This window comes from Dermacentor andersoni, chromosome 10 (assembly GCF_023375885.2).
Source record: "Dermacentor andersoni chromosome 10, qqDerAnde1_hic_scaffold, whole genome shotgun sequence".
Lineage (NCBI taxonomy): Eukaryota > Metazoa > Arthropoda > Arachnida > Ixodida > Ixodidae > Dermacentor > Dermacentor andersoni.
The window spans coordinates 28,586,873-28,724,752 of NC_092823.1; the positions used below are offsets into that span (position 1 = coordinate 28,586,873).

Sequence of the window (137,880 nt, forward strand, 5' to 3'; positions counted from 1 at the left end):
TTTGTCGTCTGCTTGCAGACAGTATACTACAAAACGAAATGTTTCCCGTCTTCCAATGAATGAAATCTATATCTAAAAAATTTATTTTTTTCTCGAGCTTAAACACGTTTGCAAATCATAGTACGTGTGACTACAACACATTATAGCTATTAGTTTCTCTGCTTCGTCCCTAGGTTGTGTTGCACACAGCAACAACATTCCAGTGGGTCGCTGGCACCGATGATGGGGTCGATTTCGCTGTACAACCAACGCAGTATTTGTTTCGAGAAACAAATCGACGCCAGAATTCGCTTTATGCCATTTCTTCAAACGCGTTTCGCACCGCCACCCGCTCTCCTTCCTCCTCGAGCAACGCGAGCCCAACAACCTAAGCTCTCAACGCAAGCACCATTTTCTCGACATAAACTATGGATTGGATCCGAACGTGCCATTTCCCAGCCACAGCCGCCGCTTGGATCCAATCCAATCCACCAGACACGCCATGCGAAGCCGGTCTCGTAACGAGCGTATGATCGCTCCAAACTTCCAAACTCCCGTCGGGTTCGGCGCCTACATAGCAGACGACGTCCGGTTGCCCGATCATTGATTGACACGAGCGTGTCGTCATTTTGACATCACCAAAAGCGTGGCCGCACCCCGCGGCTGGCGACGTCGGCGCGGAGTAGGACAATCGCGCGCGCCGGTAAAGGCCGATCCACACGACGGAAACAAGTCTGCGGGCCGATCAGTCGCGTCATGCGACGTCACGGCCCGCCGCGGTCCGGCGCAGAGCACGTCCACATGGCGGACCACCATAGCAGACGGCAGAGCAGACCAACCAGCTTCACTAACGCATTTTCGCGTTATCATTCTAATCAGTCCGGCTCGAGTCCCTCAAAGCCAGGAACTGCTCAACGAGGGATACAAAATAAAAAACCTCCTCGTCACTCCAAGAGGACATGGTGTGCAAAAAAATTGCAGGACGCTTAGCTTCGCCTTCAATAGTGGCACGCGATAGCGTTATCGCACCCTGTTCGCACCGCCCACTCATTCGCTCGGCATGCTCTTGACGAGACGAAGGGGAGAAGCGGGCGAGTGGTGCGCCACCTGTCGGGGCAGCGCCGTACATTGCCAGGAGGGGGTCTTTTGTGTTTGCCGCAAGATGGCTCTGCGTGTGCGCCAAGCGCAGAAGAAATGTAGCAGAAACGTACTTCGCTACTCGTTTAACTGCGACTTCTGTAATTTACATGCTCATAATTACCAATATACACCGCAGTATATCTTTCTACAGCAAGTTTCTAAGCCAACACCGCGTTCACTAGAGGCGCTTTTGTCGCGCTTTCAACCATCGAACTCATGGCTGAGTGGTAGCGTCAGCGTCTCACACTCCGGAGACCCTGGTTCGACTCCCGCCCAGCACATTTTGCAAGTTGTTTTTATTTATGAATTACCTTCCGGGATTTTTCGCTCACGTCCAACGCCACTGACGTTGACGACACCGGATTTTCTGCGACAGGAGCTCCTTAACGCTGTCGCCGTGAAATATGTGTGCTGCACGCATGTGTAGTCGGAACGCCGGACATGGGGCGCTATTCTAGACATTCCGCCATTTTCTTCAATGCGTGACGTAGACGCCACGCGAAGAAAATGGCTCTGATGGCCACATTTTGCTTTTGTAACGTGACGCCAACTTGACGTTTTGCGTAAGAAACTGAAACGAAGGCGCTCAACGTAAGGTTCTCGGTAAAGCAAAACTGTTTTCCTCCACAGTAAAAATAAAGCAGCTAGCTCAACGAGCATAATTATTCCGTCGAAAACGCTTCTCGCTTCCGTCGTCTGCTGCGTACAAGCCGTCGTCTGCTTCAATAGAGAATTTTAGTGCGTCCGGTACTCCGGCAGGCGCGGGCGGTTTGCCAGATTAGCGGGGGCGTAAACGTGAGCGGCCAGATTGGTGGCGCCAGCTGGTGGTGCAAAGCTCAACCACCAAAACAGAGAGCCAATTATATTCTTCTTAGCTGGGGTGTAGGTTTTCGACAGCAGCGTAATTGTGAACACAATTACGCCGCTGCTGAAAATTTGCACCAGCAGCGAAGCAGAATAAAGTAGATGACTGCAGTTTTAGCTCTGTGTTTGTCTGGTTGAGCTCTACAACACCAGGCGGCTTCACGGCTCCGGCCGCTCACGTTTACGCCCCCGACCATCCAGCAATCCGCCCAAAGCGCCCCAGTTTCCCGGAATAGCGGACATGCTAAAAGTCTCTAATAGCTTGGAGGCGTGTCCCCGGGAAATGGAACGAGTCATCGTATGTTGGCGCCAAGGCGCTTTTTTTCTTCCTTGAGACAACATACGCGACCTACCAGTGCTGACGTGCGCACGTTCTAGGCCACATTATCGCTATCTCGTGAAACGCAAGTGACTCAGCCCGACTCGGCTGGCTGAGGAACGGCCGAATATCACCGATAGCGTTGCGGGCGCCAGAGATAAATTATTATAAAATTATTATTAGATAAATTATTATTATAAATTTAAAAAAATTAGAAAGACGCCGTTGTCATAACTTTTGATTGCGCCAAAAGGCATTAATCTTGATTAGAATACAAATGCAGCAGTGAAAAGTGGACAACATTGCCGAAAGCTTGCTATCTTCAATCAATATTATTTCGTATAAACTCGTTCTTTTAAAAAATTTTGGCTCCAAACACAAATGCAAACACCACCCGAGAGCGATGCAAATACTTTGAGCACGCGTTATGAACAAAATATTTTCATGGCGCAGAACAACGGGGAAAATGTGGCGATACGCATTGCTCTCAGCTGCCATTGCATATGGCTGCTCATTAGCGTAATTCGTGCGGCTCGTGGAACCAAAAATTACGGCGGAAAATATCAGCAATGGCGGCCCAGCGCAACGTCACGCATCGCCAAAATGACATTTACGAAACAGCCTTTCCTGTGACGCTCCTCACGGGATATTCCTTCAGCCAATCAGCAAGCTGGCATGGCGCATATCTTGGATCGCCACCACATATTCGCGAAATTGCAGATGCATTGCACTGGCTTCTGTACGCCACCGCTCACATTCTTTTTGAAGCGCTAACGTCGCAATATAGCTGCCAAGGACCAAAAAATGTATTAGTCCATAAAATTTGCAGCTAGACGTCACGTTTCGTCATCTTGATGAAAATCCAAAATTGCATATTGCAAAACTTCCGCTTCCTAGCACAAATTTCAAAGCACGTGACCTTTCGACAGCCAGTCAGAGAGTAAACATGGCGGATAATGGCGGTCGTGCAGCCGCCATGAGTGTCGAGAATAGTGCCTATGAAACGACTGGATTTTGCTGAGCTCAAAACAAGAATGGATTTGGCTGAAGTCATTCTGTTGCCGTACAACATTCGTTGGCTACGCCAAAGTCTCTGCGGTTTGCATGCGGTCCGCCGCCAAAACTAAAGCGGGAAAAGCGCCGGCGATTTGTTGGACCGCGGTCTTGCGTGGGCCAACGGCGGTCCGCACGAACTGGTGACTTCTTATCACGTGATGCGCGAACCCCGGTACAAAAGAGCAATTTGGTCCGTCGTATGGACCGGCCTTAACCGAACGAACGCGCCGAACATCGATCTCCGATCGCACCCCATGTCCACATTTAGCAATGATACACTCGGGTGCACAAATTCAAGGTAAAAACGTTATTACATTGTCGTCACATTGATGCGCTCGTGACGATCGAGCGTTGCCGTTCGGATGACCTCAGTGATACAGTTTAGACATGTTTGATGGGCCGGGCTGTTCTTCTTGGGCTTCCTCCCACGGGGCAGTAGCTTGCGTGGGGCTCACGTTGGGCATTGGGACCGTGCTCTCGCTATTGACTCCTGAGCGACGATGCCAGGTAGAGTTGCCCGCAGAGATCCCCTTCAGCACTGGCGTAAAACTGCAAGCAAAAATGTTCGGGGAATGAGATGTGACAACCGTTTCACGGACACTGTCGGATGATTTGGCAATTACTAGCTGCCTGCGCGAAGAGCAATCGAGAGCTTATTTCTGCAGGTGCAGTCACGAACGATTGTGCCAGTAACGACAGAAGAGAGCGAAGTTTAAACGTTTCAACTCGTCGTGTGAAGAAGGCACGAGTGTCTCCATAACGATGACAGGTCACCATGTGCGGACCCCGTTTCGGAGAAGCATTACACAAAACGCAGAGCAGAATTGTCGCCTGCCCATACGGCCATTAAAGTAGCCTCGTGCCTGATCTCAAGCACGCCCCTAGACTGCAGTATATTGGGAAATAATCGCGGTATATACCCCGCACAGGTAGCATTTGCCACCCGGCAGCTCCGCTGCTGATTGCCTGCACTCGATTCCGGTGTGCTTTACAATGTCCAAAGCAGCAGGCGCGCTCAGCAGGTTTATGTGGGCTTATACTGCGGTGCTATGCAGGATGCGCCGAGTTCCTCGTTCGCACGAGTTTAACCATAGTTTGCTCGATGGGGCTATACAGGAAACGCGGGGTGTGCATTGGTTCCAGTATTGCCCCTTTATTAAGTGACATATATTTTTAAGCAATAAACAAGGCTTATTTTTTATTGTATTCCCCCAGAATTGTATTGCGACCGCGGCGGTAGCAGAGCCGTCAATTTCTTACAAGCGCGAAACGTTCAAACCATGTCTGACTGATTGAAGAAGGCACCACTGTTGGTTAAATGAGGCATGCAACTCCCAACCCCATAGCACTTAGGCTCGCTCCGTTCCCAGACAAACTACGAGGTTAGTTACCTCCCCCTGCCGCCCATTTCTTCCTTCTCATTAGCTCTAGCATAACCACTGTCCAAAGCTATAAAAAGCATGAAGACACCACTGAGAGCGGTCAAGGTCGCCTGCTTTTTGCGAATCTTAGAGCAGTATTGAGACGGCGGTGCGACTGACCATTCCGAATAGCTACCCGGGTACACGAGTTTTCGGACGACAAGGGACAAGGAGACGTGACGAGCGGATCATAGACAACACGGGGCCTCTCCGTAAGCGCTGAAAAACTTTTCCTTTTTTTTATTTTCACGCACAAGTGCTAAGTGCTGTTCAAATTCAGCGAAAATATATCGTGTACCTAGGCGCGCTCAAGACCGCATGCACGCGTGAGATGCGGGAAACAAGAGGTTGGGGCAACCGAGAATTGACACTGTGTCGTGCAACCTATGACGATCAGCAAAATCCGCGAATGCCGGACAAATTAGCGGATCTCTTAGGCATCTAGGACCCTCTGGGCCGCACTTATCGGCGACAAGATAGCCTTGCTGCCTGCGGGATTATATTACTGAGCTATGCCGAATGCTGGGTTGCGGCATTCATAAGTTGAAATCCCCGCTCCCCGCTTTTTTTTTTTTATTCTGCAGTGCACTACTTCTGCAGGCTTCGAGTGGCGCCTGATCCCGGCGAAAGATGGCGAGAGCGAGCGGGGCTATACTAATCCAGGTACAACCAAATTAGGAAGGCCCACTAAGCTTGAACAAAGGCACTCCCTCACCAGAACAGGAAGTGGCCTCCCTGGTGCAGAATTCGGCCACAACCTCCCTTATGATCTCTTCAATTAACCAATGGCCCTCAGTACTCAGCGGCTGCGGAGCACCTGACCAGGGCTGCGGTCACACTTCCAACGCAGCAGAGGGTGCTAAGAATCTCTGGGCCGCCAATGGAAACTGACCCTTGCAACGTTTAACACCCGAACCCTCTCGAGTGAGGCTAGCTTAGCAGGACTCTTCGAAGAACTATCAGACATTCTTTGGGATATTATCGGCCGTAGTGAGATTAGAAGAACTGGTGAGGCTTACACATTGCTGAATAACGGCCATGTCCTCTGCTATGGAGGTCTCGCGGATAAGAAGCAACGCGCAGTAGGATTCCTAATCCATAAGGACATAGAGGGCAACAATGACGAATTCGACAGCACCAACGAGAGGGTAGCAGTAGTCGTAATCAAACTCAATAAGAGGTATAGATTAAAGGTAGTACAAACCTACGCTCCAACATCCAGTCACGACGAAGAGGAAGTGGATCAGTTTTATGAAGATGTTGAATTAGAGATCAGGAAAGTGCGAACGCTGTATACAGTAGTAATGGGCGAGTTCAATGCAAAACTGTGGAAAACGCCGGCCGGTGAACAGGTAATTGGCAACTACGGTGTCGATTCTAGAAGGGCTAGAGGACAGATGCTGATAGAATTCGCAAAAAGGAATAAGCTGATAATAACGAACACCTTTTTCAGGAAGCGTAGCAACAGAAAATGGACCTGGAGAAACCCTAATGGTGAAACAAGAAATGAAATTGATTTCATACTTTCTGCCGATGGCCAGCATAGTGCAGGATGTGAAAGTGATAGGTAGGGTAAAGTGTAGTGATCATAGGTTAGTGAGGGCCGGGATTCAACTCAATTTGAACAGAGGAATAAAATTGGTCAAGAAAAAACAGGTCAACTTAGAGGCAGCAAGGGTAAAATCAGACAAATTTTGGCTGGTACTTGCAAAACAATTCTGTCGCCTTAGAACAGAGAGATGATGATGATGACATAGATGTAATGAATGAAAGCGTAACGAGGCTGGCTTCAGAGGCAGCAGTTGAAGTCGGAGGCAAGGCACCAAGGCAACCAGTAGGCAAGCTCTCCCAAGTAACAAAGGACTTAATAAAGAAACGACAAAGAATGAAAGTGTACAACTCAAGAGAAGATAGAATTCGCGGAACTGTCAAAACTGATCAGCAAAGCAAGAGTAATTGATATTAGAAATTATAACGCGAGAAAGACTGAAGAAGCTGTTAAAAATGGACGCAGCTTGAAACCAGTGAGAAGGAAACTTGGCATAGGACAAACCAAGATGTAGGCACTGACAGATAAGCAGGGTAATATCATTAGCAATCCCGAAGGTATTATACAAGCAGCGGAAGAATTCTATACTGACCTTTACAGCACCCAGAAGAATCAGGAGCACACTATTCGAAACAATAATGAACAATGTACAGAAACTCATCCCATAACTAGAGATGAGGTCAGAAGGGCCTTGCAAGGCATCAAACGGGCAAAAGCGGCAGGAGAGGCTGGAATAACAGTCGATTAGTTCAAAGATGGAGGAGACATAATGCAAGGAAAACTAGCGGCTCTCTATACGAAGTGTCTATCCACTGAAAAGGTCCCAGAAAACTGGAATAATGCAAACATTGTACTAATCGACAAAAAAGGCGACGTTAACGAACTGAAAAATTACAGGCCCATTAACTTACTCCCAGTATTATATAAAATATTTACCAAAATAATCTCCAATAGAATGAGGGAAACATTGGGGCTTTAGTCAATCAAGGGAGCAGGCTGGCTTCAGGAGAGGTTACTCTACAATGGATCACATCCATGTCATTAATTAGGCTATTGAGAAATCCGCAGAGTACAATAAGCCTCTCTATATAGCTTTCATGGATTACGAAAAAGCGTTGGATTTAGTAGAGAAACCAGTAGTCATAGAGGCATTGCGTAATCAAGGAGTACAGACCGTTTAGGTAAATACCGTGGAAAATGTCTACGGAGTTTCCCCAGCCACCTTAATCATACACAAGTAGGAAGATACGTATAATGAAACGGGTCAGACAAGGGGACACAAGCGCTCCAAGGCTATTCACTGCGTGCTTGGAAGAAGTATTCAGGCTATTGAACAGGGAAGGTTTAGGAGTAAAGATTGACGGCGAATACCTCAGAAACCTTCGGTTTGCCTATGACATTGTTCTATTCAGCAACACTGTGGACGAGTTACAGCAAGCGATTGAGGACCTTAATAGGGAGAGTGTAAGGGTGGGGCTGAAGATTAATATGCAGAAGAACAAAAATAATGGTAAATAACCAAGATCGGAAGCCAGCCTCTAGAGTCTATGGAGGAGTACGCTTACCTAGGTCAACTAATCACAGGGAACCCTGACCATGTGAAGGAAATTCACAGAAGAATAAAAATGGGTTGGATCGCATACGTCAGACATCGTGAGCTCCTGACTGGGAGCTTACCGCTATCATTCAAAAGGAAAATTTACGAGCAGTGCATTTTACCGGTGCCGACATACAGCGCAGATACTTGCAGACTGACAAAGAAGCTTGAGAACAAGTTAAGTACCATGCAAGTAGCGATGAAACGAAGAATGCTAGGCATAACTTTAAGAGACAGAGAGTGGTTTGGACCAGAGAGCAAACGGGTATAGCCGATATTCAAATTTACATTAAGAGAAAGAAATGGCGCTGGGCAGGTCATATAATGCGCAGATTGGATAACGGCAGAAGACTAGACAGCGCGACGAAATTAGGAAGTTTGCTGGTGCTAGTTGGAATCGTTTGGCGCAGGACAGGGGTAATTGGAGATCGCAGGGAGAGGCCTTCGTCCTGCAATGGACATAAATAGGTGGCGGCCACCCCTGCTGCCGCCGCCGCCGCCGCTGCCAATGATGATGACGATGATGATTTTATCGTATTGTGACAAGTAAATTGCTGAACGCTTTGACACTGGCTACTCGGCAAAGAATTTTAGATATGTTGACGATTATGCCATTATTTTGAAGGGGGTTTCGCAGGGAGGGGGCTCAACTGCAGTGAACCGTGTTCTTGAAATTTTCCGTGAGAGCGCCTTTGGATTGAGTTTCACTTTTGAGTTGCCTTCGCATGCATGTCTGCAGTTCCTGGACATTTACAATGTTATTGCTGGATCCGGTGCTTGCTGGAGGTATTAGCTTCGCTCAAAAAACGGTATTTGAAACTACCAGCCTGCTCATTCGAAACTTGTCAAAAGTGGTATAGCAAAACACTGCCTGCGCGCTGCTCTTGATAAGTCCTGCCAGCATGAAATGCAACATAGCATGTGTTTACAGCTGCAAAGACTACACAGAGCAGGATTTCAGTGTGAGATGGTCACCTCGGTGACGGAAGCCCTTGACAAGGAAGCGCGCGGCCCATCAGAGCTCCGCCCAAGCGCAGAGCCGCAACGCCGGAGACCTGTTGCCATCCCGTACTACCACCGAATCTCTCACCGCCTCAAAAAGGTGGCTGAAAAAAAGTCCCCGCGGTTTTTACAGCGCCCAAGAAACTGGCACGCATGTGAAACATAGTGCAGGTAAGGAAGAACAGAAATGAATGCAGTATCAAGCACGTTGACAGGTTCGTCCTATGCAGAATAGGGGTAGCGTACCAGACACCTCTCTCTTGTGGCAACTAAAGCCCCTCAATTTTTCAAAAGTAGCGCCATTCGTAGATATTTCCGCCACCCCGCTCACCCTGGCGCCTCCTCCTCCACGCCTCCTGTCGCCCCAGCCTCCTCCGCTCCCCCATTGGCCAATCTGTGTCACATGGAAGCAGGTGCCGCGCTTTTGTATATTTTTTTCTTTCCAGCGCGGAGCAGGCGCCGCGCTTTTGTATATTTTTTCTTTCCAGCGCGCGCCGACCTCCATTATTGGGCCTGCGCGACGAAAGTACGGCAGGCGGACTGACGGAGTGCGTTAGCGTAATAGAACGTGCAGGGCCGAGAACTTAATTGCGATGCCACGCTGCTGCGCCTTCGGTTGCCGCAACAGACACAGCGAGGGCAAAAAGCTTTTTGCTTTGCCGTTCGGCGGGCGCAACGCAAAAATAAGTGTGGATTCGCAGGATCGGGCGGGCTGACTTTGAGGAAGTGGCAAAGAACGCACGTCTTAGTGAAGTAAGGGCCACGGCTACTCACAACCTCTTATTTTGAGCCTAGTTCACGCCTTCCGCTTCGAACAAGTGTGTGTTCATGCTCTGCGGGGTTTTTAGCGCGTTGTTTGACTTTCTTTTTTCGAATGTGCTCTCTTTGTTTCATGTAGTATCGTCTTGCGGTGAAGTGCACGCATCTGCAGCTGGCCTGTGACATAAACTGTGACAAACTCGTACATTGCGATCCTCCCCGAGTTGAAGTCGTGAACATGGCGACGGCGGCAGCAGCCTGTGTCATTGCATCCAGAAGCAGCAAGCGTCGATATGACTGTCCGGACCCGTTCACCTACATGACCGACGTAGTTTTTGAGCGTCAGTTTCGCCTTTTCAAAACGTCAGTGCGCTGGCTGTCTGACCAGTTAGGCGAAGACTTTCCTCTGCGCAGACAGTGTAGTAGGTAAATTACGCTTTCTGAGCACAAACTGGTGTGACCGGGCTGAGGAGGAAGAGTTCGTGCGATCACTTCGGCTCTATCCGGCTCGCTCCGGCTTCCAGAAGTACATGTTGCTGGGCTTGTCTGTTCGTATTGATGAGTAAGGAAAGACGGAAGGAGAACAAGGGGAGGCTTCAAGCGTTGTGCGTCCACCGCGCCCTAGTGCCAGGCCAGGTCCGGCGGCGTCATAGGAGCATTGGGGCACATGCAAGGATCTGGGGTTGAACCCGGACCAAGCAACCTGCGAATGCGAAGTGGTCACATTATGTAGGAAGAATTAATGGAAGCTGGGCTGCCTTGGGTGCACCAGGTGCCGAAAGCAGTTGCCGCATTTGCACGGTAGCCTTTCACTGCACGGGCAGAGAGGCGAAGGATGTTACTTCGCCAACACGGACCGCCTCAGCCGTACGAACGTCGACCGGGAATTGCTTTGGCTCACGTACTGCGTGAGCAAAAACGTAGACGTGTGGCTGTTGAAGGAGATGACCGGCGACTTGTTCCCTCTGTCGGAGCACGCCATCGCCGACTGGAGGGACTATGCCCGTGTAGTCGTTAGGGACGAGCTGCTGGCACGACCTCTACTCGGTGGTCAAGGGAAGGTAGTGCAAACTGACGAGTGCCTTCATCGCGGCAAGCAAAAGTACAAGCGAGGCTGCCTGATGATGGGCGTCATCACTCCGCCAAGTCATAAAAATTGCGACGGTGTTACATATCGGGGACCATGGATCTTCGGCATGCCTTTCTACCTCTTGTTTGGTCGCCATCCCACTCTGCCTTTTGACACCTTGCTACTAACGCCTTGCTACCTTCGGTTTCGCGACATACCAAGGAATACGTCCATGAGGCCGCTGGTCGAGCTCGTATGGCTCGCCAGATTGCCTGTGATCTACTTACAGTGGCTCAGGCTCCAAAAAAGACTCGCTACGACAGTCGCCACCGGAACCATCAGTTCTCTCCCGGAAATATCGTTCTGCTGTGGACTCCAAGTCACCATGGCGGCCTGTGCGAAAAACTTCTGTCACGCTATACGAGGCCCTGCCGGGTATTGCGACGATTAGGTCAATTAAATTACGAAATCGCCCCTGTTGAAGACACGCCGTCCTCGTCCCAGCTACGAACTGATGTCGTCCACGTGTCCTGTTTAAAATCGTACTCTTCAGCTAGTTCACCATCAGTCGAAGAAGCGCCAGAACGCCACTCCGGCCCCGGGGGTTATGTTACGGTGCATTTGGAAAGAACTGTGCTCGCAAGAGGAAGACGAGGAGCAAGTGGTAGAATCTCTCCTGGAGCTGCGGCCTTTGTACCAGCATGCGCGATTACGACTAACTTTTCCCCATGTAAATAGTTGTAAATGCATTCGTGCGTCGGGCTTCCTCTTAGTAATAATATTTAAGTATCCGTCACGACATCGTGCTTTTTTGCTTGTTTCACAATACCCTTATAGCGCTAATCTTGTTACATTATATATGTCTGGCCCATATTGCACTTCACGCAGGTTACACAATCATCTCAGCTTCATGCACATCTACGGCACGAAGGTCACTTTCAATTCATCAACCCGCCCCCGCGTCATTCGCCTATGAAATGACCTCCCAGGTTTCGTCGTCGCCGAATCAGACAATCGAAAATTTCGCAAGCATCTAACCACGCACTTAACGAGGTAATATAGATCAGTAGCTTTTATTGGTTCATTATGTTATGTGTCTTCAGTGTTCATTTACGTTGTTCAACATGAAACAACCATGCCCACTGTACATCAAGTTTTCTTTCTGTTTCCGTATTAACTTAGTTCTTTTATCATCTTTTTAACATGCATGCATTTTTCAGATAGCTCTTGGATCTTCTGTAGTGTTCTCACCTGAAATTTATGAATTTTTGCCTCTATCTTGTATATATATTTATTTATGTCTGTAATCGAATATGGAAGTTTGATCGATTTTTGTTTGCCTTTGTTTTGCGTTGTTTTAGCCTCATTTACCGAATCCCTCAAGCAGATGCATGTAATGTATGCTTTGAATAAAACAATATGGCACTGGTGATTCGCAAGCTATTTTCCTAAATTGTTCTTGCAGGTCGTGATCTCTCTCGTCTTTTAGATAATGCTTGTTTTCTGGTCGAACATCTCTTTCTCGTAATGCATCGCCGGCGATTCTCTCTAGATTCTATCTATTCCGAAAATCCTGTGCGGCAGCAGCATCAGACGGCACGCCTGCCTCATCTAGGTCTGTGACATTCAGAAAAGCATGAAATGCTTCTTTAAAGGCTTGTCAACGTCCCGCTCGACAACACAGGTCTTGAGCAGAGGCTTTCATCGCTCCACTGAAAATCTGGCAGCCACGGGAGTTGTATAAGTTGAATGTCCAAAAGAATACCCAAACACAGTTCAGATCTAATCCCCAGTTGAACTGTTTCTCCAATCCGGCCATTTCAATGCACGTCACGAAAAATTGCATATATCGGATGTTTCACGTAACTTGCATCAAAGTTTTAATGTAGAGTGGTATGTGTGCTTAGCTTATACAGATGAGATCGGCAGAGTAGCGTTTGTAGCAGTCTTTAGTTATTCAGACCATATATTTTGAAGTGCAATTCGTTAAGTCATTAATTTTGTGCAATTTTGCAAAACATATGTTTGCTTTGTGGCATCAGTGATAGTTGAAGATTTGTAGCGTGTGCTCAGAAAAACATCATATAGTTGTTTTCGTGAAGTTATGTTTTACGTGTGTGGTGTTTCTTTTTTTTTTTTTGCGGACTCTGAAGAAACTAATTGAAATATTTTTAGAAGTGGCATCACTGCGTTTTTGCACGTTTAGATCGTAACCCTCTGAATTGTGTTTCGAAAGGACGAAGCCTGCAATCCAAAAAAGTCAGAACAACGGAACCCATCTCACGATGACTTTAGACGGTAATGCGTTTAGCATTGAATCAATATAGCGATACAACGTATTGTTACAATTGAAACGAGTTTTGTACGGGGCATCTATTGCATCTGGACTACTTTCGCGCGTCCCTGTAGTAGCATACAACCTTAAAAAATAGCAGTTGGCAACCAAGGCATACGGACCGCGCGGAGTTGTTGCTCCGCCAGCCAATCACAGAAGCAAACAAAATCGTCGTCATGCGACCATTTCAATATGGCGTCGTACTTGACACCTCCGGAGCGTCTGCTGTTCTCGAAGAGTCTTTTCACCGGCGGAAGCGATGAGGTCGGCAGCAGATATTTTGGTCATAGTGTATGGAGTCTGAGCACATCACTCTTCAAAAGTCCGCGATACAGTTCATTTCACTGCTGACCTCGTTTTACTCATGAATCTTCACTGCCAACTGAAGTAAAACTTGACAATAGTTGCAGCGAACAAGCGTTTTATTTCAGTTCAGTAAACAATTAGGCTTTCACCGTCCCACTATAGTAGACGAATGACAACGTACAAAATTACGGGCTTGTAATTTTCTTTTTGTGGTTGCCGCCTTATTTAAGTAACACGGAAAGTTTGAAGTTTGAACTATTTGCAGCCTCGCAGAGGAACAGTGGCTGGTGGCTATGAGGGCGTGGGCGGGGCTTGACTGCAGACTTGAGTTGTATCCGACTATAGAACACTTGATGCCATCTAGCGCCGCCGCCGCGAAGCCTACGCGTGGCCTCCGAATTCATGGAACACTGGTGCGCGCTGACGCTCAGAAACGCGCCATGCGCACGTGCGCTTCATTCTTAGGGTGCCGGAATGGTCTCTCCCTCTCCGCTGCTCCATACAGGATGGGTACATTCTTTGACGGTGCACTCGCCATCTCAACCGGTTTATCCCGACGGCAGCCGCCACTGCTGATCTCACTTTGCAAGGCGACAGATGCGAGAAAGGAGCTGCGGCCGCTTCGTCGCTGCATTTTTCAGTGAAATTGCTGGCTGCTACGTGCACATGTGCATGAATAATTCCATAAATGGTTGGAAACTTTACCGCTTTCCGATAGAGCTCGAGAGAAAGCTGCAATGTATTGCCATTAGGCGGGACGTCACCGACTCTGAAATTTTATTCATTGAAGAACTCGAAATAAACAAATTCAACATCCTATTGTATATCGGGACCTTCGGGATGCTGCCAGCTTTAGCAGGATGTGAGCAGTGTGCTTAGTGCAACCGAGGAAGCATTGTGTTCGTTGAGCTGCACAAGGTTCAGGTTTTTGCAAGGAGGTTATTCTCAGGGAAAATGGCGATTGTCGGAGCGATTCAAGGTACAGCGTCCATTAGGCGGAATGCATCAGTGATGATTCGATAGGGCGCTTTTATATTTAGTAAAGCAATGAACGGGGCTAGTTGGTGGACGTTCATGATTACATTGCGCTTAGCGTTACACTGACGAACATAAGGGGCAAGACGCGGACGTACGTAGCGCAAACTACCAATTGTTTAATACTGTTAAAGAACACGCCTATACACAAGGAGATGTGGCGCGGAGGTGGGGGGGGGAGATTAAAAAGATATGACAAGGTGACGACATTTGATGATATTATGGGCCAGAAATACATCGTTCACTTGCACCCATATAAAGGAAGTTCAAAAACGCAGGTGTATGACGTTAGCAACGTTGTTATTACTCTATTTCACTTGCTACCCTCCTAGAGATCTGTAAGATTTTTTTTTCCTCTTAGTTGTCGCGCAAAAAACGCAAGTTTCGTTTATGTGAACGCAGTTTCACACTCTCCGTCAGCTTAAAGAGAAAAACAGCGATCTGATCTCCGTTAAGATTTGTCGGAGCTACACTAGGTCGTGAAATAAAGCAAGGTTTCGACTGTGTGAGACGCATCCCAAGCGCACAGTGAGAAACACTATACCGAGCGGCTGACAGGTTGCGCAGCCACCGAGGAGCCCACTGAGGAGAAGCTGCGGTGACAGGAGACAGCGTGCGACAACTAAATTAATGTAGTTTAAGCCTGCAAACCTCTCTACGAGCACAGACATGCATATTCTGACCGGTCTCTTTTGCGCGAAATGCCTTCAGTTGCAAAAAAAAAAAACATGCTACACGCGAGCGCCGGCAGTGCGCTCTGTAGAGACTGAGACATCTAATGGCAGACGTAGTAGCAGACGACGCGATTGTCCCCACCCTCTACGGCGCGGCGGTGAGGGAGAGACGATTCAGGCACCCTATTCTTTCTAGACATGATGCGGTGTGTAGTGACACTGCCTGCGAACGCTGATAATTTTTCCCTTGCTTGCCGCACACTCAGTGGCACTGACCCAGTGACCCAAGTTGGCGAGTTCATTGAAGAGCGGCGCATACCCGGTGCTTACATACCGCAGCTCACTAAAGCGCTGGTATTCATTGAATGCGGCACGTATACCCAGGGCATTTGTGGAGCAGCTTGCGAATGCATCGGTTTGCTGTCCTTGAAGAACCATTGTGACGTAGGTATGATTCCGTTCAGCATCAGAGGAATTTAAGCGATCTTTTTCGTCATTGTAGAACGGCACATTCCCCGTGGCATATGCAAATTTACCGAAATTGGCCTCAAAAAGCAGCATTGATGACCAGAACATACCGGAAGGGCACATACCCACTGTTCCAAGTCAGAGTCAGAGGTTTTCTTCGAAACAGCGGTGCCTACCCTAGTCCAGCACCCACAGTGACCCTTGTCGGCGTGTGAGCTTCGTTGAAGAGCAGCACGTGTGTACACCTTGCCACACACTCAGTGTCCCAAGGTAGTCTGATGGCTGGTTTCGAACCCTGTTACCTTAGCACAACAGTCCGATGCGCTAACCATTCGACCTTCTTGACCTGATGAGCATAATACTTTGGCAACGGACACAAAAGAGGACTTTTGGAAAGTACTATAGTTGTTTGTCGATTCGTGAGACATATGCACTCACTGTCTCTCACGAGCACAGCGGGCCCACGCGAAACACGTCGAGGCTCTCCCGCACGGCTGATTAGAGGGTAATGGTGCTGAATAAAGCGTACACCAAGTCATAGTCTCTATATGCAAGAGGCACGCAGTCGCTAACGCCGTCGATGTGCACAGGCGTTATGAATGCCGCTGTGACAAACTGGAGGAGAAAATTCCTGGAGGCGCTTGTCATCAGCTTCCGGCTACCTTCTCGGCGAAAATTCAGTACATTATACGGTGTTGGCGGTCCGTACTTGCGACAGAGGGACGTCGGTGTGATCAGCAACCTACGGACTTCCTAAAGTGACCACACCAGCGCTAATCGTCGGTCCTTATCGACTGAGTTTCCATTCCCCTTGCATCCATTCTGTAACTCTAACGTCGACTGGTAATCTGTTCCACGCACTACATGGGCAGCGAAAATGTCATTTCTCTCTCGTAATATCAGGGAATATAGGCTAACCCTGTTAGCGCGTAACAACAGAACTCGCGTAAGGTACTGTACTTCTGACAACTACTCCAGGGATAATAAATCCAACCGCAACCGCAAACTACGTTCAACGATCGCCACACGCGGTAGTTCTTAGCCCTACCGAGCCATTTTCACTGTCGGTGCTGACTTCTGTCTAGAGGGTGGCCGGGGTGCAGCGCTCCAAGGTCAGTGAGGATACGCAGATAAGTTTTTTTTTCGCATGCTATATAACTGCGTGGCAAATTATTTCAATATGGGGCAGTAGCACGACGAAGACGTCGTAGTCATTACCGATTACAACTGCTTGGTTATTGGCCTAAGCTTACGCTTTGATATTACTATCAGTTGGTAAATCAAAGAAGCAGAAAAGGACCTTGACATTCTCTCATACATCAACGAAAACGGTGGAAGCCACGGAGGAGCACTCGGAACGGGATGAAAGTCCGAAAGCTTGCGTAGGTCACTGCTGTTAGAAGGGAATAGACGTCGTCGGAAGAAAAGAAAGCTGAATATAAGCTCTACCTTAGTAGACTGAGCTGTCGTATTGAGCCGTGGAAAACTGAAGGGGCGAGGGAATTGTACAAACCAGAGAATGCATTATACATAGCTAAATCGGCTATGGTTATTCATGTCATTATTTTTTTTATTTTTTGAAGATTTACGCAGTACTCTTTTAAATGCGTAAGCGTTTCTATGCTGAACCAACAAGAAAATCCCCTCCATCCGTACGTCCCGTGAGACAGCTTTTCGAGCGAATTCATCTTCGTGCTGCCTCTCGCTCCAACGCGAACTAAGCGGAGAGAACACAGCGCTCACGAAGCTATCAGCGCTCGGCGCGCTCTCTGCCCCCATCGCAGATCGCTTTCAAGATAGCGGCCCACGCGGTCATGCCATGCGCCGCCGCCGGACTACGGTTGGTCTTTGTTCATAATGGTTCGACGCGCATGGATAAGGAGATGAAAAACGGCTTATAATGACCGGAACGTCATCAGTACACCTGGTGCCGCCATCTGCAGTGGTATTCTTGCGTAATCGATTCATCCTGCGACCGCGGCAGTTTGTGTCGCCGCAGCGCTGTCGCTTATACTCGTCTGATCAAGCTTCATGACATTGATAATGACACCGGGCTTTGTGGAGGAGGGCAAGTGGCGCAATGCTTAAGCATACTTAGACAACTCCCAGAGGTGTTTCTGCGTGACTTCTTTGTATTGTGAGTTTCTTTGTTTATCGAACAATTTTTTTTTCTTACATTCTCCTTCACTGTGCCTGCCTTGTAGTGTCTGATCTGAAGTGAAGGCGCTAAAACGACGGTGGACGAAGAAGACCGTCGTTTTAGCGCCTTCACTTCAGATCATGCTTAACCAACACGCCCAACTATCCATCTTAACGTTGTAGTGTCGACTTGCGCCTCCGTCAAGCTGTAGCTTTCAGCTAGGGTGACCATCCATAACTATCTAGTAAATAAAGTGAATTGAATTGCAAGAAAGAATGAATATTTGTGCTAATCTAAACCTGCCTCTTTTTCCCTTAAAGAACCCTTTAACGTAAGTATAATTATAAACATGCAACTTCTAAGAGGCATACTTCAAGAAACTGCATTACGGATCGATGAGCGACGACGGGGGAAAGAACCTCGTGGCGATGCCCACAGGTGGCTCTGAAACCTCTTTTGGAGGTGGAGAAGGCTCGATCCAGAGCCTACTCCGGCCATGCGATGTGGATGGCGCTTCCAGGTCCGCGATTTCACCCGAACTCGTTCCACAACTTCGGTCACCAGGGGCATGTTCCTGAAACAAGCCTAGCTGTCGGTCGTGTTCGCGTCACCGTGCCGACAAAAAAAAAAGGAGAAACAGAAACAACGCACACATACGCTACAAAGCATAGCATAAGTCAAAATGAACGGCAAGAATGATGACGACTGTTCGTCACACCAATTGGAGATCAATATCGGCTCCCCCTTAAAGTCTTCGTCGTAGGAACAATATTATAGGTGAGAGAATATTCTTCACCAATCTCTCCACTGTGAAAAAAGTGGATTCACAGACGGAGAGCAGCAGTCACGAACGTTTGTAATCTGGCAAAAACCGCGGGAGACTGTGGGCTCGCCAAATTGGAGTAACTGCCGAATGTGAATGCTCATGAAAGGCTTCAGCTACGGTTGACATACACGGATTGATCATGTTTAGGCTTTACGGATTTTTTTAAAAAAAATCATCTGTTGCGGATAATTCTACTCCTTGAGCTGGACTATTCGAAGAGACAAACATTACTAGCACGACAGAGACACATATTCAAATAATTAACAATAATGCGCTAATTCATTTCGGAATTAATTACCTTACGGCACATGTTGCAATTTACGATTTGTAGCCGCTGAAGTTCCAACAAGTATTTTTTTATGAATTATGGGGTTTTACGTGCCAAAACCACTTTCTGATTATGAGGCATGCCGCAGTGAGGGACTCCGGAAATTTCGACCACCTGGGGTTTTTTAACGTGCACCTAAATCTAAGAACACGGGTGTTTTCCGAATTCGCCCCCATCGAAATGCGGCCGCCGTGGCCGGGATTCGGTCCCGCGACCTCGTGCTCAGCAGCCCAACACCATAGCCACTGAGCAACCACGGCGGGTGTCGTGCAACAAGTATCCACTTGTAATGAACTTCCAGGATGACACCAGTTTCGAGATATTGTTACCCAAAGTGTCAAACGAAATACGAGGTCGTTCCAGTAACTATAGTGCTTCAAAGCATCAAAGAGCGTTTTGTAAACCAAGTAGGCGGAACAACAGTGCATCTTTACAGCTAGTTTGATGGCGCATATCTCCAAACTGGCGGCATTCTGAAAATTCATTCCAAATCGATAGGCCTTGCAAACTGACCCCCTAGAATTCGCAAATTACAGTATCATAAGAAGCCAACAAACACTGACACAAAGAACAACATAGGGGAAATTACTTGTCCTTAATTAATGAAATAAAGAAGCGATAAATTAATAGAAATGAAAGTGGATGAAAAAGAAACTTGCCGCAGGTAAGGAACAATTCCATAACCTTCGCACTGACACCAAGGACAACATAGGGGAAATTACTTGTGCCTAATAAATGAAATAAAGAAACGATAAATTAATGGAAGTGAAAGTGGATGAAAAAACAACTTGGCGCAAGTGGGGAACGATCCCACAACCTTCGCATGCGAAGGTTGTGGGGTCGTTCCTTAGCTGAGGCAAGTTGTTATTTTTTTATTTAATTTATCGTTTCTTTATTTCATTTATTAGGCACAACTGATTTCCCCTATGTTGTCCTTGGTGTCAGTGCTTGTTGGCTGGTTATGATATGACTCATATAAATCAGGCCCCTTGGTTAACCCCCTGTCTTCCCGCCAACTACAATTCCCATAAAGTAATTCATTCAGAAGTTAATTAGCGAATATTTGTTAATTGGTTGTATACGTGTCTCACTTCTCGTGCAAGTAATGTCCGCCTCTGTGACTAATCCCGCTCAAGGGCTAGAATTATCTCTTCTGCATTAGGCTATCTTTAAAAATTACGTATAACTTAAAAAATACTCGCCCTGTATAGCTCTGATGCTTTTAGGTAGCATGTGAGGGTTTATTGATCTGTTGTATTAACACGAAAGCGTTTATCTACTACGTGACTGCAGTGGTAGGTGCTCTACAACCACTACCATGGCCTGGAGCGGTGGCACTCGGTAGCACTCCCAGAATTAGTTGCGGTGTACTTGCGTAAGTAGTGATGAAAATGAACTTGAAAGCGGCGCCGCGGTGGCTTGGTTGGTAATAGCATCACCCGCTTAATCCGCAGACGTGGCTTCGCATGCCACTTTCAGCCAGTTTTTTTTATCCACTTTCATTTCCATCGATTTATCATTTCTTAACTTCAATTAAAGCTACAAACGTTTAGCCCCTATGTTTCCCTTAGTGTCACTGTATGCTGGCTTGTTATGGTTGTGACTATATATATATATTGTTGTAACATTCAACTAGTTTGCCCTGAAGAAGTTGTAAACAAATGAAAAAAAGATAAGCGACAACTTTATACAACTTCTTGTTTGCAAACTAGTTGCGCAATCCTACACCAATGCTCTACCCTAAGTGTTAAAACAGCTGCCATTGCGCGCGAAAAGCCATTGTTGACATAGGCCTGCCCCTGCCCGAAATATCGGTGGTATATTTCAACGTGAATTTGCTCAGATACCTTAAAGTTGCCAGGAACACTTATGTATGAAATATATATAGTGGGTACCCACGTAACTTCTGCCAAAATTTAAAAATCTGCAATCGCGACGCATCTAGACAGAACCAAGTAATCTTTTTCGCCGGCGCTCGGATCATGTCAGATTTCTTTTTTTTTTATATTTCTCCCTACTACATCATTAGCTATTAATGTTTAATCGGCTGTTCAATATACAGAGCAAAAGGGTCACTCATAAAATTGGCGACTTCGCTGAAAAACTCCCGATGCTGTTTTCTGTTGCGCAATAGGTGTTGCTTAAATGCTTTTTTCATTTTAAGCCTAAAACAAACCCGGCCAAACACGAAAAGTGCCACGCGACTAGTCATGCGGCACTATTTTGCGTGCGATACCTATCGGCAATGGTCATGCATGCTGCCACCCGAAAAAGCACGCTTATTATCCCGTGTCGAATGAGGAGAAGCGCAAAATGAAAGACCACGAAATGGCCCAAGGGAAGTACTTCCAAATTTGGGCGATACGTTCATTGTGTGGCTTGCAGTCACTGCGCCAGGCTGAATGACCCAAGCGACAGCTGAGCGGTTTCTGAAGCCATGTGACCGCGCCCTGCTATTTTCATGAGGTGTAGAGGAGCCCCTGGAAACAAGCCCTATATTTTAAGAAGCCACGCTCCAGTTATCGCAAGTTATAAAAGAAGTCAATTCAGAAGAGGACATAGCGAATATCTGCGCGTTCGAATAATTCTGGCACCATATTTTAGAGGTGGAATCGGGAGCTATCTAGTAGAGCAAAATAAGCAAGACGGAAGAATGTTTCCCAACACTTCGTTAATTAGGTCACGCTATTGTCCACCATTGCCCTGTAAAATAAAATAAAAATAAGAATAGTAATATACCTCCCCTAATGTTCGAACTCGCCTAGTTTAAGAAGAACGGAATGCTTCTCAAAAGCGGGCCGTCGCAACAAAGACAACGTTACAAATACTTCCTTTGTCACCTTTGTGAATACATTAATTTATATTAATACAAACATACAAACATAATACAAACATAATACAAACATGCATTAATACAAACCAATACCGTAGTGAAAGCACTCGACAAATGTACAGGGTGTTTCAATTAACTTGAGGCAAACATTAAAAATAGGCAAATGCTACGTAGCCGGACAGAACCTGGGTAATGTTTACCGTCGCTTTGAGACGCCGTGATTATATGTTTTTACAAGCCACCAATTACATAATTATTCCTAATTATTTAATCAACTTCTCAATTATAATAGTTAGTTGAAAAGTGTCAATGAGGAAGTTGTAGAGCAACATGGAAAGCTCCCGATACAGTTTTACGTTGCTCAATACGTGCTGTTTAAAAGTGCTTTTACGAGCGTGAATGAAGCCCGCGCATACACACAGAGTGCGTCGAGCGGCCAGTTGCGCAATCAATCACGAGGCAAACATTGTCTCGGCTCCGTGCAGCTGCGTGGCATTTGCGTATTTTTAAATCTTGGTGTATGACCGTTGGGACATCGTGTAAATTTGAGAACGCCCAAATTCTACAAAGTCACCGTGACTGATGGAAACGGCGCAAGCTGCAACTTGTTTTGACGGTAACTGCTCTGCGTTGGGACGTCCCCAGCGATATAGGGCCCCGATCTTGTAGCGATGCCTTCCTCTCAACCTTATGCTTCTCTTATCGTCCACCATTCACGGTCGGCTGATCCCATCAGTAGTGCGGGCGTAGCGTTGCTCTGAGCCTTTTCAAGTACTAAAAGGAAGAGCATAGAAAAAGGCCTCGCTACAAAATCGCGGCCCAGGGGTCAAGGTAGAAAAGCGTCCCACAGGCGAGTGGCACTGCCGAGGCCACGCATCGTCCACTACTGTGCGTCTGGGAGACGCACGAAAGACAGCCCTTGCTTCAAAACCAAAGGCTACATAATGAGAACAAAAGACAGTACTTACGTGGCTGCTATTCTGAAATAAAAAAAAAACAACCTCCGCATTAGCTTTTGTGTTGTTGAATTTGCCAGTGTGCAACCGGTAATGCCCACTTCCAAAACTAAGTTGTAGGTAAAGTTCCAAGGAACCGAGCTGGGCGCTCCGCTACTAAGACAGACCGCAAACGGCAGTTGGAAAAGTGGCTTGTGCCTGAGTTTCCGCGTAACAGAATTACGTTATCTCGTATATTCAAATTACAGTCCGACGCTATCATGCATGTAAGTTCTGTAGAAGTCGTACTTTACGAATTTTCTGGCTCACTTTGAGGAATTAAATTAGTTCAGTAGCACCTCTGCGCCACCCGGAGCGTCTGCGTGGTTCGGGATTACTTTTCTCTAACGGACAACGACGCTGACGCCGACAGCGAATCTTCTGCGACACGGGGTCCTTACCGCTATTGCGTTAAAATCGCGGCCAAGGCGTCAAGGCACAAAAGCGTCGCACAAGAGCATCCCAGGATGCGCGGTGGCCTAGCATCATCCACTACGGCGCATCTAGGAGAAGCATGAAAGACAGTCGTTGCTTCAAAAGCAGACGTAGCATAATAATGAAAGACATAACTTACGTGGCTGCTATCCTGAAAAACAAACCAACAACCTTGGAATTAAGTAGTGTTTCGTTGGATTTGCCAATATGGACCCAACCTAAAATGCCAACTTTCAGAAGTAGGAGGGAGCGGATCGAGATATGCCCATTGCCGCCCATTCTTCATCCTCCCTGTGTCCTTTCTCAACAGTGAACCCCCCTATGCCATCGACCCCCTTGATAGCACATAGAGGGTACCAAATTGCGGCTCAGGTGTCAAGGCACAATAGCGTCCCATAGGCGGATCGCACCGCAGAGCCGGGCATCGCGCACTACTGCGCGTCTAGGAGAGGAACGAAAAATCGTCCCTGGTCTGGGGGAGGGGGGGGAGGTTCGGAATACGTAGTTCGGGTTGAGATTCCTCTAACGGACAACGCAGCCGACGCCGACACCAGATTTTCTGCGGCACGGGGCGATTACCACTAGACAGTTTTAGTACTGTGTCATGAGGATACGTACACAGCACGCAAGTGCTTTGCAGAACGTAGGAGCGCGTGTCGCGTTATAGCTTTTAGTACTGCGAAATGCCTACGTACGTAAGAGGGCGAGCGTTAGATGCCGGGCGCGTCGGAGCGCATTGGCGGCGTCCGCCAATACGTCGAACCGTCGGTCGAACAAGACGCTGTTGATCTCTCTGACGTGATGTAACGTGTGGGTGCGTTCCCGCTTCGTTCGAACTATATTTAGGCCTTTAAGAGACTCTACTTTTAATAAGGGTGAAATACACGAATAATATCGAGAAAAATAAAAAGCGGGTACTTACTTTCTGAGACTGTCACGGTCATTTGCGACGAACTGCAGCAAAAGCAGGTCGAGCCTTTCGCGCAAACAGCACTGACTGAACGCTTTCTCAAAAACAAATTTCCTATTTTTGCTATGTATTCCCACCATGCAGGTTCCGGGAATGGCTTCTGCGCGTTCACTTCAAGCAGCAAAGCCAAATCGTAGGCCATTGATAAGTCGCCTTTGACGCTGCCATTTTGGGAAACTCTTTTATCTCGCGCTCTCCCGAACAAACAGGAACCACGAGCTCAGCACGCAAGGTTCCCTACGTACGCACGCAAGAATCGGATGCGTGCGTACGCATCACGCGCCGTTCGTGTTGCGTTCTGCACATGCGTCCTTTGCAGAACGTAGCGATCTTACCTACGCAACGCCGTTGCATACGCTACGTACGCAGTACTAAAACTGTCTATTATCGCGTTAAAATCGCGACCCAGGCGTCCAGGCACAAAAGGGCCCCCAAGGCGGGTGGCACTGCAGAGGCCGCGCATCGTCGACAATTGTGCCACTAGAAGAGGCACGAAAGACAGTTCTTGCTTCAAACTTACGTCGCTACCATCCTAAAAAAAAACGAACCTTGGCATCGCTAACGTTTCGTTGGATTTGTCATTGAGTAGCCAATCGACAATGCCCACTTTCTAATGTAAGAGCGAAGGGTCGTGGGGGCGAGGTGTTCATAATAGCAAAGCATTAGCTCGCGCAAACGAAAGAACAAGTAAGTGCGGCGATGGAGCGCGCGTGGCACGGGAGTTCGTCTTCTTGCAAGAATAAACGGAAGCGTAAGACGCGCTGCTCTCGCCTCTTCTATCGTCGCCCCCACCTGGGAACCACACTAGGCCTACCTGCCCTAACTTCCTACCCTGCAGTGGCAAATAAAGTTGTTTCTCTCTATCTCTCTCTCTATCGTATTGTCCTCCACTGTACTTGAAGCCTGGTCTACCGGACTACGAGGTCCTGGAACTTTACACGGGGTATGTTATCTGCCCCCCATTTGCCATCCTCACGCTGCCCCCCTCGACAGTCAATACCACTATGCCATCGACCTCCTTGCAAGCACCTAAAGCTACAAAATCGTGGCCCAGCCGTCAAGGAATGAAAGCGTCGCACAAGTGGTTCGCACCGCGGACGCCGCGCTTCATCCACTATTGCGCATTGTCAACTATTACGCGTCTAGGAGAGGCACGAAATACAGTCCTTGCTTCAAAGGCTGGGGCTACATTATAAAAAAAGAGACAAATTACGTGGCTGCCATCCTGAAAAAGAAACAAACGACATTGCCATAAACTCCCGTATTTTTTTTATTCGCCAGCCTGGAGCCGACAATGCCCACTTTCCAAAGCAGGATGGACGGGGGTGGGGGCGAGGTATGCCATTTGCACCTCATTCTTCATCTTCCTGGAGCTCCCCTCAATGGTGAATACCCTTATGCCGTAGAACTCCTTAGTAATACCTAGAGGCTACAAAATCGTGGCCCAGGCGTCCAGGCATTAAAGCACAGGTGGGTCGCACCGCTAAGGCTTTGCATCGTCCGCTACTGCGCATGTAGGACAGGCACGAAAGACAGCCTTCTCTTTAAAAGCAGGAGTTACATAATAAATAAAGGCTTAACGTGACTGCGATTCCGAAGCAACGCAACCTTGGCATCGGCTATTGTTTTGTTGGATTTGCCAACGCGCAATCAATCGACAATGCCCACTTTCAAAAGTAGGGGGAAGGGGGCGAGGTGTGCCATTTGCCCCCCATTCCCAATCCTCGTGGTATCACCCCTCAAGATGTAACTACCACTATGCCATTTACTGCCTTCGTACCACCTAGAGGCTACAATATTGCGGCCCAGCTGGGAAGGCACCAAAGCGCCCTACAGACGGACCGCACCGTGGAGGCCGCGCATCGTACACTACTGGTTGTCGAGGAGAGACACGAAAGACAATCGTTGATTCAAAAGTAGGAGCTACATTATAAAACTTAAGACATAACATACGTCGCTCCGATCCTGAAAAAAAAGACGACAACCTTGGCATCGGCTATTGTTGAATTTGCCCCTGACCAGCCCATGGACAATGTCCACTTTGAAAAGTGGCAGGAAGGCCGGTGGGGGCGAGATATGCCATTTGCACCTCATTTTGCATCCTCCTCGTGCCTCACTCACTCAATGGTGAATACCGCTATGCCCTCGACTTCCTTAGTAGCACCTAGAAGAGATGAAATCGCGGCGGAGGCGTCCAGACACAAAAGCGTCCCATAGGCGGGTCGCACCGCGGAGGCTACGCATCGTCCACTATTGCATAACGTCCACTATTGCATAACGTCCACTATTGCGCGTCTAGGAGGGGCGCTAAAGACAGTCCTGGTTTCGAGAGCAGTGGCTACATAATAAAGAAAAGACAACTTATAGGGCTACCATCCTGAAAAACAAATCAACATCCTTGGCATCAAATAATGTTTGGTTGGATTCGCTAGTGTGCAGCCGACAATTCGTACTTTCTAAAGTAGAAGGGAGGGGGGATCCGAGGTATGCCATTTGCCTCCCATTTCCCATCTTCACCGAGCCCCCGTCAACGGTGAATACCACTGCGCCATAGAAATGCTTGTGGTAGGACCTAGAGGCTACGAAATTGTGGTCCAGGCAGAGAAGCGTCCCAGAAGCGAGTCGCCCCGCGGAGGCCGCGCATCGTCCAATATTGCGCGTCTAGCAGAGGCACGAAAGGCAGTCCTCACTTCAAGAGCACGGGCGACGTAATAACAAAAAAAAACAAAAAAAAACTTACGCGGCTGCCATCTTAAAGAAAGAAAGAAAACGTTGGCATGAGCTATTATTTTGCTGGATTTTCCAGTGCGCTGCAGACAATTCCCACTTTCGAAACAACAGCGAGGTGGCGGCGAAGAATGTCATTCGCCCCCCATCCCCCAGAAACCCTCTCAACGGGCCATGTGTGGCTAACGGCTCAGGTGTGGTTCAGCGGTTAATAACTCTATACCACTGACCTCCTTGGCAGCACTTAGAGGTTGTTTGAATTTACTCATAATGAAGAGCTCGCACGTTCGTTTCTTATTGCCTGGCCGCCTCGTGTACGTTGCACACTTAATAAATATGCACGTGTGTTGGGTCGGTTTAAGAACTTCAGTGACGAATGCAGCACTGTGCCATCTCGCAATACATGGCCGTGTAAAAAGAATGCTGTAGTTTCGCCCAACAGGCGAAGCATCGATTTCGTTAGCAGATCACTGCACATGTAAACGAAGTAAGCATAGTAGTCTCATCGGCTGTATAGAGTTGTAAACATAGGCATACTAGCTAAATTAACAAGCATGGTTTGACGCGCGCACAAGCAGACATGAACACATCTCACTCGATGACCGCTGAAACATGCTGTCAAAGCGCTGGAGTTAAGCGCGACAGAAGCAGCGAGCGAACTGACCTCTGTGCTGCCTCTCGCATCAACGCGAACTAAGCCATGAAAACACAGCGCACGGCGGACTGTGTCCTCCTCACGGATGGCTTTCAAGATTCAGCGCGTGGCCACCCCGGCCGCCCGGAACAGAACAAGCCCCCCTCCCCCATTCCATACTCTCCCCCTGGAGCCTTGAGCGCGACGGAAGACGGCACGCTTCCTCCCCGCTTTCCTCCGTTGCGTGCGCGAGACAGCCGTGATCGCCAGTTCACCCTTGCACGCTTTCACTCGCACATACAGCATACGGCGCGCGGCGACGATTTTGTCGCTCATGGACTTTATACAGTTCCTCACTGCGACGAGAACGGCAGAAAGGCGCCTAGAGTGTCCATAGAACTGCTATCGCAATCTAACTGCCTACCTTATATAGAGAAGTAGGTTCAACATGCACAATGTTGACAATATGAAACGCCAACACAAGTAAACAATACAAGTAAACAAAGTAAGAGCTTATGCATGCCGCTGTCCAAAGTCGTCCGTGCGTGTGTGGGACCAATTCGGTTGCAGTTTATAAGCGACAAGAGGGCTGACTCAGCGCATGCATTTGGCGCCTATAGTTTCGACCCGGTCATCCGAATTTTCATTAACTAAGCATTCGAGCTGTGCGGCTTTGTTTCTTCGAGCTTCACTCCGCTATGATTTTCTCATGCTTATCACTTTCTTTTACGCTGATGCTGCGATTGTGATCGATTATTGGTTACTGGAGGCTCATGTTAGACTCAGGCGAATTCGATGTGCGCAGCACTGACTGGAGCAAAGGCAAAGGTGCTGCTCCATGTGTAAAAGGTGTGTATATGTATACAACGGACTGCGTCGCTTCAACATGCCGCCTGTTATTTTCACGACCGGACGAATTGTGAACCGTCGCTTACGTGAGCACCCCACACAGATGCAACAGGCATGATCTGGTCGTTTTGCAAAGAACTGTAATATACAGTATTGCCGACAGGAGTTTCGCAACGCGAATTTAATGAAGGCACACTAAAGAGAAAAATTATTCCTTCTGTATCCGTAAGTTACCCTTTCACAATACCAAATGCACCTCTCTTACTGCGAGAAGAGGTTTGGTAAGCGCCTAAAAAAAACGAGACCCACGAAAAACGAGTGGCGACGCCGCCTTGAAGTTCCTGCACTTGTTCGCCGTGGCGAACTTATTTAATCAAATTATTTAATGATAAATGTCGTCTACATTAGGTTTTAAAGGAACCAGAGATTGAATATGGTCAGTTTCGCGATGTTTTACTGAGCCAACGCGGTGCAGATACGAAAAAGAGAAGTGTTGAAATCCGTGACGTCATATTGACTTACCAACGTTAGAGTTTCCGCGCGAATTTTAAAACATATGAAACGTTTAGTTTCATTTTCTCTTCTAATAATTGACGTATTATCGCGATATTGATGACAACAAAGCTGTCAAAGAAAACTTTATCAGTCTAAACTGACGGATTGGTTTGTCGTCAAATCCCTTTTATCAGAAAACTAGAAAATCGTGCTCAAAGCGATCGCATAAAAAAGTAACACGACAGATGCCGTCATTGCTCCTTAAAACTGTGTCTCACTCGAATTTGACTGTATAATTTAAAGGCTGATTCTGGCACGTGGAGTGTTACCTATTTATTTTATTACATGCTATACTCCATACGTCGCATTTCGTGCAGTAGTTTATCTCAAGATGTACAAGCAAGAGTATTGAATATTGCGGCGCACACCCGTTCGTATAACGCATATAACACGTCATGTGGGGAAAACAACCAATCTTCTCAGCCTGAGCATTACTCTGCACTATGCAGCATGAAGCGGTAGGAGCATCCGGACAGAAGATGAAAAAGCACAGGAGCCTGGTGAGGAGAGAAAAGAAGAATGAAGATGGAATAAATATAGGCAATATGGACGCCAGTTCCACAGGAAAGCATTACGTCTATTTTGTCCATTTACTAGGAATGGTACATTAATTTGGCGCAGCCGGAAATCGCCTCCAACATGTCACTGACATGTTTTTCTTGAGGAGATTTCCGCTGAGAAGATCATCTTTTCGAGATGCCAAGCTCACAATGAACCAACAGTGGAACTACTTCGTCTACTCAACTCTGTAAAGCTCGTGAACCTGGTTTTTGGAGAATGGCTCCGTGAACACGAAGGAAGGGTTCCGTGAAAGTTAACTTGCCTCTGGTGACCTTCCACGAACTAGATCTTCAACAGATGCGCCGAAAGGACTCTCGAACACGGTCTTCGATGGAAGACGTGGGCGTCGTTTTGAAAGCTCTTCAGACACAGGAGGAACATATTGTGCAACAGAACAAACTGGTGACATCGCTTATAAGCTCTCTAAATACTTAGAAGCCGGCAAGACGACTTTCGACGCCATGTCTTCAAGTCCAGAAAGTTGGCTATTACAATGCAGCTGGGAAGAACAAGCCGCACTCTGATGAACACAAAGTTACTAACGCGCGTAGTTTTTCGGGCTCATACCATTTTCACGCTAGTTGTATAAGCTGCCCATTATTGAAGAAGCTGACAACACTTGGAAACAATGGAAGGAAAATTTTTTACGACATTCGGAAGCAACCCAGTAAGAAGATAACACACCGTGCTTAATTTCAAATTCAAGCATGGCTCGCTCGTCGAGTATTTCTTGGAGAAACGGCGCCATTTAAAGCTGGCCGAGCCTATGCTTTCATCTTCTGCCGGGATAACCCTATTAACACAAGGACTGTACGCTAAGTCCTGAAGCAAGGGCAAGTACGATCACCTAAATCTATAGACGTGCTCCTGGAGTGCCTTGAGGACATACCCTTTACTCCAGAACAAATAACTACTAAGTCAAGCAGTCGGTTGAATTGGACTGACGCGGATTGGTCAAGCCATAATCAGGGGGAACCAAGCCAGAGCCACCTTGCAAGAACTTGGGTCGGCGCGCTCCCAGAGGTCGGGTGAATAATGTCAACAACGAGGCTCAAAAGTTTCCGAAGACAAGAATCTAATTAACAAGGCTGATCAATCCAACCCAATGACCACAACTAAGACTATTTATTTAACTTGCCCTAGCCTACTTCAAGTTCCCGTCAAAGTGGGAAGGACGCGTATGATCGCTTTGGTTGACAGCGGTGTTTCTGTGTCAAAAATGAACGCCAAGCTGGTGGATGCAAGTCGCCTGCGTAGTGGAAGAGTGCTACGGGTACAAGATGACGACAGAAAAATGACACTGCGTAATTAACCTTGGAACCTTGGAACTCAGTAAACATTGAGTTCCAAGGTCATAACGCAGAGTGAAGTATTGGTGACAGAGGGTATGACGTACCAGTTTCTGCCATCAAGAGCAGATATAGAGAAACTGAAAATCAACGTATGTTGGGACGATACAGTTTTAGTCGAAAGACTACCAAAGAACAAGACAAAGCAGAATAGGCAAGATAACCTACGAGTTGTCAAGTTCGTGGAGGATATTGCAACGACCTACCCTGAATTTGTAGGCATAGGAAGCTATCCACAAACGACGAAGTCACACAAGGTCCCTTTTGAACTAACTGAGAAGACGTCATCCGCAAATCACCTTATAACATATCAAAAGAGCGAAATATACTGTTGAAGAAAGAATTTCAGGAGGTGCTAGACGCTGACATAATCCGACCTCCGGCATCACCCTTCGCCTCTCCCATAATTATTGCGCAGAAGCAAGACGGAAATTTCAGACTGTGCACAGATTACAGGGTTCTCAATCGTCAGACAGACCTTATACCATTTCCCATGCCGAAGAAACGCGACTAATATGAGACAGGTGGTTGCGGACATTTTTCACATCTGCAAAGGTTCCTGGCAGATCCCACTAACCAAAGAAACAGAAAAAGGTACACAGCTTTTATCACGCCCTTCGATATGTACGACTATAACCGGCTTCATTTCGGCTGGAAGAACTCGCCAGCATGGTTCTAGAACATAATGAACGAGGCGTTGAATCCTTTCCTAGGTGTCTTTTGGAACGTGTGCATAGACGATATTATCTTCTCCAAAAGAGAGGTTTAGCATCAGGAACATCTGTCTTAGGTGCTTCACGTAATAGTTCTGCTGAAGCCTGCAAGGTGGAGAGAAGTAATTAATTTAGAGGAAATAAGACATCCACTAAATCGTAGCAATCGCTACAAAGGAAACCCATAAGGGTTCCCCGAAAGAAAAGCCTCGCAGTTGAAAGAAAATTCTTCCTGGTCCAGGACTCGAACACGGGACCACCGCCTTTCCGGGCAGCCGTTCTACTATCTGAGCTAACCAGGCGGCTTACAGATGGCAGGGCGAAGTTACATTTGTCAACAACTCGAAGCAAAGGCAAGTGTTTGACGTGATAGTTCGGCGGAAGCCCGCAAGGTGGAGAGAAGTAATGAATTAAGGGAAAATGAGACATCCACCCAATCGTAGCAATTGCTACAAAGGAAACCCACACGTCAAAGACTTGCCTTTGCTTCGAGCTGTTGACTAATTCGACTTCGCCCTGCCATCTACCAGCCGCCTGGTTAGCTCACGTGGTAGAACAGCTGCCCCGGAAAGGCGGTGGTCCCGGGTTCGAGTCCCGGACCACGACGAGTTTTCCTTCAACTGCTAGGCTTTCCTTTCGAGGAACCCGTATGGGTTTCCTCTGTAGCAATTGCTACGATTGGGTGAATGACTCATTTTCCCTTAATTAACCTGTTTCAGGTATAAGTGCCCTGAACTTGGCCCACCTCAAGATTAACTTTAAGAAAAATGCATTCTTTCAACGAAAAGTTGTGTTTCTTGGAAGAGTCTACAAAAATCAGACTACCAGAAGCACGAAAGAATAGTCCGTCGAGAGCATCTCCCAACTGGCAAAACCATGTGACGTCCACTCAATGCCGGTGTTTATGGGATTTTTCAGGACATTTCAGAACCTTGATAAAGTACTTTTCTAACAAAACTATGGCTTACGTACGTAACGCAGAAACAAGTTCCATTTAAATTGTATGATGAATGTGAGAGAGTCTACTATGATCTCGGGCACAAACTCTCTGCTGACTATTCTATGCATATGCGATTTCGCTTTACCCGTTGAACTGAATGCCGACGCCTCCCACTATGGGACAGGTGCAGCCTCGTATCAGAAATGTCCTGAAGCATCTGGCCGAGAAAAGCAACAAGTAGTAGGCTACCACAGCTACACCTTGAAGCCGTCTGAAGGTAACTACCCCACTACCGTAAACAAAGCACTTGCAGTCCTTCAAGCAAATCAGTACTTCCGTGCGTATACCTAGAAGGTGCGAAGTTCACTTAGTGCACCGATCACCAGGCCCTCACTTATCTCTCGAATATGACCCAACCTAAAGGACCTATTGCCTGATGGGCGAACTGCTTGCAGCAGTTTTACTTCACCCTCGTACACCGACTTGGATACCTTCTGACTGATGCAGATGCTTTGTCTAGAGTGACGATACAATCTGACGAAGAACAATCGAAATAAATCAATGAAGTAACATTGTGGGAAGCCACTGAACAACTCATTTTTATTGAAGGTTGCTGTTATGTACCGCCAACGCTGGTTTCCAGGGTGCTTTATTTGTACAACGATAGCCCAGAATCTGGGGTACACGACCGATTATGTGCACCTGCATAAAGCGAGTTAAGAAATTTACGTGGCCTGAGATGAAGGAAAAATTTCAATCAGTATGTTCGTTCATGCCATATTTGTCAAGTCAACAAAGTGAAATATAAGCAGCCTCCGGACGCCACGATAATACCTTGCCACTTGAAGTTACCTCTTTAAGTTATGCACTGTTACGTATCGCCTACGACGCGCGTTATAGCCGGCGCGGATGCAACGGACGCCGGGGCTTCGTTCAAAGCGGCGGACATTTTGGCCCGTTCAGCGCCGCCGATACGCCTCCCCGCCAAGCGCGTCCAGGCATGTTTCAGTGCTACGTGTCTTCAAGTGTGCGTGTGTGTGTGCGTGTGCATGTTCGTGCCCACGCTTGTCAAAGCGCGGCAGCCGGGGAGAGGAGCTCCCCAAGTGTGAAGCGAGGAGGTCTGACCGGCGCCTGCTCGGCGGATGCGTCACTACACTCGTCTCAACGTGTCTCTCAGCCTGTCCGTGCCCCGCCGTCACGTGGCCTCGAACGAGGCCTTCCTCTTGCCCTCGACTCCGAGAGTATAAGAGCAGCTGCTCCCGGACGCCGAGAGAGGCTCCGATTTCTTCTGCAGAGTAACGTGCTCTCCCGTCTCTCCACTTCGGTCGACCTGACCGCCCGCTCTTTTGCGATGCAAAAATAAACAAGTTGTTCTGTTACCAGTCGACTCATGCTTTGCCGGGACCTTCGGATGCTTCCAGTTGTGCCCCAGGCCGCCAGGCCAACGCTACCCTTGGGGCTTGCGACCCATTTGCAACAACTCGTGCTAGCGGTGCGATCGCGACAACGGAGGCCAGCAGCGAAGATATGCGGTTGACTGTATGCTGAGCAGCACAACGACCATCCGGGAGCAGTGCAACGAGCCCTGTGTGATGACTGGTTGCCTGCAGCGGAACGACTGCGCTGAATTCTTGGCTGCGAGGTTTGGTGAGTGCGGGACTTTCTTCTTCTGAGTTTTGCCAGGCTTTTGTTAGTGTCAGAAACAGAGCTGGTAATTGTGGTTGTCGTTGCTGCCGGGTTAGTTTGCGGCAAGACAATAGTAGGCAGTAGAGAAAGCAGCATTCAGAGCAGCCATGGATTTGAAGTCGTTGGGCAAACCGAAATTGCTGGAGCTTGCAAGAGAGTTGGGTCTGGATGTCTCAGACAAACTCAGAAAACCAGAACTGCTAAGGGCTATTCTTGAGTTAGAAGCTGAGGATGACGAGCTGTCGGAATGCCTTGAGACCATTGAGGAGAGAAAGACGCAAAAAGAGCTAAAAGAGAAAGAAAAAGAGGAGCGCGACCGTCAACACGCTTTGGAAATGAAGCGTCTCGAGATAGAGATGGAACGCGCTCGTAATGGAAGTCAGGCACACGGTGCAGGAGAACGAGTATCGTTCAAAATGACTGACCTGATGCGGCCGTTTAAGCTTGGAGAGGACATTGATTTGTTCCTGGTTAACTTTGAGCGAACGTGCGAGAGGCAGGGGTTCTCTCGGGAAACGTGACCACAGCGCTTGCTCACTTTGTTACCCGGCGAGGCGGCCGACGTAGTAGCTCGCTTGAATAGAGAGGAGGCAGAGGATTTCGACAAAGTGAAATCGAGTCTGCTAAAAAAGTACAGGCTGTCAGCGGAGGCGTTCCGTCGGAAGTTTCGGGAAAATGAGAAAGGCAGAAGTGAGTCATATACAGAGTTTGCCTACAGGCTTATGTCAAACATGCAGGAGTGGCTCAAAGAAGAGAAAGCGTTTGGTGACCACGAGAAAGTTCTGCAGTGTTTCGGGCTAGAACAGTTTTATAGTCGGTTACCTGAGAACGTGCGGTACTGGGTCTTGGATAGGCCGGACGTTAGTACGGTGGCTAGAGCCGCTGAGCTAGCCGAGGAGTTTGTGACGCGTCGGGCTCGCGGAGCTAAGGACGGTCAAAAGGGTGAATTTGGCTCCAAGTTTGAGAGGCCGAAGTTCACACCCATGAGAGCAAGGGGGAACACACGTAGTGCGGATGCGAGTGAAAGCAGTCCGACCGAACCTAAGGAGACAGCGGCAGCCGAAGCCGAACGCAGAAAGCGGTTCGAGACGAGGCAAGCGCGCGTTTGTTATACGTGCCAGAAGCCGGGTCACTTTTCGGCGCAGTGTCCGGAAACAAAAACAAAAGTCGTGTTTTTGTCATTATGCAGCACTGACGAGAACATGAAGCTTCTCGAGCCTTACATGCGAGACCTCCTCGTGAACGGGAAAGAGCGCCGAGTGCTTCGCGATTCCGCAGCTACGATGGATGTAGTTCACCCCTCTTACGTAGAACCCGATATGTTCACCGGCGAGTGCGCATGGATCAAGCAAGCCGTGGAAGCTCATAGCGTGTGTCTGCCCGTAGCAAAAGTGCTTATTGAAGGACCTTTCGGAGCGCTTGAGACGGAGGCCACAGTGTCATCTATGCTGCCCCCCCCAGTACCCGTACCTATTTTCGAACAGGTCCGATCACCTCCTGCGCGAGAAAGGGCTTTTGTTTGGTGAGGCTAGCGTTCAGGCCTTAACCAGATCAAAGGTTCGGGAGCTCGCTGCAAAGGCGGTAGTTGCGGGGCCGACGTTGTCCAACAATGAGAAAGGATCAGAGGCGCAGCAAGCTGATATTCAGAGCACGTCCGAACTGAATAAAATTGAGCCTGTAGCGTTGAAGGCACCAGATACTGGAGAGGAAATGCCCGACACGGGAAAGCTAGAAGAGCTATCTGCAGATTTGCTCATCGCGCCTACGTCAGACGGACTTAATAGGTTGCTAAAAGTCAGCCGGGCGGCTTTGATAGCCGAGCAAAAGAAGGATGGCAGTCTAGAAAGCATACGCTGCATTGTCAAGGAAGGTATCGCCAAGAAAAATGCTCGCTTTGTGGAAAGAGGTGGGGTCCTGTACCGGAAGTATCTAGACTGCAGGGGAGTGGAGTTCGATCAGCTGATCGTGCCTCAGTGCTACCGTCAGGATCTGTTGCGCTTGCCGCATGGGGGTTCGTGGTCCGGACACCTAGGAGTTAAGAAAACTAAGGACCGTCTCTTGCAAGAGTACTATTAGCCAGGGTGTTTTCGGGACGCAGACCACTTTGTGAGGACATGTGACACCTGTCAGCGGGTGGGCAAACCAGCTAGGGGACAAATCGAGGGCGCCGTTGAAGTTGGTACCTATCATTACGGAGCCTTTTAGACGGCTCGTTATTGATACAGTGGGACCTCTGCCGGTAACAGCCACGGGGTACAGACACATTTTGACTGTGATCTGCCCAGCGACAAAGTTCCCTGAAGCAGTGCCGCTTAAAGAACTCAGATCAGTTGAGATAGTCAATGCACTACTGTCGATATTTGCGCGAGTTGGTTTTCCTGCGGAAATCCAATCAGATCAGGGCACAGTGTTTACTAGCGCTTTGACGACAGCCTTTCTCGATAGGTGCGGGGTAAAGCTGTTACACAGCTCAGTGTACCACCCACAGTCGAATTCCGTTGAGAAGCTCCACTCCGTCATGAAGCGCGTGTTGAGAGCATTGTGTTTTGAACAACACACTGACTGGGAGCTGTGTCTGCCTGGGGTGATGTTTGCATTAAGGACCGCGCCGCATGCGGCTACGGGGTTTTCGCCAGCTGAGCTGGTGTACGGTCGCTCGCTGCGGTCTCCGCTTCGCATGCTTCGAGAATCGTGGGAAGGCAGGGGCGATGACCCAGTCGTGGTGGAGTACGTGCTTAGGCTCCTCGAACGCTTAAGAAGGGCACAGGAATTGTCAGGTGAAGCAATGGCAAAGGCCCAGCAGAGGGCCAAGGTTTATTATGATCGGACAGCCAGGGCCCGTCGTTTTGAGGTGGGCGATGAGGTCATGATATTGCGCACGTCGCTAAAGAACAAACTCGACGTGCAGTGGGAGGGCCCAGCACGGATTGTTCAAAAACTGTCGGACGTTAACTACGTGGTGAGTCTGCCAGGAAAGCGGAAAGCACAGCAAGTTTACCACTGTAGTCTGCTCAAACCCTATAAACAACGGGAAGCAGTGGTGTGCATGATGGTAAACGTTCCCGAAGAGCTTCCGGTCGAGCTTCCGGGACTAGGCTCAGTGACGAACAGGAAAGACACCGATCAAGTCATTAGTGACTTAATCAGTAAAGCATCGCTGTCGCCTGAGCAGAAAGCCGAACTACACCAGCTCTTACAAGAGTTTCAAGGTCTGTTCTCTGAGAGGCCTGGTAGGACTTCTGTCCTTACTCATGACATAGAACTTACCTCCCCAGAGCCAGTACGATCCAAGGCGTACCGGGTGTCACCCCGCCAGAGCGATATTATGGAGGCTGAGGTAAAGAAAATGCTACAGCTCGGTGTTATTGAGGCGGGTGAGAGTGATAATACCTCCCCTTTGATTTTAGTTGAGGTACCGGGCAAGGAACCTCGTCCTTCCGTCGACTACCGCAGGCTTAATTCCATCACTAAGGATCAAATTTATCCGATCCCTAACATCGAGGAGCGCCTTGAGAGAGTGAGTAGCGCTCAGTTTATTTCCACCCTAGATCTTGTCAGGGATTATTGGCAGGTTCCACTTACAGAAGAGGCTAGTAGGTATGCGGCGTTCATTTCACCAATGGGGACATTCCGTCCTAAAGTTTTGAGTTTTGGTTTGAAGAACGCGCCATACTGCTTTTCAAGCCTCATGGATAAAGTGTTGCGGGGACAGCAAGAATTCGCTTTACCGTATCTAGACGACGTAGCGATATTCTCCGCATCCTGGCCTGAGCATATGGCCCACTTGCGGGCAGTGCTAACCCGCCTGCGCGATGCGGGCTTGACAGTCAAGGTTCCCAAGTGCCAGTTAGCACAGGCCGAGGTTGTCTACCTCGGTCACGTGATTGGACGGGGTCGTCGCCGCCCCTCTGAAATAAAGGTGGCCGCTGTGCGAGACTTCCCGCAACCGCGCACGAAGACCGATATTCGGTCGTTCTTAGGTGTCGCCGGCTACTATCAGAGGTACATCCCCAGGTACTCTGATATCGCGGCTCCCCTGACGGATGCTCTAAGAAAAACAGAGCCCCAAACAGTCGTCTGGGACGAGACAAAGGAAAGAGCTTTTAGCGCCCTAAAGAGCGCCCTAACAAGCCAGCCTGTGCTACGATCGCCAGACTCCACAAAAGGGTTCGTTGTTCAGTGCGATGCTAGTGAGCGAGGCATGGGCGTTGTACTGTGCCAACGGGAAAATGGAGAAGTGGAACACCCCGTCCTGTATGCTAGTCGTAAGCTGACCAGTCGTGAGCAGGCGTACAGCGCCACCGAGAAAGAGTTTGCGTGTCTCGTGTGGGCCGTTCAGAAATTGTCATGCTACCTAGCCGGCTCGAGGTTTATCATTGAGACGGATCACTGCCCTCTCCAATGGCTGCAGAATATCTCTCCCAAAAATGGCCGCCTCCTGCGCTGGAGCCTCGCTTTGCAACAACATTCCTTTGAGGTGCGTTACAAAAAGGGGAGTCTCAACGGTAACGCCGATGGCTTAAGTCGAAGCCCCTAACGTAAGAATCAGCCTCAAAGTTATTTGTTACTGATGTTTTTCTTCCTGTGGCAGGATTTTTAACATATTGCTTTTGTGTAGTGTTTTAATGTGATGACGTGCTTTCTAGTGCAATTTTCCAATTTGTGGACGTGTTGTGGGTGCTGCTAGACTACTGTAAGAAACTAGGCAGTGGTATAAAAGGGGAAAGAGCCTGGCAGGACTTGGTGAGGGTTGTTTCGTGCTTGCTGACTGAGCGGTTGAGTTTCGGCGTAGTTCTAACGCTTGCCGGGAACGAGAACAAAAATGTCAACTCTCCCGAAGTCACTTTGCAGTGTCTTGTGTGAACCTGAACAAGAGAACGAGGCCTTCTCTGTGCGCTGCGCTTAAGAAACGCCGAAGGACGCCCGACTTCGGTTATGAGCATCATCGAGCGACATCCCTCCGGACAGCGGATGCAGTCCCCTGACCATCGGGATCTCCTTCCCCCGGCGGGGCGGTCTGTTGCGTATCGCCTACGACGCGCGGTATAGCCGGCGCGGATGCAACGGACGCCGGGGCTTCGTTCAAAGCGGCGGACATTTTGGCCCGTTCAGCGCCGCCGATACGCCTCCCCGCCAAGCGCGTCCAGGCATGTTTCAGTGCTACGTGTCTTCAAGTGTGCGCGTGTGTGTGTGTGCATGTTCGTGCCCACGCTTGTCAAAGCGCGGCAGCCGGGGAGAGGAGCTCCCCAAGTGTGAAGCGAGGAGGTCTGACCGGCGCCGGCCTGGCGGATGCGTCACTACACTCGTCTCAACGTGTCTCTCAGCCTGTCCGTGCCCCGCCGTCACGTGGCCTCGAACGAGGCCTTCCTCTTGCCCTCGACACCGAGAGTATAAGAGCAGCTGCTCCCGGACGCCGAGAGAGGCTCCGATTTCTTCTGTAGAGTAACGTGCTCTCCCGTCTCTCCACTTCGGTCGACCTGACCGCCCGCTCTTTTGCGATGCTAGAATAAACAAGTTGTTCTGTTACCAGTCGACTCATGCTTTGCCGGGACCTTCGGATGCTTCCAGTTGTGCCCCAGGCCGCCAGGCCAACGCTACCCTTGGGGCTTGCGACCCATTTGCAACAACTCGTGCTAGCGGTGCGATTGCAATAACGGGAGTCAGCGCCGAGATTCCAACAACACCTGGATTTAGCCGAGCTAAACAAGAAACGAGAAGCAGTGAGAAAAACGCAAGCTTTTGTTCTCGCTATAGGTGAATGAAGCAGGATTATCGTGGCACGCGCCGGAAAAAAAAAGGGGCAAATAGTGTCATCACTCTCCTCGAAAGGGATATGTTTAGGGCTACCAGGACGATCATATGTGACAACGGTCCAGCTTTCAACAGTGAAAAACTAGCCAGATGAGCTCGAGACCAGAACACATCGATCAAGTTCTGAGCGCCATACCATACCGCGGTGAATTGGCTCGAAGAGCCTGCTGTAGGTGTGAAACAGTGCATCAGGATGTACAATAGTTTCCTTGGTGCATAGAAATACTCTTTCGAAGTAGCGGTAAAACATCACAATCGCTCCTACACCAGTGGCTTAGGATGCGGTTCACAGTTGACTTCTTCAGGAGAAAGCCCTGTTCTGCAGGCGAACCGTGGGTTGGGACACTGAGATAATCTCAAGATCGTCGAAAAGAGGAAACAAAAATTCGAGGAGGAGAGTTAACTGAACGAATGAAAATAAAATTTGACAAGAGGCACCGCTCAGACATCCCAAACATTCAAGTCACTGACCTTGTTCTAGTTAGAAAAGAAGAGATTCCAGTGCCAAATTTTATGGTCGTTATTCTGTAGCAAGTACAATCACTCAAAAGGCACATTTAAGACTGTTTGGTACATCGGTGAACTTGTCTACGTTGAATGTGCTTCATTTGGAAACGTTTTCAAGTATTACCCAAGGAGCGGTTAGCAAAAGAAACCTGGAAGGATGAAGCGATACGAGCCTTCGGACAGAAGATGAAGAAGCGCAGGAAACTGGAGAGGGGAGAAAAAGATTAAGTTTAAATAAATGTGGGCTTACCAAAAAAAAAACGAGCATTTGAAATTCACTTTCTCTTAATAGTCGACGCATTATCGCGAAATTAACGACAACACCGTTTTTAAAGAATACTTTATTAGTCTAACTGATTCATTATTTTGCCTTAGTGACCCATTATATCAGAGAAATAAAGAATCGTGCTCAAAACGATTGTATCTGGAAGTAAAGCGAAAGATGGCGTCATCACTCCGTGCAATTGTATTTCACTCGAATGTGCCTGTTTCATTTAAAGGAGGATTCTGACACGTCGAATGTTACGTACTTATTTTATTACATGCCGTACGTCCCGTGCCACGTGGTGCATACCAGTTCGCATAAATGCTGTGTATATATAATAATAATAATAATAATAATAATAATAATCTTTATTCAGTATAATTACAACAGTACACAAAACGGAAGCGCCGAAGCCACAAGAGGGCTTGTGCGGCGACAACCGGCAGCCGCGGCAATCTACGCGCCACACCAGAACTCCATCAAAGCTGGTTGTGCATTTGGCACAACCATCACACATTACCAAAGATGCACTGATAACATCAGTACCTATTAAAGGTTCTCTAACGCTTGAACAGCAACTCTCAGTGTTTTGCGGGTGGACAAAGAAAATACATCGTCCGGTAGTTCATTGAAGATAGCAGGAACATAATAGCGTCTTGTTGCTTTACCGTAGTGAGTGCGCACTCTCGGTTTAAGATAACGAGGAACATGTCTCAACGGTACCGGTTTCGTATTTATGTGCCTGTATGCACTGCTCCAAAAATATTTAAGTACTACGATTTGTTTAAAAAGATTCTCAAAAGAAGGCAAACCGGCTCTTCTAAAGACACTGCTGGGCAAATTCTCCTGTGGCATGTAGAGGACACTTGTAGCGATGTTTTTCAAAATCCTATTAACTCGACATTTCCATGTCAAAGAGCATGTGATATATATATCATGTGATATCATAATCATATATATAGCATGAGCATGTGACATTTCCATGTGATATATATATCATCATCATCATCAACAGCCTAGTTACGCCCACTGCAGGGCAAAGGCCTCTCCCATACTTCTCCAACTACCCCGGTCATGTACTAATTGCGGCCATGTTGTCCCTGCAAACGTCTTAATGTCATCCGCCCACCTAACTTTCTGCCGCCCCCTGCTACGCTTCCCTTCCCTTGGAATCCAGTCCGTAACTCTTATTGACCATCGGTTATCTTCCCTCCTCATTACATGTCCGGCTCATGCCCATTTCTTTTTCTTGATTTCAACTAAGATGTCATTTACCCGCGTTTGTTGCCTCACCCAATCTGCTCTTTTCTTATCCCTTAACGTTACACCCATCATTCTTCTTTCCATAGCTCGTTGCGTCGTCCTCAATTTGAGCAGAACCCTTTTCGTAAGCCTCCAGGTTTCTGCCCCATATGTGAGTACTGGTAACACACAGCTGTTGTACACTTTCCTTTTGAGGGATAGTGGCAACCTGCTGTTCATGATTTGAGAATGCCTGCCAAACGCACCCCAACCCATTGTTATTCTTCTGGTTATTTCAGTCTCATGATCCGGATCCGTGGTCACTACCTGCCCTAAGTAGATGTATTCCCTTACCACTTCCAGTGCTTCGCTACCTATCGTAAACTGCTGTTCTCTTCCGAGACTGTTAAACAATACTTTAGTTTTCTGCAGATTAATTTTCAGACCCACCCTTCTGCTTTGCCTCTCCAGGTCAGTGAGCATGCATTGCAATTGGTCTCCTGAGTTACCAAGCAAGGCAATATCATCAGCGAATCGCAAGTTGCTAAGGTATTCTCCATCAACTTTTATCCCCAATTCTTCCCACTCCAGGCCTCTGAATACCTCCTGTAAACATGCTGTGAATAGCATTGGAGATATTGTATCTCCCTGTCTGACGCCTTTCTTTATAGGGATTTTGTTGCTTTCTTTGTGGAGGACTACGGTGGCTGTGGAGCCGCTATAGATATCTTCCAGTATTTTTACATATGGGTCATCTACACCCTGATTCCGTAATGCCTCCATGACCGCTGAGGTTTCGACTGAATCAAACGCTTTCTCGTAATCAATGAAAGCTATATATAAGGGTTGGTTATATTCTGCACATTTCTCTATCACTTGATTGATAGTGTGAATATGGTCTATTGTTGAGTAGCCTTTACGGAATCCTGCCTGGTCCTTTGGTTGACAGAAGTCTAACGTGTTCCTGATTCTATTTGCGATTACCTTAGTAAATACTTTGTAGGCAACGGACAGTAAGCTGATCGGTCTATAATTTTTCAAGTCTTTGGCGTCCCCTTTCTTATGGATTAGGATTATGTTAGCGTTCTTCCAAGATTCCGGTACGCTCGAGGTTATGAGGCATTGCGTATACAGGGTGGCCAGTTTCTCTAGAACAATCTGACCACCATCCTTCAACAAATCTGCTGTTACCTGATCCTCCCCAGCTGCCTTCCCCCTTTGCATAGCTCCTAAGGCTTTCTTTACTTCTTCTGGCGTTACCTGTGGGATTTCGAATTCCTCTAGGCTATTCTCTCTTCCACTATCGTCGTGGGTGCCACTGGTACTGTATAAATCTCTATAGAACTCCTCAGCCACTTGAACTATCTCATCCATATTAGTAACGATATTGCCAGCTTTGTCTCTTAACGCACACATCTGATTCTTCCCTATTCCTAGTTTCTTCTTCACTGTTTTTAGGCTTCCTCCGTTCCTGAGAGCCTGTTCAATTCTATCCATATTATAGTTCCTGATGTCCGCTGTCTTACGCTTGTTGATTAACTTAGAAAGTTCTGCCAGTTCTATTCTAGCTGTAGGATTAGAGGCTTTCATACATTGGCGTTTCTTGATCAGATCTTTCGTCTCCTGCGATAGCTTACTGGTTTCCTGTCTAACGGCGTTACCACCGACTTCTATTGCGCACTCCTTAATGATGCCCATGAGATTCAACACTAAGGTCCTCTTCCTGAGTTAAAGCCGAATACCTGTTCTGTAGTTTGATCCGGAATTCCTCTAGTCTCCCTCTTACCGCTAACTCATTGATTGGCTTCTTGTGTACCAGTTTCTTTCGTTCCCTCCTCAAGTCTAGGCTAATTCGAGTTCTTACCATCCTGTGGTCACTGCAGCGTACCTTGCCGAGCACGTCTACATCTTGAATGATGCCAGGGTTCGCGCAGAGTATGAAGTCGATTTCATTTCTAGTCTCACCATTCGGGCTCCTCCACGTCCACTTTCGACTAACCCGCTTGCGGAAAAAGGTATTCATTATCCGCATATTATTCTGTTCTGCAAACTCTACTAATAATTCTCCTCTGCTATTCCTTGAGCCTATGCCATATTCCCCCACTGACTTGTCTCCAGCCTGCTTCTTGCCTCCCCTGGCATTGAAGTCGCCCATCAGTATAGTGTATTTTGTTTTGACTTTACCCATCGCCGATTCTACGTCTTCATAAAAGCTTTCGACTTCCTGGTCATCATGACTAGATGTAGGAGCGTAGACCTGTACAACCTTCATTTTGTACCTCTTATTAAGTTTCACAACAAGACATGCCACCCTCTCGTTAATGCTATAGAATTCCTGTATGTTACCAGCTATTTCCTTATTAATCAGGAATCCGACTCCTAGTTCTCGTCTCTCCGCTAAGCCCCGGTAACACAGTACATGCCCGCTTTTTAGCACTGTATATGCTTCTTTTGTCCTCCTAACCTCACTGAGCCCTATTCATCATCATCATCATCATCAGCCTGATTACGCCCACTGCAGGGCAAAGGCCTCTCCCATACTTCTCCAACTACCCCGGTCATGTACTAATTGTGGCCATGTTGACCCTCCAAACTTCCTAATCTCATCTGCCCACCTAACTTTCTGTCGCCCCCTGCTACGCTTCCCTTCCCTCGGAATCCAGTCCGTAACCCTTAATGACCATCGGTTATCTTCCCTCCTCATTACATGTCCTGCCCATGCCCATTTCTTTTTCTTGATTTCAACTAAGATGTCATTAACGCGCGTTTGTTCCCTCACCCAATCTGCTCTTTTCTTATCCCTTAACGTTACACCTATCATTTTTCTTTCCATAGCTCGTTGCGTCGTCCTCAATTTAAGTAGAACCCTTTTCGTAAGCCTCCAGTTTTCTGCCCCGTACGTGAGTACTGGTAAGACACAGCTGTTATACACTTTTCTCTTGAGGGATAATGGCAACCTGCTGTTCATGATCTGCGAATGCCTGCCAAACGCACCCCAGCCCATTCTTATTCTTCTGATTATTTCACTCTCATGATCTGGATCAGCAGTCACTACCTGTCCTAAGTAGATGTATTCTCTTACCACTTCCAGTGCCTCGCTACCTATCGTAAACTGCTGTTCCCTTCCGAGACTGTTAAACATTACTTTAGTTTTCTGCAGATTCATTTTTAGTCCCACCCTTCTGCTCTGCCTCTCCAGATCAGTGAGCATGCATTGCAGTTGGTCCCCTGAGTTACTAAGCAAGGCAATATCATCAGCGAAGCGCAAGTTACTAAGGTATTCTCCATTTACTCTTATCCCCAATTCTTCCCAATCCAGGTCTCTGAATACCTCCTGTAAACACGCTGTGAATAGCATTGGAGAGATCGTATCTCCCTGCCTGACGCCTTTCTTTATTGGGATTTTGTTGCTTTCTTTATGGAGGAGTACAGTGGCTGTGGAGCCGCTATAGATATCTTTCAGTATTTTTACATACGGCTCGTCTACACCCTGATTCCGCAATGCCTCCATGACTGCTGAGGTTTCGACTGAATCAAACGCTTTCTCGTAATCAATGAAAGCTATATATAATGGTTGGTTATATTCCGCACATTTCTCTATCACCTGATTGATAGTGTGAATATGATCTATTGTTGAGTAGCCTTTACGGAATCCTGCCTGGTCCTTTGGTTGACGGAAGTCTAAGGTGTTCCGGATTCTATTTGCAATTACCTTAGTAAATACTTTGTAGGCAACGGACAGTAAGCTGATCGGTCTATAATTTTTCAAGTCTTTGGCGTCGCCTTTCTTATGGATTAGGATTATGTTAGCGTTCTTCCAGGATTCCGGTACGCTCGAGGTCTTGAGGCATTGCGTATAGAGGCTGGCCAGTTTTTCTAGAACAATCTGCCCACCATCCTTCAGCAAATCTGCTGTTACCTGATCCTCCCCAGCTGCCTTCCCCCTTTGCATAGCTCCCAAGGCTTTCTTTACTTCTTCCGGCGTTACTTCTGGGATATCGAATTCCTCTAGATTATTCTCTCTTCCATTATCATCGTGGGTGCCACTCGTACTGTATAAATCTCTATAGAACTCCTCAGCCACTTGAACTATCTCATCCATATTAGTAATGATATTGCCGGCTTTGTCTCTTAGCGCATACATCTGATTCTTGCCAATTCCTAGTTTCTTCTTCACTGCTTTTAGGCTTCCTCCGTTCCTGAGAGCTTGTTCAATTCTATCCATGTTATGCTTCCTTATGTCAGCTGTCTTACGCTTGTTGATTAACTTCGAAAGTTCTGCCAGTTCTATTCTAGCTGTAGGGTTAGAGGCTTTCATACATTGGCGTTTCTTGATCAGATCTTTCGTCTCCTGCGATAGCTTACTGGTATCCTGTCTAACGGAGTTACCACCGACTTCTATTGCACACTCCTTAATGATGCCCACAAGATTGTCGTTCATTGCTTCAACACTAAGATCCTCTTCGTGGCTTAAAGCCGAATACCTGTTCTGTAGCTTGATCTGGAATTCCTCTATTTTCCCTCTTAGCGCTAACTCATTGATCGGCTTCTTATGTACCAGTTTCCTCCGTTCCCTCCTCAGGTCTAGGCTAATTCGAGTTCTTACCATCCTGTGGTCACTGCAGCGCACCTTACCGAGCACGTCCACATCTTGTATGATGCCAGGGTTAGCGCAGAGTATGAAATCTATTTCATTTCTAGTCTCGCCGTTCGGGCTTCTCCATGTCCACTTTCGGTTATTCCGCTTGCGGAAGAAGGTATTCATTATCCTCATATTATTCTGTTCTGCAAACTCTACTAGTACCTCCCCCCTGCTATTCCTAGTGCCTATGCCATATTCCCCCACTGCCTTGTCTCCAGCATGCTTCTTGCCTACCTTGGCATTGAAATCGCCCATCAGTATAGTGTATTTTGTTTTCACTCTACCCATCGCCGATTCCACGTCTTCGTAGAAGCTTTCGACTTCCTGGTCATCATGACTGGATGTAGGGGCGTAGACCTGTACAACCTTCATTTTGTACCTCTTATTAAGTTTCACAACAAGACATGCCACCATCTCGTTAATGCTATAGAATTCCTGTATGTTACCAGCTATATTCTTATTAATCAGGAATCCGACTCCTAGTTCTCGTCTCTCCGCTAAGCCCCGGTAGCACAGGACGTGCCCGCTCCTTAACACTGTATATGCTTCTTTTGGCCTCCTAACTTCACTGAGCCCTATTATATCCCATTTACTACCCTCTAATTCCTCCAATAACACTGCTAGACTCGCCTCACTAGATAGCGTTCTAACGTTAAACGCTGCCAGGTTCTGATTCCAATGGCGGCCTGTCCGGAGCCAGGTATTCTTAGCACCCTCTGCAGCGTCACAGATCTGACCGCCGCCGTGGTCAGTTGCTTCGCGGCTGCTGAGGACTGAGGGCCGGGGTTCGATTGTTGTATTCATATAGGAGGTTGTGGCCAAGTACTGCACCAGGGTGGCCAATCCTGCTCTGGTGAGAGAGTGCGTTACCGGTTCTGGTCACCGGGATCAGGCCGCACTCCAGGCCTGTTTGTGCAATTTTCTCAACACACGGTTTTTTTTTTAATTTTCCGGTGGAGAATTGCGCGGCACCGGGATTTGAATCACGGTCCTCTTGCACTGGAGACGGATACTCTACCGTCCCCGTAGGAGTTAAATTAAAAATTAATTTATGGGGTTTTACGTGACAAAACCACTTTCTGATTATGCACGCCGTAGTGGAGGACTCCGAAAATTTCGACCACCTGGGGTTCTTTAACGTGCACCTAATTCTAAGTACACGGGTGTTTTCGCATTTCGCCCCCATCGAAATGCGGCCGCCGTGGTCGGTGTCCGATCCCGGGACCTCGTGCTCAGCAGTCTAACACCATAACCACTGAGCAACCACGGCGGGTCCCGCAGGAGTTGTACGCCTCATTTAACCTACAGTGGTGCCTTATTTGATCAGTGAAGGTGGACCAATCTGAGCTCGGTTATACCGCATGGATGGCACTCGGCTAGAGAACCTGGTATTTATGGCCTGCACATGTGAGGCCATACATATTTGAAGATGCATATCTTTCTTTTTTTTTAGGAGGGTTCCCGTACAGTGATAAAATAAAGGAAAAGACATTAAAAGAAAGAAAAAAAAGAAAGAAAAAGGGGCGAAAAAGAAAGGAACATAACAGGTGATTTGAACTCGTGACCCTTCGATGTTGCCCGGAAAGATAGCTCAGTCGGTTGGTTCGCCAGGCCCCAGGCTACTTTCAAGCGCCACAGCTCCTGCTCCGAGCCTCACACTTACGTGGAAAGAGATTCATGTTGTCCGCGATAGTTGGTATACTTTCTAGGAAAAATGGCCGCTCGAGGAGAAGAGCGAACTCGAGCGGCTTTAGAGGCTAGCAAAACTGCCTTAAAATATTTAGACTTGAGGGAAAGCTTCGTAAACAAACTATAACACGGCAATCAGCACTCGAATACGACGAGAGAAATTACTGAGACGTGGAAAATTCCCTTGAAAAAAAATCTGGTTTGCGAGACAAATGCTTGTATGTATTGAACCTCTTAAAAGATGAGGGGGGAAATATGCGCTCACCGAGAGGGCATCGTCAGCACGAGACCACCACAAGGCACCTTACAGAGATGTGGAGAGCTTCGCGGCCGGAACGAAGCCTCCCCTCTCCGCCGGCCAAGAGGGGAAAACGCGCTTTGCGATCGCTCAAGGTTGCGCGGACAAAGCATAACTCTAGCGTCTAGGAAAAGCTTAACCAGGTGCGATGGCGGCACGCATAGCGTGGGAAGCTAGCCGCCAGAATAACTATACCAAGGACTGCTGCTGACGAGGGCGAAATACCTTCGTGTAATTATAATAACCCTAATAGTACTACTTTCGAAAGAAAAAAAAAGGAAACGGCCCAGAGGGCTATACTACGAGAGCTATGACTGATAGTTTTCTATATATATATATATATATATATATATATATATATATATATATATATATATATTCATCTCATCTATGGGATCGCATGCGCGCGCTGTTGCTTTGTCTCTGCGTGTAGTAGTTAAGAGAGCCAGTTTAAGGGCGGGGAAGAAGAAAGGAAAGAAAAGCAAAAACTGCAGCGCCGTGGTTTTAAAGCGCACCCGTGGTAGAGAAACGGAATGCGATATAAGCGTGCGTAGCCATGATACGCACACGACAAACTGCCTTAAAATATTTAGACTTGAGGGAAAGCTTCGGTAACAAACGATAGCACAGCAATCAGCACTCGAATATAATTATAACCCTAATACTAATTGTAAATATTCATCTCATCTATGGGATCTAATGCGCGCGCTGTTGCTTTGTTCTGTGTGTAGTAGTTAAGAGAGCCAGTTTAAGGGCGGAGAAGAAGGAAGGAAAGGAAAATCTCTGAAGCAAAATTACAGCGCCGTGGTTTTAAAGCGCACCCGTGGTAGAGAAACGGAAGGCGATATAAACGTGCGTGGCCATGATACGCACACGACAAACTGCCTTAAAATATTTAGACTTGAGGGAAAGCTTCGTTAGCAAACGATAGCACGGCAATCAGCACTCGAATATAATTATAACCCTAATAATAATTGTAAATATTCATCTCATCTATGTGATCTAATGCGCGCGCTGTTGCTTTGTCTCTGCGTGTAGTAGTTGAGAGAGCCAGTTTAAGGGCGGAGAAGTGGGAAGGAAAGGAAAGTCTCTGAAGCAAACTTGCAGCGCCGTGGTTTTAAAGCGCAACCGTGGTAGAGAAACGGAAGGCGATATAAGCGTGCGTGGCCATGATACGCACACGACAAACTGCCTTAAAATATTTAGACTTGAGGGAAAGCTTCGTAAACAAACTATAACACGGCAATCAGCACTCGAATACGACGAGAGAAATTACTGAGACGTGGAAAATTCCCTTGAAAAAAAATCTGGTTTGCGAGACAAATGCTTGTATGTATTGAACCTCTTAAAAGATGAGGGGGAAATATGCGCTCACCGAGAGGGCATCGTCAGCACGAGACCACCACAAGGCACCTTACAGAGATCTATATATATATATATATATATATATATATATATATATATATATATATATATATATATATATATATATATATATATATATATATATATATATATATAGACACACGTGCTGACGTCTCCTTCTTCGCGGCAACTGTCCATCAATGTCCATCCTCCTGCGAAGAATATGTGTCCCGCACTCTGCGTTGTCGCCAGCTCGCCCGCATCAACACCGAAGCACGGCAACAGGACCGCAAGCAGCATTACGACGCCTCTCATCGCGTCGTGTGCTTCCGCCCTGACGAGGAAGTGCTACTCCGGACACCAGTTCGTACTCCTGGGGCGCCATAACGTAAAACTATTCCAAACTTTGCTATTCCAATTCTGCAATCAGCCCTCCGCAATTGGTGAAAAACTTTTTTGGACCACCCCCACTTCGCCTGTCTGTCACGCGACGTCACGAAAACCGCGATAACTCCCCATCTGATATGACGGGTACACACTGATTATGCATGATTTGACCGAACAAAAGAAAAGTAGTTATTTCTGAGTCGAAGCCTATTCGCGATAAGCCCTCGGCTATTGGTCAAAAGCTTTCGGGCTGCACCCACTTCACCTGCCTGTGATGCTACGTCACAAAACCGCGAATACTCCCCGCGTCAAAGGGACGTGTACGCATTAAAGATGCATTAATATGCCGAACAAAACTGAATTTTGTTCTGAATTGCCGCAGGCTGCCCCGTTCCGAAAGGAATAAAAGATGGCTGCCGCCGATCGGTCAGGCACTGGCTACTCACACCAGCCGAAAAGCATGGGTTTATTCGCGTATTATGAAACTTTTTGCGTGGCCGTGTAACATGTTCGAGCACTTTCGGCACGCTTACGACCTCGTTCTTCTAAATCTTCTTTGCTGAGGATCCGTTTTACCGTCATTCTTAAGCTTCCGTTGCATGCCGCCGCGATTTTAGACCAGCCACCGCAAGCTAAGTCAGGGAAAGTGGACCAATCGCAGGCGCTGGCACCACCCTCTTCATCCGGTCATCGATTTTCAGTGTACTCGCTCGGCCCTCTCGAATCCTTCTCCACTTGAGCGTGCTCCTCGCCTATTGTCAGTCAATTAGATAAGACAAGCTGCACAGTGTAGGAAATGTTATTCGTTTATCAAGCAAACAAAAGTTACCTCCTATGAACGAGGGTAGCGTTCGATTGATCTTATCAGACAACCCTGCGGGTTACCGCCAGATGCTTACGTCGGTGGTTGTGCAAATTTGACGTCAGGAGATTGGAATAAAGACATATTGGAATAGTTTTACGTTATAGGGCCCCTGGCTTGTGTGACAAGTTTCAGCTTCGGTTCATCGGCCCCTGCAAAGTCTTGGAGCAGACTTCTCCGGTTAACTATCGCGTGGTACCAGTTCTTGTTCCAAATGACCGCCGCTGCCACGCCGCTGAGATTGTCCACGTTTCCCGTATGAAGCCTTTCACGAGGCGTTTGCCGCCCGTTTGAATTGCGGCCAGGATGGCCGCTCTCGCGCGAGGTGACATTAGTGTGGGAATTTATAAGCTATTCTTTGTCATCTGTATATGTCCATCATCATGTGGGGTTCATATGGGGTTCTTCATCATCGCTTGTGGGGCTGGCTCTCGAGTGTGATCCGTGCTGTGGGCGTGGTCGATTCACCGCATCTTTGACGCGGAATAAACGTCGTGATAACTACTGCGTCACAATATATATATATATATATATTCTGTTAACACCAACACAAACCGTCTACGCTTCCTGCTGGGTATGTTCAGCCAATCGACATCGCACCTGAGCCCTTCATGCCGTGTAGGTTTGCAGTTTCTCGGACCCTTTCCTACATCTGCTTCAGGAAACAAATGGGTTGCCGTCGCTACCGATTACGCGACGCGCTTTCCAAGGACACGAGCGCTGGCGACCAGCTGTGCGGCAGACGTGGCGAATTTTCTCCTCCGTGACGTCTTCTTAGCGCACGGTGCCCAGCTTCAATTCCTGACTGACCGAGGCCGTACCTTCCTGTCCAAAGGCGGTGCCAATATCCTGCGCTGCCAATCCACGCAGCACAAGATTACCCCGTCATACCATAGCCGGACAAACAGGCTCGCCGAGCGCTTGATTCGGCCCTTAAATGTTTTCCAAGTACGAGTCGGTTGACCATCGTGATTAGAACCTCGCAATGCCATACGTGATGTTCGCATATAATACCTCCCACCATGACACTGCTCGGTAGTCTCCACTTCACCTTTTGTTCGGACGTGAACCAACTTTACCACCGGGCACCATTCTTCCTTCCCCTGCAACATCGACTAGTGAATATGCTGGCGACGCCATTGCCCGGACTCATAACACGCGGCAGATATCCCGTAGTGGACTTGCTGCTTCCCAAGACAATCAGAAGCGCCTTTACGACCTGCGACGAACGTATTGCTCCGGGTGCCCTCGTGCTCCTGTGGTCCTCCTCCCGACGAGTGGGTCTTTCTGAAAAGCGCCTTCCTCGCTACACGTGTCCATACCGCGTCCTTCGGCAAGTGACTCACGTCACGTATGAGATTGTCTGCAACTTCCATTCCGTTGTCCAGCGACGTTGTCCACCTTTCGAGACTCAAGCGTTACCATACTTCCTCTGCTGTGGCTACTTTCTGCCGCCAGGGGTCATGCTACGTGCTACTACTAGAAGACGATAATGTTGACCCTTGGATTTAATGGGATGTACCCATAAGCGGCCACTGCTAATATGATGAATCCGATGTGCTTTTGCTAGATGTTGCCTGCCTTCCGTCTTGCACAGTCCTTGCTACCCTTGTAGATACACCCTGCAAATAGTTTCGTTATTGTGCTTGCACGTAACAATATTTTTAACTTAGGCTAATGTTAGCAGGGACACTAGGTATAAGCGTTCAGGAAAGTTTACCAGTGCAAGCTCCGTACTAGCCTCTTGCTCGGCACCATCAGGAAATACTGCGGGGACTTCTGGACTGGGCAGACAGACGGAGCGGCGTCCAAAGTCCCGTACGGGGCACAGCACACCGCACTGTTCGATAGCATATGCGGGAAGCTATTAACCAAAGTGTCGGTTTGGGCTAGCTGAGTTTCTCGCCCCTTGTCTCTACTCTAAGCTTTCCCATATCCACGCGTATTATTTGGGGATATTATTAATGCCGACCATCCAATGTGACGCTTTGTTTCGGTGAACGGCCGCAGCAGGGACATTGCTAATGTTGTGCTGGATCAGGGCCTGACAACCATTAATTATGGATCCCCCGGTTTCTCCGGTGTGCATCTTGGTTTAGCTGTGCGGACGTTTCCTCCGTTTCCAAAAGCTCTTTTTCTACCACCTCTTCGTGTGTGGGCCCAGAAACCCCCGCAAGTTACTACCTTTCGACATACACTCTTCTAAAAGTGTGCACCCTTTGGAGCTTATCTACTCCCAAAACAATAATAGTCATCTATCTTGCCCGCATTTCCTTTCGCTAACGCTGCCCGCCCGGTACTTGTAGGGCACGAACGGCACGCGCGTTATCGGCGTGAGATATCATTTTCAACAGGAATGTAGCGAGTGCAGAGTGCTGAGAAATGCAAGCAAGGCAGATGAGGATCACTGTTGTGGGGCAAGATACACCCCAAAGGGTGCGAAATTTTTTAAGAGCGTACATACAGCCTAAATGGGTTAAACTTCCATGCATAATGTAGACGGCAAGCGTTCTAGGTGACTGTGAATGCTCACTGCAGTGACATCCAATCCATATCTGAAACAGTAATTGTAATTGCTTCTGCCCTAACTGCAAATACAAGGCGTGTCAGCGTGCCAAAAAGCCAGACTGCAGATAAACACGCAATACGATAACCTTCACGGCAATACGCCACCCCGCAGAATGTAAGTGTAGGAGGACGACGCCACCGTCAGGTTAGTCTGCTTCTTGCCGAAACCAACGACATATACTTCGGCGCCCCGACAAGCTCGACGAGCAATGCTACAAGAAATTTCGTGGTTTTCTGCACCCAAAGAAAGCCTCTCCAGAATAAGGCGGGTTGTACGTAACCTTGAGGCACTTGCGCAACAATTGTACCCTTCGTTCTCGGTGGTTCGAAAGCAAGGGCGAAGTTAAGTCAATGTTGCGAAAGATTACTGTCAATCCCTCGTAAGCGCATCCTTCATTGCACCTCATCGCCACCTTATTACGATCGTCTTGATTGGCCGTTCACTATGCATAAGCTCGACGCTAAGATTTCTACCTCCTGACGCTCGTTCGTTCCAGAGCATTAGGGCATCACCTACTCTGCTCTATGTGATCTCAGCCAAGAAGCGTGAAAAGTTATCCTGCAGTTCTGCAATGCCACGTGAGATACGGTGGCCGTTCCGGACAACTGGAAGTGCAGCCGCATAGTGACCCTTTTGAAACCAGACAAGTGCTTATACAAGCCTTCTTCCCAGAGGTCAATCACTCCAGCCAGCTGCATCAGCAAATAGGACACATAAACTAAACAAGACTGACATGGATCTCGGAAAAAAATGTTACCTTATGAGGTTTTATGGACCCATTCCACAGATTCTAGTCTTTCATATATAGACAGCGTCATCGACCTAGTTTCATCATTAGAACAGGAAAGACGACGTCGTTGACTACTCGGCGCAATTTTCTCGGAAATGAAAATCGCTTAAGGTAACGTCTTTCATGAGGTTGTTCTTGATGCACATGAAGATTTTTGTATTTGTGGCCGACTGTACGCGTCGATCCTTTACCGCCTTATGAAGGGAGCATTTTTTTGTCGGTGGCTGACAGTCACATGGGCAGACAAGATGTTGACCATGGCGTTCCACGTTGGTGTGGTCCTCGGTCCCTTATGGTTCAACGTCACGCTCATTGGCCTTGGAGTTGAGCTCCTTGGCACTATAAAAGATACGCATTCGAAGGCGATGTACACATATGGGGGTCTTCGGTAACGGGTCCGCATATTCCGGCAAGAGACTGCAACATGCCACAATCATAACATCAAAGTACTTGCGATGTCAAGGCCTGCAACTATCGACAGCGAAATGTGCTGCACCTGCTTTCACAAAGAAATCAATGATGTCATAACCGATCTTCAGTGACGGAGCAGTGATTCCTTTTGTCAGGTACTGTAAATACTAAGGTGTCTTCGTTGATAGTAGCCTATCTTGGTCGAAGCATGTCATTGCACTACGGACAAAGCTTTCCAGTTTTAAACACGTTCTTCGGGTTGTAAGTGGACAGAGATGGGACCCCTCATAGTCTTCTGCAGCCATACCGGGCGCTGTCTACGCTACAGCATGTCCGTGCTCTCGAGTATGTGCACGACCTGCCTTCGTACTTTGGAGCGCCTTCAGGCCCAAAACTGTGAACATGCCTCTGCCTGATGCCTTTTACATAGACCTTTGGGACGATAAAGAAATCACGGATACATCTAATGAAAGTATACAGGTCCTGTGAGCCTTTTTCTGCTCAACTTCAACTGCTCACTCGACACACGCACCATTCCTTGCCTTCACGTCAACAAAATCGCCAAAACTGTGCCTATTAAGAAATATCACTGCTCACAGGGACGACATTCCCTTAGGCTTCGCCCCTACCGTCATCTCCGAAATAAGTGCCACCATCGACATTGCGTAGAGCAATGGTGGGCCTTCGAATACCTGGGATTGCCACGAAATCGTGTCCCCCCTGCGCCAGCATTAAACAGCTCACCTTGGGGCATCTAGCTGCGCTGTACTGTGGCTCTCTGCATATATAAGCATACGGATCGCGCAACTTCATGCGCCTCGACGCCGGCCGTTGTGATCCATCAACTAGAAACCTCCCGCCAATTCAAGTTAAACCATAAGTCGCCTTCAATAGCTGCATAACTTGTGATACCAAAAACTGCACGGTTCGTTTCGTGCTGGTTTAGAATTGAATATTCTAATAGGGAATCAGCGCTGTAAACAGTAGATTCTTTCTCAAGGCGAGGTCATTATTTTGCGTTGGCCTTAGACGTCTCACAGATATTCGATCTTGCGCAGCGTAACGGTAATTCCATAGCCTTTCGATGAGTGCTTCGACACTGTGTCTTTGCCGGCTCCGAGCTCCTCGACGTGAAATACGAACCGCTGTTTCTAAAGCCACCAACGTTAAGGTTTTACAAAGCATTTGATAAAGTTGACTTTTTACTTTCAGACAAAGTAAACGTTCTTAATATCGATACGGGAATAATCAACTGGATTCGTGCTTTCCTGTCATCTCGCGTTCACTTTTTTAGTACTCACGGATCTACTTCCGACATTGCCCCAGTCGAATAAGGCGTTGCCTACGGGCCGATTCTTGGTCCTCTTTTATGTTTATTATACATACATTTCTTGTCCAATAACATATCAGCATAGGTTTGTTTATTCACAGATGACCGTACCATTTATCCAAAAATAACTAACACTTCTGATGTGTGCCTTCAGGCCGAACTAAAAATCGCCCATGAGTAATATCACACTAGGCAGGTGGAACCTAACGTTATGAAATGCAAAGGTATGCGGATCTCCCGTACTAACACAGCCTGCAAACCTAAGTACTAAATTATTTTCCACTGCGGTCTGTAATATTGCATGGCTATACCTTGGCAGCCACATAGCTAAAAACCCGTGCTCGAAACGACACGTGCAACAAACCATATCTAAAGGCTACTTAAAGATAAATTATTACCTCGCTTCAGTTTCTTTAACACTATTGCTGAACACCAATACGTCCATCCACAACAGCAATACGCTTCATCTTTATGGGACCCACATCAGGCCATATTAATACACGAACTTCAAGCAGTACTGAATCGCTTGATTCGCTTCATCTTGTCAAATTACCATCTAACTGCTAGTATCACACAAATGAAGCACTCCTTTGGTGTTTCCTTACTTTTGGTTCGTCGCAAGTAATCTCACATTTCTCTTTTGCACAAGGAATAGTGTCATAACAGAGCTCTTCGGTCCAGATGGATTCACCCAGCGCTATTTCTTTCAGCCTGCCGAGACCACCGACGTAAGATCAACATGCCCCGATATGACACCATTACGTTTTCACAATCATTCTTTCCACGAACATCCAATGAATCGAATAATCTACCCGCGTAATTAACATTCGAGGTTCTGTTCTCTTTAAGATTGCATTAAAATATGTAACCATGCAATACTGCCTTTCCTTTTGCAAAGAAGTATTTTATTGTTTTGTCAATTTGTAATGATGCCTGTTTACCTTTACAGCATGTTCTGTGTATATTAATATATTTTGTGCATTGGGAACGTATTACTGTATACTCTACTGCTCTTAAATATGCATTCTTGTTTATGCGCTATATTTGCGGATTTTTTTTCTTTAGGCCTTTCTTCGCCCCTCGCCTCTATTATGTACTCAGATGTATTTTAAAGCTATTAAAAATAATGTTTTACGAAATATGCCAATGTTGAGTGTCGATGCAAACTCTTTGCTGACTTCGCTCAAGCGACATTGCACAGTGGCTCACTGCACTCAACTACAGCATCGGTTTGGGCGCCTGTGGGGAAATCACCCCTGTCACCACTATTCACCTCCCAGCTGAAGTCAAGCGTAACAATAAAGTGTGCTTCACCGGCTATACCTCGACGTCGTCTTCACTCGAAACTACATTCTTCGCACAGGTGCGGACAGCACGAACTATGAATACTCTCAAGTGAGGGAGATTCTGCAACATGCGTTTGACGCCTGCCCTCAATACATGCCACAGCTGAAGACATTGGCTTCTACGCTGGCGGGCCTCGGAAGGCAATGTTTGTCGGAATTGAGTCTATTTTGGGTGTGACGTGAAACTACACAGAAGAAAAAAGCAGCTGCCGAAGGCTGTTACCGACTTTTTGCACATCACCGGACTGATCTCGAGACTTTAAGGCATTCCTTTCTTCCTATTCTCATCACCATCTTTAATGACTCTTTCGTTTTTTTGTCCTCTTTATCCTGCGCAGAGTAGCAGGCCTGAGCATGCCTGCTCAGGCAGACCTACCCGCCCTTCCAGTAATAAGTTCTCCTCTCCGGCGTGGTTGACAAGCCATGGTAAAAGATAAACAGCTCGAGCAAAAGGCAACGGACAAGAAGACCAACCGGACAGGCGCTCGTCTAAACCGGCCGTAGTAGCGTAGTGGCTATGGCGTTGTGCTGCTAAGCTCGAAGTCGCTAGTTCAAACCGGGCCGCATTTCGATAGGGGCGAAATGCAGAAGCTCTTGTGTACCGTGCTTCGCGTGCACGTTAAAGAATCGCAGGTGGTCAAAGTTTACCCGGAGTCCCCACCTACGGCGTGCCTCATTAACAAATCGTGGTTTTGGCACGTAATACCCCATAATTTCCTTTTTAAGTGCTCGTCCCATCCTTTTTTTTTCGTGTCCTTTCCACATCCTATTATTCTACTGCCATACGCTATCATGTGAAGCGCTGTAATTCGTCGGCAACTGGGAACGCCGCACAGGGAAAGGTGTGCGAAAACTACGAGCTCACGCTTGTGTAACTCTCGGACACAGTCTTGCTAACACGGGACGCACGTGTGAGACCACAACACTTCCAACAGCGGTATACAAATACCTGTAGGCGCATACAAGCAAGATCGCGCATAGTTTTGTTCTGAAGAAAAGGTTTTCACGGCCTCCAGTTCTACTTACGTTCTCTTCCAGCCATCGCCAGTCAAGAGTGCCGTCATCGTTTCGGCGCCTGATCAAGTTCAGCGGCTCCGAGGAGGCTGAGTAAGTCCTCTTCCGCCGCTGCTCGGGGGAATTTCCGCCATTTCCTGGTTCCATTCTCGGTCTTCTCGAATCCACGGGTGTGGCCATCAGAACATGTGAACAACAAAAACCAAGACATATGAGCCTCGAGCAGCCAACAGCAAAGTGCGAGGCCATCACGATCAGGTGTGAGGACATCGACAGAGCTGTCGTTCCTATCTTGTAAACAAATTGGTCACTCGCATGCTGTTTTATGAGTTCACACCGACAGTCGCCAAGATTTCGCACGCTAACAACTCCCGAAAGTCAGTACAATCTTCTCGATGTAGCATGCATTATTAACAGGCTCGTTCGTCCCTACTGTACCTTCAGCAAGAACCTTTATGAAAATGTAGTCCATCTTCAAATGGAGCGCAAATCTGTAGTATTCGCTCTAAGCGTGCAAATTTTAGGGAGTTTGCGGCTCAGTTTACACCATCTCGGTACCATGTAGGAGGTCCACAGCATTTTCCGTCTGGCAAACTACGTAGTCTATATGTCTGCTCGACAACGAGTATAGAGCAAGGCTGCAGTTTGTGGGCGGAAAGTCGTGCTTTTGACGCACCATTCATTGTATCTTTATCCGATGCTCTATAGTATGTGCCATGTCACATCAAGTTCACTCGCGGTATGCATCTCCGTAGTCAGCATTCACGTGCAGCCAGCGACCAATCTTTCTTTTCCTGAAATGAAGATTTTTCAAATGTGTAGCAGCACTACTGTAGTGTGATGAGAACACAGCGCTTACAATGCTACATTGGAAAGCTGAGGCCTCCGCGGCATACTGCGCTAGTAAATTAAAAATTTATGCTTGTTGAACGACGGAGCTGCAATTTTCTTCTGTAGTTTCATATAACTACTCAATGTGACTAGATCTTACAATGTCCTCCAATGATCTACTTTGCCTTCATACGCACGCCTGCGCCCAGCCCTGGGTGGTGTCAGCATTCTAAATGGTATATGCCGGAACCCGCTATATTGTGGGCTAAACGTTCCGCTAAATTTATCGATTTTCGAGACTCCAAATGAGGGTCCGCCAATAGGCCACTCAGACCATGAGCCAGATAAGCCACGGTGCCCGCAATTGTTAGCGTCGTGGCGGTAATCACATTTCCCCTCCCTCCCGAACTATCTCGTGTCCCGAACTGTAGGGTGCCTCGATTTGCGCACTTCCCCTCAGGTTGTACGCAGCGACCGCGCGCGCAGCGAGGCACCAATGATGATGAAGACTGCATCTGCTTCCAAACCGGGCGGGGAAAAATAAGCCTCTAGCCTGCTTGATTTAATGAGATGTTTCTAGATCTATTCATATCTAGTCTTTCGTGTATCTGATCTCGATCTTAACTTTTCTTTTTAAAACCTCTAACTCTTTACTGCACCCTTACCTACACTTGCAATGACTCCGGTTCTAACTCGGACACTTCACGCCTACTGGTGGAGGGCGTGGCAGTTATCTTAGATGTCACTTGACTGCGTCGCGCCATAGGGTGACAGCGACACGGAGCCTCGCATCCCACGTCGTTTATGGCTACTTGCGCCTGTTTTCAGATCGCAGCTCATAGGCGCCCGTTCCTGTGCGAAGCATCGGCGTCACGTGCCGAACGAACGCCCCCAGCGCAACATGAGAGCGAACGTACCGCGGAGCGGATGATGAAAAAAGCGAGGGGAGGGAAGAGCCGCGAGGAGAAAAGTGGAGAGGAGGATGCAGCGGAACCATGTGGCAAAGTATGACGAAAGGGTGAGGAAGTAAGCGGAGTGCCGGCGGCGAACAGGCATGCGGAGAGCTCGGAAACAAAGCGCTGACGTGGGCTTCAGACCCACTGCGCACGCGCTAATTCGCCTGCGGCGCCGCCGCCGCCGCTAGAGAATGCGCTCCGCGAGAGCCACACATTCCAAGGTCCCGCTTTCTTTCTGAATAATTAGCGGCGCAACCGCTGGAAATACTTCGTCGGCCGCTGATGCCAAACGACCTACCCGTGCGGAATCTCCACGCCACCACCGATAGCAACCTGTCGTTCAGAATCAAATTCTTTCCTATATCGCAAATTCAAAACACCTTAACAGCTGCGCTCAGAATTGGCGTTGCAGAGTATCGTCTTCATCATCATCATCTGCCTGGCTACGCCCACTGAAGGGCAAAGGCCTGTCCCATACTTCTCCAACTACACCGGTCATGTACAAATTGTGGCCATGTCGTCCCTGCAAACTTCTTAATCTGATCCCCCCACTTAACTTTCTGCCGCCCCTGCTACGCTGCCCTTCCCTTGGAATCCATCGGGGAATGATCATCGGTTATCTTCCCTCCTCATTACATGTCCTGCCCATGCCCATTTTTTTTCTTCATTTCAACTAAGATGTCATAAATTCGCGTTTGTTCCCTCACCCAATCTGCTCTTTTCTTATCTTTTAACGTTACACCCATCATTATTCTTTCCATAGCTCGTTGCGACGTCCTCAATTTAAGTAGAACCCTTTTCGTAAGCCTCCAGGTTTCTGCCCCGTAGGTGAGTACTGGTAAGACACAGCTATTATACACTTTTCTCTTGAGGGATAATGGCAACCTGCTGTTCATTATTTGAGAATGCCTGCCAAACGCACCCCAGCCCATGCTTATCCTTCTGATTATTTCAGTCTCATGATCCGGATCCGCGGTCACTACCCGCCCTAAGTAGATATATTCCCTTACCACTTCTAGGGCCTCTCTACCTATCGTAAACTGCTGTTCTCTTCCCGAGAATGTTAAACATTAATTTAGTTTTCTGCAAATTAATTTTTAGACCCACCTTTCTGCTTTGCCTCTCCAGGTCAGTGAGCATGCATTGCAGTTGGTTGCAGTTGCAATATCATCAGCGAATCGCAAGTTACTAAGGTATTCTCCATTAACACTTATCCCGAATTCTTCCCAATCCAAGTCTCTGAATAGCTCCTGTAAACACGCTGTGAATAGCATTGGAGAGATCGTATCTCCCTGCCTGACGCCTTTCTTTATTGGGATTTTGTTGCTTTCTTTATTGAGGACTACGGTGGCTGTGGAGCCGCTATAGATATATTTCAGTATTTTGACATACGGCTCGTCTACACCCTAATTACGTAATGCCTCCATGACTTCTGAGCTTTCGATGGAATCAAACGCTTTCTCGTAATCAATGAAAGCCATATATAAGGGTTGGTTATACTCCGCACTTTTCTCTATCACATGATTGATAGTGTGAATATGGTATATTGTTGAGTAGCCTTTACGGAACGCTGCCTGGTCCTTTGGTTGGCAGAAGTCTAAGGTGTTCCTGATTCTATTTGCGATTACCTTAGTAAATTGTCTGTAGGCAATGGACAGTAAGCTGATCGGTCTATAATTTTTCAAGTCATTGGCGTCCCCTTTCTTATAGATTAGGATTATGTTAGCGTTCTTCCAAGATTCCGGTCCGTTCGAAGTGATGACGCATTGCGTATACAGGGTGGCCAGTTTTTCTATCGTATCGTAATCGTCGATAAATGTTTTTTTTTATTGTATACTTAGTTGCTGACTAATGTGACGTGTTCTGGGCATGACGAGGTATAACACAATTTCTATGTTTATACATTTACAAGAAACCTAGGCGAGCGCTTTTCTTTTCCTAGAAATGGTTGCAAGATACCCGGACCCCAGATACGCCAAATCCGCCCAAAGTCGGCTAAGAAAACATTGCCTTCGAAAAGAAATAAGAATGCAGCTCTCTAGAAGACACCTGCCAATTCTAGTGCCCTTCCCAAGTGGAGCCAGCCCATCGGGCCATAACGTTTCCTTCTTAAATGCATCGGGCTAACGCGCATCGAAAACAGGCACCCGGCTATGCCCGGGCTGCTCACCATCTCAAGCACCTCACCCGGAGTCTGCTCCGTTTTGCTGCTCTCCCACTAATGTCACCGCTAATTCTAGGTCCCTCTCGTGCATTATACTTGCTATATAACGCCCTACCACAACACAGCAATATTCTACAATAGAGCGCGTTTGAATATCGGCTGCAAGTGAAGGCATAAACTCGCCGTGCTCTGCCACTAGGAAGCCCCTACTCTGTAAGTAGTATATCTACTATGCGGAAACATCACGGCTATAGTGTACTACATAGGGAGAGTGGGTCGACCTCGGTTACCCGTTGAGGCGATCTTCATTGAAATATCGGTGTCGGCACCGTCGCCTTCGCTTCAATGGGCAGCCCGCATGTCGTCCGGATGCGTGTCACGTCCGAGACCCTACCGCCGCTGCATCGAGCTTGGGCAAGTGTGTCACTCTGCTGCATTCACTTTTACTACTCGATGGTGGAAACGCCAAGTCCATTCCCCACCGACGTATTTAACAGGGATAGGTGGGCTGGTTGGTGGTCGATATTGGAATGCATCATGCAACCGCGCAAACAACAAAGGACAAAGAAGGAAACACACGCCTGTCCGCGCCTGTCCTGTGTGTTTCCTTCTTTGTCCTTTGTTGTCGGCGCGGTTACATGATGCATCCCCCACCGACGTACTTAATGAAACTGTAGAAAGAACGACGGAAACCGCAAAATTGACGGTGCGCCGAGCAGACGACAGCGATTCGGCCCGCGAGATCACCTAAGCCAATCGGCGCAGCTGAAACAGCCGGAGCTTCAGGATAAGGCAACGGCAGCGCCGCCACAATTTCAGCGTTTTTGCGTCACTCGCAGCGCTTGCTACGACATCCGCTGGACTCACTCTGTTCTTCTAGCATACTCTACCACGGCTACGCTAACGCAGTGGGCATCGAAGCGGAGGCTACGATTGCCACTCTTATTGCGTGATGGTGACGCACCTGCTCTGTCTCCTTACACCTTGTTTTCCTTCGGCACCGACCAAATTCCCACTGTCAAGTGTCAGAATGTCACGACTCGTGAGGTTGACGCGCGGTGGTAACATGCGGAGCATGAGCTGGCACGGAGCGCCACCAAACTGAGAGGAGGTTGATAGGTGCCAATTACTAATAAGCATCCGCAGATAGGTTCTTGAACAAGAAGATTCCAATGGTCGAGACTTTCACAAAGCTCCACGAGCTCCGACCACGATGCTAAAGGGCTAAGCATGCGAGCATTACGACTGTTGCCCGTGCTAAGCCATTTCTGTATGGCGATTAGGGCCAGAGGTGGAACAGTGGCAACTGTCCTGACCGAACGTTCCCGAACAATAAAATGCGTGGTGGCATCCCACTGGCACTTACTGAAACATTGACGCTGTTCACACGACGTCTCTCAAATCCCGAACCTCGCAAAATATGACTGCATCAGCTGAAAAACAGATCACTTACATTTAGAGCCGCCAAACTGAGCACAGGTGAAAGCCGCCAAGTGAAGAACTCCGCTGAAACGAAATGAGCGTTCGTGAATAAGTGCAAAAATTATCCGGCAAGTAACTGGTGCGCAATCCTAGAGTCCCTTCTGCTGCCTGAACTGCAAGCATTCTGAATTAAACTCACCGCTTTGCAAATTGAAGCCGCCTCCCTGTGCCACGAAGCTGCTTCTGAACGGCATTCTCATAGGGAGATATAGAAGGAATGTGAAATGCAGTCTTCAAGAAAAAATTCCTACCGCTTCACGAAAATAATAGGCATTATATATACCTAGAACCTTTAATATCTCAGTAGTGGTGCCAGCAAACTAAATTCAAAATCTTATTGAACAAAAGTGGAAAATTGACAAATTGCGCCCTCTGTTACCAATGAAGCCGTGGCGCAAGTCCATGGAGCCTGTATTCGAAAAATTGACCACCTATCAGCCCATCCGATTTCCGAAAATTGGTTCTATCCCATAAATTACAGTGTATTATTTCACTATACGTCATCTGGCTTTATTCCAATAGCTCTACTAACTTTCTGGACCGCTCTTGAGTACGGATCCTCTTATAGCGCTGCGTTTAGACGGCTGATGTCTTGCGAATGATAGTTCGTCTGCTTCATGTCTGCTGCTATAGGTGTTGATGTAGTTTCCTGCGACTTAAATGAATGAGTGACCTTTCTGTGGACAAGGCTGCGGGGCAAAAGGAATTCATAAGGACTACAACTTACCTTTGCCATGTCTTAAATTATTTTCTTTTACTTCTTCTTTTTTTTTGCTTTCATGCGCATGTCATCGAGCTTCTCGGAGCACTTTTGTAGGGTGGCGTTGCACTGAAGCAGCATTACAGAGGCATACGTGCCTTATTTGCGCTCGCGAGTCATACCAGAGCACAGAAACTGCGCAGACACGCTGCGTAATGTAGCCTTCCTTAAGTTGAGGAAAAGGTCAGGCCGTCTAAAGTTTCAAAATTACAACGGCGCATATAAATATTCCAAGCGAGTTCAAGCGTCACAGCGCCTTCGCCTAGAAGGTGAGTAGAGCAAGCGTTCCATTATATTTAACTTCTTGCTGTCAATTAACGTGGGCATTAGGCAGGTTACGAGAGCCGTAATACCTTGTGTCATACGGGTTCTTTCGATTGTGATCGAACCAATCGGGATAAAAGTTTTCGTTGGCGATTGACTACTTTGTGGAGTCTCGCGAAAAGGAGACAATATGGCTTGCAGATTTCAATTCTCGTTGATTTGAACGCTTTTTTGCAGCATGTGCGTTTGTCAGGGGTATGAGTGACGGGGACATACAGAAAGAAAAAGGGACTCGTGTTTGAGGCTCTCTTTTTCAGGCTGTAAAACAAAAAATAACTGATCTCCTTTGCGCACTAACACTAAAGCGCTGGTATTTAGCCATCGTTAAAGGCCTCAAGAACTGCTGTGAGCTGAATAATCCTGTGGCTTGTGGCTACAACTCAGCTGCAAGCAGGAGCTGAAATGCCACAACTTTCGCCAAAAGAGTGACAACGGGAGCGGTGGGCTACGCTGCCAAATCGTTTCAACTCGCTTCTACATGATCGTGACTAGAAAAGTAAGAAGAGTATCCTGTGGTAAAAGATAGTATTGTACACGCAGAGGGTTACTCTCGTCCTCCATGCGAACAACACACTCATCAATGGGGAACGTACGAAATCAAGGAACAACAATTAACCACAATAACATTGCTTGAGTTATGCTGTTGCATAACTCGAGCAATGTTTAAAGGACCGTTCGAATGCAGGTGAAGCACCACTCGAGAGACACTCCAATATTTCACCTTTGGCCTATAAGGGAGGCGTTCTTTTTTAAACGCTCCTTAGCACATGTTCACACCAGCTGTACGAAATCTCAACGATAAATGGGCTCATTTGTGGAATCGCTATAAGAGAAAAACGCAATATCACAGAGGCGCTGGGACCAGCATGGAATCTCGTGAGACGCACTGCTGCCATCAGTTAGACAATATCGGAAGCGTAGACCCCAAATAAATAAAGCATGAAAACACTCCGTTTATGGACAGCGCATCACGAAGGCAAATTTGTTACTTCGCTTAGGAGAATCTTAGCAGGCGCGCAGCTTGTATGCTTTGCCCGGGAGGCCGAGCGGAGAGAGAGAGAGAGAGAGAGACGCACAAATATTTTTGTTTGCATGAAGCCGCATCTAGGAAATAGAGTATTCTATTTCAGACATTGCAGTTCCGAGGAACGTATATACATTCTGTGACAATGTGCGTGACGAAAGTGAATGCTGCGGTCAATGAATGCTTGCTACGCGGTAGAGAAGAAAAAAGTATTTTGTCGGGAGAAATAAGATTGAAATGAATAGTGGGGTGTAAGGTCCGGTAATTTTATTTGTTTTTTCTTTTTCAGCTACTACCGCCACTAATTGGGCTATCGCAGGAATGAGAGATAGGGGGCGTGGGTCCAGCGGGGACTCCTCGCTGAGGCTTGGCTGAGACTCATGTAGTTTTGCGGGGGAGGGCTCTGGCCTCCCCCCTAGACACACACACCTAAAGTGTCATTAGCAGAGATTTGTCACCCACATCATTTGAGGTTTCCTTTGTCATTCCTCGACCTTTTCAGTTGATATTTTATTGGAGCTAATAGCTTGCTGCATCGATGTTAGCGACATGTGCACGGTTCTTAATTCATACTTTTGATTTATTTCTGCAAATTATGACAATAGGAGGACAAGCGCATTAGAAGCACTATCGGCGGCGGCCTCATCGGTATTTTCTCACTTCAACATTGTTTTAAATTTCCGCTGTAAACACCATGCATGCACATAAACAATATATTTATGCACACAGGATTAAGTATATTATATTATTGAAAGATATTGAGGTAGCCAATTAAAGATATGTCTAAAAGTATAGATAGCTTATGCCAAGAGAATGAATACGTTCCTGTATGTTCTCCTGGTTTCACAATTATTTGCATGCTTTTTTGACCATGAAAAAAACCTATAGACTTCAGTGACCCCTTCGGCAGAGTCTTTTATCAACGGCGTGTGAAATGGACGTGAATGATGTGACGTCTCAGTACTGCTTCTCTTTCCAGTAAGCAATGCTAACGACTCTTGAAAAAAAAACGTTTCTAAATATTTACGACATTTATTAGGGATGGAAACATCGTCACTTGCATGCAAATGTCATAAATATATACAGGGTGTCCCAATTAACTATCATGCACCAAGGTTTAAAAAAAAGAGCAATGCGTTACTCGAAGAAAGCCTAGCGCAAATGGTTTCCAGTACAGTAGAGTAACTGGCAGTAATTTTCTCGTGGTTGAGATTTAATTAGGTAATTGTAATTAATTATCTAACTCGAGACGTACTATCCTAATTATCAAGTGTCAATGAGGTATTTGTAGGCACAGCCAAGGGAGATGTAAATACTGATAACTGATAAACACTGATACCGACTGATAAATAAACTCCGAAAAATATGGAGTATACCAACCGACTACGCTACCACTCGAATCATCACAAAGCAGCACCGTTGAGCAGTCTCCCTCTAATTTATCCAGAACGAAATAAAACAAATAAAGAAAACATCGTGATCGAGCTAGTGCCTCGTTCGCCACGCCCCGACCAAAGTAACACGACGCGTTTGGTGTCAGTTGGAAACGAGCTGTGATAGCTGTTGTCTTAGGGTAGATAAAGTGCACGGCTGTTTCTCTTTCTTTTTTTTTTTTTGCCACAAAACCTATCACCACACATGCGAATTGACGCCGTCAGTGCAAAGTTTTAAGGGTACGTTTTCTCTCGTCCCAGTCGCCATGTCTTCCTCTAGTCAGCACAAGGTAAACGTGATCCTTGCCTCAAGAGCTGCAAATGACACCAACAGGAAGGCCGTTATGGAAGTGTGGCGGTAGACCAAACGCATCGGCTGTCATCAGAAATTATGAAAACCTGAAACAAACCGGCAGCTTCAAGAAACAGCGCCGGAGGACTCCATCTTTGAGTCCTAGCCTACGCACGGATGTTCTAGCATTCATGGCCTCAAAACTTCCTGCTAGCGTGCGGGAAATGGCCGCCCAGGTACCAATTTCCAAGTCATCAGTTTGGAGGATTCTAAATGACAGCCTTTCACCTGTACCACCTAACCAGCACCAATGCTTGGAAGATAGGTACCTGTAGAATTGTCTAGATTTCTCGAATTGGGTGCTCAGAAAAGCCGATGAGTCACGGGATTTTTTGAGCAACGTCACGTGCACAAATGAAGCCAATTTTCGCAGAAACGCTTAGGTAAATTTGCAAATTGCGCACTATTGGAAGGGCTCCAATCCACACCCAGTAGAGAGCAATTGGAACCAGTACCAGTCGTTGCTCAATGTGCGGTTCGGAATTTACCCCGGTGCTATAATCTGTCCCATCTTCTTCAATCGCGCACTGACTGCACAGCGTTACGTGAACGAAATCCTCGAAGGAGTGGGGGATGAGTTTCTCAGTGAAATCACGTCTTCGACTTCTGTGGCATCAGCAATATGGGGCACCCGCACAATGCAGCAGCCGAGCACGAAACTGGCTGGATGTGACTTTTCATGCGCAGTAGGTTGGAAGGCGCGGGCCTGTAAATTGTCCGGCTAGGTCACCTGAGTCACCTGACATCTCTCCACTCGATTTTTTTCTTTGAGGTTATGTGAAAGATCGTGCTTACGTTATTGAGACGGAGGTTATATTAGTTCAAGGCAAGAATAACGGATGTCTGCCGCAGAATTCCGGCGTCGGTGATCAAGAAAGCCACTGAAGATGTGATAAAGCGGACTTAGTACTGCGTAACTGCAGAAGGAGACCTATTCGATCACGTCCTCTAGGCAGCAGTTGGTGTTCAATGGCGCTAACGAATTCATAGATAATAAGGGCACACTGAAATCTAAGTTTTTTTAAATATATTTTTTATGCAGACACCTTGATTGCCGATTCGGCTCATTTAGGAGTGATTTATTTACTTTCCTGAACCCAACGGTTTTGCCTTTTCTGTACACGTTGTTCGCTTGCCGGTGTGTTTATTTCGCTTTTCTTTTTTTAAATGAACCTGTTTTTGCAGCACGTATACACTTTCTGACAAATAAAGCGGTCACTTTAATTTGGCTTTGGCCCGAAGCAAGTTTCTGGCGCGAAATATAGCTTCGCGCGCACCCTTTCGATGCAGTGCGAGCAAAGCCGCGATTTTGAAACTTTCTAGGCTTACTACATTGCTTTTCGCATTTCGTGCGTGGTCAGAGCGGTGCTTCGGCCGCGTTATCAAGAAGCTTTGGTTATCAATGTGATCAGTCAGCCTTGAGAGACTGATAATATGTCTGATGAAGAAATGAGAGGAAGGAATGGCTGCGAAGCCGTCAAATCTGCTGTTGGTGCTCCTTCCGTACCATAACCAGGGTGATGCGCTGTCTCTTTGGGTTTGCCACCAGGCAATGCAGTTGCTTTCAACCAGCTTATTTGAGGGCGCTGCTTTATGGGATGCGGGTGGGAGCGCACTCACGTGGTATTTTTCGTATTTCGTTAGGTTTCTTTGCCAGTCGAAGAAAATTGTGCTCAATTAGTACGTCGCTGAATACTCCCCAGTTAGATGTCCTTTTGACACTTTGAAAATTAGGAATTTTAGATTTAGATAATTATTAGCAATAACCAAATTAAATCTCAGTAACAAAAGAATTACTGGCGGCTACACCACTGTACTGGAAACAATATGCACTAAGTTTTCTTTGAGTAACGCAACTGCTCTTTCTTTATTTCTTGGTGCATGATAATTGGGGAACACTGTATAATTCACTGAGTAACCGAAATGAGGCCAAGCCGGATTCACTCGATATCAGACTAAACAGCAGTCATGCGCAGCAGCGCTTGTACTCGACTCACAGAAACAGAGAGAGTGAGATGGAAATATATATATATATATATATATATATATATATATATATATATATATATATATATATATATGTGTGTGTGTGTGTGTGTGTGTGTGTGTGTGTGTGTGCGTGTGCGTGTGTGTGTGTGTGTGCTGTAGTTTCTCCAGAAAGGCGAAGCAGTATTAGTGGTAGCCAAGTATGTGACACATACGCACAGGAAGGTTACACCCCCGAGAGGACTCAGGCTGTGAAATGGAACTGCCTCCTGCTATGAGGTCTTGCATATAAATATGCAGGCTTGCCAGCGAAAGACGGTGCACTGCACCATAGGCAGAAAGCTTGTTTTCATTTTTCCGGGAGGGGGGGGGGTATAAGCTATATGTGCGTGTGGTTCGGAAAGCTAGTCGGGCCCCAGTCCCTCCCCCCCCCCCCCGGAATAATAAAAACACCCAACTCTCCGCCTATGGTGCAGTGCACCATCTTTCGCTCGCACGCCTGCATGTTTCTGTGCATTATATATATATATATATATATATATATTTTTTTTTTTTTTTCACCAGCCTGGTTACGCCCAGTGCAGGGCAACGGCCTCTCCCATACTTCTCCAACAACCCCGGTCATGTACTAATTGTGGCCATGTCGTCCCTGCAAACTTCTTAATCTCATCCGCCCACCTAACTTTTTGCCGAGCCTTGCTACGCTTCCCTTCCCTTGGAATCCAGTCCGTAACCCTCAATGACCATCGGTTATCTTCCCTCCTCATTAGATGTCCTGCCCATGCCCATCTCTTTTTCTTGATTTCAACCAAGATGTCATTAACTCGCGTTTGTTCCCTCACCTATCTGCTCTTTTCTTATCCCTTAACGTTACACCGATCATTCTTCTTTCCATAGCTCGTTGTGTCGTCCTCCATTTAAGTAGTACCCTTTTCGTAAGCCTCCAGATTTCTGCCCCGTAGGTGAGTACTGGTAAGACACAACTATTATACAGTTTTATCTTGAGAGATAATGGCAACCTGCTGTTCATGATCTGAGAATGCCTACCAAACGCACCCCAGCCCATTCTTATTCTTCTGATTATTTCCGTCTCATGATCCGGATACGCCGTCACTACCTGCCCTAAGTAGATGTATTGCCTTACCACTTCCAGTGCCTCGCCACCTATTGTAAATGCCTGTTTTCTTCCGAGACTGTTAAACATTACTTTAGTTTTCTGAAGATGAATTTTTAGCCCACACCCATATATATACCAGATCAGACCCATATATATATATATATATATATATATATATATATATATATATATATATATATATATATATATATATATATATATATATATATATATATATATATATATATATATATATATATATATATCCGGACAGGCCGCCATTGGAATATGAACCTGGCAACGTTTAACGCTAGAACGTTATCTAGTGAGCCGAGTCTAGCAGTGCTATTGGGAGAATTAGAGGGCAGTAAATGGGATATAATAGGGCTCAGTGAAGTTAGGAGGCCAAAAGAAGCATATACAGTGCTCAGAAGCGGGCACGTCCTGTGCTACCGGTGCTTAGCGGAGAGACGAGAACTAGGAGTCGGATTCCTGATTAATAAGAATATAGCTGGTAACATACAGGAATTCTATAGCATTAACGAGAGGGTGGCATGTCTTGTTCTGAAACTTAATAAGAGGTACAAAATGAAGGTTGTACAGGTCTACGCTGCTACATCGAGTCATGATGACCAGGAAGTCGAAAGCTTCTATGAAGACGTGGAATCGGCGATGGGTAGAGTGAAAACAAAATACACTATACTGATGGGCGATTTCAATGCCAAGGTAGGCAAGAAGCAGGCTGGAGACAAGGCAGTGGGGGAATACGGCATAGGCACTAGGAATAGCAGGGGAGAGTTATTAGTAGAAATTGCGGAACAGAATAATATGCGGATAATGAATACCTTCTTCCGCAAGCGGGATAGCCGAAAGTGGACGTGGAGGAGCCCGAACGGCGCGACTAGAAATGAAATAGACTTCATACTCTGCGCTAACCCTGGCATCATACAAGATGTGGACGTGCTCGGTAAGGTGCGCTGCAGTGACCACAGGATGGTAAGAACTCGAATTAGCCTAGACTTGAGGAGGGAACGGAAGAAACTGGTACATAAGAAGCCGATCAATGAGTTAGCGGTAAGAGGGAAAATAGAGGAATTCCAGATCAAGCTACAGAACAGGTATTCGGCTTTAACTCAGGAAGAGGACCTTAGTGTTGAAGCAATGAACGACAATCTTGTAGGCATCATTGAGGAGTGTGCAATAGAAGTCGGCGGCAACTCTGTTAGACAGGATACCAGTAAGCTATCGCAGGAGACGAAAGATCTGTTCAAGAAACGCCAATATATGAAAGCCTCTAACCCTACAGCTAGAATAGAACTGGCAGAACTTTCGAAGTTAATCAACAAGCGTAAGACAGCTGACATAAGGAAGTATAATATGGATAGAACTGAACAAGCTCTCAGGAACGGAGGAAGCCTAAAAGCAGAGAAGAAGAAACTAGGAATTGGCAAGAATCAGATGTATGCGTTAAGACACAAAGCCGGCAATATCATTACTAATATGGATGAGATAGTTCAAGTGGCTGAGGAGTTCTATAGAGATTTATACAGTACGAGTGGAACCCACGATGATAATGGAAGAGAGAATAGTCTAGAGGAATTCGAAATCCCACAAGTAACGCCGGAAGAAGTAAGGAAAGCCTTGGGAGCCATGCAAAGGGGGAAGGCAGCTGGGGAGGATCAGGTAACAGCAGATTTGTTGAAGGACGGTGGGCAGATTGTTCTAGATAAACTGGCCACCCTGTATACACAATGCCTCATGACCTCGAGCGTACCGGAATCTTGGAAGAACGCTAACATAATCCTAATCCATAAGAAAGGGGACGCCAAAGACTTGAAAAATTATAGACCGATCAGCTTACTGTCCGTTGCCTACAAAGTATTTACTAAGGTAATTGCAAATAGAATCAGGAACACCTTAGACTTCCGTCAACCAAAGGACCAGGCAGGATTCCATAAAGGCTACTCAACAATAGATCATATTCACACTATCAATCAGGTGATAGAGAAATGTGCGGAATATAACCAACCATTATATATAGCTTTCATTGATTATGAGAAAGCGTTTGATTCAGTCGAAACCTCGGCAGTCATGGAGGCATTGCGGAATCAGGGTGTAGACGAGCCGTACGTAAAAATACTGAAAGATATCTATAGCGGCTCCACAGCCACTGTAGTCCTCCATGAAGAAAGCAACAAAATCCCTATAAAGAAAGGCGTCAGGCAGGGAGATACGATCTCTCCAATGCTATTCACAGCATGTTTACAGGAGGTATTCAGAGACCTGGACTGGGAACAATTGGGGATAAGAGTAAATGGAGAATACCTTAGTAACTTGCGCTTCGCTGATGATATTGCCTTGCTTAGTAACTCAGGGGACCAATTGCAATGCATGCTCACTGACCTGGAGAGGCAGAGCAGAAGGGTGGGACTAAACATTATTCTGCAGAAAACTAAAGTAATGTTTAACAGTCTCGGAAGGGAACAGCAGTTTAAGATAGGTAGCGAGGCACTGGAAGTGGTAAGGGAATACATCTACTTAGGACAGGTAGTGACTGCTGATCCGGATCATGAGAGTGAAATAATCAGAAGAATAAGAATGGGCTGGGGTGCGTTTGGCAGGCATTCAGAGATCATGAACAGCAGGTTGCCATTATCCCTCAAGAGAAAAGTTTATAACAGCTCTGTCTTAACAGTACTCACGTACGGGGCAGAAACCTGGAGGCTTACGAAAAGGGTTCTACTTAAATTGAGGACGACGCAACGAGCTATGGAAAGAAGAATGATAGGTGTAACATTAAGGGATAAGAAAAGAGCAGATTGGGTGAGGGAACAAACGCGCGTTAATGACATCTTAGTTGAAATCAAGAAAAAGAAATGGGCATGGGCAGCTAGAATAGCAGCTTGGGCTTGTTGGTTTTCCATCCTGCTAGTAACAGCTGGTCCGGGAGATAATTGAGGCGGCCGAGATTACTAGACTTCGTGACCAATGCGTTAGCACGCCGTCCTTGTTACTGACAAAAAAAGAACTTGAGCTTTTGCACGTGCAACCGCTATCTTGAGTGTATAAAAGAAAAAAAGTGCTTGTTTCACTTGATGTGTGATCACGTGACTGCGACACGTGAGGGCAATGTTTATAAGAAGCCGTGTTTCTTTTGGAATAAACGTTGTTGACAGCGCTTGTGGTGTCTTCTTGTCTCGTCCCTTGTCTACATTTTGCGCTGTTACTAGCGGGCATGGGCAGGACGTGTAATGAGGAGGGAAGATAACCGATGGTCATTAAGGGTTACGGACTGGATTCCGAGGGAAGAACAGCGTAGCAGGGGGCGACAGAAAGTTAGGTGGGCAGATGAGATTAGGAAGTTTGGAGGGTCAACATGGCCACAATTAGTACATGACCGGGGCAGTTGGAGAAGTATGGGAGAGGCCTTTGCCCTGCAGTGGGCGTAACCCGGCTGATGATGATGATGATATATATATATATATATATATATATATATATATATATATATATATATCTGCGTGTGTGTGTGCGTGTGTTTGGTTGAGAAAGCTGGTCGGGCCGCAGCTCCCCTTCCCCCCCCCCCCCCCCTTGGAAGAATGAAAACTAACTATCCGCCTATGGTGCAGTGAAACGTCTCTCTCTCCCAGTGCATATTTCTGTGCAACGCATTCGCTTATATCGCCACTGGGTGTCTGGTACGCTAGTATCCCTCTTTTTTTTCGGCTATAAGGGCGGAGCAGCTAAGCTCTAGCCTCGACAGGCTTCTTGATGTGGTTGCAACGACGGACCTTGTCGAGTCGTCTACACTTTCAGCCCTGGCGTTTGCCTATAAAGCGTCTCCTGCATTTACGCCTCATCAACGTCGCGTGCATTCGCGGCTCCGACGCCGAGTGGCGCCATCTCGCTGTGTGAAATACTATTTACACCGTGCTCTAACGCAGAGGTAAACGCTGCGTCTCCGATTCATCATTTGAAATCGTCGTGACTGTAAAAATTGTGCTGATCCTACGCACTGTGGTAATCGATGTAAGCTAAGCTTTTTGTGCTGTTTGCTTTGATTAAAGAAAATTAGCGGTGATGCTGACGGCGAATGCTTAACTTTTTCAACGTTTAGTCCAACGCGACAGTGCTGAGTTGATATTAATTACCTTGCGTGACCACTACTGTTTGTCTGCGCAGTAGAAAGAAGGCACAGGGGACGGTGTTTGCTTGAGGCGTTGTGCGCCATACTTCATAACCTCTGGGAGGGTTGAGCGTATTCATTGTCTCGCATGGCACATCGCATCGTGGCAGAAACGCTAAACTTTAATTGAATTATGGGGGCGTACGTGCCAAAACCGCAATCGGATTGTGAGGCACGCCGCTGTAGCGGACTCCGGATTAATTTGACACCTTGGTGTTCTTTAACGTGTCCCTAAATGTTAGTACACGAGCATTTTTATTTCGCCCCCGTCCAAATGCGGCTGCCGCGGTCGGGATCAAACCCGTGAACTCGAGCAATGCCATTGCTGCAAAGCTACCGCGGCGGGCGCAGATGCGTTGATTTGACGTGTGACCGCTTCCCTAGTTTCGCCTAGACCCTACGGTGCGCTTTAATGCAGCTTTGTATTGCACGCCCTGCGTAAGTTGTCCGCTTCACAAATTTGCACGTTGTTTATTTTTCAGAAACAGCAGAAACGTACAGTACCGTACCTTCAACTTAAATTTATATCGTTTGATCGCAACCGCTGTCGTGTCTATAGTAGTAGCGTTTCCTTACCTTCTTACGTCACCTTTTCCCTATACCCTTCCACCCTTGTATGGGAACTGCGAGCGAAGAGTCGCAAGGCTGTTTCGTTTCGCGACTACGTCGGCTCTACGCGTTATCTGCCTTCTTTCCTCCCGCCTTTCTACCATACTATTTAGCTTTCCTCTGTACTTGCTCCTTAGTAGAATTGTCCGCGCTGCAATTTTCTCCGTTGCAAATGTCCAAAACGAGTTCCTTGTATTGCCTTTCTTCTCTGCCGTGCTTCTGAAAGACCCCCCGATGCGGTGCGCTAAACAGCAGCAGCAGTGGGAAAGTCATAGGAAGAGGCAAAGAAAGCTTCGGTTTAATAGACGACTGATTTTGCAGCTTGGACATTTGGCTGTAACGCGGTTGCGCTGACGGTCTCCACACGCTGCGCCTCTCGCTCACGTTCGCCGCTTGAAACCGTCGTTTCCTTATCTACTTGCCTTTGCTGCGAACTCACACGCGCTCGAAAGAACCACACTCGCGACTTAATACTCTTCGTTTCGCACGTTCACGATTTTCGAGCTCTTTTTGCTCTGGTTCATCTCCTGTCTCAGTTATTCAATCTCGTGAGCTGATGCGTCTATAACCCGCCAAGGTATTTTTCCTTCATGAGCCTCTCTTATAGAACCAGCTTCCCGAAATATTCGATCTCCAATCGATCATTTCCACCTTCCAAAATGACTTTACTAATTACGGCCTCTGTCGTCTCTTCCCGTACGTCTGCATCAAGCTCCCGACACAAAGCCAACAGCCCGGTCTTTAATAACCTTGTCTCATCAATGGTACCCACTTTAGGACGTTGGGTAAAGCTTTCTCCTGCAGTTGGCGCCTTGTTGCCCATCGTGCTGCTCGAACGCGTGCCAGCTCTAGCTGAAGTCGCATCATTTCAAGTGCGAACTTGTGCTTTTCGCGCTCTTTTCGCTCTTGCCTTTCGCGTTCTTCTCTTCCACTTGCCCATTTCTTTTTTCGTCATCGCCCTTCCCAAATTATTTCGTTCTTCTCTTCCACTTGCCCATTTCTTTTTTCGTCATCGCCCTTCCCAAATTATTTCAAGGCATTGTATTAGCTCATCGGCGCGCTTGTTGACGGGCACGTCGCAGTTGGTGGAAATCCACTGCAATCGGGCCCTGGCACACCTCTGCGCAAGTGCGGCGAACTTACAGCGGCGTTTCAGCTAGTGCGGTGGAAGGGCGGGCGCCAGTTGCACAGGACCGCGCTTTTCGGTGGCGCTTGTGCCGCCTCCAGGGGAAGGCGGAGTCCCATGCTCAGGCGCCACAGCTCGGCAGTCACTGGTTTGTGTTCGTAGTGCTGGAGTGTTGTGCTGTAGTGATGGCCGCGCTGTGTGATGGAGTGCTGGAGTGATGGCCGCGCTGTGTTAGCGGCCATTGTGCAATACCGAGCCGTTGGTGTACACTTGCAGATGGTCGCGAAGTTCTTCGCACAGCTTGTGTGACGACGCTCAGTGCTCATTGCGGCGTTCTTCCTTTCGGACCTACGCCCGGGATACGTGTGCGAACTTCGACGCGTTGTGCGCCTTGTAAGGCCTCTGGGGCATGCACCGTGTGGGGGTGCGTGCTAGCTCACTTGTTAGCCGGAGCACGCCTCGCATTCTCCATCGATGGCGTTGTCGAAGGCGCTGGAGGAGAGGGCCACCATAGGGAGCTGTGTGCAGTCCGTCCGTACGTGCTGCAGTGCACTTTACGTGTCCAGGAACTGCAGTGGCCAAGACCTCACTTCTGCCAGCGACGTGCAACGTGCGTGGTAGCCACTGAAAGAAAAATTCCATGGTTAGAGGCTTGGGCGAGTTAGTTATTCATGGCAAAACGAGCACAGCGCGGAAGACGGGGAGACAGAAAAAAAAAGATACACACATTATTGTGTGCACTGCGGCTATGGGAGGACGTAGGTTCAAAACCACGCTCCTGCCGGTTACCCACGGATTATCCGAATGGGCAGGGGCATCCTGCGGCCAGGCACTCAGCATTCTGGATCAGCTGCCCGGGCAAAGAAAAAGAAATGTGGAGTTTTACGTGGGCCAAAACCACGATCTGCTTGCGAAGCACGCCGTATGGTGGGGGACTCTGGATTAATTTTGACCATCTGGGATTTCCTAACGTGCACCTAAATGTAAGTACACGAGCGTTTTTGCATTTTGTCCCCTTCGTGTCCTCGGGAGGCAGCCCGCACCATACAGATTCCGTCGAACCCTATAAGCGCAGCCAAACCCTTTAAAGAGAAGGCCTGGACCACTCTCATCGCGACAATTTCTCTTGTGGCATCCCAGAGCAACTATTAGGTGGAGTTGGCGTCTGGTTTGGGGGAAACACTCCTTTCCAAGCATTGAGTTCCCATGATGGTGGAGTATCAGACCGGAGGAGCGCTTCTACTTCTTTTACCGGCAGGTACATTGCAGTTTACCATAGGTAGCGAGGCACTGGAAGTGGTAAGGGAATACATCTACTTAGGACCGCGGATTCGGATCATGAGACTGAAATAATCAGAAGAATAAGAATGGACTGGGGTGCGTTTGGTAGGCATTCTCAGATAATGAACCGCAGGTTGCCATTATCGCTCAAGAGAAAAGTGTATAACAGTTGCGTCTTACCAGTACTCACGTACGGGGCAGATACCTGGAGGCCTACGAAAAGGGTTCTGCTTAAATTGAGGACGACGCAACGAGCTATGGAAAGAAGAACGATGGGTGTAACGTTAAGGGATAAGAAAAGAGCAGATTGGATGAGGGAACAAACGCGAGTTAATGACATCTTAGTTGAAATCAAGGAAAAGAAATGGGCATGGGCAGTACATGTAATGAGGAGGGAAGATAACCGATGGTCATTAAAGGTTATGGACTGGATTTCAAAGGAAAAGAAGCGTAGCAGGGGGCGGCAGAACGTAAGGTGGGTGGATGAGATTAAGAAGTTTGCAGCGACAACATGGCCACAATTAGCACATGACCGGGGTAGTTGAAGAAGTATGGGAGAGGCCTTTGCCCTGCAGTGCCCATAACCAGGCTGATGAAGATGATGATTATGATGATGATGACATGGCAGCAGCTCCGGTATGCCTTATGCACCGCAGCGAATGCTCCGCAGCAAGGTCACCTGTGGTTGTACCAGGGGCGCGCAGATACGACGCCTCTAAATGCCTATAAGGCCCCTTTCATTATGCGAAGCCCCAAAAGTAGCCGAGCACCATACCGAGAAACAATCTCTACTCCTTATAAAAGAACAAAAAAAAAGGCCGGTGGGTGTTCTTTTTTTTTTTTTTTCTTGTTTGCCGCACTGGATTCTCAACCCAGTATCTCCCGCATTCGAGGCAGATGTTCTGCCACCATGCCACCGCTGCGCCACTTTGCCGCTATGCCTTGCTAGATCAGCGACATGTATGTCTTTCTTTCAGCTTGTGCCATACTGCGTCTCTTCTTTCTCTTCCGCGCTGTGCTCGTTTTGCCATGAAGAAAACGGCGATTACTGCCTGGTATATCCGCATGCAGTTGTAACCGTGGAAGAAGGAAAATTTGCGGTGGCGCCCATGTCACGATGAATTTAGACGTTAATGCGATTAGCATTAGCCGGGTTCCTCTCTTGCGCTTCCCTTCGGTCACGCTGCGCCATCTAGCGGTGCCGAAGTCGGCGCATGGAGCGTGTGTGAACATTTATTCAGGCAACATTGTCGACGCGGGTTCTATTTCGCCAAGCACCGGAAAAATTGTAGTTCTTTTTATCATTTAGCACATACCAAGTGTCACATACCCAGTCACCCAAGTTTATCCAACGGTTGGTTTTGAACATATTGAACTTTGTTCCCTCAGCACAGGACCTTCATGCACTATTCACTATTCAATTAGAAGTATTAGAACAATTGGACCGTTAGAACATTAGAGACAGCGGCCCTAGTTAAAGTAAAATAAATATGACCCGGAAAGACCGACAGACATGCAGACAGATATACCGCAAACTGGGCGAGGTTTTCAAAGAATGCAAATCGCATTAATAAACTAGTTTGGCGCATCACGTCGTGCGGGCAGTAAAATTTCTAAAAAAAAAAAATGAAGCTGCCCTACACTCGGCGAAGTGGGCCCAGTGTGTCTGCTTCCCGGTAGACGATGAGCAAAACGTGAACAAGGTGAATGCAGGAGCCAACGTTTCGACAAGTGGACTTGTCTTCTTCAAGGCGACGTACGCTTTTCTCGCGACAGTACGAGTATATAAAGGTGGGGTTCTTCTAAAGGGGAGAGGGTGTGAGGCGGGAGCGTGCGGAAACGAGGGAAGGTGTGTTAGCATGTCGAATTGTGAGTAGGGGAACGCTGTGCACAAGGTCAAAGCCAGGGCCTTTCGACAGACAGCGTTCCTTTACTCACAATTCGACACGCTAACACACCTTCCCTCGTTTCCGCACCCTCGCGCCTCACACCCTCTCCCCTATAGAAGAACCCCACCTATGTATACGCGGCGTGCACGCCGATGGCCGCGCCACTGGTGGCGGCCTTGCGCAGAACGCACGGGAGAGGAGCGAGCCGCGCGCCGTAGCACGCCGTAGTTTGTTGCGTCGCTGATAGTGCTTCTCCGTCTTATTCGTGTTTTCAGAGCAAAATAGGCAACACTCTTCGCATGTGTGTGATGGCCAAAGCTTCCGAAGAATGTCGAAGAAGAATTGTTGCAGGGTGGGGGGCTCAAATACCGGCGAAAACGTGCCGGCGATACGGTTCTAATTATTGCCCGCAAAGCCTCATCAGCAGGAGCAACGGTGGCAATGGATTGTCGCTTCGGCGCGAAATTTCTTGTTCTCATCCTTTTCTTTGTCGCTTCGGTGTTTTTTCTTTTCTATTATTATTTTTTTACTCGATTGTAGTTAGACGCGTAAGCGACGAAGTTCGTCTGCAGTGCAACATGCGGTTTAAAGGCATTTCGCTAAAGTTCGGAATGCCGTTTGCCGCTTATATTGTTTTCCGCTTCTTTACCGCGTTGGGCTAGCTAGGCAGCACGACTGCATGAGCGCATTGTGTTGTATGTTAAAGCTACAGAAGTTTGCAAGAACTGAAATTGTTAGTTTTATGTGGCCCGGTAAATGCTCGCACGAGCTGTCGCGCACTTCATGTTTTTACATCTATCTTATGCGTGGTTTCGCACATGTTTAACTGTTGCTTGTTGCTTCATGCATAACTCTTGATTCTTTTGAGCTGCGAGGTTTTCACCCTGCCTCGTTTGTAAAGGGTATAAATCACGCTGTGTCTTATCGGAATGACACCAAGCAAGTGCTTCTTTAACAGCTTTATTCATTTCTCCCGAGGGCATCTTAGATATTGTGGCTTTTTGGGAAATGTGTTTAGAAAATAGGTAGCCCAGGGCGAGAATTGCTAATAGTTGCTGCATATGGTATTTTTGTTCCATTTTTCGCTGATCCATTTTTCGCTGAATAGTTCGCGTCACGTTTGGTAAGTCATCACACCTTGATGCTGTCTGAGCAGACTTAACACGCCGAGTGATTTGTTTGTTTCACAACGTAGTCGCTTCTTGCAAGTGAATTTTGTACTCAACTGAATTATTTCTTATTATGCTTACGCCGCATAGGACTAAACCCGGCCTTGCCGCCAGCGCTGGATCTAATTTGACTGGCGCTGCTCTGCCTTTAAATATATCATGTGGCACCTCTCTCTAGTAACATTTAAAAAAAGTACTGCAACATTAGTCAGATTATAGCTTTGTACGTTTCCAAGCAGCTCCCTTAGGGAATTTAAAATTGCAGAAACTGCAGCGCGAACGGCAGTTCATCGGTGGTACAGCGCTAACACGCGCTTTTATTAACCCGTGCGTTTGGTGGCTTCGTTGACTATAGTGTACGCGTTTCTATCAATAAATTCGCAATTATTTTTCTTCAGGCGACTTTCATTACACTTATTCGGCGGCGTCACATGTATTCATCGGCAGAAAAATCACAACGGCATATGCAGACATCGCACCGTGCGGATTTGTTATCTAAGTCTGCACTAACGACGGGTGCTTATTATTGAGGTACAGAAGCAGCATTACGGCAAGGGTAGAATTAAAAAAAAAAAACACGGTCAAGACATCGCATTAGTCAACAAAATTTGTCGGCTAGTTTACATGAGCTCCATTTCATGTAAATGGTCTTCATGGCGTTTCTCTGCGGGACGCACCTGGCGCGTATGTGGACCATGTTGCCCCAAACACCGGTAACATCTTGTTCATATCCGCTCCCACAGAGGTCTGCGTCTTCCCTACAGCTGTCACCGCAGAAGAAGCAGTCTGGCGCCCGAACAAAGGACAAATCGCAGCCGCGAACTTCAGTCACCCTTGCTGCAAAGCGTTGTCGTCTGCTGTTGCTCCCGCGCGTATTGTTGGAAGCGCCCGCTAGGTGGCTATCAGTGGCGCCTCTATTAGCCTCTATAGGCGGTGCACGAGGCCTATAGACCGTTTCATCGGGCGAGGAGGATAGGGCGCGCCGAGAGCCTTTCCTCCTCTCTGGCTTGTGCGATCCGGCGCGGCGCTGCTTGAAAGTATTGATGTCGCGGGCTGCGGAACGATTTCGAGATGTTTTAGATCTTACTTTGTGAAATTTACGCCATGTTCGTTCATATAAGGTCGTCAGGGAAGCCTTTCGGTGCATCGGTAACTAATGTAGGCAGAAATATGTCTTGGGGGCGCAAAAATGTGACGTGCATAATCAGCCGTGGTGTACGCACATTATCAGTCGCGGTGTGTGCGTGTTGTGAAATATTTTGCTTATATCGGTTTTAATTCAACAAAGAAAACCGGTGTCTCTGTATTAGCAGCATGAAATGGTAAATCTGCTCACTATCTGATCGCTTGGCGTAGGGAGTAAAACATAAAGCATAAGAGCTCATGCTCGTGCACGGACAACCTAAGGCAACCACGAAACATCTAAGCGGCATGCGCTATCAAATATTTGTGATGCACCGGCATCGTTCTCGCGCATTTCAAGTCTAGTAGGTTTCAAATTACCATATATCTACGCTAGCCTTCCTGCATGAGGCTGATGGCGCTGCTCAACACAGCGATCACTGCGTTTGGTGAACCAGCACGATACATATGTAAGCTGTGCGCTTCGGCATTGCCTTTTTGGCCTGCATACAGCCATATTATATGACATGGATCACATAAAAAGAATGCGATGCCTATTTTTGAGGACAAAATTTCCGTAATACGTGTGAGTGCGTCGTAGAGAACGGAATGAACGCAACCGAAAAAAAAAAATTCGGTTGTCATCCTCTTTCTCGAAAAAGCAAGAGAAAACGGGCTAACACAGCAATAGGACCTCGCATAGTCACGCCGCACAACGTTTATAAATATATAACCGCTGATGCCGTGTGATTGGACCATGCGGTATATAGAACAAAGATATATGTAATCCAGCACCTACCCCGCTTAGGACGCTCGCGCAGTTCGTAAACAGTCCATTTGCTGGACAAGCTTCATTCAGACTGTAAGGTATGCTGCTATTACTTGCAAAAACTATTTTATTCAGGGGCGGAAACCTCATCCATCGAACCAAGTAGTCACGCAATGTAACCTGCAGCGAACAGTTTGAACGCTTGTCAAAGTATAACATCACAGCTCGTACCGTAGCAGAACGGTACCCACGCTGTTACGATCGTCGCGTATGTTTCATGGCTCCTAAACCGCAGCTTAGAAATAGAGGATAATACTGCAATAAGGTCACCTTAGTGAATGGAACATTCAGAAATACATAACTGATCTCGGAAGCTGATTGTATACGCAAAAATATGCGCGCACACATCGGGCTGCGTGTTCCGTCCACCTCAACGCCAGCAGAAATTCCGGCCATGACGCCTTTAACCACTTCAGCACGTCTCACAGAACCGTTTACCACGTAGAAGACGCACGTGATACCAAACAGACCGCGAAAACAAACGCCAGAACCTACCGCCGAGCGTATACCTGCCATGCAAAAGACCGCTTTCACCCAAGCCAGTATGGCGCTGCTCATAGGCGGCGCCACTGCGTTCACAATATGGCGGCGCCTACGAAAAAACGGTCTATACTGTGGCGAGGAAAACGTACGTCGCCTTGAAGAAGACAAGTCCACTTGTCGAAACGTTGGCTCCTGCATTCACCTTGTTCACGTTTTGCTCATCGTCTTGAATTACCATCTCCCGCACTCCCCATGTTTTCCCTGGTTCCCGGTAGGTTTTATATCGATAAGCACTTGTTCGGGGGAGAGGGGTTTGCTAACCCGTGTACATTTTTCTCAAGCCAAAGTTATACAACTTCGGTGGCTTGTAACATTATACACTTATATTCTTCGTCGCAAGGTGTGAGAGCGGAGGCCACATGTTGCTGTCCCATCTACAGTTTTGATCGAAGGATGAAGCAGGTACCGCGTTAGCAAGCATGGGAGGCCTGTGCTGCTTTGCAGCGTAAACAGCACCCGGGAGACTAACACGCGGCATGTGTGGACTCTTTTCACGCCCATTCCGTGGGCGCCGCCATGTTTAATCACCTGGTGACGCATCCATTCCTTGCCTCAGCTTCCGACGTTGGCTCCATGTTTACAATAGTAGCGCACCACGTCCCAGTGCGGCACAGCAAACGTTTGTCTAGGCGGATATGGTTTGTAGTGACAGGGTGAAAGCCACGACGCTTCCACACAGCTTGAGAGGACATGTAAGCGCTTTCGAAAGCTATTACGCTTTGTCCAAACCGTGCGAGGAGCGTATGCGGTGCTTGTGCTAGAAGCGTGGCTAGAAATGTATTCCAAGACCCACCGTGGCAATGTGGTGGCTTTTGCGCTGTGCTGCATCGGGTTTAGCATCGGCAGCCGCATTTTGATGGGGGCCACGTTTTCGTTACATGGGGATTTAGCGGGCCACCCCCTTTCACCAATTTTAAGGACGTCAAGAGTCGCAGCTTTGCCCCGAGTGGCGAAATAGTGATAGCAATCGCGAAGTATTATACAATTACACTTAAGGTTCGTAGCTTCATCGGCTTTGTAAACCGCAGAAAACATTGGCTGACTAACTAAATTAGCAAGCATGGTTTTATGCGCGCATAGGTAAGGGTGAACAGATCTCACTCCATGACCGCTGACACTCGCTGTCACAGTGCTGGCGTGGTAAAAGAGCGGCAGCAATGGCGAGGGAATTCCCCTTTGTTCTGACTGTCGCTTGACCGTGCGCTAGGCGCGCGAAAACAGCGTGCGCGAAGCAACCAGCCGTCTCGGCACACCTTGACCTTTGCACCCGCTGCAGATAAAGATACCTTCATGCGCGACCGTGCTAGACGTAAGGACGCGCGCCAACGTGCCACTGACTGTAGGGAGCAGAATTTCTAGTTGGGTCTTTAATGTCCTTATTTCATTTCTTCAAAATTATCATATTGAAAACAAGAAGGCAGCTACTCAAGTACCAGTTTTCTACTTCAGCGCGCAAATATACTACTAACTTGTGACCAGGACTTTTGCAAAACTCTTGTAAGCGTTGTGCCAATTTCACATAAGTTGTCAAAGTTGCCCGCTTTAGATGCTTGAAGAGATCCAGTTTACAGGACTGCGATAATTATTTTTGCTGCAGGGCTAGGAATTTCGGAACTTGATATTGCACTTTACTAACCTAACCATTTTGGAAGTATTTCTAACAACTATGCAGTTCTAAATCAAAATTCTTCTTGCTACTCTTGTAAAATTTTTGCTTTCGCTCTCATATGCAATAAAGTTATTCTAATCGGTTTAACAGTTATCCTATGAAAGCATTGCGGCGTTTTACGCGTGTTTGAATACGGAAATCAGAGTTAGCCCTGCCCTAAAGCTTCTTCCTAATCGTTCCGCGATATGATCACGTGTTAGGCCGACTTTTTCTTGCTTCAGTTATATCACGCACAAGCCCGCCTAGTGTGTTCTTCCTCCATGGGTATAAGTAAAAGCATTCACAGATTTTTTAATTACAATGATTAGTATACAATTGGCGCCAAATGTTTATTTACAGACCACGGGATCTAAAAAAAAAAAAACTGAATAGCTTTGCAACCATGCATGGTATTCGGAATTCCAGCATGTGCTGTGTGTACATGCTAACAACATAGGAGTCGGACGGTCTTACTGGCTGCAGAACAGTGACTTCTCGGAAATGCAATCTTTTCTCAGATCCCGCTGTCTGTAAACTTTTGACGCCGACCATACGTCGGCCATTTCTGTAGTACTTTTAGAAGACCGTATTTTCGGATGTGGCTCCCTTTTCCTCCACTGCTGTTCCACCCCCCCCCCTTTTTTTTTTGTAGCCATCGTTTCAACCGTAATGAAGCGTTCAAGTAATATGCCTAAACTCTCGGCCGTAAAACTTTGTGCTAGCCTGTACTTCTCTTCCGCTTCTACGTTTAAAATGAATCGTGTTGGGATAACATAACGTCACGATACAGCCGAGGATGCGAAGGGCACGAAGAAATTAACTCCCCTTTTTTTTTCTGTCACGTTTATTCCCATATCTACGCATCAATATATAAAGAAGCACACACAAAGCGAAAAAAATATATAAGCATCAGTGACCATGCGAACCAACAAACAACGAACGACCATTACTAAAACCCAAGATATCTTACACAGGAAAGCACACGCGGCATATATCACTCAATGCAGGCCCAGTGCAACGCGTCACTTACAGAAAAGACGATTTCTGGATCTACACGTCTAGCGGCGGAGAAATCACGCAGTCACCGCCTATTTATTTTGCGCGCTTCGGGTATTTCGCTTCTTTGTCGGTTGTTACTCGAGTCAGTGACCGCGCATGCTCCGAAGTCTGGAACGTCCCTACATTGTATTATACATTTGCCAACCAAGGCACCTTTGCGGCTATCCCCAAACATTTCGATCGCGCTCCCGAAGCCTTTCCCTCGCGCAACGTCCCTCCCGTCTGCTCGACCCACATAGCGCTTCCCACCGATGATAGCAGTGAGTGTGCTCGCATTTATTTAAAGGAGCATGCAAATATTTATGTCATGGAAAGCATCGTTCCAGCATCGGGAATGTGTCCGTATGCCCATGCCCCAGTCTACACATACGCTGTAATGTAATTACGCCCTTAAAAGTGAAAAAGGTATAAATGTGTCTATAACTCACACCCTTCGGCTGTCCGTTATATAAATAACACCTTAAGGGTGTCAGTTATAGACACATTTACACCCTTTTCCACTTCTAAGGCAGTAAATTATTTTACAGTGTATAGGCTTAGAAAGCCGGTGAACACTCGAGCATCGGAGAGCAGCGCAGTATAGTTTAAACGAGACAAACTTGAGCATTTCCTGCTTACGGACATTAGAGAGCGTCCAAGCGCAGGCACTAAATATATGCCTCGGGTTGCCACGGCGTGCCTCCTACAAAGGCACAATTGAGGAAGCCCACGTATGCCCATTACCGATATACCTGTCCCACGAACCACTTCGTGTGTATTTACGCTTACTGACACGACACCATTGCCATCCATTGACGTCGGTTCTACATGAGCGACCGGACAGCAGTTTCACAAGTGCACTCCGCTGCCATCTACCCCACATAACATCAGGCTATGCCCTTCCATATCACCCCGTCAAACCACCATGGGTGATGGTTCAACCTTCCGTATGCGTACATGTCCCCGGCATACTAAAGAAATCATTGGTTCCCGTCAGTGGACTACAGCAACTTGCTCTCGCATACATCTGGTCAGAATACCAGACATATGTTCATGTTTACACAGACGGCTCCGCGTCACCTAAGGCATCGACAGCAGCTGTGGTGATACCAGCCCAACAGATGACTCGAGGTTTCATACTAGACCATAATTCAACATCAACCGCTGCAGAGCTTGTGGCTATTCGGGAAGCGATTCGCCACATCTGCGGGGAAAGACCTCAAGAGTGGTGCATTTTCATGGACTCAAAACCCACGCTGCAAATTTTGGGATGCTTCCTGCGCCACACCGCATATCAGGTTCTGGCCCTGCAGATCACCGAGCTACTTTCATACGCTCAAGAAAAACACCACCGCATAGTGTTCCAATGGATCCCGGGACACTGTGGGCTCAACGGTAATGAGATGGCCGATGCTGCAGCAAGGCGCGCCCTCAGCAATGGCCTGCGAGCTGTAGTGCCATTCTCCAGACCGAACATCACATGCCTCCTGTCGGAATTAATGAGGAGTGCGACGAGAAGATACTGGGCCCAGCCAGACGCTCGTCACGTCCGCCTTAAAAGCCTGGATCCCGATATGAAATTTCCTATTCTGCGTGGAATTCCACGCCCTCATACATGCCTGATACACAGACTGCGATTAGGCGTCGCCTTCACGCGCAAATATTTGCACATTATTGGACGGACAGACTCCCCGGACTGTTCAGTGTGTGGCGCTGTAGAGACTATAGAACATGTGCTCGTGGTGTGCCCTGAGTATGCGCGAGAAAGACTGATATTGGCAGATACATTGAGACATTTACACAATGGACCACTGTCGGAGGACCTCTTGCTAGGCGCGTGGCCACAGAGTTGGCAGACGACAGAGACAATGCGTGCACTTTCACGTTTCCTAGGTGACACGGGCCTGGACTCACGCTTGTGATACCAGTTGTGTAATGTGTCATTCACCTCGTTCCTCCCATTATCATCCCCCATTGTGACCCTTTTTCTTCCCCTCTTCCCCTTCCCTTACGTAGAGTAGCAGGCCAGATGCTCCATTATCCGGCCGACCTCTCTACATTTCCAATCATTAAAGTACTTCTTCTTCTGTAAAACATGCTTTAGACTGAAATAGCTTGGAGGAAAGTGGTTTGCTTCTTTTACGAGAGGAAAACAAGAAATGATCAGGTTCCACGCAGGTTCACTTCCAGTGTCGATCGTAAAGCTATAACATCCATATGACACCACCCGTTGAGATATATAGAACCGGTTGAAACTGCATAGCGCGCATATTTTCTCACGCGTGCACGTCGTGACGTGTCATTCTTTCGGATCGTCCAGTTGGAGCCAGAAAAATTCGTCGCAGTCAGGTTGCCCCTCCGCGTTGGTGACTGTCATTTGTGACGTCAAAGTGCGCAATGACGTGGCGGGCACCCACTGCAGGATTCGCAGCGGGCGCGCATCCGGCAGCCGTTGGGCGCCGCGCGTTCCATGCCGCTAACAAGTTCGGCTCGCGTTTGTCTCGACTCTCGCGTACTCCGCCGACCCCTACGACCCGTCGCCTCGCATATCTCGCAGACGGTTTGCCATAAAGTTTCGGCCCGATTCCGTTCGCTTTAATTTCGCGCGTTCACTTCAAGCGATTCCGACGGCGCTGAGAGCAACCAGCTCGATGCCTTTTGCAGCCAAAAAGGAAGCGGTCCCACTCGAGCATGCCTTGGCCTTGCTGGGAAATTTTGCCTCCTCTCCATGCGCTCTCTCTTCCGCGCATTTCGTGGCTCCGCTTCGTGGTGCTTTCTCTCCGAGATTTTCCTTGCTTGCTCGCTTCGTTTGCTCTTCAGGCTTTGCACTTACGTAGTTGGAAAGCGCTCACATTACCACGCGACAGCCGGCGGACGCTCAGTCTTTTCTGTCCATTGCCACCGCCTCTAGCGCGATTTCCGAGCGAGAAATTTCGCTCAATTAGGCTGCGAGCGCTAGCGATAATGACGCTCGGAGTGCGGAAGGAGCGATGCTGAGGAGGATCGCTGGCACTGATCACCAGGACGACGCGGCTGCACCCGATGGAAGCTGCCTCAGCGTCTGCCATTTCCCCTCGACTTTCGGTGTTGTTCTTGTGGAAGTTTTGCGTCTCTAGCCTTTCGCATGCCTGAGCCACCAGTTTTCAGGCCTGTGCTAAACGCTTGCTCTTGACGTGCGCCGGCGTTGCGGATAACTTGTCGCATTCATATGCGCTGGAAATGGCTTCCCCTTCTGACTCGTCTAGTTGCTGTGACAATACCTGCGGTGCGTGCCATTGTCGTTCGCAGTTACTATGGATCCGATGAAGCAATGATGCTAGGACGTACTTCATTACTTCATCTGGCAAGGGAAGCCCAATTATGTGAGTGGCATACACATGCACTTGAGTGAATTCCTACGGCGGTCGCCTTAGCTTATGATGTCACTAGCTCAAAGTAACCGGTGCGGTTTCCCTTATTTTGCAGCGAAGCTGTTAGGGGCGACCCTTAGGACTGCTACAATTGCTCAGAAACGTTATGTGCCTGTTTTCCCGGTTTTCCGAGGGAAAAAAAATAGATCGCTCACGAAATTTACATTTTGTCGAAATGGGGGAAATGTTAAGGGTCATGTACAGGCAAATTTTGAATGTGTACTGTGTAATTAGGCCCTAGATGAAGATGAAACTCTCGTTTTAGGCCTGTTTAGAGGGGTAATATGAAACGTTGAAATGTTTCCCTGCTGCTCTGGGAGAACCGGCAAAAGAGGGCAACGATATATTAGTTAGCGAAAATGGGAGCCATTAAATGTAGCGATAGTTTGATGTAGAGTAATTATGTGCTTTAAAAAGAATTAGGGAATATTCGCTTACTTCTAATTTTGTTGTGTCGCACCAGGTGTGTGGTTGGTTTTCCCCGGTCACCTCAATGAACTATGCTAGGAACGTTGTTTATATTTAGTTGAAGAAGAGAGCATGTGGTGGGTAATCAAAAATAAATGTTTAATCTGTGCACGAGAATCGGAACGTTTGTAGAACCTTATATATTTAAGTGTTCTATAGTGTCATGAAGCCGTTACCCTTAATTTTTTCCAGCGTACTAAAAGAACTGTAAATGACACTAAGTTAAGACACGGTAAAAAAGAAGGGGGGGGGGGGTGATAAATGTTATGCCTGGCAAAATATAGCCTAATTGGGAGACTTGTAAATGACTGAACCCTCGTTTTTTCCCTATTTTTATGCGGTATAAGAGGTTCGCATTACGTTTCCCATCATTCTCGGTGCACCAAACAAGGTACGTTGTTTATATCTCGTTAAATAAGGAACAAGTTATGGGTGATGTGATGACAAAATTCAACATTTGTTGCTTGAATAATGCCTTGGCAATAAATAACGCATGCAATTGCTTCGTATTGTTATAGGTATGTTTTACGAAGGGCGCTGAATTAAGACTACTGCTGTGGGAGAAATACAAATGTCCCCTGAACGAAATTTAAGAACTGAAAATAATAATAGGGAGAGCATTACGGCAAATCAGAAGGCGAAAATAAACGTTCGGAGTGCACTCTTCCAACCTTTGTAAAAAAACGTTCTATACCGTGGGCTGGAGAGCGTTATACGGCCGTTTTCTGTTATGCTTTCGAGTGTTTTTAGAGAACTTCATAGGTCACGCCAGAGCTTACATTTGTGAAAAATGGGGCTGAGGGTGGGTAACATGGTAGGTGTAATGTGTCGCAAAATTTCAGCTTTTATTGCTTAAATATAGGTATTGCAAATATTTACTGAACCCCAATTTCTCCCCTCATTGCCGCACATTATAAAAAGTTCGCACTAAATTTCCCCGGCGTGCTCGGTGAACAAAACAAGGAACTTTGTTTACATTTCGTTAAAATAAGGATGTTAGGAGTGATGCGTAAGCGAAGTTCAAATTCTGGGGTTACTTAGAGTCATTCATATCGCGCATGCTGGAAAGTGCTATACAGTCGTTCTTTGTAACTCTTCGCAGTGTTAGAACCCTACGTCACACCGAGTACGTATTCGGCGGAAATGGGGGCCATTTCAACGCAGTGTTTGGCTGAACGTTAACTGTTCCGGCTTTAGGAACATTGCAGTTATTGAACCCTCGGTTTTTGTTTTGCTATTTTCATTTGTTGTACGAGGTTTGCATTGGGTTTTCCAGGCGCCATCGGTAAACTAAACAAGGCATGACACTGATATTTAGATAAAATAGGAGGCAGACTATGGGTGATGTGTAGGCAAAGTTGGAAGTGCATGACTCAATTGCAGTCTTTGCAATAAATTACCTACGCTACGCAGACCCTTCGAAGCACTACAGAAGTAGGGATATGCGAATAGTAAAATTCCGGATTCGTATCGAATAGGAATATTATCACAGTACTAAGCAAAGTAAAATATAGAGTTTGCACGGAGTCCGTATGGTAAGCAAGAATTAGGCTTACGTACACTTTATTTGACGCATATGTTCAATAAACACTGTTTACATTTGAACGTCCAGACAAATCAGGTGTTTATAAATGAAAAGGAGTTGGGCTTTCGGTTATCTTCAACATCATTACAATTCACGTGCAACGTCGTGTTAATTGACGGAGAGAAGTGTGATGCTACAGCACTGTACTTTATATTACCCGCCGTGGTTGCTCAGTGGCTATGGTGTTGGGCTGCTGAGCACGAGGCCGCGGGATCGAATCCCGGCCATGGCGGCCGCATTTCGATGGAGGCGAAATGCGAAAACACCCGTGTACTTAGATTTAGGTGCACGTTAAAGATCCCCAGGTGGTCTAAATTTCCGTAGTCCTCCACTACGGCGTGCCTCATAATCAGAAAGTGGTTTTGGCACGTAAAGCCCCATAATTTTTTTTGTACTTTGTATTAAAGGGCCCCTCACCAGGTCTGGCCATATTGAGCTGACAAGCACAGCGCATACAATGCACGTCAACGATCGTGTCTGCCAAGTATTACATCGCTACGCGCCGCGGAAAGAATTTAAATTTCAAACCAAGCGCCGTTTGCCCTTCTCGCGGGCCCCGCTCTCCCAGCCGGAGAGTCGACGTAAATCGCACAAGTGCGCCCGCGTACATGGCAATGCTGTGACGTCACTCGCAGTGACACATGGCTTCGCGAATCTTTCAAGGAAACATCAGTTATTTGTTTAATGTGTCGCTTCACTAGACGAATTAAAGTTTTGAGAAATAATAAAACATACAGACCGATCGTCTGCGCATTCTTGTTTTACTTCGTATCGTCACAAGGGAGGCGTACTTCCGTTTCGTCTGCTTGTTCCCACGTCGTGCAGTCGCGCGTGTAGAGGCCGAAACTATGTCTTTTACTACCGTGTTTCAGCGCCGCGATCATGCATTTTCATCCTCTCGCGTCTGCCTCACTGCTCGTGACTGTGGCACTGACTTGTACCGCTAATCAAGTGTTATGGTGCCGCCCGCGCAAAATCGTCCGCTGCGGAACACAAGAGAAACGTAACAGCTCGGTCACGAGACCGTCACCGGATGTGCGCCATTCAGCAAAAACGCGCGCGCGAGAGAGAGAGAGAGAGAGAGAGAGAGAGAGAAACGAAGGTGGGGCCCGTGACGTATTCGTCACGCGATCCTCCGGCACCGGTATGGGAGAACGCTGGGAAAGAATTTCGCTCGCGAAGGCTAGACAGGGCAACTGGAGGGAGTGTCTTGCTTGGCAGTGGAGCTCGCCTCCTGAAATCATGGGTTCGCGGTACTTCAAATATTTTTGTCTCTGCTATTAATGGACTAATCTTAAAAAAAGTTCCAGCGGTAGAACACTCCTTAAAGGGCACGTAAAAACTTCCGGCGTATAACCAAAGTTTGCTTGTGTGGCCTGGTGAAAGGCCCTTAAAAGCGGTGCAATCATGGTGAGACTGGTCAAGTAACAAATCCAGACAAAAAATTCGCATATTGGCTGTCTGGAAGCGAGCCTTTCTCATTTAGTGGCTGTAGATTATTGAACGCTAGTTGTCTGCCCCGTGCATTCACAATCAGCTAGTGCTGCCTTTGTGCAACAACCGCAGCTCTCCTACAACGGAATATTACCATTGTCGGCTCGTGATCTCTTATATTCGAACGTAACCAATGTTCGATAATTTCGAATAGTGAAATATTCATTCGAATAGTAGAAAGGGCTGGATCAGCATTCGCAACTGCCGATATTGGCGCGCCCCTAGTTATACGTATATATTTACAAGCACTGCATAATTTGACTCGCTGCCCTGGGAAAACTCCAAATGACACGAGATCAAATTTGGTGAAAATGGACAGAAATTTAAGACAAATTAGCATGTGGAGCTGAACGTGCGCGGCGCAATTACAGTGTTTGTGAAATATTCCTTTGCAAATGGTCGAAAACCTTATATGCGGGCAAGGTTTCAAGCGAGGTAGAGTCGTATGTGGTCATATATAAGTCATATATGACCACATAGTAACATATGAGTCATATGTGGATAAACAGCCTCTCTGGAAATCCGTCTGTTTCATGTTCCTGTGCTGACCTCGGTCACACGATGCTGGAAGCGTTTCGGAAGGGTGCCGGAGATTTCGCCGGTTAATTTGTCTGTACCTGCGCCCATGTTGAGTGCGCGTCGGTAGTGCGTTTCGTGGATCGCGATTAATTATTAATGGTTTCCCCGGGGCAGCATGTCATTCACCCATCGACTATACTGGGGGAAAAGGCCCGAGTGAGTTCTTGTGGTAATAGCGCGGCCGATAAAGGCACGCGGAGTTCCGTCTGCCAAAGCGGCTGCATTGGAGTTCGTTGTCGCTGATGTCCGCGCTTGCACGGGGCTTTTTGTATGCCTTTTACACATTCACTAAACATTTCGCATATTCAAGAAGCCTTTGTGCGCAGCTTTCCACGTTGGGTTTGCCAAAGCGGTGCATTTGCTTACATCTACAGCTTCTGATCGCTGTTAGCTTCGGATATTGTAGAAACGGTACATCGTTGATGTGAAATAATCTCAAAGCGTAGCAAGACATACATATCCGCGCATATGAGCGGCGTTGTTCCACCCTGAGAGAAGTCGATATGGCCGGCCGAGCCACTTAAACAACTGCAACTGTGATCCAGACACATATAGGGTTGTTACTACTGATTCTCGCTTTTGTTTAACTTCATCATACTTACAGTTTGCGCTTACCATAGCGTGTTATTAGAGAAAACTGTGCTCGGCATAAGCCCTCACTTATAGGCAGTGAAGTTCTCTCGCGAGAACGCGGATGCCAACGCTGACACTGTTGGTAACTTAGCGATATTACGTTGCTGTACCGAATACACTGTCTCTTCATTCTCTTTTGACGGAGACGTAAGCGGTGCTTTTCTGGAATTAAGCAATGTGTCAGCATAACAACACACACAGACGCGAATGCGATCGGCAGCGTTCGGGAATGGTGACTAAAGTAAACGATGTTGCCACAGCGCTGTGTTGCCGCTTGCCGCTTAAGGCCCAAACACACGCGGTGAATCGTACGCGCCTGGCTGCGCGTCACGTGTCTGCGAGGCCGTACGCGCCTGTCCTACGCGTCTAGAGAGGGCAGACGCGCAGGAAACGCGCGCGTCAAGGAAGTCTTGATCTTGGGCGTCATTTTGAGCGTACGCGACGGAAGTGGCAGCTTGTGCACCGACGTCACGTGGGCCGCATGTACACTTCCGGCGGTTCGGAAAGGTTGTTGAAGTTTTAGAATCGTGCGGAGACGCCAGGAGTCGCCGCTGGTTTCGTGTCGATAGAGCACAGAGGATATGGAGGCGATCAACAACGAAGCACTGATCGCCTGCGTTGAGGCTCGACCTGCGCTTTGGTAGCAGGCGAAACACAAGCGCCACTAGAACAAGCACTTGACGAGGTGGTCGTGGATCGTCATGCCCAACGCTGCCGAACAGGCGAGTGCTCGGAATTTTATACGGGCGTCATAGCGGAGCAGTTTCAATGGCGATCGAGCCCGATCGGGGTCGGATTTTGTGATCACGATTGCCTGTACCGCGCAATCTGCGTAGAGCCGATCGTGATCGAGAAATTTGATCGCGCTCGATCGCCATCGAAAGCCTAGCTGTGTGGCACTGGTATAAGCTGCCTCTCTCATCAACCGACTTGCAGATGTCGAAAACGCGTTTCATCTGTGCAGATGACGTTATCACAACGCTGCAGAAGTGATGGAAGTCCCTGGGGAATAAATTTCGGCGCCCGGGAAGACGTTTCAGAAAGAAAAGAGCCGCGCCGTGCCAGTCGACGTTCACGACGACGTCATCTGGCTGTTTTTCGACCAGATGATGTTTCTGCGCTACACAATGGACTGTGGACCGTAAGTTATCTTGAAGTTTCCATCTTAGCCGGCGTGTTAAAAATGAAACACGGGATTTTAGTGCTTTCCCTTCACCACGTTGACCGGCGATGCCGTATGTTTGTATTATAGCTGGCAATGCACCGCACTTATGGGAATCGACTCAAAATTGTGCTTACACAAGCAAGTCGACGCACAGTATGCATTATGTTCAGCTTTGTCTAATTGGCGATAAAATATTTGTGCTGCATCGCCGCTCCGATTATCGCATATTTCGTTAAATGTGATCCGTAAGGGGACATACAAGCAGTACAAGAATAGCTTTGTATATTTATTTATTTAGGTACCCACAAAGCCAGTTTGGCTTTGCAGTGGGGAGCAGAGAAAGCAGAAATACAGGTACAAAATAACAAGTAAAATAGCACTTAAAAACCTAACAATAAAGCATAAGACAGAAGTGCAGAGAATATCACATACAAATTAGCAGGATGAATAAAAAGAAAAGGGCTTGCATGATGCACACACAAAACACAAAACATGCAAGCAGTTTTTTTTTAATTCTGTGCACTGATCCTAGAAGGCAGCGTGCAAGTCAATGGCCAGTATATAACTGAGTATTGAATGTTGCTATATTCACGTGTACCATGGGCACTTCAATGCACAGTTTTAATTTTGCATTTTGTTGCTTGCCAGCAGTGTGCAAATCGGTGCTTCATCACAGACCCTCAAATATTACCTAGCTTGCTTAGGGATTCATTCAGTGTCATCATGCTGTAGGAATAAATGCGCCATAGTACTGACATTGTCAGCTGTGTAATTGATCATTCTTTTTGTGTCTGCTCAGCAGTGTCCTTACCTAATTATCAGCCTGCGGTTATTCTGCAGATCCCAGGTGCTGTGGTTACTGGTTTAAGCGAAGCTTTCCCGATGTTTGTGGAGAACGCTGTTCCTGCTTAGCAAAATTTCCAAGGAAGGACTAGATGATCCAGTTTAACACATTCGCACTGTGCAAAAAATGATTATTGAAATTTTACATGCCAAAACCACGATCTAGTTACATTATTTTAATTGGTATTTGCATTACGTCCAGTACTGGTCACTCGTGCAACACAGTAGCCAGTAGTCAGCTGGGATGACAATGGTTCAACGACTACATTAATATCAGTATGAGGCGAGCTATTTGGCAAGACAGTAGGAGCAGCGGTAGGAAAGTCCATAGAAGAGGCACAAAAAGCTTGGCTGTAAGAAACCTTCTGGAAGGGTTTGCTCGCTAAGCTCAGCTTTGCTGGGCCAAAACACCCTTCACAAGGCAGATGGCAAGAAGACAAACATTATTAGACGTAACTTCCTAAATACAAACAACAAATGCACTGACTACTACGTACACAGCTTCACATTGTGTTTAGACGTACATTCAGTTAAGAAAAACAGTTTAGAATGAGATGAAGTTTACAAACAAGTGAAAGGAAAACAAAGTTACAAGCCAAGAACGTTTCAAGTAGAAAAACTAGAACAGGAGAGAGCCTTATGCTAAAGCAAGACCTAACAGTACTACTACTCTATGTTTAGAAAGTGCAAGCATAGGTCTTTCAACATGAAATTTATTAAGTGGTTTTACTGAGTAAATGTAGTGGAATGCTTCCTGCTAATTATTTCAAAACTGAAACATTCCAAATATCATAAACTGTTTTGAGTAGAAGTAATCACTAGGCTTTAGGCATGCAGATCTCGTAAGAACTGCTTAAATGCATCACAAGCAAAAACAGAAAAAGATACAAAAGCTACACTTACGCGCATGCAAAAACTGTTCATTCTGGTTGTGTAGGCAAGTCACTTTTGTCCCTACAAAACTGATTCACAGCTTCAGTGTGCTCTAATAAAATCACACACTAAAACAAATGTGGACGGATTTGAGCCTTCATATATTTTTGCATCCAGACTGGCACATTATTTACACATTGACAGTATGTGCAAACCTTATTACGCTCACAGGCAGGATGTCCGCCAACCTTCCACCAGTGCCCCCATCGAGTGAGGAGGGAAGTGCTGCAGACATCTTAACAAAAAATGTGCCAGTTTTCAGATTTGGCAACACATGAAGTGCCATCACCGTCAAGTGAAGAGTCACAAGCGCCAGCATCGACTCTGTCTTCGGCGTCGCATGAGTCTGTGGAGTCTCAGGACATTTTGGAATCTCTTGAATCACCGATCTTTCAAGAAGTTCTGGTTCCTGAGGATTCTGAGGCACACCACAGCAGTCCGCAGTCAGAAGCATCGCTGGCTTCAGCAGGCAGTCGTAGGCTGGATACGTTAGGAAGCATTGCTTCTGAAGCAAAGTCAAGGGGGAGGAAAAGGAAAAAGAAAGATTAGAGTCAGTTAATATTGGAGGAATTAGGCAATGTTTCAAGTGCAATCAAAAGATGCAAACCACAGGACGACCTCGAACTTTTGCCGTCTCTCTGCTCAAACACATTAGAGAGGTCAGTGAGGATACGCATCTCGACTTGAAAATTAAATTGATGCAAGTAGGAGAGTAATTCAAAGATTAATGTTTTTTAATGTATACTTTTTGTATAATAAAGCCAAGAGACAATGAAACAAAAGGAAATCATTGATGAATTTAATTACTTTATATCGAAATGGAAAAATTAGGAGGAAAATGAAAGTATACGAAAAGGTAGCTTCCCACTAATGGGAGACGAACCCACAACCTTTGAATTATGCTTGCATTGCTTTACCAGTAGAGCTGCAGCAATGGCTATCCCTCTGCAAACTTTCTTGGGCCTGTATGTGCATGTACTATATCTCACCCTGGTAGTGGGAGCCAGTGCTACTCGTGCAAGAACACTCCAAGAGCCTAATCTAGTACACATAAACATTCTATGAAATTGATGGTGGAATAGCCTCCAGCTCAATTGGTTTTGGTTTTAGCTCCCACCAGTGGCAAGTTATATTTTGTCCACTTTCATTTCCCTTCTCCTTCTGATGTTGACATTACAAATAAAATGACAGTTATTTTCCTTTATGCTTTATATACGTTTCCTTGTCTGTTGTTGTCATGTCAAAGCCCCTCAGCTCATCTTTTTTGTTCATTTTACATTGGGTTGTATCCATATTTTTGTGCGGTATTCAAGAATTTCATAAAGTTGATATCTGTGGGCTTGGTTGGCTGGCCATTGCTGCTGTAGAGATGTGTGAACATGTTTTAGCAACACACCTACGATAAAGAAGCACTGACTTGCAACTAAAGGTTTGTTGTTGCAAGACAGATGTTTATCGCTTTCATCTGTGTTTACTCATTCAGCCTGTCTTGCAGCAATGAACCTTTTGAGTTCACCACCTGTGCATGTAGAGTTTGTGCATGCATCTAGAGATGCCTGTACATGCCTGTAAATAAAAAGAAATGTAATGAACCTTCAACCAGACCCCATTGAAAATTTCGGTTATATGCTGCAAGTTGTAAAGCCTGTCGGGGCGTTCTAGCAGCGCAAGCATTTTTCAAATTGTTTTATTATTATTAGAAGAGGTAGCAGAAAGGGAAAAGTCTTGCCACCACATAGCCAGGAGGCGAGGTTCACTGCCAACATAGACAACCTCTACCTCTCCCACAACTATCATCCACAAGCCACATTCCTTGCATTTTTTTTCTTTATGTTCCGTGGCTCAGTTCCAGAGTTGGTTTTGCATGTTCTGCATTGGATGTTTGGCCAAAGTCTTTGTACGTAATCAGTGACATTGAAGGCAGTGTGTAAATGAGACATTTATACGTATGACCCTGCTTCTCTGGCAGGAAGCAGGGCTACCTGACGGGAGCCGTGAACAGCATGTGAGCTTTAAAAAATTTCTTAAGCTGAAAAAAATGTAAGAAATTTCTGCGGCTGTCGTGCTGTTCTGCAGTTGTTTAATACTTTGCAGGCACGATCGCCACTATATGACTTACACACCACTGCACAGTCTAGCCGCCTCAATCCCCACACAGTAAGTCAAGGCAACGTCTTTTATGTCTTACCGGGATGCCAAGTAGCTTGAATGCAAGTTGAAAAAAATTTGTACGCATGTCTCAATTGTTTGAATACTAATTATGATGACATGATTTTTCTTGACAATGATCTACATGGCTGTGGGGGCCCTTTTCGGGTGACATACGATCAAAATTCATTTGCGTAGGTTAGCTAACACCTTTGTTTAATACTACATGTGCAAGCATACCTCAGTGCATGTTTTACAGGTTCCGCAAGGTCAAAAGCACTGAGGTAGCTTTTGTGCGATGCCAGTCGATGGCAGTTTTTTTTAGAGTTAGCCGTAACTGTTACACTGGTGATGCAGTAAGTGGAAACTTTCAGTCTCTGTGATCATGCGATCATTTTTTTCTTGTTTTTCTTTTCACGTGCATTGTCAGTACCATCATTACTATTTCTCGTTTTGTATCAGCATTTCGTGTCCCATTTTTTTTATTTCTTTATGAGTTAATAAATAGTTAGTTGTGTATAATTCTGTATTCTGTGATTATTAATATATTATTATTATTATTAGTATTTTTTATGCACGCTCATTATCAGTCGTTTCCTTCTTTCTTTTGTTTTGCTTCAATGTTTTGTGACTCCTTCCTGATTTGGCTTCCAATAGGCGGCGGGCAGTAATATGTAAATAAAATAAAGTAAATGATACATTAAATGACAAAGAAATGCTGTTCTGTATTCCTGCAATCGCACATTATTACTCTAGGGGTAACTATCCTTTACAAACCTCAATGCTACAGCAAGTCGTTCTCCAGGCTCCAGGGGTTTCTCGAATGTGGTGCTGCCGTGTGAGGTCCTCTGCTAAAAAGCTCAATAGCTTGTCCAGGAGCTGTGGCGCCTTGCGAAAGAACTTGTTGAAAAATCCGTGGTCATTCTGACGTATCCGTTGCATCTGTAAAAAATGGTGCATTATTGCCTGGCAGCAAGACCATGCCCTGCCCACATACACACGCAGGTATCAGGAGCTGTACACTTTTCACTGACACACACGTATAGCCACTAGCCATCATTAATTTTACCCCCTGCTTTGTTTATGTGCTTGAATACAAACAGTGGTTCGGCAAAACAGGAGAGCCAGTCAACGGTATATTAAAATCGTGCAGCCACTGCCAAGTAACTTCCGAAATTAGTCGCACAGAATTTTAACCTGCCCCCCCGGTTACAATTTAATTACATTACACTTCATATTCTACAGTCACACTTCTGAGAGACAGAAAATATAGGAAATCGTATCTCGTCCACAAGCTTCATATAAGACAACCAACACGTGTAAAAAGGTGTTCTTGAATCTATGTGCTATACTAATGGCACAAATACAACTAGCAGTCCTTAGCTTTTTGTAGGGGTGTGCTAATACCGAAAAGTAGGTTTAGAATCGAATCAAATGAAGAAAAAATAATCTGGATATCAAATAAAATATCGAATAGCAGAAAATGTATTACAAAACTTAATCCTTACAAATTTTGTGCAAGAAAAGAGGGTGCTACACAAGCTCTGTGTAAACAGTATGGTCTACTGTTAATAATGAAGGGAGCTCCAAATTAGTATTACAGATTGTCTGTTAAATAGAATCAAGCGCTTCTTCCCCTCTGAAGCTGAACAGTTAATGACCGTATGTCGTACGGCATACACGGGTTAGACTGACGGGGGTTGAAACGTCGTGAGGTGTCGTCACCACGTATCCAATGTACTATTTGTATGCTTCCGGCGGCTAATCAGCCCGATCTTCCCCTATGCTTTCGCGCTTTCCGAACTACACCCTGCTCTTGTCGTTCCCCATGTTCGCGTACGTCGCGGTATCGTTTCGATCGGTGCTGTCAACCTGGACGAACCTTGCACCGACGACGCGATGCTGTTCTGCGAATTGGGCGTTCGCGCGCTGCGAGTACGATCCCCGCATTACTACTTTAACCCTTTCACTTATGCGTGCACTTAAAAACGCTGATAAGTAATTGCTCTCCTAACGAAGATAAGTCCCCATGTCCAAACACTGGCTCCTAGTTCAACCACTGCAGATCATCGAAAGGAAAGAAGTTACTCACAGCCGTAAAGTCCTTCTTCTTTACGCAGTTGAAAGACTGGCCGGACCCACCAACGTCGCCGCAGAGGCCGCAGAAGCTTTCTGCGCTCCCGCCGCCTTTGCAAGAGCAACAGCAGCAAAAGCTTCTTTCTCATGTGGTACATTGCGCGGAGAGAACGCTGATGCCGGCGAAGCAAGCGGCTAAGCAAGAGCTCGGCAGCAACGTCGTGCGTGGTCGCGCGCAGATGTCAGCTGCAGTTGTGAGAAAGCAGACGCTATCGCGCGTGATGTTGATAATTGATGTAGCTTTTCTTGCCATAAGGATGTATAGATACGAACAGCGTGCATTTCTAAACTTAAAGACAATGTACTAGCTCTAACATTGATAAATTAAATAAAGATGGCTAGCCATAATGAAATTAAAGATAAACTTTTCTCAAAGCCAAAGACGACCGTTTCCGCCATCGCTGGGCCGCTGGTCTGTCAGCCCTGTGCTACGCGCAGCGAAGCGCGCACGTGTGCGCGTATCGTGTGGCTGGATGCCCTTCCCTTCGTCACCCGCGTATGCGCACGCAGACGCGTACGCTTACGTGTACGCGTAGCGAGACGCGTATCCCGGGCTGTGTGTGGTTGGGCCTTTACTGTGTACGTGCTGTGCGAAGTGAAGAGTACAGTTGATATCAAATCGCTATGCGGCCAGAACTGAACTATAAGGGCGGTTTCCTTCGTCCTGACTGCTTATTTTTATGTTCAGGTGCATCGGTAGCGGGTGCACGAACTTGACGGGGTCACGCCTAACCCAATCTTCACTAAAGAGGATCAACATTGACTCAAAGTTCGCGTGTACGGCTTGATCCAGAGGATTGAAGCTTGTGCATTTCAACTTCGAACGCATGTCGACGCATTTTGAGCGCGAATATGTATATATACAAGTGAATGAGCTCCAGCTATCGCGTTGTCGGTTCGACGGCTGATCGCGTAGGGTTCGGTCAAGCTATCATGGTCGGCACGCAGATTTTGTCGTCGACAAGAAAGCCCGTCGCGCTATATGACAACTCGCACGCCCCGGTTGCGTCGTTGTCGGCTTATTATGATCAAATGGTCTCAGTAGCACAGTGCTGAATAGTCGGCCAATAGTCGGCATCAGTGTCTTGTCGGTCTCGTATCGACCCAGTGTTAGCACGTCTTAAACGAATACGCGCAGGGCAAAGGCCTCTCCAATACTTCTCCAACTACCCCGGTCATGTACTAATTGTGGCCATGTTGTCCATGCAAACTTCTTAATCTCATCCGCCCACCTAACTTTCTGCCGCCCCCTGCTACGCTTCCCTTCCATTGGAATCCAGTCCGTAACCCTTAATGACCATCGGTTATCTTCCCTCCTCATTACATGCCCTGCCCATGCCCATTTCTTTTTCGTGATTTCAACTAAGATGTGATTAACTCGTGTTTGTTCCCTCACCCAATCTGCTCCTTTCTTATCCCTTAACGTTACACCTCTCATTCATGTTTCCATAGCTCGTTGCGTGGTCCTCAATTTAAGTAGAACCATTTTCGTAGGCCTCCAGGTTTCTGCCCCGTACGTGAGTACTGGTAAGACACAGCTGTTATACTGTTTTCTCTTAAGGGATAATGGCAACCTGCTGTTCCTTATCTGAAAATGCCTGCCAAACGCACCCCAGCCCATTCTCATTCTTCTGACTATTTCAATCTTATTATCCGAATCCGCGGTCACTACCTGCCCTAAGTAGATGTATTCCCTTACCACTTCCAGTGCCTCGCTACCTATCGTAAACTGCTGTTCTCTTCCGAGACTGGTAAACATTACTTTAGTTTTCTGCAGATTAATTTTTAGACCCACCCTTCTGCTTTGCCTCTCTAGGTCAGTGAGCATGCTTTGCAGTTGGTCCCCTGAGTTACTAAGCAAGGCGATATCATCAGCGAATCGCAAGTTACCAAGGTATTCTCCATTAACTATTATCCCCAATTCTTCCCTATCCAGGTCTCTGAATACCTCCTGTAAACACGCTGTGAATAGCGTTGGAGAGATCGTATCTCCCTGCCTGACGCCTTTCTTTATTGGGATTTTTGTTGCTTTCTTTATGGAGGATTACGGTGGCTGTGGAGCCGCTATAGATATCTTTCAGTATTTTTACATACGGCTCGTCTACACCCTGATTCCATAATGCCTCCATGACAGCTAAGGTTTCGACTGAATCAAACGCTTTCTCGTAATCAATGAAAGCTATATATAAGGTTTGGTTATATTCCGCACATTTCTCCGTCACCTGATTGATAGTGTGAATATGGTATATTATTGAGTAGCCTTTACGGAATCCTGCCTGGTCCTTTGGTTGACAGAAGTCTAAGGTGTTAATGACGGTACTGGCGATTACCTTAGTGAATACTTTGTAGGTAACGGACAGTAACATCTTGAAGGGGCAGCGCGAAAAAACGAAGACAGAAGGCAGGAACAACAGCGCTGTCCTGTGTGTTCCTGCCTTCTGTCTTCCTTTTTTCGCGCTGCCCCTTCAAGATGTTCAACCAGTACCAACTCGCCCAAATGTCGATCCTTCTGCAGAACGGACAGTAAGCTGATCGGTCTATAAATTTTCAAGTCTTTGGCGTACCCTTTCTTCTGGATTAGGATTATGTTAGCGTTCATCCAAGATTCCGGTACGCTCGAAGTCATGAGGCATTGCTTATACAAAGTGGCCAGTTTGCTAGAACAATCTGCCCCCCCTCCTTCAACAAATCTGATGTTACCTGATCCTCCCCAGCTGCCTTCCCTCTTTGCATAGCTCCCAAGGGTTTCTTTACTTCTTCCGCCGTTACTGGTGGGATTAAAAATTCCTCAAGACTATGCTCTCTTCCATTATCGTCTTGGGTGCCACTGGTACTGTATAAATATCTATAGAACTCCTCAGCCGCATGAACTATCTGATCCATATTAGTAATGGTATTGCCGGCTTTGTCTCTTAACGCATACATCTGATTCTTGCCTATTCCTAGTTTCTTCTTCACTGTTTTTAGGCTTCCTCCGTTCCTGAGAGCATGTTCAATTCTATCCATAATATACTTCCTTATGTCAGCTGTCTTACGCTTGTTGATTAACTTCGAAAGTTCTGCCAGTTCTATTCTAGCTGTAGGGTTAGATGCTTTCATACATTGGCGTGTTTTGATCAGATCTTTCGTCTCCTGCGATAGCTTACTGGCATCCTGTCTAACGTAGTTACCACTGACCTCTATTGCACACTCCTTAATGACGTCCATAAGATTGTCATTGATATTGTTGCGTGTGGAAAGACACAGACAGAAGACGCTATTTACAGGCTATTTACACTGGAGCCAGGCAGCCAGGCCGACACTCGCTCGCGCCAAGAGCACCGACCAACTTCATCGTCGTTCTCGCGGTGGCTCGTTTCTTGAGCATCGCTTGATCATATCGTAATAATATCTTCAACACTAAAATCCTCTTCCTGAGTTAAGGCCGAATACCTGTTCTGTACCTGCCACAATGCCTGCCACAAGGTTACACTGCCACAAATGTTTTTAATTTGCGCAGGCCGGTCCATTCTCTCTGACAGCTCCGAACAGGCAGAGCCACAGCCATCTGCGAGCAGCGATCTGTTTTTTCCATGCCAACGTAATAAATAGCGACGGGCTAACGTCTAAGAAGGCGTAGAATCGGAAAATAATTGATTCCTGCATGACTCCTATGTATACATCATGTAAGATGGCGAGTTATACAGTGAACTTTCAGTTGTACGAACGTCGGTTTATCGAATATTTCAGTAACGAACTTTTTAAATATCCCCGGCAGTTTTCTTATAGATTCTATGCAAAAATGTTTCACTTGAACGAATTTCGGAAGTCAATATTTCAATTTAACGAACGCGCTCAGAGGACCAAGGCTTATTTTTACCATCAGTTACTTACTCAGTTATCTGATCGTAACTTATCAGTTACGATCAGATACTTCGTTTGAAGATTACGCACAATGTGACAGTGCACTGATTACCTGTGCTGGACAGACGGATCTGGAGATTGTTTGCAGTGTTCGTCCTGAAGAAGAAGGAGAGTGCGACGAAGAAGAGGCAACTGCCGAGCCAGTTTCAAGCCCTATAAATCTAGCTGAGGCTGTAGGGTACATTGGAAAGTTGAAAGACTTTGTGTCTCAACAGCAAGCTGTGCCAGAAGAACCGTACAAGAACATTGACTCTTTGGACAGTTTGTTACTTCCTGTGCTTTAAAAGTACAAGTGCAGAAGAAGATTACAGTTTTTTTTTTCTGAGTGAGAAAGGCAGCATTATAACTGTTATGAACTTTGTACTTGTTGATATGTACAAATTCCATTTCACACATTTCTAACACTATGGATGCCATTTCTTTTGCTCCATGAATTGCACTTCAAACTTTTGACTCTGTATGCCATGTCTTATGTTGTTCTAGTGAATATTCAGTTAAGTGAACTTTCAGTTAAGTGAGCTATTTCCTTCGGTCCCTTGAAACTCACTGAAGTGAGAGTTCACTGTAATTGTTTTCGTCAGGTTGCGTAATGGACAGCCGAGGTGGAGGTGATCTGAAAATTGTTTCACCAATCGTTCAAGGCTAGTGGCAGTAATGGAATATAAACAGTCTGGAATAGCTTTATGTTACACCAGGAATGTAGTACACTGACAGTGGCATTGACGGCAATATTGCGAGACGAAACACTATAATGACGTTCTAGAGCAGGCGTGAAAACTGCTGTTTTGAAGAAACAACAGAATTCATGAAGACTTATCTATATAACACAGGCCATCAGTAATAATCTTATGAAGAAGTGTAAATTGCGATGATTTTTCCCTTATGCGAGTCAAGCTGCTTCATTCATGGAAATGGGATTAACCGAGAGAAATCTTCGCGACTAAAAAAACCTTGTTCCTTTCTGCTTGCAGCATCCCTCCAAAAACCTCTTCTTGATCCTTAAAACGCGCAAACTGGACTATAACTGGGCGGTTTTATTGTGATAGCAATTATATGGCCATGACACTCGAAGCGAATCATCGTCATCCACGTCTCCAATGGGATTGCCCTGCGGTGCCGTTTATATTATTGCGATAGGAATTACATGCACATTTCGGGAGAATTGTCGCCATTTTTCGCCGTCGCGATCTTCAGTTTGTCTATGGATTTGTGGACGTCCCTTTCTCGGATGCGAAAACTGGAAGTTTTCTCGTTGCGATAGATAATGCGGTGGGGTCGGGTTTTCGCTGGCAGGAAAAACGCAGCGATACTGTCACAGTGGAGAAAGGCATCCTAACGTTTAGCCAGCTCTTTCAAAACAAAAGGCGTTTGCTTGCAATGATCCAGCGCTGGCGACGGACGGAGGGCAGTCATGCTGCGTCGGAGCGGGGCCATTAAATGGGAAGGATCTGGGCCGCTATTTCGTAGCGATGCCTTATGCCTTATTCTATGCTATTCTTATCGTCCACCACACACAGCCGCCTGATCCCGTTGATAATGTGGGCAGACCATCGCTCTGACCACTGGCCAAGCGCGAAAAGCCTGAAAAAGCATAGAATTGGAAAAGGCATCGCTACAAAATACCGGCCCTGAAGTGGCCGCGACATCCCCTGCCGAAAGGAAATTCTCGGGAAGGCGCTGTAGCTCCCCGTGGACTAGTTCTGCACTAGTCGCTTGAATGTTGAGCATGAAGGTGGCGCGAAGACGCAGGGCGATAGCTGGGAAAGCCTCACATTGGCACATGATGGCTGCTTTTAACTGCCAGTTAAAGTGTTCGATTCTTCGTTGCCAGAGTGGTCGTAACTTGGGGTCCACGATCGCTCAAAACCAGTCGCGAACCCGAGGACTGTGAATACTTGAACTTGGAACTGCCATCCTTGATCAGTTATCACATGACGAGTGGTGCCGAAATGGAACATCCAACTAGCAAAGAAAGTTGTCGCGGCCTATTTTGCAGGGGTCCTTACGAGAGGTTGTACTTCAGGAGATCATGTCAAGCGTTCAATGGCAGGGAGGAAAGGAATTAATGATCAAATCAAATCAAGGTTATTCATTACAAAAAAGGAAACGGTTGCATTTTTCTTTTACAGACGAGGGTCCCAAAGTCGAAGACGGTAAACGGGACCCTCGGTGGGTAATTATAAGAAAAAAATTACATAGGTGGCAGGGCAGAAATAAAATTTAGAATATGTGCACTGAGAGAAACAAAGAGGTGAAGTGCAACAACAGAAACGTGCTTAGGACTACAATGTACAGTAATACTACCAAAAAATAAAAACAAAATCGGTGTACAGCAGTACCTTTAAGTTATGTAACGGAACAGAACGAAATAGAGAAAGATATAATCAGTAGACCCAAATGAACATAAAGTAAAAATATCAGTGTGCTAAAAATATACATATGAAACATTTAAACACACATAAAAAGCAAGACAATACATAAAAAGAAGCATTTATAAACAAAACAACTAAAGGCAACGACCACCACGTGAATAGCAAAACATACGAAAAACAGTGATAAGAATAAATAAATAAAACATTTGGCGCCATAATTGCGTCAATGCGTCAAAAGGAAATAGTTTAGGGATTTTTTGAAGGCACAGAACGAAGTGAGTGGTTTTATGTTTGATGGTAAGCGATTCCATAAAATATGCCAGCAAATGATTATGTTAGTTTACCGTAATTGGTAAGAACACGAAGCAGAAAAAAGAATTCTCTTAAAGGCAAACCTAGTTCTATTGTCGTTATGTAAATCATTTTAAGTCGACGAATTCATAAAGCAATTGGTTGTTAAATAACTTGAAAAATAAGATTGTTATATTATATTGAAACAAATTCACAGTCGTTAAATGAGCTTTTGACGGAGCAAAATGGATGCATTTGACTGGCGAGGACTGCTAGTAATGATACAAATGGCTTGAGTTTGTCAATGCTGAACTGATGACAGCTGACAATGCCTAGGTTACCTAGGTTAACGTGTTACAAGTGTTCTTAAGGCCGGCAGAATACTACGAGTGGCGAAATGAGGTGCCAGGTATTTTTGGCACATTGCCAATGAATGCAGGTGCGCGACCAGGTACGACAGTAACGCTGCATAAAGGGCCAAACGTAGCTGTAAGCCACACCAAGTGTTGAGGCGCGGATAACAGGATGGCTGAGGTTGTGCAGTTGGTTCACGAGCCAAGGGCCATACGATGGAGGAACGTAGAGTCTGGCTCCGTCCAGTGGATACATTGCAGTAGACAATCATTTTTGGCTAAGTGAGGGTGAGCTGCTGCATCTTCAGTGAAGAATCACTCATGGGCAGTCACAGATGAAGAAATTACGGCGGAATGGCGGGATAGTTCGTCAGCTAACACATCTTTGCCATTGACATACTGCCAAGAAAAGAGAAACTAAATTCTGGTGTTTTACTTGTCAAAACCACGATCTGATTATGAGGCACGCCGTAGAGGGGAACTCCGGCTTGATTTTGACCACCTGGGGTTCATTAACATACACACAATGAACGGTACACGGGTGTGTTTGCATTTAGCCTCCATCGAAATGCGGCCGCCGCAGCCGGGATTCGATCCCGCGATTTCGTGCTCAGCAACGCACCGTCAAAGCCACTAAGCCACCACGGCGGGTGCAGTGAAAAAAGTGGACGACGGTTTCGCCAGGCGAGGTCTACTGCAAATTGATGGTAAACGACATGCTGAATAGTAGGCGTAGATGATGACGGTGGTCCTCAGCGTATCTAAAGAAGACCAGTGTGACGCCTAGATAAAAGAAGCAGGAATTGAGGCCGCGGAAGACTTCATCGATGAAGTGTCGGAGGCTTTCTCCCGTGTTTCTAAGACCGAAGCTCATGAATAGAAGCTCGAACAAACCACATTACGTCATCATAGCAGCCTTCGGGACGTGGTTGGGTTTGGCAGGAGTTTGCGCGTACGCTTCGACTAGATCGAACACAGAGAAGGCGTGCCATCCGTGTATGGGGTGGGCGAAGTACTGTTACTTGACGAACGAGGTATATGTCGGGAACGGTGATCCCCGCAGCGTCACCAACAGGTGGTCTTTGCTACCAGGTAAGGCACCGATGCTCACGGTCGCTCGGAGCGGCGGGTGATTTCTTTCGTGGAGCATACATACGAACTCACTTTGGGTGATTCGCCGGCACTCAGGAGTTAGGCGACAAGCGCGGCAGGAAACAGCAGGGCCCGTAGTTGTACGTATGTCGCAGATAGTGTTCTGGGGTGCCTCGCGTAGAAGCCCGCTTTACAAGTCAGGTGGGGAAATTTGACAAGAAGGGCGTGGTGACAACGGACTTTCTGCGGTCATCGCCCTTTCGCTGGGATAATTAGTGGCGATCCGCTGACCTCGCGAAGAAAGATGTGTTGTGGTGCTGATATTGTGGTCGTGTCATCAGTCAGGAAGAAGATTGTAGTATTCCGGGAAGTTGGACTCGATGATTTTCTCAAAGTCGGCGATAACAAAATTGCGAGAAAAAAGACGGCGTGGGTTTTTGTGTTCGATGGGCAGGTAGAGCGATTCGATGGTGGGCGGGTTCGTTGCACTAAGCTCGAAGGACCTATACAGCTTCTTACCGTGCAGGTGATCACATGGATAACTGCAAATATCAGCACCATGGTCGATGAGTAACCGCTATCATGTTATTTCATTCATAACAAAATTGTGACGCCCTGCAGGTTGCCAGTTTGCGTCTGTTTTTATTAGCTGCCGTGGCTTCCCTGGAGTGCAAGACAATACGATTTGCGCATTTTGTCCCGCAAGCGTCGGTGAGAGTAGCAGCGGCTGGTAAACACCCGGCTGTGATGAGTTGCGGTCGAGGGTTTTCAGGGCGCTCGTGGGGACGCGACTCCGAGCTTGCATGCTGATGACATTGAATGGAGCTGAGAAGCCTGTTAACGAACTCGACGTAGCGAATCAGCGCGCAGGCGTCTCGAAGTGCGTTGACAGTCTCAACAAAGGAAGATAGCGACGACCGGGAGACGTGGTTGATGTGGTCGGTCATCTCTGGTAGTTGGTGTAGCGGTAGCGCGTACTGAAACTGGAGAACGGCTTGGACGTGGCTGGTAGTCGTTGAAGCCACAACGTTCGGCGGAAAGGGTCGTCGATAGGCGGTATGCCGGCGAGGGCACTCATGTGGCGGAGGAACTGCGATGGCTCGCGGTCGAGGATTCTTCGCACTGGAGTACTTGACGCACCTTTTGACCTGCAAAAAGTGACAGCTGAGAGATGAGTTCAACATTGAGGGGTTGGTAAAGGTCGGCAGGTGGTGGGTTGGCGAGGATTTCCTGGATTTTATCAGCGCAATAGGTGTCTAAATGGCCGATGATGTAATTGTAGCACATTCGGTGGTGGGTAACGAGCGCTAGGGAGAACTCGGCCACCCACCTGCACGAACCACACTTCAGGCGAGTCTGTCAAAAACTCCGGACGTTTGACGGTGACACGGCAGACATGAGAGCTGGTGTAGAGAGTAGCCGCGCCCGCGGCAACACCGAGCAAGACACTGAACGCTTCAGCGGTGCCGGCAGTGGCGGCCGCGAGAGGTGCTGCGCCCGAGTATAGATGCACAGAATTTACGGGCACGTGCTGCTGATCTTGGAACATAAGAAGCCAACAAACACTGACACCAAGGACAACATAGGGGAAAAAACTTGTGCCTAAGAAATGAAATAAAGAAACGATCAAATAATGGAAATGAAAGTGGACGAAAAAACAACTTGCCGCAGGAAATTAAATTCATCCCCAAGGACCACATCACTTCAAACTACTCAGTAGGTAATGGTTCATCTGAAATGGGTGATTGGCCACCACAAAATTGAGAAAAATGCCAAAGCAAATGCCCAATCCCGTGAAATACAATGACCCGGGTCCTTCGATTGCCTGGCCGTAACCAGATACGACCCGCAGTTACATATAAAATTACACCTCGAAAGAAAGGCGTATGTTCAGGAACTACGAGAGAACCCCACTAGGCTGCAAAGTATATCCAGAATACAAATCAGACGCTAAACAGTAATCAGTAATCATAAGGAAAGAGACACTAAAATTATACAAACGCAGTTTTCATAGACTACAAAGTCCATCCAAATGCTCAAAATGTCGAGCATACGCCATTAACAAACTCACCCTTTTGAAATACCCAGCCCTACAATACCTAGAGACAATATACTGGGTGCCCCAACTATCATGCACCAAGATTATAAATATGCAAATGCCGCGTAGGTGGGCAGAACCAAGGCAGCGTTGTTTGCTGTCGCTTGGAGATACTGAGATTGTTTTTCGCATTCCGCCTAATTACAGAACTATATTGATCAATTAATCAACTTCTCAAATATTAAAATTACCTAAATGAAAAGTGTCAATGAGAAAACTGCAGAGGAAGATGAACAACTACCGTTACAGCTTCCTGTAGCTCAATCACGTCATTTGGGAACGTTTGCAAGCGCTTTCACGGAACAATAAGCATTCAAACAGCATGCTTAACATAATGCTAACGCATAACCTAATTCAAGTCGTTCAGGAGCCAACACGTGTGCAAGGACCTTGCCAATCTTTGCTTGATCTGGTATTTTTGCCCAGAATGCTAACTGAATATACCGTTGCAGTTGTAAAAGGTATATCTGATCATCTACTTCTCAGTATCGATATATCCATAGTTTCTTCCACCCCATCTGAAAAACCTGTGAAGCGTTCCTTCAAGGACTACTGACGCGCAAATGATGCAGCCATAATAGAACATATGGAAACATGTCTCACCGACTTTAACGACAGTGATGTGACAGCACTCTGGCACCGTTTTAAAAACATGTGTAAGTTCTGCATTGATAAATTTGTGCCTGATAAACATAAACTAGTCCGCAAACAAACACCGTGGATGACACGTGATATTATCCATATGACCCGCAAGATAAAAAGGTTAAAGAAAACACGATTACAACCTGATCGAATTAAAGAAATGAAAGAAAACCTTGCGCGTGCAGTATGCACCATTAAAGGAACACTATTTCAATATAGTACTACCAAACTTTAGTGTTTAACAGCCTGAAAAGTTCTGGAATTACTTGAGCGAAAAAAAGAAGCCAGTAGCACAAATCTGCATCGATGGTTCAATCATTACCGATCACAGGGAAATTGCGAGTCACTTCAATTATTATTTTCACAGTGTATTTTCTAACTCTGGCATTAGTTCATCTAGAGGCAAAACGTTTCACCCATCTGAAGCTAATTTTATTTCATACCCTGGCTTAGTTTCGATGCTATTTAACTTAAAAACTAAATCTTCTTGCGGTCCTGACAACATTCCGAACATTTTTTTGAAACGTTATGCTGAAACTATTGCAAGGTTCCTTCTTATTATATTTGATGCTTCGTTGCTTGCTGGAAAATTACCGGATGACTTGAGGGTAGCCAGAGTTGTACCCGTATTCAAGAAGGGCGACTGTTCATTGTTAGAAAATTACCGGCCAATATCATTGACATCCTCATGTTGCAAACTAATTGAACATATTGTTGCCAATCAGATTAACGAATTTCTAGATAAACATTCAATACTGTCTAATTTTCAACACGGATTTAGAAAAGGCTATTTAACAGTTACACAGCTTGTCACCGTAATTCATTACTCGCCTCATGCCTCGATAAAAATGGTCAAATTGACGCCGTATTTCTTGACTTTAGCAAAGCCTTTGATACAGTTCCACATGACAAATTAATACTAAAACTTAGACATCTTGAGCTCCCTGAAATATTAATCGCATAGATAACAAGCTACCTAACAAATCGCCGCCAGTTCGTGGAACTTAATAAGCAACAGTCTGGCTGTCTTCCGGTCACCTCGGGAGTACCTCAAGGAAGTGTCTTAGGACCACTGCTCTTCTTACTCTATATAAATGATATTACTACTTCAATTCATCCCAGCGTGCAAATTAGGTTGTTTGCTGACGACTGTGTGCTTTTTAGGGAAATCACTTCAATTATTGATCAAACTGATATAAATTCTTCTCTAGCTGGCATTACTGATTGGTGCGAAACATGGGAATGCGGCTTAACGCTGAAAAGACGGTCTTTCTTCGCTTCACTCGTCAGAAAGCTCCACTAACCTTTAGTTACACGTTGCGTTCGTTGCCCTTGCAGGAAGTAACGAAATATAAGTATTTGGGCGTCACAATTACTAACAACTTATCATGGAATTTACACATTGATAATATCTGTTTTCTTAGCCTTGTGTAAATTATATTTTTTGCTACATAAACTTAGAAATTCCCCACCTAACGTAAAACTGCTTGCTTATTATTCATTAATTAGACCTAAACTTGAATATGTATGTGTTGTTTGGGACCCGTTTACTAAACAAAATATTAACTGTCTCGAAAGGGTACAGAAAAAAGCCGTACGATTCATATATTCTAAATTCTATCGCTACGATTCCCCCTCACAAATAATGCGTGAAAATGGCATCGAAGTCCTTGAGCAGCGAAGGCAACACTTAAGAATTCGATTTCTTACGATCCTTATTAATGGAGACTTATCAATTAATCCTGCATCGTATCTCTTCAGTACAACGTCTAGGTTTATTCGACACCATCATCCGAATTTACTAACACCTTATTTAGCACGGACGGATGTATTCAAGTATTCTTTTTTGCCCCGAACTATAACAGACTGGAATAACTCGCTGTTGCCTGCTTCAATTGATTGACTCATTGTATTACTGTTGTGTCTTACCACCTTACTTGATTGAATAATGCATTGCAATATTTTTTGTGTTTAACCACCCTGCTTGGACCTGTTTTAGGTCTGCAGTATGAAATAAATGAAATAAAAAAATACGTGATACAAAAAAAGTGTTTTTCCGAGCCACAAGGTCACCCGCCAGTGCCTTCCCTATTGAAAAAATATGTATGAGAATTGTACGAGAACTTCTCTACGCTATTATTGCTCCGTAGACTCTACGATGTCGTATGTCACATGTGTACGAGAGGACATCGTTACTGAACGAGATCGTTCTCGTATGGGTACATTAAACGAGATTATTCTCGCATAGCTATGCTTGACGAGATAGTTCTCGCACGTCTATGCTCAACGATATCGTTCTCGTTTGTGCATGCTACATGAAAATATTCTCGTTCAGCTATGCAAAATGACACTATTCTTGTTTAGCTGCATTCTACAAGTGTTCTCATTTGTGTTGAATGAGTTTTGTTCATGCAATATTTTTGGTGAAGTTCCACACAGTAACATCTACTGCCAACATTACAGCGAGTTAATTTCTATCATGTGAGTCGGCCGATGTGCCAGCTCGGAGACAAAGAGGACACTTTTTAGGGCCCACAATTAACACAAACCATCTTTATTTTGCATCCCGAAGCATGGTGGCCAGGTGCTTGTTCAGGTCCTTCAGCCTCCTTGCCTCTGTATCCACGGTGCTTGGCGTTTTTGAAACAAAGTGCTCGTATGCCTCTGCAAAAAAATGTAAACAAAGCAGCCGGCACTGTTAGATTCTAACAAGCCATTGGAACTGACATGCACAATAGGTGGCTCCACTGCATAACTGAATGGGCTGGTTCTTGCATGATATTGAGTAAAGCGTGAAAATCTCACAGAGAAACAGGAAATAGAAAACACGGAGGCTTATGAGTTTTTTACCTATGTAAATTGATATTTCAACATTAACCACAGCAGTTGAAAGCAAGTGCTCGTCCTCGCATTGTCTTGTTCCTGTCTCTGTTAAATGTTCGTGTTTTACAAACAATATAAATGGCTGCAGAATTGCAATACCAGACCACAGAAATAGTCTAATACTTTTCCACAAGTATTTTACATTAAATGAACAAGTATAACAAGCTCATGCAAGTGAATACACAAATAGCACAGCTCTTTGCTACCGCACTGCGGAATATGCAGACGGAAAACACTGCATAGATGCCAGTGCAGAATTGTTTATAGGAACGATTAATGCACCTTTAATACCACTATAGAAACTAAATGATAGTTTTTGTTAGCGAGCTAGAGCACAGCACTTAATATACGCATACAGCTATGCATGCCCCTGATGTGTAGATGTAAACTGTGTCGGCCCATATGAGAGATCACCTCAATACAACCCGATCTTACCGACAGCCCATTATATTCGTGCAGAAAAAGCACCGTGTGATAGGCATTACTCCTTTAACTTCCAAACACTTTGCAATCCTTATGAAAACATGAGCTAGCAGGACAGGGTCTACTTACTTAGATATGCACCAAGATTTTGTGGTGTCAACGCTGGCTTGGCCTCGCCACCTTCCTTTAGCTTTCGCATACATACTTTTGCTCGTAACACTCCTGTGGATTAATTCCTGTGCCTGCCACAAGCATCGGGCAATCTCCCAGGCAAACGTGCTGTCCGTTTTGGCTTGGTTTACCCACATCCACTTCCTAGCACAAATAAATAACCCATTTCGATTGTGAACCTACGAAAGATGAAAATTGCAAGAGATTAGTTACTCATATACAAAAATAGCATATGTGCTCTCAGAAAAAGTATCTTTTCCCGAAATAATGGATAAAAAAGGTAACAGTTATTGAGGGAAACTAGGTTGCCAGACACAGTGATGGCACTCAAGGATAAAACTAAGATATATGCAAAAGGTTCAAAGTTTACATCCTGGCTGTAGGAAAGCCCTAGTCAATGAAGCTTCACTGATAATGGGCCAGGGACAATTCTAGCTCAGAGGATTCACCACATTTAATCCCACAGTCAGCGACAAGCACCTTTTGTACGGGATATACTAGATTTTCTTTACATTTGAGAAGAAGTTTAGGGAAGCAGATGGGAACAGTAGAAAACCACAGTAAAACTTCTTGCATCCTTAAGGAGCTGCTTTGTCCGAGCTAGAAATTTTACCCTTGAGGCTGAAAAAAGTTCTTGCAGTAACCCAGTGAGCTCAAATTACACATGCGGTGAAAGAAGGGGTGTATACAGTAAAAGCTCATTCATTGAAATTTCCCAGGACTGGAACAAAATTCTGAATTAACGGAATGTTGAATTATTAAGGGTATGAAAATAAGAAACAAACGTTCACACAAACACACTTTTATACTGAATTAATCCAGAAATCCTGTTTCTATTTCACACATAAGCAGTATGGGAGCTGCAAATGTCAATTCACGACTGATTATACTGCTTGTAGTGGCAAGGGTGTTGAGGAAGTACTCCTTTGCAGTGCAGTCATAGCACAAGACTTGGTCACATCTTTATCAGAAACGTGCTATTCACTACCACGGGTCCATCCCGATAATTTTTTCACCATTGAGCTGGCTGTAACAGATTGTTCTACAAACTCAATGTAACTGGCTGATTGGATGCCAGAGTGCAGGCCACAGTACAATTATTGTCCTCGATAGCCATCATGTTTGTGAGACTGCGTGCATTGCACCAAGTCACAATGAAAGTGCTACTTGCCACAGTTGACCGCTGCGAACGAAACCGTGGTCATGATCATCACGACTACAGAGTGTGACTATGCAGTTCTGAAAGGCGCCAGCCGCGGGGCGCGGCTGGCGACGTAGGCGCGGAGTAGGTCAATCGCGCGCGCCGGTAACCGAACGAACACGCCGAACAACCACCTCCGATCGCACCCCAGCATTCATAGTAGCCATGCCACGTGTCGCATTCGCAGTTGTGCGAGCAACATGCATTGCCTATTAATCTGTTCTTGCCCCTTCGCTTCTCACTTGATATTGCTGGGAAAGCAGTCAAACTGGATAGTTGTTAGACGCTGGCGGTCATCTCCTTACCTTCCTTATGAATTGTGCGTTAAATGAGGCTTTTTTCTTGGTGAAAGAGTTCTAGTTTAAGGCCTAAACAAGCTCCATGGCAGTTTGCATTTAAGGAGTGTAAGCATCCTCTGAAAACATGTACATGAGGAACACTGCCGAAAGAGCACTTTAAAAAAAGAACACGAGTGTATTTATCACCAAGGCCAACCCTTGTGTCTTCTTAAATATTTATCAAAAGTCAAACTCAAAACTGATACTAAGGTGCAAGGTGTCCATATCATATTACCTTGTGAAAGCACCGTGGTGCCTGGATATTGTGGGACCAACTCGGACGTGGAGATCAGCACTGATCAGCAACACTGCAGTCTGCTTACAGCTTTTCTGCAGGCCCAGCCACACCTGCATTAAAACAAGTGAGCTTGGTGTCACAAGAGTACTGTATTTACCCGCATAATGATCAGACTTTTTTGTAAAAAAAATGGTCGCAAATTCAGATGTGTGATCATTACGCCGGTTAAATTTCCCGCGAAAAGAATTTTTTATCCCGCGTTTGCTGCGGGATGGCAACAGGTCAACAAATAGGTGGCTGCCACTGAGTGTAGTGCGGAACACCAAAACAAAAATGGCGGCCGGCGCAGCAAGCTGAACACACCAAATGCGCCAAATGCGATTTTTTTTTCTCGTGAGTACGTTACATGCATTGAAACAGTTTCTTCCGTATCCGGAATGAATAATATCATTAATATCAGTAAGTCTATGGCAATAACGTAGCCATGTCCACTATGAGGGGGCAGAAACAGATGGGCGCGCTTAGCTGCCAGTGACATAGAAAGACACGGCGGGCATGCTGCGGAAACTGCGGCATTTGTCTTCACTACTATATTAATACAGCACGTTTCCGCTAAGGGTGGGCGAATATCTTAGCTGTATTACAAGTGTTACAAGATTTGTTGCGTGCCCACGAGTGCAGATGAGAAGAATCGAAAGGTGCCTTTTTTGTTGTTCTTGACCACAACCATTACAAAGCCTACACATAATAAAGGCAATTTTGGTTGTAGCTTTTTTGTCATGGAAGTGCGGAAAGTGATGAAAGGAATGAAATCGGGCATCTGCTTAAGAATGTTTGGTGCGTGCAGACTGCTTGGTTTGTCTTGAAGAGTTGTTCGCGTAGCATTCGACAGATGGTAAGCGCGATCATTAATAGCTAGACTTGGCACATGACAGATCGCTGCGGCAAGTTCGGAGTGTGATCAACACAGGAAATAAAAAAAAATCGAATTTGGACGACAAAATTCAGGGCTGTGATCATTACGTGAGTGCGATCATTATGCGAGTAAATACGGTAAATATAGAAAGTGACACTGTGAACAAAGCAATACTTATTAGGTAAAAATAAGGATGAAATGCTGATATTCACCCATAGAAAGCTTTAAGTAACAAAGCTTGCAAGATAAGAAAAATGCAATGTATGGGCCATCTGTACAAGAACATTAATCGAAGGTCCCTTCATTTTTTTAGTCCCTTCTCCTCATGCATAGATGGCAGTCGGGTTAAGTAAACTGGGCCAGATTACCACATAGTGTAAGCAAAGGTGGTCACTTTGTGGGCCAATTATGATACCATAGCACGACACGCATCCCTACAGTCGTTTTAATGTGTTCTGTAATGCTAGCCATCTTGTAGGCCCTACAGTGTCAAAGCATCCATAACCCTAACAGCGTTACCCAGTAGGGATAACCAATAAGTGTGCACAGCAGCACAACTCAGCATATCTATCAGGAGGCTTTCGTTACACTTTTACAACTCTCCTCCTATGGCTTCATCCCAATTTTTGTCAATACAAGCTTGAAGCATCTGCACAAGCTGAATGCACCAGGGCACCATAAGAAATACCACATCTTTCTAACCAATTCCATGTTTAATATAAGACTGGCAAGTTCACTATCATGGGTAGAACAAACCAAATTGTTCTGGAATCAAGTAATCTTCCACTACCTGTGAAAAAAAAGCACGCAAGAAAGAGTACGTAGAGCACAGGGGTGTTGATGGATATTAAATATCACTGTCGTGCAGTAGACACTACGTCGGCAAAACAGGCCAATGTATAAATGACTGGATTTGCAACCATGTTAACTGAATGCTCAGGTCATTTCGTGGTCACTTGGTAGTGCAAAGCTCACTTACATTATTTTGTTTGAAAACTGTGCAACCGTGGCAATGTATAAGGACCATAGCGCTGGCGAAATTCGTTAAGATTTCCTGATATGTGTGACAGGGAATCTGCAAGTTGGCTCCACCTCCAGTGGACTATCATATAGCAAGACTGCTTATTTATCATTGTAAAACAAGCGTCATAGTAGCCATGCCATGTGTCCTTTTCGCGGTTGTGTGAGCAACATGCATTTTCGATTTATCTGTTCTTGCCCTTTCACCTCTCGCTTTATAGTGCTGTGCAAGCAGTAAAACTGGATGGTTGTTAGACTTATGTCCTGTCACTTCCTCACCTTTCTTATGAATTGTGCATTAAATAAGGCTTTTCTTTTGGTGAAAGAGTGCTACATTAAGGCATAAACAAGTTCCATGGCGGTTTGCATTTAAGCATCTTCTGAAAACATGTACATGAGGAACACTGCAAGAAGAACGCTTTAAAAAAGAACACGAGTGTATTTATCACCAAGGCCAACCCTTGTGTCTTAGCATATTTCTCAAAACTGATACTGACGTGCAAGGTGTCTATATCATATTACCTTGTCAATGAAGCAAAGCACAGTGGCGCCTGGACGTTGTGAGGCCAACTCAGACGTAGAGATCAGCACCAGCACTGATCAGCAACACAGTAGTGTGCTTACACTCTTTCTGCAGGCCCAGCCACATCTGCATTAAAACAAGTGAGCTTATTCTCACAAGAGTATAATATAAAAAGTGACACTATGAACAAAGTAATTCTTATTAGGTATAAATAGGAATGAAATGCTGATATTCGCCCATAGAAAGCTTTGAGTTAACAAAGCCTGCAAGATACGAAAAGTGCAATGTATGAGCCAACTGTGCAAAAACATTAATCGAAGGTCCCTTTTTTGCGCTTCTGTCCTCCTCGTGCATAGATGGCAGACAGGTTAAGTAAACTGGACCAGACTGCCCTGTAGGGTAAGCAAAGGTGGTCACTTCTTCGGGGAGCAGCCTATAGGCTGCTTCTTGAGAGTATTAGAAAATGCGAATAATGCATGTATGCATTATTCACAAGAGGCCTTGTTTCTCTGAGAATGCCACAGCCAATCACATATTTCAAATTGACCATTTTAAAATGCATGCAAAGTACAGCATGGCTTTGAGGGTACCCCAGACTACTGAAATTCACATCAGCCAAGTTCAGCAGACAACACCATAATTAAGCCTCCAGAAGTTGTGCATTTTACTGCAAGTTAACAGAATAATGAGGAAGAGAAGGTGAGGGAGATGGTGCCACTATAGCATAGTTCAAGCTCTATCCCACATCATGTGCAGAAGGGCAAAGAATGCCCAGCTTTCGGTTATACTCGCACCTGTGACCACTGCACCATGTTGACTGACATGCGTAACAAGCAGTTTGTGATACCACGTTATTACATCCTGCAACTGACGTGACATCAGAGATCAGCTTCAAGCTTGACGCTATGCTATACTAGGGACAGATAATGAACTGGCTACATTAAAATCTAAAGCAAAAGTGTTGAACATTGTTTGCCAAACCTGCCAGCCTCTGCACTTCATATTTTGCAAAAATTCTAGACAGAAATCCTGTGTTGGAAAGACAGCATGCACTTTCCTAAAGCTTGCTCTCAGCGCCCACATTTTTCTATGCATACATTATTAACCACTATTTACCTTGACACGCTGTACACAAACAGCACACTTGGAAAAGCAGAAACTAATCGGGAAAGTTGGCAGGTACCAAATACACAAATAGAACCTAGAACACATAAATGGCTGTGACCGTTTTGTACGTACCTTGTCAAAGCAGGCAGATCAGATGCTTTGTCGTGCTGTTCAGGCTGCATGGTGCCGCAGTCTCCTTTGTGGTGCAGAGATGCCTCCGTCTCAGGAAATTGTGACATCCCTAAACAATAAATGTTCAGCTTATTGTAATCACTGCTGAATCTGCAAACTTGTGATTTAACAACATCGCGTCAAATTGTGGAAAGCTCTCGTACAGCCAGCTACAAGAAGCTGCATCCGCTTAGACAAATAAATATTTCATTCTTACATCACAGGCGGTTATTAAACGTGTCAAAGGCACGAAAACAAACAGAACACTAAACACAAGAAATACAGGTTGTCTTGGCGACAATCTATAAGCATCAAAGTTTGCATACAAGCTAAAAGCTTCTCACGAGTCAGATCATTTGGATGCCGTCGCGCGTTGGCGTTAGCTGTGAAAACATTTGCACAACACATCAACGTACTTCTAGAATTGTCTATACGATTTCTTGCTGAGGAATTACGTACAGAAGCAGTGACATTCCCTGCTTGAATTTTTGTGCCCGTTCAGACCAAGCGATGCCCCGGCGCTAGCATACTTCATAACAAAAAGAAAATAAACAATAGATGAAGCTCTTAACAACATCAATCTCGGGGTAATTTTCGTGAAACGTTTTCCTAAATGTGCACTACGATATCGAACGAACATTAGGGAATCACTGTCACTGTTTTTGTAGCTGTACTAATCATCTTCTGCTGCGCATGACAAGGTACACTACATGAACCATAAGAATGCGCTAGGCGCCGGACTTACCTTCTGAGGCGAGCGCTCCTTCGTGTCCGTTCACGCCGCATCGACTGCACCAACAGTCCGTCCAACGTAGTGTTGAATTGCGGTGAACTACAGTACGCGATAGCACAACTATCAACACATTCTTCCGTGCACTGTGAGCCGATGCGGGAGCGGCGAGAGTACAACACTTCTCATGAGCCGGGCACAAAGAAAGCGCGTGTGGACCGCACTACGATAATCAACAACGGCGCACAGCAAGAAACATACAGCGAGCTAATAGCATTGCACAGGACCCAGGGCTTAGTGATCGTTAATTCGCTCAAAAAATGAGCACATGTTCTCTACGCACCGCGTAAATATGATCAAACGATCAGTACCACATCGACCGCCCGGGCCGCCGCAACAACGTTTATAGATTCTCTTTAAGTACCCCAACTCCTAGCCTATGCGCACCATTTAGCCCGCTACCGTTCACGCCACCGCAGCGCTGCCATCGACCTCCGCGCCAAGCGTCCAAGCGTCGTCTGCCATAGCCTGGCACGGTTATAGGTGCTTGTCGCGGCACTCGGCATTTACATGGTGCTCGCTGAATAAAGCAGCCGTTATTTCTTTCTGTTGTTGTTTAAGCTGAAGTATAATATTTTACAGACACCATACCTGGGGGTACAGGTCCGAAAAAAGGAATGAGATGAAAAAAAAGTGGGCCTACAAACCAAAGTGCGCACGCAATGTTAACGCTCGGTGACCCACACTTCGCCGGTACTGGCGTCTCCGTGAGCGCAAAACTTGAACCGGACGCAAAAGACCTCGACCGCCAGCCACGTGCACGAGGACAGTGACAAGGCACACGCAGTGAGAAAATAAAATCGGCTACAGCACAAGAAGCGCAAACACCCGCAACTAACCTGCACATGTCAGCAGAGCAGCACCGCTCACTTGGTGCAGAGCTCGACCGCAGCGCCCTCACAGTCCCAGCAACAAGTCGCGCCTTGCTCGAAAGGAAGAGTCGTGCAACTGAGAAAGTAATTATAGGTCTCGGTCCGAAATGAGGGGAAATGACGTCTTTTGTTTACTTCGCCGTCTGTGGTTCCGGTAACCGTGATCGCATGGGTAGCGTGGGTAGTACAGGCGTATTATTTCAATGTTCTTGCGTGTTTTAGGCGACCTTTTTCAACAACTTTGCTGACATTGCTTTCAACAGCGAGGACAACCTGTGGAGCAGCCCTATCAATCGGACAGGGCCGTAAAATCTGTTTGGAGTTCGCAGCACATCGTCGTTTGGTTTGTGAATGTTAGAAGGTGTTCGTGATTCTCAGCGGCGTAATCGACGACAGATTTGGCGTCGAGTGGTGTACGCTTTGTTCAGGCTTGTTGTGCGCCGTTCTACGGATGTGTACTGTGGTGTTGTTTGTGCTTCGGGAAATGGTGCCACGCCGGCGGGATTTGCTTTCTTGTAAAAACGTCCGTACCGTCTTCGGCGAGTGCTTTCGGAAACTGCTCGCCTTTTGTGCTTGTGTGTGTGCGTGTGCGCGCACGCGCGCGCTTCTGATATGCGTCGAACGCGTAGGAACGTCCGTACAGTCTTTCGTTAGCGCTTTCGGAAACTGCTCGCATTCTGTCTGTGTGCGCGCGCTTGACATTCGTCGTTATTGCGATTTGCAAAGGTGTTTTTCATTTGGTGACTGCGTCCGCGAACGCCAGGATGTGATACGCGTTCGTCATTTAAAGACCCTGCTTCAGTGTAGGGTCACTTACATTTTGGTTGCTTGGAGGTCAGCTTTCAACACATGGCAAGGCATTCCAGTGCGCTTAACCATCATTGGCACACGAACTGCTTTGTCATTTCTCCTTTAAATTTAAATTCAGTTTTGTGTAGTATGTAGGCAGATAATGGTCACCAAGTTGCGACGCTCATCTCGTTTTTTGCCACTGCTGTGCACATATGAGTATTTTTTACTAGGTCAAGCCCTCTTAGCAAGTTGTGAAACACTTAGTGCAAATAATTTTTCACAGCAGTAACTGTGATCATGACCACGATTGATCACATGACTTTTTAGGGATTGTTATTGTTATTACCACATTTTCTTATTTATTTGTGACAAAGTGCGATGGATTTTGACTGCTATTTTGGCTATCTGTTCACCAACCTATTACACTGTTTTGTGGTTGTGCTTTTTATATTTATATGTGGGCATGCATGGCCAATCTCATGCCTACCTTCTACAATTTGACATAAACAGGCACTAACATGCTCTTAGCAGATTTGTATTTGACAGTATTGTGGTTGACGCACTTGGCTATTAGGAAAATATGCAGGTTCAAGTTCACCCATTACTACCTCTGACTGATATCTCTGATGCAAAGCAATATTATTAGGATGTGACAAAGCGCATGCATAATTTGTCACTGCTCAAACTGCCTGCAATAAACTTTGCCAACTCGTCCTTGTTTGAAGTGTTTCCAATGTGCTATAATCGCATTGCCAGATTATTTTATTGCGTGCACAAACATATAGCATTTTATTATGAAACTTTGATGGTACCCGACTCCTATATTGCAATAAAATCTTAGGCAGATCTACTCTGAACAAAGGATTCATTCTCAGATGGTAGCTTTCGACAATATCATGGTGCTATCCAGTGCCTATTGGCTGGTCGAGGAATGCGTCATGCAAAGGCAGTAGTATCGCCATAAGTGTTCATCCGAGAATATGTCCCCAAGTGAAAATCATTGCATCAAAAGTACCGACAGCAGCTTTGATGGGGATGTATATGTGTTCGTTGCATGAAATTCCAGAAGTTGAACTCTGAACATCTTATTTGCTCTGTAGTTTATGCTGGTATATATGTGTCACAATGGTTCAATGTGATCATGCAGCACATTGATCACGCTCTTGCATGTACTGCAAACAACTCATCATAAATCTCACTGTCATTAATGAGCTTTTGTATGCACTACGACTTGAGTACACACACTTTGTATGCAATTCATAGTCATCCACAATGATCAAGTTGCTCATACGACTACAGTGCGTACACATCACACACCACCTCACACACGTCATACATAATCTCGTCAGGTCTACGCAACTCATCGCACACATGTCATACAAGTTCTACGCATTCTTATCGCAGATCGCATAAATCTCGTGCACATCGTAAAAGTCTGCGTAGCACATCATACAGATCTCGCTCATTTTCTACGAGAGTTCGTTCAATATGCATTTCATATCGTTCATTTCTCGTCAAATCTGTACGACATGCATACATCTCGTTCAATTTCTCGTCAAATCTGTACGACATGCATACATCTCGTTCAGTTTCTCATACAAATTTTTCAATAGGGTTACTCTCCAATAAAGTCTTTATTCACTCACGCTCACGCCGAGCGTGAAAGAATCCGTCGAATACATGCAATATTGCCGCGCGACTGACCGCTCAAGGCACTCAGCGTGTATTCGCGGGATTATTTCAGGTTCGGAAAAACACTTTGTGTAGCACGTATTGAGCAACAGAAAGCTGTATCAGTAGTTTTTCATGGGGCCCTACATTTTCTCATTGACACTTTCCATCTAACTATAATATTTGAGAAGTTCATTAAATAAGAATAATTATCTAATCAGGCGGAATGCAAAATATAATCTCAGTATCTACAAGCGACCGCAAATAACATTACCTCGGTTCGATGCAGCTACGTGGCATTTGCATATCTTTAAATGTTGGTGCATGATAGTTGGGACACCTTGTACCAACGAAATACCCGCACCCCTACAACCAATTTCCTCGAAGAGTGGATCGCTCCCCGACGGGGTTACGAGCCAGAGCTGTCGAAACCCTTGGTGGAGTTCATCCTGCAAAGTATTAAAATAGTAAGGACACAGGCCTAGGCATTTGGGACCAACAGTAAACGTTTATTCTTTCTCAATCACGTGAGCGCACGTTACAGCGCATGCCAGAAGTCAATCGCCAACGAGCCCACGGCAAACAGCTGAAGACCGTGACTATAGGTTACAGCAGGAACGAGAAGTAGAACGCCAGTGCTTTGGTAATAAATCATACTACAATTGTGAGACGTGCTTTGCTGAAATCTTTTTCTATATATGTCTCTTCAGCCCGAACACCGTGAAAAGACGCATATAACGATTTTGAGAATTTGCATCAGCGTCTGTGTACGACCCCCTGGATTAGCAGGAATTCGGGCCAACACGCACGACTTAAAGATGATGATAGTGATCTAGAGAAGGAAATGACAATTATTTCTTCAACTCCCGAGTGAACACGGCGAAGCGTCGTCAGGGGAGTAGGAAGTGAAAGTAAGTGAAAGTGGATATTGTATAAAGGAGACTTATTGAAGTTCGTAGCGACCGCCGGTTCAAGGGTGCACCGAGCACAGTCCCCTAGCTCGAGCCTCTGCTGCGCGCTTGATGCAGCCGATGCTGCTGACTCTGCACTCATGTTCGATATCTTCCTTACAACGGTCCCGCGGAAGTAAAGGAGCCATCCTGGCGACTTAGTTTTCTGGAAGTGCGGTAGAATGGTGATACGGCTTGAGACGCTGAGCATGGACGACCTCGCGGTTACGACGTCGCATGTCGGACGGCGGCGTTAGCGGCTCAACCAGGTAATTAACGGGTGATGTTCTCTCGAGAACACGGTATGGCCCGTCGTACTTCGGAAGGAGTTTTGAAGCGAGCCCAGGCGTGCGGTGGGGCACTAACAACCAGACGAGAGCGCCCGGGAGTAAAGTGGGTGTCGAGTTCTCGGTGTCGTGAACGGCTTTTTGGCGGTTCCAGTCGTCCGAGGTGAATCGCCGCCAAGCTGGCGACATTCCGCGGCGTGTGTGCCGGCTTCCGAGATCGGCAGAATTTCGGATGGGTCTGGCCGGCAGGGCAGAATCGTGTCGATTGTGCGCCAAGAATGACGGCCGTAAAGATGGTAACAGGGTGAAAATTCCGTAGTGGCCTGAGTCGCGGTGTTGTAGGCGTAGGTGGCAAACGGAAGAACTCGGACCCAATTAGAGTGATCAAGTGAGACATACATGGCGAGCATGTGACCAAGAGTTGGATTAAAGCGTTCCGTGGTACCGTTAGTCTGCGGGTGATAAGCAGCGCCTTTACGATGAACAATAGCGCATTCAGCAGTCAGTTGTTCGATGACTTCAGGTAAGAAGGCGCGGCCTCTGTCGCTTAAATGTTGACGTGGACCGCCATGACGAAGGAGAAAACGGCGAAGTATGAAATTGGCGGCCTCCTGCGCTGTAGCATTTGGTAGAGCAGCAGTCTCTGCATAACGGGTTAAGTGGTCTAGCGCAGTGATTATCCACCTGTTGCCGGTAGGAGTCAACGGAAGTGGCCGGTAGAGATCTATGCCCACGCGATCAAAATGTCGGGATGGGCATTGTAAACGCTGGAGTTCACCGGCGGAGTTCTGCGGTGGCGCTTTGCGGCGTTGGCACTCATGACAAGAGCGGGCGAAGTTTCGAACGAAATTGTACATTCCCCGCCAGTAATAGCGGTGTCGAAGTCTTTCGTAGGTCTTGACGACTCCCGCTTGGCCACACTGAGGGTCGACGTGGAACGAGGAACAGAGCTCTGAGCGTAAACACAGCTCTGAGGTGTGTCCCTCTGGGACATAGTTGCGTCAATACAGTAGCTGCTCTCGAATCGCAAAATGAGAAACTTGGCGCTGAAGCGTACGTGACGCTGGAACTTTCGATGTACCAGCAGACGTACCACCTACCAGCGTAGGTCGAGCAGAGATGCAATCCAGGGATCATTACGCTGTGCAGCAGCGATAGTGTCAAAGTCCAGGGAGGACAATGTGCACTCGCAGGAGGAGTCGTGACTGGCCTTCGGGGGGAGCGGTGATCGGGATAGCGCGTCAGCGACGGAGTGCTTTCGCCCGGAACGGTAAACCATGCGGATGTCGTATTCTTGGATTCGCAGTGCCCAGCGGGCAAGGCGGCCCGATGGGTCTTTGAGCGTTGACAGCCAACATAGTGCGTGGTGGTCGGTCACTACGTCAAAAGGTCGGCCGTATAAATATGGGCGAAACTTGCGAAGCGCCCACACAATGGCCAAACACTCCTTTTCTGTAACGCTGTAATTGGTCTCCGCCTTGGTTAACTTGCGACTCGCGTATGCGACAACGTATTCTGTGTGGCCAGGTTGACGCTGTGCCAACACAGCGCCAAGGCCTACACCGCTTACATCGATATGGAGTTCAGTTGGCGCTTGAGGTTCAAAATGGCGAAGAATGGGTGGCGTCGTGAGAAGGCGGCGCAAGGTTGTGAAAGCGTCGTCACAGTCTGGAGACCATGATGAGAGATCTCTAGCGCCACCAAGAAGCTACGTGAGAAGTTACATAATGGACGCAATGTTTCGAGCGAATCGCCGGAAGTAAGAGCAGAGACCGATGAACTGCGTAGCTCTTTCATAGTGGTAGGTTTTGGGAACGCAGTAACAGCACGTAGCTTCTCGGGATCAGGGTGAGTGCCCTCCTTTGACACGACATGGCCTAAAATTGTGAGCTGGCGAACAGCAAATCGACACTTCTTCAGGTTAAGTTGCAACCCGGCGTTGGTCAAGCAAGTGAGTACGTGTGGAGGTGGAGCAGGTGCGTTGCGAAATCAGAGGCGAACACCACAATGTCGTCAAGATAGCAAAGATAGATATTCCATTTAAGACCACGCAGAACATTATTCCATCATTGTTTCGAACGTAGCAGGTGCGTTTCAAAGTGCGAAAGGCATGACGGTGAATTCATACAAGCCGTCAGGTGTAGCAAAGGCAGTTCTCGGGCGATCGGTCTCTGCCATCGGAACCTGCCAGTAGCCTGACCACAAATCCAGCGAAGAAAATAACTCGGGTCCCTGCAAACATTTCAGAGCACCAGTAATGCGTGGTAATGGGTAGACGTCCTTCAGGGTGATGTTTTTCAACCGTTGAAAATCAACACAGAAGCGAATGGAAGCGTCTTTCTTTGTGACGAAGACCACGGGAGAGGCCCATGGGCTCTGCGAAGGTTGAATGACGCCTTGACGACCATCATCGACCTGGTCTGCAATGACGCGACGTTCCGTAGCGGACACGCGATATGGTCTTTGTCGCAGCGGTCAGTGAGAGCCAGTGTCGACGTAATGATCGACCGTCGATTCGCGGCCAAGAGATGTTTGCGTAACGTCGAAAGAACGGCGGAAGCGCTGAAGGATCGCGAGAAGTTGAGATCGCTGCGAATGCGTCAGATCTTCGGCGACGAATGGGCTGAACACACCATGTTGAGTCGCGTACGGAGAGGGCACTTAGTTCATGGACGGCAGTAGAGGGCACTTGGTCGATTACGGAGACAATTCGTGTTGAATCGACCGACACGACGTAATCAAGGCATTCGCGGCGGAGCAGTGATAGCGGCGATGAAAGATGATTGTAAATGGGCATCGTGCTGACACCAGCGGCAAGGTCAAGAGCTGCAAAGGGCAAAGGAAGCGCTTTTCGGGTAACAAAGTGATGAGAGGGCATGAAGAACTGCTTTGCAGAAGGGTTGAAATCTGGGCCAGTTGGTACATACTTGAACGAAAAAACCAGTCAAAAACACAAAGGACAAGAGCACATGCCGTTTTACGGCATGTGCTGCAGGGGTTGTCTATAAGTTCCCTCTCACGTGCGAAAGATGTTACATAGGCCAAACCGGTCGATGTATTAATGACCGCCTGCGTGAGCACCACTCCTCCCTGGAGTCAGATAAGGGTACAAACTTGCCTCGTCGTTGCAATGAGTGTGGTTGTTACCCTTTGTTCAGCAATGTGACGATTCTTGGTAGGGGCAGGGACAAAGAAGAGCGAGAAATCTTGGAAGCGTACTACATCAGCTTATTAGGTGATGACTGCTTTAGTACAACCTCGGTGCGCTTACTTGAAAAAGAATTTGAATTTATAGGTCGGTGACGATAGAAGCGTTTCTTGTCTTTTCATGCTATGTAATTAGCGATGATGCAGTTGCGCATGCTCTGCTGGCCTTGCTGGGACTACACCGATTCTAATAAACCTCAGTTGATAGTCCAGTCGTTGTGGTGTGAACCTCTCCTCTTGTCCTTTGTGTTCTTGACGGGTTTTTTCGTTCAGGCATGAAGAAGACCGTCCTTTCGAATATGGTACTACAGAAGACTGGTACGCATGCTGAAGAGCACGGGGAACACAGGCGTCTCCTTTCACAACAGCTTTAGCGGCAGCATGAGTATCGACTGGGGCCAGATCACTAAGTTGGAAAGCTTCAATCTCAGCCCGAGCGCAATTGATGATGGCATTGTGGCGTGAGAGAAAATCCCATCCTAGAATAACGGCGTGGGAGCACGATTAAAAAAACTATGAACTCAATCGTTCATAAACGTCCTGTAGTACAAGCAGCGGTAGGGCGAATGGGTTGAGCACTCGCCGTTCGAAGCGACAATCCAGACAGAGACGTCGTCACTTTACGAAGCGAACGGCAAAACCCGGCATTCATAACTGAAATAGCGGCACCGGTATCGACGAGGGCGACTGTAGCTACATCTTCGATAAACACATCAATGACATTGGCAGATAAGTAGGAGGACTTCGACTTGTGCACACTTGCGCAGTTCTTGCCTCGGGAATTGCGACGTCTAGTTTCCCTCTTCGTTGGAGAAGGGTCGTCGACGCATAGGGGAAAGCGATCGGCGACGTAAGGAGGGTGACCGGAGGAGTTCGAAGCGAGGACGGCGATCAATCTGGGAGTGAGTTGGTGATGGGTCGAATTAAGGCCCATTTCGATCAGGTGGCACATAGGGCGCTCGTCGATCGTCATCAAACGCCTGCGATCGGCAGTGGCAGAACCTTGCGACATGACCGGGATACATACAAGCGAAGCATATAGGACGATTGTCTGGCGTGCGCCACGGGTTAGCGACGGCAGCGGTGGTCCTGGGGACGGGAGAGGGAGGGAGGTGCACAGGCTGCTGGAAGCGACGCACGGGCACACTACGAGGGACCATTGCAGCAGCCGTGGCATAAGTGACTGGTGTAGTCACGACATCATGCTGGTGAACAGCCGGCAGCGCTTCCGCGACATCTTCATGGATCACGTTACGGAGATGAGACGGCAAAGTGCTGGCGGACTCCTGAGTGACGGACACCAAAGATAGCTGTCGTGCGATTTCTTCGCGGACGAAATCCTTGATTTGGGTTATCAGGGAGGCTTGTTCATGGCCGGTCTTCAGACTGCCGAATGACGCCGCATTTGGTGTGGGATGTCGCCTTGTCAGAGCTCGCTGCTTACCTAATTCATCATAGCTCTTGCACAAGCTGAAAACGTTGTGAACAGTGCGCAGGTCCGTGGCGAGAAGCATCTGGAACGCGTCATCATCGATTCCCTTCAGGAAGTGCATGATCTTTACCGCTTCCGTCATGGCAACGTTCACGCGCCTGCACAAATGGAGAACGTCTTCTATATAGCTAGTGAATGTGTCACCCATGTCCTGTGCGCCTGTACGCAAACGTTGCTCGGCTCGTAGTTTCCTCACGGCGGGTCGGTAAAACACTTCTGTAATCGACGTCTTGAACGCCAACCACGTTCGGATATCCCTTTCATGATTTCTGAACCAGAGACTGGCCACGCCCGCGAGGTAGAATGATACGTAAGCCAGTTTGTCCGATTCATTCCATTTGTTCTGAACATCACCCGTTCGCAGGACGACAGCCACTCTTCAAAGTCGTTGTCGTCGGTTCCAATGAAGATGGGAGGCTCCCGCTGGCTAACGGTGCCAGCGCATGGGACGGGTGGTGATGGAAGAGTCTGGTGGTCGGCGTCCGGCATGCCAGAGGGTAGCGTCCGAGAACGGAGTTCCAGGATGGTAAAGTGGAACGTTACCCCGCGCGGCTCCACCACTAATAAATGAGATTTATTGAACTTCTTAGCGATCACCGGTTCTAGGATGCACCGAGCACAGTCCCCTAGCTCGAGCCTCTGCTGCTGACTCTGCGCTGATGTTCATGATCTTCCTTACAATAGGAAGACGGAGGATGACGGGTTGCGAAAGAGCTCAAGTGTGCCTCCGCATGTCCACACACTCGAACGCAGCGAGGGTGGCGACGATGTAAGCGGCCAGGAACGCGCGTCTGTGCTTGAAATAGCAGCCAAATGCGCTCGTTACTCGCGACGCGGCTTGAACGCATTCCCGTTAACAGAGAGAGAATAAACATTTATTTCGCAAAGCAAGTAGAAAATTTCCTCGATGAGTGGGGCCCTCAGTCCAGGGCTCCATTGCCATGCGCGACTTCGCGAGCCCGCTGGATCAGCCATTGCTGTTCCTGCTGGCTTGTGCTGAGCCGCGCAGACTCCCAAGAGGAAAGGATAGGGTTGGGTATAGGGGGAACACCTGAAGGGTTAGGGCATTCCCATATAGAGTGATACACCGTGGGTTTGGCCCCACAGTGGTGACAATAGGAAGGGTACAGGGTGGGATGAAAGATATGTAGCATGTGGAGACAAGGAAGGGAATTGGTCTGCAGTTGCCGCCATATAGCGGCATCTGCCCTATTAAGCGAAGGATTAGGAGGGGGATAGTTATGGCGACTTTGTCGGTAGTACTCGAGCGTCTCGGTGTACTGTAGGGGCTCTGGCGGTGCGTCGTCTGGGTTGGACAGCTCTTCCGATGGTGCCAGGCCAGACCTCGGGCTACCGCATTAACGCGTTCATTACCATGGAGAGAGGCGTGTCCAGGAGTCCAGACGATACGCACCCTGTGTAACGTGGGAGGGGGGACAGAGGAGAGAATTGGATGTGTGTGTGCAGTCACGAGTCCTTGCGCGATGGCCCGGCAGGCAGCCTGCGAGTCTGTCACTATGGCGATGGGGGTGTCTTGTGCGGAAAGGTCGAGGCGTGGACAATGGCCAGGGCTATTGCCCCTGTATTCCGTCTGTATTGTAAGTTACAGCTAAATACATGGCCCGCCTCTCTGGCTAGCGGGCCGCGTCAGTGTACAAAATTGTAAAACTGTAAAACAAAGTGTAATTGTGATGTGGTCTCCAAAAATGCGTGCGAGGGCCTGAGTTCGGGCGAGTCTACGGCCGGCGTGTCACTCGGGATGCATATTGCGGGGAATTGGAGCTACTTGTATGCTAGCGCGCAGAGCAGGAGCGAGGCGATATTGTGGCATGTGTGGGTGTCTAAGGGACAGGGTAGCCAAGGCGAGAGAGTATAGCGCAGCTCTGACGGCTGCGTCTGAGACGTTGGAGCTGACCATTGCGATGAGCCTCCAAAAGCTCGCCTACGGTGTTGTGGATTTCCCGTTAAACGTCGCCGCGCGAGTGAAGCGCCTCCCTTCTGGCGGGGGCAGCGTTTCACCTTTTCTGGTTTTGGCAACGAACCACTCGTAGTAGACACGTCGTGCGCTGCAGCGGTGGGAGATCACGCTTAGAGCTTACAGCATCAAAGCCTCGTCTGGGCGAAGACTGCGCGTCGATATTAGCCGGTTAGCTCGCGCAGACATTTCCAACAGCGCGAGAGATGAGATGGGCTAAACCACGTCCTACTGGAACTCCAGACCTGCACAGATATGCAGCTTCTATGGGAGCCACTTGCGCGTGCTCTCGTTCAACTGTTGGGCGTTTGGGTTGCTTTTATAACATGTTCGTTATGCTCGTGCAAGCCAAGGTTAAAGGTGAAAGTGAACGTTGCTTGTCTGAAATACGTGAGAAAAAGAAGGCCACACCATGAATATTTTGGAACCACATAAAATTATTAGGCAGGAAGTCAACAAAAATAAAACAACATATTCTAGACGAAGATGGAAATAAGCTGGAAGGGGAAGCGGCTTTAAATTACATTAGAAAAATAGCGGAATCTTTCCAAGGAAATGACGAGGTTGTATTCGAAAAAAAAAATCGCATGAAAGAGAACCAGATGAAAAAGGAGCTGGTGCTGACAAATTTCAACTGGAAGAAAGGCGAAGATTAAATTCCAAAGCGGGAACCTCGTTTAGCCGCAGGGCTAAACGAGGTTCCTGTTTGGCTGATTAGTGAACTAGAACCATAAAGTAAGGAAGCTGTGGTGAAAACAGTGGAAAAAACTTTAAAAGATCGACAAATACCAGAGTTGGCGACAAAGTAGAATGAATTTATTTGTAAAGGTAAGGGGGAGAAAGATAGAATTCATTAGCATAGACCATCTACCATTAGGTCGGTAATCTACAGGGTAGGCATGCAGGCAATCAAATTAAAGCTGCAAGCGTGGGCAGAGAATAATGGCATTTTGGGAGAACTTCAGAGTGGCTTCAGAATAGGTAGGCGTATGGATGATAACTTACTTGTTCTTACTCAGTGTATTGAAATATCAAGAGTAGAAGGCAGACCGTTATATGTGGCCTTTATAGACATTACAGGAGCGTATGCCAACGTAGACCGCAACATTTTGTAGGATATTTTGGAAGGGGAAGGCCCTACGTGACAATTGTGTACAGCTTTTGAGAGAGATTTACCTAGAGAATACCGTTTGCGTTGAATGGCAAGGGATGAGGAGCCAGGAGAAAGTTGATATCAACAAGGGACTGAGGCAATATTCACTGCTTTTTATGATGTAGATGGTGAAGATGGAGAGGGCGCTAGAAAGAAGTAATATCGGGTTTAATCTCTCATTCAAGCAGGCGGGTACAGTAGTAGAGCAGCAGCTTCCAGGTTTCTTTTATGCAGACGACATTGTATTGCTAGCTAGCAAGCAAAACGATTTGCAACGGCTAATATCTGTGGACAGGAAGGCAAGAATCTAGGTTTGAAATTTAGTGTTCGAAAATCAGGTATTATGGTAGTCAGTGAGTACAGTGAACAGACAGTGGCAATACAGGGCCAGGAAATACCTCGGGTAAGAGAATACAAATACCTTTGCATATGGAAAAACGAAAGCAATGGATATATGGAAACAGAGGTAATAACAATAAAGGGGAAGAGAAATGCAGTCATAATGAAGCGCAGAGCCCTATGGGGATACAATAGGTACGAGGTGCTCCGAGTTATGTGGAAAGGTGTAATAGTTCCAGGACTTACTTTTGGAACTGCGGTAGTTTGCTTGAAATCAGGGGTACAATCAGGAATCGATGGGAACCAAATGTGAATGGGACGCCTCGCATTGGGCGCTCACGCGAAGACTACAAATGAAGCCGCGCAGGGTGATATAGGCTGGACTAGTTTTGAAATGAGGGAAAGTCACAGTAAAATTGATCATTAAGAACGACTGAGTTATATGGAAGAAAGTAAATGGGCTGGGAGGGTGTTCAGTTATCTGTACAGGAAAAACATTGATTCACAGTGGAGGAAAAAAAGTAGCAAGCTTACCAGCAAGTATGCGGCCTGTAGGGTGGGCAACACAGCAACAAAGAAGGTCAAGCGGAATGTCAGATGTGCTGAAATAATCTCATGGGTGGCGGCAGTGGGAAAGAAACCGGCCATGAGTCCCTACTTACGAGGAAACAACGAAATCAGGAAAGAAACAATTGATGATAACTCAAAGGGAAGCTCATTACTTTTCGAAGCGAGATCGGGATGCATTATAACACGCAGCTATAAAGCGACATATAAGAAGGAAGAAGAAACCTGTGCTTGCTGCGGTAAAGCTAGGGAAACGATGAAGCATGTTTTATTAGAATGTCAAGACGTCTACCCAGCGGTCGATTTAGGCACCACTGGCCTCCTTGAAGCCCTTGGGTTCAGCGAGAGCAGTGGAAAATTAAAGGTGTCCGCAATAGAGATTAGTAAGAGGAGATTGGAAGATTGGTTCAAGTAGGGAAACGACAAAAAACGGAGACGTACAAAAGCAAAGTTCCCAATAGGGGATCAGAAAATTTGGGTGCGGGAGTTCATCGTGTTTTTTTTCTTTATTTATCTTTATTTCCTTTTTAACCTAAGTAGGACATGAGGCAGTTTAATAGCAAGAGCTTAGTGGCGCAACCCACCGCCCCGTTCCAAAGCGCACGCGCATAACATGCATCCATCCATCCATCCGTCAGTCTGCTACTCTGTGGTTCACTGGTGTAGCGTTGCAATTAGTACTGTAACTGCTGTTTCATGAGGAACTGCTTGCCTAGTTGATGATTATTGTGAACACTGTGACAGTGACCTCACAAGGCTTTGATAAGTCCTTTGGCTCCAAAAGTTGACCGCCCGAGCCTGAAAAGTATCGGTGCGTGCAGTCCGCTGCTCTTTAAAATAGCGTTCAATAGCCGCTCCTGTTGCCTTTTTCATACAGTAGCAAAGCGCACAGATCTTGCTGATTATTATAAGTCGCGTTGTTTATAGAGTTCGTAAACTACACAACAGTTTCACTGTGTGCGTTTTAAAGTTCGCTTCTACTATCTTTTGAAAGTGGGAACCGTAGCATTCGGTGACATAACCATTACACTCGTTTTACCTTTTAAAAGTTGTCCTAGAATGCGTCGTGAGTTCAAGAAGGGAATAGCGCATATAGCTCCACTGCGTACGTATCTTTCTCACCACCGTTATGCTGCCGCTGCACCACGCAGAAAAGATATCTTTGCAGTTGGAAAAGAGTTCCGTGATAAGGCCTGCAGTGCAGCAGATTTTGAAGCACTGGGATGAATATTTTGCAAGCTTTCTACTGAACTAGAGATCCAAACAATAAAAACAAGCTATGCTCACCTTTCCTCGAAACAGACTCGATCAACGTATTGCACATACCGGGCGCAGGTCTTGCTTGCGAATACGGCTACCAGATCATCTACCTTTCGGTACGGCACATAGCAGTGAATCCTAATGTCATCTACAACATTATGCTATCTGTAATCTACTAGAATAATGCTAGATTATACTATGAATCTTTATTTATACCGTCTATGTTTGCCGTCTATGAATTTATGCCGTCTAAGTTTGCAGCCGCCACGTATGCTCGTTGTATACCTTTCTGGCACCGCACTTCCTTCCCCTCCCGTTATTTAACTTTTCAAATGCGAAGCATTGGCAATTTTTGTTTTCTTTTGATATTTGTGAATTTATTCATTTACCACCATTACAAGCACTTTGCGCCTGTCGAAATGGCAGCACGAGCGCTGAGATCCCACAAGCAGATTACAGCGAACAGGTTATAACCAGCGCCACTCTGCTCGTACGCTCTGTCCCTGGCGGCGAAAGGGCGAACCAGACGTTCCGGTCGTGTGCTATGCCAGGCTACGCTCGCCAACCAATCAGCATCGTCCTTGCTCTTCACGCCGGCGCGGCTACTTCTTGGTGCAGTGCTCAAGAATCTCTCGGCCAGTCTGGACAATCCGCCTTTTAACGCGACAGCGTTAAGGAGGTCGTGTCGCAGAAAAGCGGGTGTCGTCGGCGGCGTTGGCCGTGAGCGAAAAATCCAGGAAGGCAACTTATGAAGAAAAGATGGGCTGCGTGGGAATCGAACCAGGGTCTCTGGAGTGTGAGGCGGAGACGCTACCACTCAGCCATGAGTCGATCAAATCGCGACAAAAACACCTCTAGTGAATGCGGTGTTGCCTTAC

At 46.8% G+C, this 137,880-nt stretch overlaps 1 protein-coding gene and 1 long non-coding RNA gene across 2 annotated transcripts; both read right to left on the reverse strand.

The window, feature by feature from the left end:
* Positions 1–3,650: 3,650 nt before the first annotated feature.
* Positions 3,651–64,255, reverse strand: LOC129381878 (uncharacterized). Its single transcript, XM_055065101.1, has 5 exons — positions 64,215–64,255; positions 64,047–64,099; positions 58,655–58,796; positions 18,103–18,287; positions 3,651–3,907 (listed from the first exon to the last, which is right to left on the reverse strand). Exons 3-5 carry the CDS (start codon positions 58,787–58,789, stop codon positions 3,727–3,729), a joined length of 501 nt encoding a protein of 166 aa, XP_054921076.1. The 5' UTR covers positions 58,790–58,796; positions 64,047–64,099; positions 64,215–64,255; the 3' UTR covers positions 3,651–3,726.
* A 50,939-nt stretch (positions 64,256–115,194) lies between these two features.
* LOC126518974 (uncharacterized) lies at positions 115,195–122,703 on the reverse strand. The gene is made up of 6 exons (XR_008610041.2): positions 122,393–122,703; positions 121,609–121,717; positions 120,369–120,495; positions 117,908–118,020; positions 116,092–116,312; positions 115,195–115,320 (listed from the first exon to the last, which is right to left on the reverse strand). It is a non-coding gene; the product is annotated as an uncharacterized lncRNA (long non-coding RNA).
* Between the last annotated feature and the right edge of the window lie 15,177 nt (positions 122,704–137,880).

Excerpts from the sequence above, each read along its gene's own strand:
- LOC129381878 (XM_055065101.1), bottom strand. The coding sequence starts at position 58,789 with ATGGAACCAGGAAATGGCGGAAATTCCCCCGAGCAGCGGCGGAAGAGG. Across the intron at positions 18,288-58,654 it reads GGCGATGGCTGGAAGAGAAC|GAACATGCCCCTGGTGACCG; the intron begins GTAAGTAGAACT and ends GGCTTGTTTCAG. Across the intron at positions 3,908-18,102 it reads CCGTCGTCGCTCATCGATCC|TTTTACGCCAGTGCTGAAGG; the intron begins GTAATGCAGTTT and ends TTTTGCTTGCAG.